This window comes from Larus michahellis, chromosome 2 (assembly GCF_964199755.1).
Source record: "Larus michahellis chromosome 2, bLarMic1.1, whole genome shotgun sequence".
Taxonomy (NCBI): Eukaryota; Metazoa; Chordata; class Aves; order Charadriiformes; family Laridae; genus Larus; species Larus michahellis.
In genome coordinates this window covers 5,173,112-5,317,290 of record NC_133897.1, presented here as the reverse complement: position 1 = coordinate 5,317,290, position 144,179 = coordinate 5,173,112, and the positions used below count along the sequence as shown (strand labels likewise).

General features: G+C 40.6%; 1 protein-coding gene across 2 annotated transcripts; it reads left to right on the top strand.

Annotated features, from left to right (window-relative positions):
- Positions 1-31,161: 31,161 nt before the first annotated feature.
- MINDY4 (MINDY lysine 48 deubiquitinase 4) lies at positions 31,162-110,518 on the top strand. Of its 2 annotated transcripts, none has more exons than XM_074573996.1 (18): positions 31,162-31,387; positions 33,426-33,545; positions 34,726-34,934; positions 38,423-38,681; positions 39,763-40,181; positions 54,710-54,768; positions 55,122-55,231; positions 56,366-56,482; positions 61,777-61,865; positions 66,106-66,207; positions 67,185-67,248; positions 68,629-68,694; positions 68,956-69,023; positions 85,708-85,771; positions 88,099-88,260; positions 99,385-99,565; positions 103,863-103,935; positions 109,310-110,518. In XM_074573996.1, the coding sequence occupies exons 1-18, from the start codon at positions 31,325-31,327 to the stop codon at positions 109,356-109,358; spliced, it is 2,274 nt and encodes a 757-aa protein (XP_074430097.1). In that variant the 5' UTR covers positions 31,162-31,324; the 3' UTR covers positions 109,359-110,518. The 2 variants fall into 2 exon arrangements, with proteins under 2 accessions (XP_074430097.1, XP_074430098.1); XM_074573997.1 differs by having other exon boundaries at positions 31,166-31,363.
- Positions 110,519-144,179: the final 33,661 nt, after the last annotated feature.

The following is a 144,179-nucleotide window of genomic DNA, read 5'->3' as shown; positions in this document are numbered from 1 at the left end:
GGGCAGAGATTGGAAATTCTCTGTCTTGCTAGTCCCAATTATTATAGAAAAGTGGCGGACAGAGGAAGGCTAATTCTGATAACTGAGTCAGGAGAACAGAAAAATTAGCTGCTCTGAGTGATTTATTGTGTCAGACCACCAGTGTAATCCTTTCCAAATTCAATTACAGCTAATTAAAAATAATTCTCTCTTCTGAGCTGATCACTTACAGTTCCAAGTTACAGTTAAATCCTGCTGTAACACTGACCATAAAAACTAACCCTAAGGAAAGCTGCAAGGTTTGCTACTGATGTAACGCTAGGGTTATATCATAATATACTTAGTTTGTAGCCCTCTGGCACACTGGTTGGTTTTGAGTAAAGCAAGACTGGATTGCAGCCCTGACTATCCTAATCTCTCTCTTTTTGTTTTACCTGTCCCCCCAGTTGATATCGGATTGCCTGGGAGAAGCAGTGCTTGAGAAACTGCTGTTGCACTTCACTTCTGGCTCCTGTCCACTCATTTTTTGGTCTGGCACCAACAGACATACGAATGTATTATTATTAGCACACACTTAGTCCGAGGTCAAGTTCTGGTGACCAGCTCCAGCATTTGATCTGGATAAAAATGCTCTGTACAGTCATCAATTTTCCTTTGGGATGCACATGAAGCTGCTTGTTAGAACAATAATAGTAAAAAAGAGGTAGTAACTTGGAGCCATCAGCTCAATTGTGGAAGGGGTTTTAAAAGCCAAGCATCTCTCTTCCTCACAGAGATTGCAGTAGGATTAGGTCTCATCCAATCGCCAGGAGTTAGACGTTCATATTCTTCTATCAATCACTGTAAAACAAGGGCTTGGGAAGGAGCTACAGGACATAAAGCACCTTCCTCTGCTTACTGCCCCATGGCAACAAGTGCTTAACTCCTGGGACTCTCTATTAGCAAATCTTTTATCGTGTTATCTGGATAATAAACCAACTGCTAACACAGCTTTTACTGACAAGATCAACTACGGGATTTGCAGCAGCATAACAAAGTTGCGGTTTGCTTTCAAACTGCCAAGGTCAACACACAAGCCAGAACAACAGTCACAGAAAATATATCGCACACAGGAGAGACATGGTTCAGGAGGAAAAACAATTTTCTGGTGTTTTCACCCTCAACGAAAGCAAGACTTGCCAATGACTGACCCTACTAAAATAGTTGAAAATGGACGTTTCATCACACACGCTTCAGAACAGAGGCTGGTGATCATTTTCAGAGTGTATCACACCCTCTGTGTTCATCAGGGCACAGAAATGCATGTCAAAAATATGATTTACCTAGGAGGATTCATTGCTCTCTCATACATCACCTGTTGAAGAGACCAGAATATGATACTTCGAAGAAAAACAGAATGCCAAACTAGGCCTCCAGTCCAAGAAAATAACACTTCACAGGGGAAGAAATTTCCCCTGGCTCTTGCAGAGAACAGTTAAGCCATGTTGCCTATGATGTAATTATCCACATTTTTATTACCTTTTCCGTCTTAATTACTTTTACAGTATGCTTGGCAAACAGTCATTCAACAGCTTACAATCACAGTCTTTGACTACATTATTTCATTCATTAGATTATAAAAGCAGCCAAAGAAAGCTGCAACACAGATGCTGGTTTCTGTCCAGCTACGCTCCTCTAAGCTCACCCAGCTGACTGCACGGGCAGGCCTATTTACTTATTTTAAATTAATTGCCCTTCAATTAGGCTGCACTGCATCTTTCTGGCATGTTTCTACGACAGCTGAGAAACTGCAAGCATTAGTCCCTGGGTGGATGCTGCTCTCAGTTTTTGGTTTGTCATTTTTTGGGTTTTTTTTTTTTTTGCGTTTTGAGCATGGGAAGGAAAGTTACTGCGCAATCTCAACATGCCGTGTCTTCAGAACAAAATTCATCCCAAAAGAGAAAGAGAAGTAGTCTGCAAGTACAGGGTCATAGGAAGCCTCATTCAACACAATTTTTACATGTTCTGTTCAGGTTTTCTGCTCCAAGCAAGGCTCAGCTCTGACCAAAGCTCTTTTGCTCTCAGGGCACTCGTAGCGTTCCTCTCTCACGTAGGCTCTCTGGGAGCCAGTAATGGAACTGATCTCCCGCACCGGCACTGGCGATAGCAACTGGCATGGGCTAGGTCTTTGCCACGGACTTTCACAGAAGTTATGGAACAAGAACACAGAACGCTAAGGGTTTCAGATCTCTTTCCTGCATCATGTTCCAAATCATGTAAACCTATTAAGGGTATATTAAAGATTAACATATAGGAAACTGAAAAAAAAAAAAAAATTAACAAAAAATTACCTTTCCCAAATTACATACAAAGTATTGTTGTATAAAATGTAGAATAGAGTAGAGTGCAGCAGAGTAGAGTAGAGCAGAACAGTCCTATTTCAGTTGGAAGGGAGCTACAACGATCATGTAGTCCAACTGCCTGACCAGTTCAGGGCTGACCAAGTCAAAGCATGTTATTAAGGGCATTGTCCAAATGCCTCTTAAACACTGACAGGCTTGGGCCATCGACCACCTCTCTAGGAAGCCTGTTCCATGGTTTGACCACCCTCTCGGTAAAGACATGCGTCCTAATGTCCAGTCTAAACCACACCTGGCGTAGCTTTGAATGACAAAGTATTACTTTATCACTAAAAGAAACAAAATTATCTCAAAACACTTGACAGTCTCTAGCACGTATGGTCGGATGAGCTCTGCTCCTGCAATCATACTCATTTATCCGTCCTCCAATTACTGTCAGTTTATTGTGGAGATGAAAAAAGCAATGAAAAGAAATTCAGTCAATGCCACTGCAATACAAAAAGCATCACAAAATGAGCTTGAGCCAGAAATATCATACTTCTGGAGTACAATGAAGGAGAAGGTACCTGCCTGCATCTTGCCTACGAAGTATAGATAATCGTCTTAACGAGGGCCCTGGCAGTGGTGAGGTAAGATAATCCAGAGAAGGACATAGGATCAGAATTTTGCAACATATTTAAGATCCCATGGCTAAACCTTTCACCAGGTTGCTGATATTACAAAATATTTTCATGTCTCGGAGAGCAACCTCAGCTAACACCTGATACGCGTGACCTAGGAAACACAAATAAATAAAAATGCCCACACTTTCTGCCATAGCTTTATACACCTCTCTACTGTCCTCATCCCAGAAATCATTAACTGTATAGTATTACCTTTCCTTCTATTTGCATCATTCAACTAGGTAAAAGAAGGAAAGAGCAGAATAAAGCCTGCCAGTTACACTGAGGCAATGCAGTTAGGGACGGATGAGACTGGGAAGTCCCAAGCCTGTTCCCGCGCATGTCTATGACATAACTATGATGTATATAGATGATGTAACTGCCTGCATTCCACAAGCACCCAAGCCAACCTATCTGTGAGTAGTTCAGAAGGTGAGAAGCCAATGGAACTATTCATAAGAAGTTATTATCTGTTGGCATCTTATAAAGGAGGTGAGAAATCCAGAACAATGGTCAATGAACAGACTGGCATCTCCCAAAGTACACCCAGCTCCAGTAATGCTGGAGGCAGAACAGGTGGGGTATCTGCTGCCATAAATATGTCATTAGTTTATATTTGATTAATTTCTGTTGCTGGATGTAGTAACTTTTGTTGTTTAAAACAATCACTAGTAGCAGGATGGTGTTCTTTCAGACGATCAGCAGGTCCTTATCAGCAACCCAAAGTCAGATGAAGCAGCACTCTCTAAGGACACACTGGGGAGAAAGCTGTTGAATTCAGACTTAAATAAATGTTCTTTTGTAGTAATCACCTCATTAAAAAGTCTTTCTTTTCTGATGGATGGAGCTTCACTACAAGCCCAATGGCATGTGTCCGATGTTGCCATTTAGACTTACGACACTCCTTGATGAGCATATCTAATTTTGGATAGAGGGGTCATTTCATTTTATATTGCACCTCAGAAATAGCTGCTTTTTCCACTCTCTACCCATCTCCAAAGCATCATGGAAAGCTTCCTCCTTTCCTCCCAGAAGATATTTTCATAGAAGAAAAGGCCCTGTAAAATCAAACCCCCAAATTATTCCATTCTTTGTTCCAAACTGTATTTAAGTATGGTATAAATTCACTTTCCAGTAAACATACAGGCCACTATCGTTGCTCTACTCATTGGGCTGTAAAATACAAGAATTTAGACTCAGATTGATTTCTGAGATGCATTGTCAGAACGGAGATTCACTTGTAAATAGGCAAATTGAACAAATGTTTCTTAATAGCTAGCTGAAAAAAACATCTGCAGTTACTGGTCTATTCACATGCTACAAGTGATTGATTATGGATGTATGATAATGGTAGTTCATCTTCAAGAGTTTCCACAGAGACACAAACCAGCTTTAATTAAAAGATGATATGAAAAACCACTTGTTGAGATATGAGTTTGTTAATAAAACAGTGATAAATTACATGGTGGATTTAATTGGAGAGAAAGTGCTTATCACACTTAATTCCGTTCTATTTATTTTCACACAGAATGTCTACACTGAACGCATTTTAAGTATAGCTCTGTTAAAATGGTTTAAAGAAAGAGAAGCCTCAGTCCATAGTTCAATAGAGGCATTCAGACAATAAAGTGTGATTTAAAGGACTTAAAGTAGCAATGAGGAAGAACATCTAAAATACAGTAAAATATTTTGGAGGATTATAATGTTAGCAATAGCACAGAATTTATACAAAGCAAATCTTCTGTTTAAACATTTGCACTTTAAGAAGTTTGAATACACACAAAGGTGTCATTTTGAGGTTTTTTTTTATTGTTTTTTTCCCATGTTGCTATTTTTATATAGCTAAATGTACGCACACCATGGAGCAAGCCCATGCTCTCAGAGAAGCTCCTGCCAAATGGTGGGTTCACTTCAGGGGCATTTGACCCAACGGTGTGGCACTACTGGGGCTGTTAGACAATTCCCGTTGTAGCGAACGTCTTTTCACCACTCAAAATATTGACGGTAACAGACTATGTGGCAGTCAACCAGAATTTTCTTAAATGTAAATTGGAGGGCACACGATGCAAGGTTGAGAACGCAGAGGTTGCTGGGGCAGCACTGGAGGACAGGAGGAGCTCAGGCCTGTCTCTACTGATCATGGAAATCCTAGAATGAACCAAACCCAAGCTTTACTCCAGAAGGAGCTAATTTTTGATCCCTATAAAGGGCCTGGGAATTAACTAACATGGTAAGTCACAGACCCTAGAAAGAAGGGAGCCAAGGTAGTTGACAGTTTAGACATGTCCTAGATTAGTACAGCGGAGATTGTAGTGATCCGTTTTCCAAGAAAATAAATTAGCCCATCAGGGACCGAGTGGCTTGCTGTCACTGGAAGGATCCATGTTTTCTGAAAGATGTAGAATACCTACTTTCTGCAAGTCAGTCCCCTCAGGATAACTGGGCATCTAGGATCTGTCATTTTGTCATCCACGTTTTTCATATTAAAAGCAATTTTTTTTCAGTTCATTCTGTTCTGAGACTGATACCCCAAAAATATTCATGAGAAAGTATGCAGTTGAATTAATGTGGGTAAATAAACCTTCACATGTTTGGGAGGGATTGTTTTTGTGCTTGATTTCTATTGCCATAGCAATTTGTAGTGGGATGGTTGGTACTTAAAAAGCACTGGTTCAGGAGGGGAACGGCAACAGTAAGCAGTATTAAAAGAGCAGCAATGTCAGCATCTTCATGTCTAGGCATATCAGCACCCTGCATCCGAGCAATAGCAAGAAGATATATGAGTCAGTAAATTGGAACGGTTAAATTAAAGCTGTTAACTTCTGCTTGCCTCCTGGCCTTTCCCCACAAAGAGAGGGCTCTGCCAATGTCCCTCAACTGTCCTCATGTTCCAGAGACAGGACTGAACAAAGCTCAGTTTCTCTTGTTTCCACAGTCTTTTGAAAACTGCAGGAGTTGTTAGACCAGACAGAAAAAGACCTGTATTAGAGAGCCACAGTAGGAATTAAAAAACAAACAAACAAACAAACAAAAAAACTCAACCGAAAACCTAAGCACGATTCTCTTTTACAGGAGGCTGTCCCTTTGAATTCACTGGTAAACAGTAAAAACATGGTATGAACAGACACTGCAGACTTCTGCATGTCTGAGAGTTTCGTCACTGTAAGCACTACTAATGACTACTTCAACATAAAGACAGTCTCTTCTCCGAGTAAGACAGGAGACCAGCTGGTGCTCTTACTTCTGCAACAAGCTCACTTTCTTCCTTTAACCTTCAGTGGAATATCTTGTTTCTTTAATTGTTTAATTGTGTGGTCTGACCAAAGTTTGCTAAGTAAACGAAAATGAAACTCAAGAAGTAATTTAATTGAATTTCACTCCTCTTAAGGTGGACAGTAAATCCCAGCTTCTCAGTTGAATCTGGCTATTGAGTCCAGCTATTCTTCTAGACTTCCATTATTGGTAAATGGAGAGATGGGACCTCCTCAGGGTGACTATTCCACCTATTTGAGGTACTTCTCTGAAACAGATGGCACGAATCACTCTCTACATGCCACCTTCCTCATGCATTGGCAAGCCAAGCAGAAATACCCAGAAGTTCAGCACATAGTTCAAAGTCAGATGATCCCTGTTTTGAGCATCCAGCTCCCATCCAGCTCCTTCAGTTATCTGATGTATTGTGATGCCTTCAATCCATTGGATTCACCTTGCAGAGAAACTGCAGCATTTGCTTTCAGGGTAGAAGCTCTTAGTATAAAAGCTCTCTTATTTTGAAGGCAGCTTGGTTTTGGTGCAGATTTAGTGGATGTGCAGAAAAGCCCATTATTAGCTCTCCCAGCATCTCCATTCTGCAAACAACATGAAAAAGTGCCTCTGAAGTGATTAAATGCAATAAAACTATAACAACACTGGCTCAAAGCTAAAATCGCCTGGCTCCAGAATCCATTTTGATGTGTGTGATAGCATTACTAAAGACTGTAAGAAATTTAGCTGGGTGCTATTCTGACTCGGTGTCATTGCTGGGTATCATTATTCTGGCTTGGTATCCTCGGTTTCCCAGGAAGGGACAGACAGGGCAAAGACTTGGTGTTTGATTTACAACTCCCATTATGACATTGTACAGTTGGGAGGAGAGCCAGAAAAATGCTTGAGCAGAACGAGACAATAGCAAGACACAAATTTCCTACAATTTTGTATTTTATTATTTTTTTCCAACATAGGTGCTTTTTCTAGACTACTCTAGAACTTTAACAGCCCAAAGGGGCCACCAGTCAACATGAGAGAGGACAGAGCGCCTTGCAGTAGCTGCAGTAGATTAAATTAATCTCAGGGTCAACACTGCTGGAATGAGCAGAGCTGTTTTGAATAACTGAAAGTGGAGAAAAAACCAAAAAAGGATCTGATTTAAACCCAGCTTGCTGACTGGCATGAAGGATTCATCAAAGCCCTTTCATCATTTCTCTGGACCCTCTTACTTGTGTCCCCCCAGTAGTCCTTCACTTCACCCAATTCCTTCTCTATGTACCAAGGGGTCTCACGCTTCATGCATCTCCAGTTCCTCTGTGCAGCTTCCCAGGAGCTGGGTTGGCCAGAGCTTCTTCCTCAGTGACAGGCTGGACTTCAGAGAGTGTATTTCTCAGCTGTTATTCAAACACATTCAGCAAGACTTTCCTTTTCAAGACATGATTTAGATCAAGTAATCTTTGTTTTCAGTAGTGCTGCACCATAAAAGTAGGCAATTACTCTTGTAAATCTGTCAGGGCTCTAAGTAATTGTCTAATTTAGAACATTTAAAATAAAAAAAATGAAAAATTCCACTCTCTCGTATGCGTTGCTTAGAGGAATTAGCCTGGAGGGTACTGGGATGCTGATCAAGTCTGTTCTTTTGGGTGAGTTGGGTCAGCAGTCAAAAACTTCCATGAATATATGGTCATCTTACCATAAGTATTCCTTTGGCTGCATTCATCCTCCTTTTCTGTTCCAATTGCACCAACTGAGAAACTTTATTGCAAGGAATTGAATTTCTGCCTTCAGCTATTTAGTGGAAGGTTAAAGGGAAGACAAACCCAGACTGTCCTCAGAGGTGTATGCTGAAAGGACAAGAAGCAAAGGACACAAACTGCAGCCTTTTGGGAGGATGTGAAGGAATAGCTTTGTTCAACGTGAGACTGGTGCAGCACTGGGACAGGTGCCTGGAGTGTTTGTGGAATCTCTGTCCTTGGGGATTTTCAGCACCCAGCTGATGAAAACCTCAAGCCACATGATCGGACTTTGAAGTGAATCCTGCTTGGGGCATAGGTTGGACTAGAGACCTCCAGAGATCCCTTCCAACCTAAATGGTTCTATAATTCCAACAAGCAGAAACACAATTCTGTAATTCTGTATTTCTAACAACCTTGCCAAGCAGAGGCAAGGTTGACTCAAGCAAGATCACTTCCTCCTGTCAAGCTGAAACCACCTGAACAGGGTCTCTACGTGCTGGGATCACAGAAGCTCCTTGAGCATCAAGTGGGTGTAACTGAGGCGAAGCTAATGTTGAATCAGAATTTATTAAAAACCTGGGTAGAGCAGCTCTTCAGTGACATTTTAGGCTTAAAGGCATTGTCCTCTTAAATTGCTAGAAAATGAGGAAGAATTACTAAAAAAATCCTTAAAACAAATTATGCACGCAAACACGTTCTGCTGTTCCCCCTCCCAGTGTTATATCACTCAGAGAGGACAACACCTGGGCTCAAATCTCACTGCAAATACAGCATCTGACATCACTCAGAGCTTGTCTTCAACAGCGAAGCCTGCTGTTGCAGGAAGGCTGCTTTCTCTCCCAATCTATCATGGAAGCACCATACCCAGCTCCACGCTAGCATCCACACATATCTCAAAACGTCCCCGTTTTTCGCAAAGCAGATGTACCGTTTCCCAGCCAGTTCTACTTGAGAGAGTCCCTATACCCCCCTCCATCTGCTCCCCAAGCCTACGCAGGCAACAAACTGTGCAACCTTGTAATGATGATCTTGGCTTTATGCCTCCATAAAAATAATAAAAAAAATCCTCCACTTCAGCTAGTTTTAGTATCTATAACTAGCTTCTATCAAAAAACATGAACATAAGACCATAGATATTTTTGATAAAGTTTGAGTGATGATCCTAAAGAGGGCACAGGAATATTTCAGAGCCACAAACGTTTCAAAGCAATCTTATGGACATTTGTAATTTATAACAAGCTTCTAATATCGAAGGCATGCCTTCAGTAAGAACGGAAACAGAACGATAAATGCTTGCCAGGGCTGATGGAAAGGCAGGATACAATTTCCATTGGAATTTTACCTTTCCCTTCCCCCAGTGAAAAATTTTAATGTTTCTTCAGAATAGCAAACTCCAATACTTTTGATGGTTGGACAGACCTCAAGGTCTTCATTCAAATTAGATGAACATGAGAAGTAGGAACGGCCCTCAGGCATAAAACTTTTTAAATCCAAATTTTAAATACCTCCGAATTTTGAAAGAGATTCAAGGTTCAGGGACTGTCTGTTACAGGAGGGAAAAACCAAACTGACATCGGCAAAGTAAAAGTTTGATATTTTAGAAGATGAACACTCTTAATATCTGAAAGTTTTAACTGTAGGTTAACTGTAAACTCCAGGCTGTCTGAAGTGGAAAGATTTAGCCTTACTTTTTCTACAGAGTCTCAATTAAAAATCATTTTTACTTCCCCCATGTTCTCCTGAATTTCACTGTGCCTAATTTCAATTGAATGTTCTTGTTTTAATCAATTATTTAATCCCTACTCCACTTTCCAATTCAGTGCCACTTCTATGACGGTTTTCACCAAACAATCCTGTAACACAAACAAAACCTCCCCACACATCTGCACGAATGCTGGGGGAAGCAGAGGCTCTAACAATTAGATATTATTGTTAAATGACATAACACTAATGAGTACAGTTGTTCAAAAAAGGAACAGCATTGTTAGAGGGAAACAAATGCCCCAAAAAACAGCGCAATCAAAAGAAATGACATTCAAAGATATGTTAGCAACAACTGTAACCTTACAGCCTTTTATCCATGCTGGAGTAAATAGATAATTGCTCATGCATAAACATACGAAGGGCTTAGGTCTTGATAAATAAAGGATTAAACTTTGAGAACATCCAATAGGAGAAAATAAAAAGACTACAGACACCTCTTCGGGTGCAAGTACGCAGAATTACGCTCTGCCCTCCTGCCCTCACAGCCCACTTCTGTGAAGCCTCTATCATTGAAAGCCACTAGGCTTTTTCCCTCAGTCTGATTTAAAACGTGAGGAAATTAATTGGTAAAATGCTAACAGCCAAACTAATCGTCTCTTCTTGAGGGTCACTTATGCAGCAAAACCTGCGTGACCCATGCTGATGCATGTGAGATGTAGACAAGCTGTAACTTGATTCTTCGACTCAAAACACTTGCCATTCATGGACTTCATTAAACTCACTTCTCACTCAATTTCTGTGAATCTTTCTTTTTAAACTCTTTTAGGCCTGGACAGATTTCCCCACCGTCATAACTGTTGTTAATATAAGACAGAATCCAATCAAAGTGAGGTCTGCTGCGTGCCATTAGAAGTATATTTAAGGACAGAAGTAAGGTTTTGACAGACCTGTCCACTGCAGATTTTCTTGTATCTCCTTTTGAAATATTCAGTGTGGCCTGGACAGATCTAGTCTGAAAAACAACACAATTTTATCCTATTGGTACTCCAAATTATGGAATTACCTCCAAAGCTTGGACTCCAAACCCTGCATTAGGGTCTGGATCAGTTAATCCCATTCTGAGTCAAACGTATTTAACAAGACCGTTTGGCAGCCTGGCATAATCCAGGGTTGTGGCACAAATATACAGCACAGTTGCCTTATGTTTGATGTCAGCAATGCTGAGGACTGAAAAAAATGACCAGGATGGCAGACAGAGAAACCATAGGATTGTTCTTTACATATGCACATACACATGACTCCGAGTAAATGCCTGCAAACCTATGGCTAACTTCAGCCTTATTTTTCAATCCAAACACTAACCATTTTCAATTATTGTGTCGTTTCCACAGATCTCAATAAACTTAATTTTTCACACGGTCTGGGTACAAAACCCAACCAACTTTGTAAGCATCTGGACTGGAATTGATTCAAATTACAGCGTAACAAATGCAACTAGGCTTGAATTCCTGCAGGAGCTTGGGACAGAAATCCTTTTACATTGGCTCTCAGCAAATACCCGAGCATTCCTTTTTTAGCAGAAATACTTATAAGAAATTAGTTCCAAGATCTCCTGGGTGCATATTTGAGGCTCCAAAGACTATATCTGTACACACACAAGTATGTTACTCATGCCAGAACTGCTCATCCAATCAAGGAACGGAAATGCTACTACTGTTTGTGGTTCATTTACCCAAATGCTCCCGAATACCGCAACGGAAATTTAGAATAGTTGGGACCACTGTGACAGTGAAAATATTCAAAAAATGCATGATAAAAATTCTAACATTACACTAAAAATCCCGTGCTGCTCTCAAAGGGGGGAAAAAAAAAAAAAAAAGCCCACATCAAACAGGTTCCAAAACACCTGGAACTGTTACTGGCCAAACCCCTCCAGTTTTTGGATAAGAAGTGGATGGGGATCTGTGAAAAATAGAGTTTTGCTAATTCATTATTGAGAATATAATTTGTCTTGTATTAAATTACACTTCAACTTCAGGTAGCCAAAAAAAAATTTGCTACAATATGGAATATAAGGCAATATTTTGTTTAAAGTTTCTCCTTTATTTATGGTTAGGAGAACAGGAAGAGGCTTGGCTCCCCAAACAAGCTTCTGGAAAAAAAGAAACCATGAATCATGAGCTCGCCCTAGTGTTTTAAAGTAAGACTGCAGTGAGGAACTAAAAAATCCTTCATGTTATACTCAGCATTTCCATAAATCTTTTTAGTTGTGTACCTTTTCCATATTATAGCCAGAAATTACCTGCCTAAACTCTGATTTCTTTTGTTAGCATTTAACAAATGCTTACTTATCTGGACCTCCCATTCTGCAACAAACTGAACATACGCAAATGTTTTGACGTGCATTTTAAAGTCAGTTAATCAATCAAGGTCAGTGAGTAAATTACTGTTTATTTTGCAAGGTATAAGCATTGCAGCCTTTATCATGGAGAATCCCTCGCAAATTGTTAGTTAAAATTTTACTCTATGGCTTCAGCATAACACGCAAGAGAGAAAAAAGGAGAGGGGGAAAAAAAAGCAATACATAAAAATCTGAAGCATTTCACATGGGATTTATAAGAAATTCTCAATTCATTCATGACCCGGTTTTCAGAAACTAGTCCGTTTACACAAATACAGTCTGCACGCAGCCACATGCTGTCTTTCTAATTTTTCCTGCTCTTCAGCCTTTTTTTCTTTTAATTCCCAATAAAACAGTACACTTCAAGCATACAGCCTGATGCCATTAATGATAACGCTCTCCAGCTTAGAGGAAAACAAACAGACATGGGGTTTTTGCAAAGCAATACCTGTCACCTGTAAATTGGCAAAGTGACCCTCTTCAGGCTGCCTACGAACAGGAGGACAGAAAACACAAGGAGTGGGATGGCATGGGCTTCACTTTCAGCAGAAGCGTGCAGTGGGCTGTAAATTGTGGGAGAAAAAGAAAGGAAGGAGACGTCAAGCCTTTGAAAACTACAAACCAAGCCTTTCAAAACTGCAGCAGGAAAAGCTTTTCAAGGACAGATGCAAAACCTTCTGCAGTTTGCTCAGTGCTGAGAAAAAACCCAGCGAGCATGTTGCCCACAGCAGGTGAATTCCTTAATAGTTAGAAGCTGGTTGCGCATTTTAGGGGAAGAAAAGAGTGTTTGGCAGCATGCGGAGAATTGTTCTTAAACGGCCACCCTGCAGAGATGGCGGCGGGGAAACACTGTCATTTCCCTGAGACGGAATTGTGCTCCAAAAACATGCAGTTATTTATGGTATTTTCCCTTAGAAAAAGGGACAATAGGATGACACCAGGAAGAAAACCGCTTGACTGTGCCGATGCGTCAGGTAACTGTGGTTACCAATCACAGGTAACTTGCATAAAAGAAACAGAATAGCACTGATTTGGTATGAGATGATGGTGATCACTTCATACCTGAAGTCAAAAACCACTGCAAACATACAGCAGGAGGAGAAGCTTGAGATGAACTGGGAAATTTGAGGGCAAAAAGGAAGTAGAGCACTTCTGTTTATTCTTAACAGCTTTAAAGGTGTCCGAAAGGAAGCTAAGGCAGGGCCTTCGGTTGCTCCACCATCTTCTGAACCCCTTCCTAAAATCCCCTCCCGAAGTAAAAAAAAAAAAAGAAAGTAAAAAAGGGGATCTCAATTTCAAATCAAAATCTCTTATTTCTGTCTAAATCGGAACAACTAGATTCTGCAAGAAGTGACTACTCAAGCATAAAGATTTTAGAGAGGAGATATTACAGCAAGGCTAGTAGTCTGGAGAGGAAGCCCTACAGAATCCATAAAAACAAGCAAAAGCGTGATACAGTCAAGGAAACAATTTATTTTACTGACAATGATGCTATGCACAGAAAAATGAAACATCTCCTGCATTTTTTTGATTCATGTTCTTGCATTAAACATATGTTGTATCTGAAGGGAAAAAATCTTAAAAGAGTAAAACAATTTTTGAAAACTGACTTAACAGTCAGAGCATGTATTTTGTGCTCGTAATTTTATTCTGCATTTTGTTTATTTCTCAGACTATGTGCCAAAGCATATTATTGTTTACTACTGGACTTGAGTTAATTATTTTCCTGACAACAGTGCCAATTCCTATTTAAATAACAAGATCTACTCTTGTTTTTTCACACAGTCATATTGCTGTTCCTAGGCATAATTTAGAAGGACTGATATCTTCCCACAAAGTTTATCAGTTTCTCTGGATCTTTGAGAGGTAGAACATTGTAGAAAAATGTTATTTGAGCCACTGAACTTGCAGGTGTGTCTGTTCGGGTGTACAGGTAGATGACTGGGCACTGGCCTGAGCTTTGCTTAACTGAACAGACCATAAAAAACTACTGGACACAACACCAGAAACTGCTGAAGATAAATAACAGAGTGAAAAGCTGAAACAAATTATACATAGCCCTGTGAGAGACGGCTGGGTTTCACACATGATGAAGGGGGGAGTTATGTGAGAGATGGCCACATTCCAGAGGGGTGCACTGGGGACCATTTGGGGACCAGGATCTCACAAAGCCAACATGACCCACATAAGGCCCAGATGACCTAGGTAAGAGTATCAGAAATACCAAATTTGCATGCAGATATAGGAAAATCATGACCATTGGAGAAAAGGTAATTAAAGATGGGTTGCTCATTTAGGAGTACATAGGACCGGAGAAAGGAAGGGATCAAAGTGCACGGGGAAAGGAAAAGCATGGGAAAATAGAGAGAAGGGGGAATAAATGAGGTTAGGCAAGTGTAAGTAGGTCAGAACCCTTGGCTAACTGACCCTGTGCGCGACCAATACAGTCTACCCTATCTCCTCGTTAAATCCTAATCTTCACTATTTTGCAGGAGATCTCACTCTGTTCCCTCTGTTTGTGGGTGACCTAAACGTCAGCAACTGAAGAGCAGACTGTCAGCCACAGGGGTCTGTAGGTCTTGGTGTAAGCAACTGGAGGCACGGGGGCTGTGGGTGGTCCACCAGGGAACATCAGTTCTCCATGCATGTTGAGTGAGACTTGCTAATGAACTTCAAGTCGGAATAGCTGGTGAGTAGAAGATCCACATCTGGTAAAGCCCAAGGTCTCAACTGACAACTTGTTACGGTCCTTGGGCAAAGCCCAGGCATGGATATTAGATGAAAGGGCCTGTGATAATACTTGAGAGCTCTGCCAAGGTGGTGTGCTTGTGAATCTAGAGAGGCAAGGCATGTAAATGTCTTTTCACTAGTGAACTTCAATCTACATCTGATGGAGAAGGGTAAAAGCACTGAGCCATCTACGTTTATGCTTATATGAATGCTGTTGGTGTTCCCATGGGTGCTCTTAGCAGCTCCTGTATGCTGTCTCAGGGTACCCTAAGATGCTCTGTGCTTATCACCTTCTGCCAGCTGCCCTTTTCTGCTGCCATTCTTCTCTTGATGGAATCCCAGAAGAGGAAATCCCTTATGAATACTGGAGTATGCCTTGGAGAAGAGCACCCTCACTGCTTCTTGTTGCTTAATCCCAGAAAGAATGTATGGATTTGTTCAGGAGACCTGGTGCCCTCTGTACAGTGGAGCAATTTGAGTCACAGCATCGGTCACAGCAGTCCATGAACTCCTGACCAGAAATAGATGCCAGCAGCTTCACTTACTGCAATGCTAGAAGGGACCAGATGCCTGCACCTTTTGGACACAAAGAGTAGCCCTATTCTGATTATGTGACTTTTGGGATGTTGGCAGGTGGACTCAGCATAGGAAGAATGGGCATTACCAAAGCACTTCTATGCAGGAAAGTAGCAACGGTTCCTATGAAGGGTAGAGAGAGCACCACGAGGCTTGCAAAGAGGTGTGAAAGATGCATTTACTGAGAATGCAGCAGCCACCTATATGAACATTCCTCCATAAGGACCAGAGGAATTGCTACCTTTATATGCGTTGTTCACACAGCCAAGAAAAATGGGCAATGCTTTAATGTAATGCACTTTGTAATGCGCTTGCAAACACTGCACAAGAGCGTGATGCTTTCAGGATCCTAAGCAAGCCACCTATGTTACAACAGTATCAAGCCAATGGAGCTTGTTTCCATGGTAGTATGGGCTCAGGAGTACTTCTACGGCCACACAACTGCTCCAGCAAACAAAGAATGCATATCACAAAAAGGAGAAAAAAAAAAAACAAAACAACTTGGCTGAAGTACAGTCATCTAAAACAGACTGCAGTGAAGAGAGGTCGGCTGATAGGAAAGGCGTCCATACATGGCCTCTGTCTTCTCCCTCTTCTCCTGCTTTATAAATTGTAGGACAACAAAGTTCTGTACAAATCAGGACATTCTGTACAGACATCAGGACAGTTATCCGGTAAGACAGGATCAAATAAAAAGGGGAGAATACAAGAAAAGCTATCAATACAATACAAGGCTATCGGCTACCATGGAAGAGCTGCACAAAGAATGAGCAACAAAACCTACTGTTATCAGATGCTGCATGAATCCTGCAAGTACAGTCCCGCTGTTAAGTTGTAGGTTTCCATATTTCCAACAGGATAATGATGAACATTTGTTTAGAACTATTTCCCAAGCATTAAGGTAAGACTGCTGTCTCTTAACTCCTGCTGCTTAACATCTTGCATTAGCAAATAGTCCCAGAGATTTTGACTAAATTAGTTTTTAACTATTTAAAATGCAATATTCACAGGAGTATGACAACCTGGTATTAGAAAACTAATAGCAGCGTTGTACCCAAAAGACACACGTGTCATTACACACATGCATACAGTTAAGAGTGAAGCATCCTTAAGGATATCCAGCAGTCTCTTAACAGCAGGGCTGATGAAGAACAAGGCATCCATCACATTTCTATATGAAATATTACAACAATATTAAAAATTACACAGCTGCTTACTCTCAAGGCCTCAGATGCAATTATAAAACTCAGTGGCAGAAAAGTGCATAGCGTTTGCTTTCATTAGTGTGCTTCTAAGGAAATTAATTCTTACCTGTTTCATACCTTTTCTATAACAGAAAGTTGAGGTTCCCAATAAACCAGTACTCCTTTCTCAGAGAAGCAAGACAAAAAGACGGATGAAGTTCCGGACTGAAACAATGCCATAACTCATGCTCCATGAGTTATACAAAGGATTACATTAACTATATTTCAAACTGCATCTGGCATCTCTGTGATTACTTGGTCTCTGTTTCTAACTCTGAAATACACAGTACTTCACAGACCTTTAGAGAAACAGCCAAGGCTACCATGCAGTACAGAAATAAAGGCTTTTTTGAAGCCTTATCCTTTGTTCCCAATCCTCTTTAAATTGATGGGGAGTGAAGAATGCTGGGAAAAAGGCATGGTGCTGTGCCTTTTCTTTTTACAAAATGAAACACCTTTTCAATCCCACATCAAAAAAGTTCTTTAGAAAATACTAGCGAAACCACATTGGAGGAATCTAAACCATCTCCAACGGTTATTAAAACAATTCTTTTGATTTAATATACTTGTTAAAAAATACATAGCAAGACGTATAGCAAGGGAAAATGTGGTCCCTCTCCATAAGGAAATGGGAGACCTCGTCACCCGGGATATGGAGAAGAGTGAGGTACTCAACAGCTTTTTGGCTTCAGTCTTCACCAGCAAGTGCTCTAGCCCCACCGCCCAAGTCACAGAAGGCAAAGGCAGGGACTGGGAGAATGAAGAACTGCCCACTGTAGGATAAGATCAGGTTCGAGACCATCTAAGGAACCTGAAGGTGCACAAATCCATGGGACCTCATGAAATCCAACCAAGAGTCCTGAGAGAACTGGTGGATGAAGTTGCAAAGCCACCAGCCGTCATATTTGAGAAGTCATGGCAGTCCAGTGAAGTTGTTGTTGACTGGAAAAGAGGAAACATAACCCCCATTTTTTAAAAGGGAAAAAAGGAAGACCCAGGGAACTACAGGCCAGCCAGTCTCACCTCTGTGCCCAGCAAGATCATGGAACAGATCCTCCTGCAAACTATGCTAAGGCACATGGAAAATAAGGAGGTGATCAGCCACAGACAACATGGCTTCACCAAGGGCAAACTGTGCCTGACAAATCTGGTGGCCTTCTATGACAGGGTTACAGCATTGGTAGATAAGGGAAGAGCAACTGAGATCATCTGCCTGGACTTGTGCACAGCATTTGACACTGTCCTGTTAGGGCACATGGGTTAGACGGATGGACCACTTGGTAGACATGCAATTGGCTGGATGGCTGCACTCAAAAGAGTTGCTGTCAACAGCTCAATGTCCAACTGGCAACCAGTGACGAGTGGCATTCCTCAAGGGTCAGTATTGGGACTGGTGCTGTTTAATATCTTTGTCAGTGACATTGACAGTTGGATAGGGTGCACAGTCAGCAAGTTTGCTGATGACACCAAGCTGTGTGGCATGGTCAACACACTGAAGGGAAGGGATGCCATCCACGGGACCTGGACAGGTTTGAGAGGTGAGCCCATGCAAACCTCATGAAGTTCAACCGCGAAAGGAAACCACATCCTGGGCTGGATCTAAACCAGCATGGCCAGCGGATTGAAGGACATGATTCTCCCCCTCTACTCTGCTCTTGTGAGATACCACCTGTAGTACCATGTCCAGCTCTGGGGCCTCCAACATAAGAAAGACATGGACCTGCTTGAGTGGGTCCAGAGGAGCCTACAAAGATGATCAGAGGGCTGGAGCACCTCTCCTGTGAGGACAGGCTGAGAGAGTTGGGGTTGTTCAGCCTGGAGAAGAGAAGGCGCCGAGGAGACCTTATAGCAGCCTTCCGGTACCTAAAGGGGGTCTACAGGAAAGACAGGGAGGGACTTTGTACAAGGGCATGTGCTGACAGGATGAGGGGTAATGGCTTCAAACTAGAAGAGGGTAGATTTAGATTAGATATTGGGAAGAAATTCTTTACCATGAGGGTGGTGAGGCACCGGAGCAGGTTGCCCACCGAAGCTGCAGATGCCCCATCCGTGGAGGTGTTCAAGGCCAGGCTGGATGGGGCTTTGAGCAGCCTGGTCTAGTAGGAGGTGTCCCTGCCCATGGCAGGGGCATTGGAACAGGATGATCTTTAAGGTCCGTTCCAATTCTAACCATTCTATGATTCTATGATTCTAAGGTAAACAGAATCCACTTGTGGACCAGGCAGATTCTGCTGGTTTCAGTCAACAAAACATCAGAAAGCTACCTTGATACTGAGGTGTTCAGAGGGTGGTATTTTAGTGTGTTTTTTTTTAAGAATGCATTCTTCGTGTATCATTTTTGACAGGCTAATTTTTGCAGCACTGATTTACAGCAGCAGTCTTGAGCAGTGTAACAGCTTTTAAGCAGCAGAATTTAACATCCCATCCTTGAAAAGCTTTTCAAAATTTTGTGCCATTATTATTTTACTCTTCCAGTTATTTCTGCCTTTGATTTCTAACAGTTAAATGAAGATAGTTTCGATAAACACAGGTAAGAAGATGAATGCTTATTTCAAATCTCCTTCTCAAATGACAGATACTAAATTCTCAGGAGAGAGATGCCAGAGCAGAATCCCATCAGACCTGTTACTTAACTTATACCCACAACTACAAAATGGCCAGGGTTTGCAAACAGGGACTAACTGGTTAACATAGCAGGTGGCCCAGAGGTGCACCCCAAGAAGGTATGTCAGTGCAACGGTGATGTTCTACCTGAGTCATAGAGGTCTTGACCTAGACAGGAAAGATGTGACTGCAAGGAGTGCCAGGTCCCTCTGCCTGCAAGAGCTTCCATCCGTCAGGTGTGCTCCGGTCAAACTACTGAATCTGGAGACCTGGTAGGGGGTGAAATGCAATGCTGGACATCTAATAATCACCCTAATAGCAACACAGTTTTCACAGGCCCAGTGAAAACAGGGTCTTTCAACAATGGGATGACTAATACTAAGTTATCAACTTTGCAAGAGTAACAGAGCCACATGTATGGGTAGGTGTGTTCTAATATAATTAAGGAATTATATACGTTTGTAGTGCAACAGCATGAAGATGTTATAGGAGAAGAGAAGCACGTAAGAATCCTTGAGGTTAGGAATCTCATAATCTAATTCCAGTTTAGCACTAGAACTGGACACTACTGACTCCCATCAGGGCAATGACAGTGATCATGAAATGCTGAGCACGGAAACTGTAAATTTTTGACTGGTAGTAATAGGAGGAGTTAAATTACCTACATACAGAAAGGGTCGGCAATTCACCAAGATGAGAGGCAGAAACAAAACTCCAGGAGAACCTGTATAGGAATCCACATGACAGATGCTATTTTGGATTTAGACTCAAGTGGTGCTTGGGAGCCAGTTCAAGTGGAATCACTGGCGGAGTTGTTCTTTAGAGGTGATCACAATACAATTAGGTTACTATAGAAAAGAGCAGGTGAGTGAAGAAAGCACCAGATAAAAAATGTGAAGAAATGGAACAATGTAAAAACAAGGCTATTAGTCAAGAAAAAGATGAAAAGAACAGCCCCCAAAGCAGGAACAATCAAATCTACAAAGAATCTAAGAACAATACAGAATACTGGATTAGAAGCCAAGATAAAACATGGACCAAAAGGGAAAAAAGGAGAAAAAAACCCAACCAATTAATTCTTGCTTGGCTCAACAGGGAGTTGAGTAGGCTGTCAGAAGAAAAAGGTCAGAATTTTAAGAAATGAAAAGCTTGCCCACATGTAGAGAACAGAAAAGCCATACAACATGGCAGGTCAAATGTAAACAAAAAATTAAGAGGATGGAAATTAATCTGAACAGCATCTTACCCAACTTCATAGTAAAAAGTTATTTAAAAACATTAAAAGTAGGAGGCCAGCTAAGGAATCAACAGGATTGCTTGATAGGAGCACTCGAGGGTAGGCAAAAACACTCAGTGAATTTCTTGCATTGATTTCTTCTGATGAAGACCTTGGGAAGATTCCCACACCTTCAACATCCTTTATAGTCAATCAACTCCAATACACAAGAAATATTGAACCAAACCGATAATGCTAATAATACACCAGAACTGGGTAGCAGTCCCTCAAATGTGAGTCTGCAAATCTGCTGGCAAAGGCATGCTGCCCACCCTTACAAACAGCTGCTCTGCCAGAGGCCTGCAGCGCTGCTAACACAACTCCCATCTACAAGAAGACCTCCAGAAGGTATCTGGGCTCATGAGTGACCTCCTTGACAGTGACAGAGTCCATAATAAGGAATAAATTCTGAGCACATGGACAAATACACTCTATTTTGAAAGAACTGTTACAGATTCGTAAAGGGAAATCCAGCCTCAGTAGGGAATCCCGTGGACTTGATGTATTTGTATTTTGAAATAACTGCTCATCAGTAAGCTACATTGCCTCAGGGTCGGAAAGAAGATGCCACATCCAGGACATGACCAAAGAGCATCCGCGGTCAGCAACATGCTAATACCACCTCCAGGTGATGATCAAAGCGCAGTACCGTGTTTTCTAGAGTACCCCCAACCACCCTGGGGGCATTTCAAACACCTTTCAAGTTTCCTTGTGCAATACTGTTTCCTATTACGGATTTTAATAGTTTTCCAGCTCACCAGCAGAAATTTCCTATATTCCTGTTCACAGCAGCTCTAGAATATAATACAGTAAACACAAACTACTTTACATTTTTTAAAAAAAACATGTCCAATTGCAGAACTGAAATGAAATGATTTCTAATTAATACCTGCACTAATGGGCCAAGTTCAAGCTAAGTGCATAATTTTGCTCAAATCCAAATTCTATAAATTGAAGTTGGTGTCAAAGCCTTCAAGAGCTTAAGCACCGCTTTAAAAGAATCTGACAACTATTTAACAGAAATCCTTTCCTAGTACAATGTTGCGGATCTACGTCTCGCATCCAAGGTTAATTTAATGCTTAAAATGTAGCATTTCAAGTACTGTTGCATAAAATAATTTATCTTGGAAAAAACGTAGAGAACAAGGGAAGACAATTATTCATGTGAATATGAGAACATGAATCACAAGGGAGAGAAAATTATGTCTATATAATACAGACATGCAAAGATCAATCCATTATACCAGGCGACACAAAGAAAAGAGATTTAAATTGTAGGGCAAAATTATAGCTACATACAGCACTTTTTCTTTTCTTTTTTCTTTTTTTTTTTAAAAGCAGAAAGGAATCTAGTTCACCACGGATTCTGGTCAAGTCAGTCAAGGTGCTACGATGCCATCCAGAAAACCTCTTTAAACCCACCCAATACATCTGTACTGTCAGCACACACTCTTCCTTCCAAAGGTCTCAAATGATAGAGAACACACAGACACTTGGCAGTTCCACAGAGGAGCCCACACCCATCCCATTTAGACAAAGTCGCAGGGTATAACCAAGGAGAGTAAGAATCAGGGATAGGACCTGCTTTCTCAGTAGGAAGAGGACCAGACACCTGACTATTTAACAGTGAGCCTAGACACTGATTAAAAAAAAAAAGAAAAAAACCCCTGAGACCTTCCATGAAGTCTCAAAGGCCCATTTCCAAGGTCATTTCACTATGTAGCCAAGAGTCAAACCACTCCTCTAGAGCAGGTTGGAAGAGCTGCCCATACTAGTTGTGACCAGGACTCCATTTCAAAGCCCCTACCTCGGGGTCTGGCACCTAAATGTGGAGAACCCCAGAGCCAGATGACAAGACTAAGAACCACCTCCCTGTCCAGGGAGATTTGCGATTTCCCCTGGGCTTGGATCATGGATGCTGAGGAGAGACTGCCAAGGCTCATCCAGCCCTTGGACACCTGTTGCTCATTCACATGGTTAAGAGAGACCATGAGCACATCAAAACAAAAGGCCTGAATAACCAGAGCTCTGTGATAGACAGATACAGGTTAAAATGGAGGAATTTAGAAACATTGCCAAGGCATATGGAGATGGTGTTAGAAAAGCCAGAGCTCACCCCTAGTTCATGTCTGTAGGAGACTTAAAGGGCTAAAAGAAGAGTTGCTTCTCTCACTTTAGTGGTGAAAGGCTGACCAAAGAAAATGTGGGCCTGTTGCTTAACGGGGCAGGTAACTTAATGATGGCAAAGACACGTAATATTCAGTTAGCCAATGCCGTCTTTGCCTCATTTCCCACCGGCAAGGTCTCACAGGTCTCCGATTCTAAGGAGCACTACCAGTAGCCGATATAGTCTTGAGTCAGGAATTACCTGTGAGAGCCTGACTCATCCAGTTCCATAGGACCAGACAGCTGTCACCCATGAGTGCTGAGAACTGACTGATATATCTCTATCATCTTTGAAAAGTTGTGGAGATCCAGGGAGGTCCTCAGTCACTGATTACAGGCAAATGCTGAACTTGTCTTCAAAAAAGGACAAAAGGGCTACCCAGGGACCTACAAGCTAGTCAGCTTTCCTTCAGTTTGTGGGGAAATGATGAAACGAGTCCTCCTGTAACACAGTTCTGAGTGCATGAAGGAGATGGTGGTTATTTGGAATAGTCTGTGGAAAAGGATGTGGTCTTGACAGTCAGCAAGCCGAACACCAGCCAGCAGTGTGCCCTGGCAGCAAAGGCAGCCGACAGCCTCCTGGGCTGTATTAAAAGGAGCATGACCTGTTAATCGAGGAAAATCGACTGAAGGAAATTATAATCCCCCTTTGCTTTGTACTCTTTAGATCACATCTACATGACCATGCACAGTTTTAGGACCCCTGGTACAAGAAAGAACTGAGTTCAGTAGAGGGTCACCAAGGTGCTGGAGCACATGTCCTGTAAGAAGCGGCTGAGGGAACAGGGCTCGTTCAGCATTGAGAAGAGAAAGCTGCAGGGAGAAAGGGTTCTGTTAGTTTGTGTGAGAAAACGTTCATCTTCACAAAGAATCACAGACTTATAAAATATCTCAAGTTGCAAGGGACCAATAAGGATCATTGAGTCCAACTCCAAGAAGCACAGAGAAACAGCCATAAATGGGAGAACCTGAATAGTACCCTGCCCCAACTACTCTGGGCTATTACAGGAGTCATCAGCTTGAAGAAGCACAGAGGAACAACAGGCAAGGGAACCCCAACAAGTCACCTGCAGGGAAAAAGTCCCTGCCACAGGTCCTCCCGGGGTTGTCCCAGGAGAGCCATCAATGAGACAAGGAAAAGATCCTCCTGTGCATCTTCCAGACTCAAGGAAGAGCATTACAAGATTGCTCAGAACTTAACAGTAGACCTAACAAATGCTTTGGCAACAAGGAGCTCAACCAACTTTCTTGGTTAGCACCCCAATACCAGTCAAGTCCTTTCCTGTACAAATCAGTCACTCTCCAAAACCCTTATTTACAAAAATGCCTTTTGTTCACAGTTTATGCATTTCACATTTAGAAAATCCTTATGCATTTTACTTTATCTTTTAACATACAATGAAACATTCTGCATTTTCGCAAAAAAACACAGGAACATTAACTAGACAAATAAAGGTCACCTTAAACAGCATATAAAAGATCAGCCTTAAGTGCAATTATCTTCTCCATAGCACAGAGCGGAGAACAAGAGCAGTAAACAAACTGCACCACATACATAATTGTGCACAATTATACAAGCAATACATAACTTGTTCTAATTACTTCGCATTGATATTAAACTCTATTGTATTCCAAATCCTGTACCAAAAAGATGTCAGCTAACTCTAGGTGCCTTTTAAAAGCCAAATTTATTCTACTCATTGTGCATTACTCACTCTGGAAAATAATGGTATTTACACGCACCACAACGTTCAAAGAATATTTTACGAAGCCTTCCCAGACCGCACATTTGCTGGATTGCTAGAACTGTCACTCACATTACTGACAGTATTTCCCTTAGCCCCCAACCAGAAGAATGTTTCTAGACCGCATACATTCAGTAGGTAGTGGCGCTTAACCAGCCAAATTAAACTACATGCCATGCTACCCCAGCTGCTGCGTGCACAGGCGGTGAGCTCGGTGTCTGCCATGACTGTCACCGACTGGGATTCTGAAATCTGGGGTGGCGATATTTGTGAGTTTGAAGACTAATTAAAACCAGAAGCCTGTAAGGCTGTAAGAAGCTGTGGGACTCTAAATTGGAACTTTGCCTCAAACCCTGCTTGTGTGCTGTTTGTGCAACAGAACCGTCGTGACCATGGGAACCTGTCTGCTGGCGGTACGCGGAATGGAGTGTCAGTTTTCGGTACCGCGCAGGTGGGGTTGTGCTGACCTCTTGGCCGCTGTCGCTGGGGGAAGGTGGGCTGTGCTGACCTCCTGGCCGCTCTTGATGGAGCTTTTGCTACAGAGGGCACCTGCGCAAGCTGAAAGGTTAAGTAAGGGACACTGCAAGGTAGGGGTCGAAAGACTCCTGAGTGACTGTGGCAGTGTCCTCTCCCCCTTCCCTGGCTCCTGCTCAAGCCATGACTGTCAGTGGGAGTTGAGATGGGTTGTACCTGGACTTTGGGGGATGGCTGGCTACACAGCCAAACACTGTCTGGAATGGGGACCTGGGCACTTTGTTGCTATGCAAATATGACTATAGGTCAATTATCTTACTCTGTAAATCGTGGACAGCCCAAGAGCCCACTGCGCTCTCCTGCACAGCAGTGGGCTGCATGCCAGGATCTCCCTTTGGGCTGGGACACCCGCTCAAGGTTACTCCTCGAGGTATAGAGATTCCTTGCTGCAACAGATTTTCGGTAAGTGGTTAATAGCATGCTAACTTTGAAATCTTAGCTAAGTGATATAAAGAATTGATTGCGCATGTATAATCCTTTGGACATAAACTGTTGACCAAGTCTGGGACTAGGATTGGATCCAGCCACACCTAGACTCCTCTCTGAGAAGGAGTTCCTACGAAAGGAAGCCAAACAGACCAAATAGTGAGCTCTCCCTCCCACCACCTATGATACCCTGGGTAAAAAGGACCAATGAGATGTCACTGGATCCATGGGTGGTGACTATCTGCTTGCATTTTCTCTTTCCTTTTCTCTTTCTCTCTCTCTTTTTCCTACTTCGACCACTTAAATTGTTGTTAAATAAATCATTCTGGTGAGTTTTCAACATCTGGCCTCGTTTGTACCTTAATTCTAACTAGGCGATTGAAACCTAACTTTAAACTAATGTTTGTGGCCTGGCCACGACAGAAGCAGTGGGCTAGAACAGCGACCTGTGGGGGAGGACATCACCAACCACTGTGTCCCAGGTGACATCACTTCCAGGTTCCCCTAAGACAAATGAAACAATGGTGGAAAGACCCATCGTGTGCCAAAACTTAACTGAATCAGAGAAGTATTTGAGCTTAAATATATTTAACAAATCATCTGGAACAGTTTAAGGAACTCTCAAGGGGAAAGAATCCACCATGCCAGGCCAGGTATGCTCCTGAGAGAACTCCAGCCTATGGACGACACCATGCTCTAGCAAGAGCCCCTATCTGTGCTTATTGTCTCAAACTCACACATCGCCCAGCTATTCATCAGAGGCATTTTTATGGACTCTGCATATCATTTGGTGAAAATAAGGGAATAAGAGACTGGGAAAGGGGAATACAGAAATGTTTCTCTGATTGGTTTCCCTTCATTTTTCTCCTCAGTGCTCAAATCATGGTCGGAGTGGTGCACAATCAACTAGCTCAAGTAAAACACCACAACTTTAGACTCCTTCTCCTGCAACACTGTTTCTCAAATTTGAGGAGCACTGTGTATGCAGAGCTCCAAACTCTGTTCTTTGACCAAACTAGGCTGTAGAGCATGCCATGCGTAGTGGTGGCAAAAGATACTGCACTGGTAACAGCAGGGATGACCCAGCTTGTCTTGCTGTTGCAGAGAAACATCTTGGCGTTATCACTACTAACTACCATGATCAAAATATGCAGTTACAGAGATCCAGAAGGCTGTGGCTACTGCACTCCAGACTTGGCAGTAAGTTTGGAGAAACACAGCCTAGCTAATGCTTTTAAGTAATTCTTTTTTGTTAATATAGCATTTGGGAACAGCACTTCCCAATGTCTGGACTACATGTCTATAGAGAGTGCATTTTCCAGACAGATCTGCCCTGCTTGGGCAATGTGGGACTGCACCCTTGCTGGTGATGTCACCAGCCCTTACCTGTGATGCAGTACACCATGACACCCAGCTCACCTTGCTCTGCCTAGCAGATCTGCTCTTGCTGCTCTCCGACATTGGGAAAATGGATAACATCATCAGAGGCTTCTAACTGAATGTTCTCCCAGCTATGCTCGTGCTGAGCATAACATACACATCCCCAGCAGGTGCCCTCCAACTCCTATCACTGCTGATCAAGAGGAACTCGAAAGACAGAGTGAGGGCTTGACAGCCAGTGTCCCTCCAAGTTGCACAGAAGTGATCCTTCCCAGATCCAGAAGCACCAAGACAAGTTTTGGTGCTTCTGAGTATGTGGTTAACAAGGTTACTAACAAAAAAAGTATGTAAAGCAAGAAAGATTTTGCATAGTAAAAAAAATCCCTTCCATATGATTTCACATTGAATTTTTTTAAATGAATTTTCTATGGAAATAGCACATCCCCTTTCCCACTGCCTGATGCAACCTTACTCAGCTGAGGAACCCCATGACCCCAGCAGTGCTTGCCTTGGGCTTCAGGGACATGGAGCATGTCATTAGCACCTAATTTTGCAAGGGGGCTATGTTAGGAGATCTGCCACTTGCCAATGTGGCAAATGCTTTAGACCTAACGGAGCCGGCTCAGTACTTCTTAATACAAGCAGATACCAGAGAGACATCGTCCCGTGTGCTCACCAAGTACCCAGTCTGTGCAACAGGTATGTTCACTGTATACTCTAACCAATCCAGTGGACACACTAAGAACCGTAGGATCACAGAATGGTTCGGGTTGGAAGGGACCTTAAAGATCATCTAGTTCCAACCCCCTGCCATGGGCAGGGACACCTCCCACTAGACCAGGTTCCTCAAAGCCCCATCCAGCCTGGCCTTGAACACTTCCAGAGATGGGGCATCCACAACTTCCCTGGGCAACCTGTTCCAGTGCCTCACCACCCTCACGGTAAACAATTTCTTCCTAATATCTAATCTAAATCTCGCCTCTTTCAGTTTAAAACCGTTGCCCCTTGTCCTACCGCTATGCTCCCTGATAAAGAGGCCCTCCCCATCTTTCCTGTAGGCCCCCTTTAAGTACTGAAAGACTTAGTGATAAAGGTAAAACCCATAAAATCAGTATTATAAGAAGGTTATTACTGAAACTCTGTTTCAGAAGCCCACTATTCTTTGGCATAGCTTAATGGTAAACCTTCCCCAGCTTTGAAATGCACTTTCTTGATTTATTTCTGTTTGTATCCCAGCTGAGATTGCTCTCTGTGTCCTTGCTAGACCCTGCATCACAGCACACGTGAATTCCCACTGTTAGGAGTACCCAAAGTGCTACTGCAGGGAAAATCAATCCCTGCGTCACCACCTCACGTAATCTCTTTGCCAGGTTATAAACAACCTACTTTAACTAGTAAGTGTTAAATGAAACCTTGAGAACACTATCACAGCAACAACCAGATGGTACAGCAGGCACCAAAGTCACCCTCTCTGCACCCAAGTCGGTAGCTGCATCGACAAGAGCTGCTCTCGGTGCTGCAATACGGACCTGTGGGCGCCAGAGGGCATTCCCGGCACTTCCACTTCAGCTCAGGAAAATTAACTTCTAACAGCTGTTCCCTCTCTTGTAAGGAGATAGAGGTATCAAAACCGTGGAGCAACCTGGTTTAGCTGGAGGTGTCCCTGCCTATGGCAGGGGGGTTGGAACTAGATGATGTTTAAGGTTCCTTCCAACCCAAACCATTTTATGATTCCAAACCGTGCTGTACTTTTTGTAAATCCATAACAATATCCACTTTTTCTAAGAGAAATGGAGGGTAAAAGACAGTAAGACATTCAAAAGTAAAAGCTCTTAAGACCTGAGCTTTGCCATTGTATTTTATTACACTACCGCTATATTCCACTATCTGCACCTACATTTTTCCCCCCAGACACTACCCAGGGTTTTGACATAACTTTCTCCACAGACCTCCTGTGGCTTCCCACTGCACTAACACTTGCAGGACCTCCTTCTGCAATCTGTTACTCTCATTTGATTAATACCAGTTTCCTACCCCTCTTTTTTTTTTTTTTCTTCCTCCCTTCTCCCAGGAATTAGGGAGCTCTTCCTGCCCTACAAAGCCAGGTCCACAGGGAATCAGCTTGTGAGCAGAAATTCTGCCATATTTACAGACATTTAATTCCAAGTAGCTGAAAATACTCTGTGCAGTGATTACATTACACCATCCCTGTTCCATCCTGATCCTTCCAGTGATCAGTGTATTGGGTTCACCTGGCAGGAGGGTGGGGAGTGGCCACAAGGGTGGCCTCTGTGAAAAGAGACCAGGGGCTGTCCCCATGCTGCACAGTGTTGGTTCCGGATGGCTCCATGATGGGCAAGCACAGCTTAGCCCATCAGCAAGGCCGGTGGTGCCTCTGTGAATGCATTTTTAAGAAAGGAAAAACTGTTGTGCGGCAGAGTGTGAGGAGTAAGGAAAAAAAATGTGAGAAACAACCCTTCAGGCACCAAGGTTAGTCAAGAAGGGGTATGAGGTGCTCCAGGCACCAGAGCAGACGTTCCCCTGCAGCCCCAGGGGACCATGCCAGACCAGCTCTCCACAGGGCAACCCTGTGCCGGAGCAGGGGAAAGGTGTGAAGAGACAGGAGCATCAGAGAGAAGCTGTTATGGACTGACTGCAACCCCCATTCCCCATTTCCCCTGGGTCACTCGATAGAGAGGACTTAGAAAAGTCAGGAATGAAGGCGTGAAGTTGAGCCTGGGAAGGAGGGTCGGGGGAAGCATATTTTCGTTTCCCACCATCGTGCTCTATTTTTTTAAATTGAAAATAAATTAAAAATTAAATTAAATTTCCCCAAGTTGAATGCGTTTTGCCCATGATGGTAGCTGGTGTGTGATCTTGCTGTCTTTAATCTACATCCACAGAACAGCACCTTTACTGCTAAATTGTTGTTATCAAAATCACATTCCGCTTTCATTTTGGAATATTGTTTCCTGGAATGAAGGGGGAGACAGGGACACGTATACTATAGCAAGCATTCTTTCGCAGGCTGTATCAGGCTCTAGACTAACGTAAAATGCCGCTGCATTAATGCGCAGCAGCCAGCCGTAACTGACAACAGTAACGAACAGTCAGACTCTCTGCATGTCCGATTTTCTGAATGGATGGCAAACTAGCTCCCCTGACAACGGGAAGGCACGTGGTAAGTTAAGGTCCACCACAAGGCTACCTTCTTTTCCCCATGGTGGCACACCGCAGCCACTGCATCCTGAATGGGTGCAGACCACCATGCAGCCCCCACCAGTGGCAGAAAAAGGGAGGTGGGACCCCTGGTCAACAGGCAGGGTTCCCAGACAACGGGACACCTTGGGACCATGACCAGTATATGACCACAGTTCCGATCCGATCAGGCTATAGAATGGGATCCCTGCTGAAGAACCCCTTGGAGTGGTTGTCCTTGGAGCAGCGGGTCTGTGATTGGAAGCCCTCCCTTTGCATCGAGACATTGCCCAACGTAACGTCCCTGGACTGAGTGTCCTCCTCCCGCCCCTTCCCACTCGGTGAGTGAATACGTCTTCTGGATACACTTCAGTGAGTCCTCACCCCTTTGGGTGAGCATCTTCTGGGCACCCCTGAGTGAGAGGCCAGCCTTCGTGAGTGAGTGTGTGTGTGCACGCTCTGGAATCATCATTCTTATGTGCCACTGTTCTTATGAGTTGTTCTGCAGTGACAACTTCCCCAAGGGGTACACTGAACCTACGATTTCTGAAATGTTATCGCAGCATTATTTTGGTTACCCCTGTTGTCTCGTTGGGTTTGGGTGTTTGGATTTAGTTGCAAATTAAAGTTTATTATGTGTGAAGTTGTTTCGGGGTGCCTCCGTAACACCACCTAAGAGTGGTCCGATATTGGAAGAAGTTGCCCAGGCTGCGGAATCTCCACCCTGGGAGAACACCCTCCTTTGAGCAGGGTACCCTGCTACATGACCTCTCCAACCTAAATCAGATCCCCAGCCCTAAGCGTTACTCACCACAGCCCCCCCCATTAGCACATGATGTTACTGGCAATCTGAAGGTGCAATCTGAAAGGAAAGATTCACTTGATGAATGCTCCTTCCCTCCAGATGTCGCCAGTATAAGATTAAGCTTAATTTTACAGCTGCAATTTTTGTTTGTTTTATACAAGATTGCAATTTTACTAATGAAACATACATGATTAAAAGTTGCTTAGCACAGGAGTAATAGGTTGCAAATGTATGCTTCTTAAAAAAAAAAATAAATCAGAAAATTGTCTCCTCTCTCATATTTGAACATCCCTTTCTCAAATGTTATTATTTAAAGCAATTACCGAGATGCGCGCTGCAGTGTTACACCATAAGCTCCTTCAATTTTAAGGCTATCATCGGCTTCCTTCCCAGGGGGAGGAGTTCTCCCTGCTTCCGATGACATGGTCTCCAGAGCAACATACCTCCAGCCCGGCGCCACTCCAGGGCTGCAGTGGTTAAAAGCCGCACCGAAGAGCTGTGATGCCGGCAGACTTGACTGATATGTTGGATGGAAGGAAAGAATACGCCCCCTAAGCACACTTTGGGCTAAAAATGGACAACTCCTTTGTGGAAGAAGTCGCTGCATCACTGGTGAGAGAATTTCTCAGTAGAAAGGTAACTTGTCTCGATTTTCTCCAGTTAGTACAAATGAGAATGACACATGAAAAATGTCAGAGTGCTAAAAGACTGAGGAGTGTTGGGAGGGGGGGACTTCTTCCAGCCTGAAAGCAGCTAGACCCGAACCGTACCAAGCCTCTTGGGTAAGTATCTGCACTACATTTCCCACAATGCCTTTTTATTGCTGAATATGGAAGCCAGCTTCCTCCTTGTTTGAGAAAGCCTTAAATCAAGCAAGGCAGTTTCAGTTGTTTGGTTGTTTGGGGTTTTTTTTGGTTTTTTTTTTTTTTTTCTCGTTAATTACCTCTCTTGCTATTGTCCTTGTGTTTACATGAGGCATACACAACTTCCCAGGGCAAATACTTCAAAAAAAAAAAAAAAAGGGCAAAAGGTAGCAATGCTAGAGGAACCAGTAACGTGCTTTTTTCCCTCCTTTTCAGTAACAGCTTTGCAGACAGATTTATCTGGGGGATAGGGGACAGGGAGTAGGGGAGGAAAGGGGCCATTACTTCTCACAAACTTAATGTCGTAAAGAAAACTTTGTACTGTACATAGGTGTGGGGAGCATGGAATGGAGTAGAAGGAAAGGCACCTTCACATTTCCAGGCAAAAGTAGCTACCGCCTTGTGTTTATGTTAAATCATAAGGAAATATTGCGGATGCCCAGCCCAGTCAGTCCCCCAGTGTCAGGAATGAGTTGGCTTGTAACAGAAATGAAACGGCCAGTGCCTTATTAAGAAGTGCTACACAAATCTCAATTTTCTTCATTTGTTTTGCATCCAGTCTCCAAATGCACATTTTCAATGTTTGTGAACAAAGCTGAAACACTGGCCAGCAGAATTTCAGATGCAGAATTCGTTATTTGCCATTTACTGCCAGAAGTGTGAGAGGCTCAAGTCTGTCTGTTCAATTGCCTGCAACAATTTTTCAAATGAAAGACATTTACCTTTCTGACTTAGATACGTGTAAATGGAAAACTAAATAAAAGCATAAAAGGAAAGGGTATGCCCTGCTGGTAAAACAGACCATAAAGCTTACAATAGTAACTTATACTTGAATTGCCACATCTATTTCATACTATATATTCTGAAGTCAAAAACAATGGGCACCGAGAATCCTTTATGCTTCTGCACAAGTGTCCCCCTGCTTCCCCCAAATCTTTAATACACATCAGAGCCAACTTTGAGAACCATCCTTTATTTGCCACAACTTCTCCATAGTTCCCTAAATCTGAGCCAGACAATCCATATGCAGGAAAATACATCCTTTCTTGTAACAACAGCCTGTCAGAGAAGAAATCATGACTTTTTCTCTCAAAATGGTGGTCTGGTATTGTACCACTTGAATTAGTTTGGGATCTGACTCTTGACACTTCACAATAAACCAGCCTCTCCCTCCAGAAAGTGAGATGCCCACACATTTTGTCTGTGAAGTGTCCATGTATGCTGACTACAAAGTAGCTGAAGAAGTTTGAAGACCACAAACCAGCTGATGTCACAGGGATCCAACAGATTTCCAACCTGAGACTGACTGGAATAATTTCAACTCACGATAAAGGTTCTGAAACCTGTTCTGAACCCACTGAGACCTAGGGTACATCTGATGTTCGGACTTTGTAATTACTCAAGTCAGAATCACATTTACAGAAAGCTACATCACGTCTTGATGGAAAAAAACAAACTCGGTATTTCTGGGACTGTTTGGACCAGAAGCCCAAGTATTAGCAGGGGGCTTTGTACAGCCCAGTCTGTCCTAGGCGGCTGTTTCGCAGCTTAGGTCACCTGCATGGAAGTCTTTTTTTTTTTCATGTTCAGTAATTTCCATCCACAGACAACACAGCTGCCTTGATTATTTTCACATCTGTGGACTGTAATAATGCAAGATAGTACCATTAAAGTACAAGTTCTAAGGGTTAGCTTGCTACTAATTACTGCCATCCAGAAGTTTCATACTACATCCAACAAAGTCACAAATAAAAGCTCTGGTAAACTGCACTGTCTCAAGTACTCTGAAATCTGACACTTTTCCTTCCCAGGGTTTGAAGAAAACCATCACTACCATGGACCGGGAGCTTCCACGTTCTGCACTTAGCATCAATAACAGGAATGAACTTCGAAATGTCCTACATCTGCACTCCTTGTACAAGCAGAACAAGGTAAGGAAACAGATTGTGCTCCCCAAAACGTGGTATCAGATCCCAGGAAACTAGGCCAACCAGATCAAGACCACAGTGTATGTCCAAAATGCTGAGGCCTCAAGCTCGTGTCTGGTACTGCATTTCTGTGGACACGCTGCGAGTTCTCTGAGGAATGGAGAACATTTAGGTGAGATTGGAGCTCATGGGACAAAGCTGAGAACCTGGCAGTTCATGAACCCTTGTCACAAACTGCAAGCTCCAATAAACCAGGAGCAGTTATTCACTTTAACACCTTTTCCATCATTATGGCTGAATTACTCAAATTTGGAAGTACCCATACATCTCCATTTCTATTTGCAACTTTATATAAGACCTGGCAGATAAAATTAGATTTCTAGCATTTATTATCCTTTGAAATGTAATATAGACAGCAGTATTTGATGACAGGGACATTGATGGATAATTTCCACTTCCAGTTCACTCATGACTTAAGGCACCATGATGCTTTTGGTAAGCAGCATTGAGGCCATCCTGACGTAAGTCGCTTCAAAAAAAATCTGCCAGTGTAGTTGCATCACTACAGCATTTTTTACTTAAGCTCTGAACTTCTGTGGTGTGATTTGTTTTTTTTGTTTTTAATTAAATGCTCATGTGCACAGGACACGCTTTCCAGAGTACTGTTGAAAAACAGTATAACAAGCGGGATGGGGTGTTGCCCTACACTGAAGAGTTATCCCAAGCACATGAATAGAGTTCTGGAGTCCATGCTTCCCACCAAGTTCTGATAAAATAAACCACAAATACTAAAGCCAGGTACTAAAAATACTTGCAGTTCCTTCTACATCCCTCTGAAGTTGACCAGTTAACATGAGAAAAGGTGTATTCTAGCATAGTCACTATACTTTGCAATATTTATCTGAAACGCGAATAAAGAATGACTGAGACGGGTTGCTCCTGTATCAATGCTTGCTTCATGTAACACAGCAACACCTCTGAGCTCCTGACATTCCCTAACTGACATCTTTGACCTTCCTAAATTGCTTATAGTCACATCTAGGATAAACCCACAAGCAGGTATCTCTAGAAAGCAGTTAATGTGTTCAGCTACTGTACAGTACAAAAAGAATATCCTATTTTAGGCTGCAGCAAGACTAACAAAGTTTCAATGGTCATCAATAACTTTTTCTTTTTTGGATAGGCAAAGGAGAACCCACTGGAAACACTTCTTGAAATTATTACTAATTACTTCCTTGAGCACCGTGGGACTTCCAAAAGCATCAGTTCACGTTCTGCTCTGTCAGCTCCGCAAAGTAAGAGCTCAACATCTCATCCACCCAGCGTCTCGGATGAAGATCACGTGCGTGGGAGCGCCACTACGCTCGATGAAGGCGAAACTCAAGCCTACAGGTACAGTCTCATTTCTTTCTCTTTGCCCTATCTAGTCACTACTTTTTTTTAATTACATAAGGGAAACACTGTTAAAAGTTTTATCATTTATATCTGTTATTCTGTTATCCTAGTAACACAAAGATTAAATTTCCCAGATTATTAAAATCTCCCTTCAAAAACATTTTTACGTTCCCTACCAATTACAAAGATTTGATAACCTCAATTACATCTTTCAGTCACTGAAGCACGTAGAAATCTGAGCTTTTATGCCTTGTAAATTGGAAATACTCAAATTGAAGCATATTCTGATGAGAAGCTAACCACCTGTGCTCAAACTACAGGTATATTCATGCCTCACATAGTCAAAAGCAAGGCCTACTACCTTAAATTCAATATTGTTATGAACAGTATAGGTTACTTCCATGCTGCAAAATATCTGAAAACAGCATGTACCCAAGTCTTTCAATTGCACTTATTAAGTGCCTCAAGGTGGAGTAACAGCCCTACCTATGCTTCAATGGAAAGCTTTTAAAATTGGCACAAAAGAGTAATCCACCTTTCCAGCCTTGCCTCTCAGGGAATTAATCTAATTTTATTCCTTATTCTAAACACAGCATGCTCAAAGCAGCTAAGCCTGAGCATCAGTCCTTGCAAAACCCCAGCAAATCCTTCCTTACAGGGGAAGAAAGCCAAAATTTTGAAACTGGATGCTACCAGCTGAGAAGCAACACTTGAAACGGAGGAAAAAGAGGAATTAGCTGCTTCTTTTTTTCAGACATGGGAGCTTTTAGCATATTATCGGTCATCTTCTCTCCCCCTGTCCGACACAATTCCACCTCACGCTGCCTCAGAGCTTCTACCCGCCTCATTTTCTCTCCTTGCCCTCGACATTGCAAGTCGTTCCATTCCCCTTGCGAGCCTCCCCAGTGCCTGCAGACCTTCCTTATTACAGCAAAAAGCTTTTTCTTACAGAGGAGTCCACTAACACCCTCACCCGGCACCGCAAAGCAGCGCCCAGCAGAGTTAACTGCCACCCTGACTCCCCCTACCGACCCCCAACAAAATGGCGGCGGCGCCGCGCGCGCCCTCCGCTCCCGCAGTGCGCAGGCGCGCTGGCAGCCCCTGAGTTGGGGGGGGGGGGTGGCGGCCAAGAGAGTGCTCGGCTGCGGGCCCAGAGTGGCCGCCGTCGCTCAGGAAGCGGTGCGTCACGGGGCCGCTCTGCCCTGCGCTGGAGGGCACTCTACGGTTTTGGTCCTCCACTGGCGGGAAAGGGGTGCGCAGTGCGGGTGTTGAGTTCAGCCCGCCACACAAACACCCCACCCCTCACACATACACACTCATTGTACACACATACACGAACACACAAATGCCAAAAGGCAAAGCCAAGCCCCACACGCCGAAGCGACGGGGAGCGGGGCGGTGCTGTGAGGAAGGGCCCCCCGCCAGCATGGTGCAGGCACCAGCCCTCAAGGGGTGAAGTATCCCCGGCGGTGCCCCAGCCGGTGGAGCAGGGAGGAGCCAAAAATGGCAGATTAAAGGAAAATCGGAAAGTGAAAACTAGAAATGTCCAACCTTTTTTCTGTGTGTGAGCTTGGAAACGTTACCCAGCCACACACTGACCGCTGCCGGCTCCAGAGAGGGCAAAATCCTGCATTGACTCGCAGGTTTCTGTCTAAATCCTGTGTGGTTTTGTATGTATTTTCATGCACCAGTCTCACCAGTTATGTCTTCCTAAGATGGGGGAGGCTGAAGTTGGTTGGAGGTGCAAGGAAGAAAAAACATGCCAAGCGTGTGTGACAGGGGAATGTGGGTTTCGGGGCCTGTCCTGTTATAAATCAGTATTTGTAACTGATTTTTCTTCCGAAAACAGTTGAGAGACTCTGGGACGTGGGTAGGCGCTTTTGGGGGGTTGGCTCCATGTTTGCCTTGGATCAGGTCCTATCCAAGCTGTGCCACTGGGCCGTGTGCCGGCGGCACGGCCGTAGGGAGAGGCTGCAAAGCTGCCATCACAAGGGCTGGCCTGGGCAGGCTGCCGGGTCAGCCTGGCCACCTCCTGTTTCAGCCCACAACGTGGACCGGTGAGAGAAACCCTGTGCCTCTGTGCTAATCCCAGCCATTTCCATCCCGTCCAGCCGAGGAAAAGTCAGGCACTACCAGGTCAACCAGCCAGTGCCTGAAATTGGTTTTAATTTCAACTACCTGGATAATTTTTAACGATGCTTTCAGGAGTGGAGAATATAATTAGACTCTTCACTGGTTGCTTATTAAAGAGTCCTCTTTCGTTTTACGTTACCTCTTGAAGTTTTTATGAATGTCTGAAACTGTTAAAACAGTCTCTGAGCTGAGCCCTTTGGCAATGAGGGGTTACGTGGTCAGGACTAACAGTCCTCGGATTTCCTAATGCTCCCAGAGATTGGCCCTGTTCCCTTCAGTTTGTATATACAGCGTGCTTTCACACCAAGAGACATACTACTTCAAAAATCAACTTGTAACTAGTTAAATAAGGGCATATTTTTGTGATACAGGATGCTTCAAATCATGGAATTGCTTTACTATGAAATAGGGTGGAGAAAAACATCCTGGAGTGAAAAACAAAATATAAATTTATCAACCGACGCAAAACAGGTCTCAATGAAGTGGGAGCTATTCACTAAAAGAACTTCCATTTAACAGTGACCTAACGTGCAGACAGTGAAAGAGCTCCTGATGAAAAAGATCAGACTCGATTTCTTACAGTCACAAATGATGACTTTTTTTTTAGTAAGAACGTGATTTGTTTAAAAATATTTTTAAGAAAGAAATGTGTATAGTGTCGTACACATTCAATCACAGATCCAGGTGAATCTCACTTGCTTTTCAGAGAAGTTTTTTGTAGCATTATATGTGTGTAATAAAAGAGATGCAAACAGTGAATTACACTTTGCGTTGCTAGCTGGAGCAGCAGGATGAAGAATATGGAAAGGGTCAAATAACAGCAGTGTAGCAACCTATTGTCAATAAAAAGCCCAAATACAAAAGTATCTATCTTTTTGAACTAAAATAACTGTTCTACATTTGAACAAAGAGTGAAAGGGGTCCGTAGAGTCAGTCTAAGTTATATGATAAAAGAGAATGTTAGCAAAAGTGTTAACAAATTTTCAAACTGCCAACCAAGCAGATGGAGAAGGAACGGGAACTGCTGATGGTAGCTTATGACCTGTCTGGTATGATATACGTAGTTTGTCTTCTGTTATGATATGGTACGTATCAAGTAAGTATAAGTAAGCATAAGATTAAAGTGTTACACATCTCATAGCCAATTGTGGCACATAATAATGATACTGAAATAACGTCCTGAAGACATACATCTAGATATTTAAGTGAAAAGTGATTGTATTTGAGTGCCATTGCTAGATAACAAGTAATTTACTTTCACAGCAGGGCTTTAATAAAGCAAACATATGTTTTCATTTATTTCATTGTGCATCATTTTGCTGTTTGAAGTTTTGCCTTTTTCTTCCTTGTAGATATGATGTTGAGAATCCACTAGATAAAATCCTTCCATCCAGAAAACATCAGCACAAGAGTGAAAAATGCCACACAGGGACAATACACAACAGCCACTTACCCTCTGATGGGGATAAGAAGTTAAAAGATAGTCGAGAAGATATAAAAGCAGCAACAGTTTCCGAGGAGCTGAAATCCACAGTGAAGGAGAAGCCAAGGCTCAGGTCTGGTCTCATTGTCAGAGGAATGATGGCTGGACCAGTAGCAAGTTCACCAGAGGTGATTTCCAACACTTACAAAATATTTGGCTTGGCCATGGATTTTATGTCTAACCTTCTGCAACAGAGTAATTTGTTAATACTATTTCAGTGACTGCTGCATGCTAATCCGTTAAATCTGCAGTCTGAAAATACGTGGTAAGGTAGGGCAATGGTTCTGGTTAATTCAGAAATTCAAACTGTTTCAGAGACAACCACTACATGCAACTACACCCTGCATGTCTGTGATCTTAGGTTACTGAATTTCTTTATAAATGCTTTCCATTTTTGATATCTCTTATCTCTTGACAGATGGTATTTTCCATTTTCCTAGGAAAATTGCTTTTTTTACCTTAGCAGTATCTTTGAAAGTAGCAGCTTTCAAAGTTTTCTTAGCTATGGGTATCTGATTTACTCAGGTTTATCTGAAACCCCATGTTGAATTAGTAGGAGTTTGGAACTGAACATTACTTTCAGTTAAAAGTGTGTTTCTATATTGGTCCAATCAAACCATGTTCCATTAGTAGGTGTTTTCCAAACACAATTCTAAAATTCTTGCCTCTTTTTTTTCTTTCCTTCATGCTGCTTTTATACAGACAGGAACTTTCCCTGTGTAAAATTGGGTTTGTAATAATGAGAAATTGAAATATTTTAAACTAAACATATCATTTAGATAATACTGAAGAGAATATGGAAGTCAAGTAAATTAGTTGGAGTTTTCTAACTATCTGTGATTTGGAAATAAAGACTAGGTACCTGTAGTGGGCCGTCTTTCCAATAAAAGGTCTTGTATGTCTTGGTTTCCTCTGAGTTGGGTACAACCCCAAAATTAAGCTTTTAGGAGGCATTTTGTTGATCTTGGGTAAAAGAAAGCAGTTTTTTAAAGGTATACATCTTTAATACTGTTCAAATTTTAAGTAAAAGTATACGGCTGTTCTTATTTATTCTTTTTTTTTCCTAAACTGACTTACTGTTTAACTTGATTCCCAATAAAGAAGCAATCGCTTAGCCCAGAAATTAGTAATAGACCTTTCCTTTGCTTTTCATGTTTATTTAAAGATGCTTAAATTTTAATCTATGGTTTTAATGGCACTTATTTCTAGGATCTGCAAAAAAGGAGGCTTTCAAAACGATCCACTAGCATAAGCAGCACGGCACAGTTCAAGGGTGAAGAACATGAAGAAAATGACCTGAGTGTCCCAAGTACTGATTTTCAAGAAAGTAAAGGATCTTCAACACAAGTAATTATGAAGTTTTCATCAAAGACTATGTCAGGCTCACACACAAGTTCAGCCTCTGAAAAACTAAGAAACATCCCCAAAGATACAGATGACTCTTTGGCCAAACCGCTGTCTGAAAGAGAGAGGACCAAGACAGAAGAAAGAAAATCAGTTCCAAGCTTTGGTATAGACAGCAATGAAAAAAGCCTTAAAGTGAATGTCCCTCACAGGCATTCAGGGGCTGGAAGAGAGAAGAGAGAAAGGTCACTCAAGAAAAATGAGAGTCATTTGTCAGGCCACAGGTAAGAATATTTGTAAGAATATTATATTAAAACATCGATGAAGTCTGATGCAGGACTTGGAGTGACTGAGATACACCCTCTGATTTCATTGAGGGGAAGTAGCTGGAAGAGGTGAAGATACTGAAAGGCAGAGAAGTTTTAAGTGTTAACTTCCTAACTTTTGACATCCCAAACCACTCAAGACTCCTTTCTTGGTCAGCGGAGAGACCCTAGAGGTCGTGTTTGCACTTTACTGCTTCAAAAGGGAGCTAGTTACTAGCTCGTACTTAGACCACTTATACATCTAAGCAGTAAGGGGGCTCCCATCTGCAGAGGTCATCTATTACCTCTAAATGTTGCAGTGGTAAATCCAGTAAATCTCAGAGGAAAAAATTCTCAGAGGAATACCAGCCAAGTGCGGAGTTGTCCACATGGTTCAGTGCAGTGCTGCCTCGAAATATCCAAGCTGTACCCAAACAGGCTGGTTTAGCCACCAGCACAGTGCTGTACTATGCAGAGACACTGTGGTGTGTCTTTGAAGCAGGATAGCCCATGTCATTGCAGTATTTAGACTAGGCCAAATGAGCGTCCCCATGCACCATGATGCTGCAGACACAAGTCTCAAAGTATTTTACTCAAAGTTAGTTCAGATAGTTTTTTTTATTGTGTTGCATTGATATAAAAGGTTTAGAAGAGCCACCTGCAAGCTCTGAGTGTGTATTTTTGGCTTTTTTCTGTCTTGTACTCTTAATTGATTTTTTTTTTTATTTTATTTTTTTCTGTGCAGAATTTGAGAAGAGTAGAAGGCGTGGGATTTTGTTTATTTGGGGGTTGCTAAAACAGTAGGACCCAGACCACCACATCTCAAAGCTGGTTTCGTAGTGGGGCTGTGACTTGGGTTGGGTTTTGACATGCTTCAGGTTGAGTCTTCCATCAGAGTTTAACCAGTCTGGAATTCTGAACTGCTGAAGGTGCTCGAGGTTTGAGCAGTGCAGGGCAACTGTGCCCTGTCCGTGCAGATAGGAAATCTGTGTAATAAAAACTGCTGCCTCGTTATCTAGCGCTCCTTGTCAGCAGCTTTCAAACAACTTTAAGCAGGGGGTGAGTATCGCTCTGCCCATATTACAGATGGGAAAACTGACGCAGGTGAAGAGAAACGTCCGTGCTACAGGTCACACAGCATGTCAATAGTAAAGTCATGCACAGGGCTCAGGCACCCTGAGTGTTGGTTTTGAGGTGCACTCCCAGTGCTGGAGGTGAGCGTGGGTGATAAGTTGTAGAAATATTTTCGAGTTTATATCGCCTCCTGCTGTATAAACTAAGGCACATACCAATATCACCTTCTGTGGGCCATAAAGTAGTATTTCTGTGGTACTAAATTTAACAGCAGCCAGGTTTGTTGCTTTTTTTTTAAGTGCTGAAAAACCTCATTGGTATGCTAAAACTGCAACCACAGATTTTTAATTTTTTTTTTTCTTTTTTTCCTGTTTAATTTCTTATAAATCTTGAGACACAGTGTGTTGAGGTCCTGTTGAGGTCGTCAGGAAGCAATAATATATATTAAGTCTTTCCACATTTATGTTAGGGGCGGTGGGAGCTAGCAAACTGGGGATGTACTGGACCTGCAAATGAGCCAAGAGTGGCATTTGCTTCCTGTCTGGAACTAAAAAGCAACTGAAAATAGTCACTAGCATTACAGTTATTTACCTGTGTTAACTAACTTAATTTGTAAAAGATTATTGAGTAACAAGCCAAAGCACTACAGTCTTAAGTCTTAAAATCCACAAGAGGTCAGTTACTGTCATTATGTACTGTACTGGAAATCTGAGCCATGTCAGGTAATCGCTCAACACAGGCAGTACAGGTCCAACTTCTGCTGAACGGGAACTGGTGCTTGCAGATCCACCTCTGATATTCCGGATCCATTCTTTGATATGCTTCCAGAAGGATTTATTAAGTCTTGCATGGCTCTGTGTGAACACGGAGAGCCAGCTCATAAGTCGCTGTTGAAGCAGAAGCAACGGGGTCTGACTCCATACAACTTTTGTTTCATAGAGCTTGACAGAGTATGTAAGGAAGGTAGTAGTAACCCGTCACTTCATCCTTTCCAGTTTCAGGATGGTTTATTACGTCACATTCAGCATATATTGAGGTAGAGAATACAGCTTCAGTGGGCTTTTGACAGCTCCCCAACAAAGCTGAGAAGAGTAAGTGTATTCCTGGTATTTGATAATCAATGAATATATAGTACGTGATTTTTAAGTATCAAAGGCATATTGGACTGTATAAAATTCTTTGGGAAGACCGTGTGTGACCGAGAAATCTCTTGTACTGACTTCACTCAGCTGTAGTTGGATGTGCTGACACTTCCCAACCTTATGCAGTAACTGTGGAGTGAGCAGAAAAGGAGAAGCTGGGCTGAAAGGGGACTGCCCCGGTGCACCGTTTTGTGCAGTGTACTGCGGTACTGGGCTCCATCGCTCTAGTAAGTGATTTGAAATAGTTTCCTTCCTTCAGAGGACTGGTTTGGTTTCAGCAAGAACAGGAGAGGGAGCTATTTCCTAAGCAGAGCCCATGTAATCTGTTTCCAAAGCAAAACAGGGACATTCCTGCCAGATGATTTGAATTAAAGCCAGCAAAGCATTTGAATTCATGCTGAGCTCTGAGCTCCTGAAAATTCTCACTGAAATCAGCAGGACTGCTGATACTCCTGATGTTAAGTGGAAGTAACAGAGGGTGGAAGTGAGATTCCAAATAAACATCGACCATTACAATATATTGCCTGGCTCTTTTATTTCTTTGGCCAAATCCTGCAGTGTATGAGAGCTTTTCAGGATTTGGCAAGAGTGCTTCAGCATTTTGAGGGAAGAAAAATGACAATATTGGAGCAGATATTTGTCTGGATTCTCTTCCATTCTCTGTTACTTCTACCTGATGCCATTGACATAAGTGCTAATCTAAATATTTAAATGAGTAGCTGAAAATCTATATAGGATTAACCACGGCTACTTCGTTCACAGGCATCTGCAGTTCTGGCTTTGTTTCCTTCAGAAAACTAAAGACATACAAATCTTATTTTTCCTTCCATTTGCTGTACTTTTTCATTCTCTTTTCTCATATACAAAAAATACATTGTTGCAAGCAGGCTGCAGCCATCCATTGTCTACATAGGAGAAAAAACCGAAGCAAACCCACTGGCAAGCTTCAAAAGACAAGCTGAATGTTATCGAGTACATGCTTACAAATTGAGTGGGCAGAAATAACTAGCTATAAAAATATCCTGGAGAAATACAGATCCACAGTATTTTAACTCATACGTTTTAATGAAAGAAACGATCGTGCCCTTTTTTTCATTGTCTAATTTTTAGCTACTGCATGAAGTGCGTGTGGGGTAGCTGTGTCAAGAGGCCAGACTTGTGACTTTATAGTTCAGTGTTACAGTATCAACATGAAGTTAGACCTCTGAGTACCATATATTGCATAAAAGATTGCCCTAATTAAGACTTGGAGGTCCTCTCTTTGTACAAATAGATACATTTTTGCCATCTTGACAGTGAGGAGGCATTTTGATTTCTGTGATGACCCAAATTAAATGCTTACCTGCAAAGCGGGCTGTGTAATTCAAGAGTGAGTACTAAGTTTTCCAAAATGACAAGGCAACACACCCACCACAGATAGGAAAAAGCCCTGCAAATTAATTTATTTGCATTGCTATTGCTGTGATTCCTTGTTTCTTTTTAGGAAAATGGAATCAAGTTAGTGAATCAATCAAGTGGAGACTAATGATGCAGATGTAGTCTTTGCTTGTTTGTTGAACTGCCACTGCTGAGAGCATCTGCTTTCAAATTCGGTAACTCTAGTGATGGTTTGAAAGGGCAGTGCTTGACTGCGGTTATTTCCTAATTGCTCATAGCTGTAATAAAATACCTACTTTTAATGGAAAATCTCTAGCTATGTTTTCAGTATCCTCTGGAGTTAATGGTGATCCCCTTGCAGGCGTATTGTCGTTACATAACGAGTGCACCACGTTCCTTTAATCACAGAAAGACAGAGGTGAAGAACAATTTGTTCACCTGCATCTTCTTTTATCTATATAGTACCTGGCAATATGATATCTGAACTCTTCTCCAGAAAAGAGAGAATACTGATTGTAAAGATTTAGAACAAAAGGATTCTTCTCTTAATTTTACAGGGGGAACAGAAATTTTTGTTCTGTTGGGCTATGTCGTGATTGTATTCTGTTCCAAGTCACTAGGATTCATTCCATAAAGAAAGTATAATATGCTGTACAGTTTGGATACCTGCTCAGGTGTAATTGTGAATGCAATCTATGTGCCTTTTTTTTTTTTCAAAATTCATTTACTTTTAATTAATCCAGAAAAACAAAGCAATATATAGGTGGCAGCAAATCTTCATGTATCCTCAGCTGTAAACAAACAGCAGCTAATCTAATTTCTCGATTCATTTTATTTTGTTTATTGTACCGTATACGTTGTGGTGTTGGTAATGGTGCTGGTTCCTGGAAGCTGTAGGTACGGGAGGTTATCATAAGGACAGTATTTCAATCTGAGTTTTAAACTTACTTTTCTCAGGAATTTGATGTCTGACTTTTCATATTGCATGGCTTTAGCTTTTAATAGTTTAGATAGAATGCATCAGTGACCACAGTAAATTTCTTCTTTCCTGCCTAAACTACGTAACAGTAGTGCAGTCATGAATATATGAAGTAAATAAAGAAACGTAAAGGTTTGCTTTGACAGGGAAATCATGCAGCAACTGATTCAGTGAATCAATTTGTGATACTTTCCTATGGGACTTTATCATGCAAAGGTAGATTGTTAGTGAGTTTTCTTGTTGTGTAAACTAATACAATGTATACAGCACTCCTGTTATTTTACTGTAGAACCTTCCATTTTAAGGAAATGAAAAATGTTTCTTCAAGGACATATGGAGACTAATTCCTCCATCCTCTTTCATAGCAATTTTATTTAACTTAAATTAAAAATGACATTTCTGTCTTACTGACATTTCAGTGAAGAATTTGAAACCCATCTGTCTTTCAGGTCATTTTGATGATGTTGTTTATAGTTCATTCTCAAAGGGATATTTCTCACTCTTCTCATTTTTGTTGAGTCCTTGTTCCTCTTAGTGTGGATGACTCATTACTTTTAAAATTTTATTAGTTTGAGATTTTCAAGGGAATCAAAAATTATATATTTAAAAATACACAATTCAAATGAATGATCCAAGATTCCAATTAAAAAGTTGGAGTATCTGTAGTTATTGTTTGTGTTAAAATGCTTCAAATTCCACAGGAATTTGAGAGAGACAATGTTGAAGGAACATATTCAGATCAAAGGTAGCAAGCTATTAAAGACTTTCCCGAGTCTTTTAACCTGGGCAGAGCCTTGAATGGCAGTGAGGAAAGATCCTCTGCCACTTTTAATACCTTGAGGTGGGGTCAACTATCCCTTGAGCCGGGGGGTTGGACGAGATGACCTCCAGAGGTCCCTTCCAATCTCAACCATTCTGTGATTCTGTGATTCTCCTTAATGCTGAGTCCCCCACAAAAGGAAGTATTTATCACTAAACTGAGCACACGGAATAAAGAATGAAGGTCTATAGAGGAATGGAATTCATGATCTTTAGGAACTGTAGAAAAATAAGTAGCTTTTGAAGCCTGATCTTGGATTAAATTCTTTCTATTGCTTTTCCAGAAAAAACATGGTGAATAATGAGTTATTTGGGAAGCCTAAAGGGTGTAAGAAGGTCAAGATTTCTCCATGTTCCATGGCTTGAGCAAACAAAATTGGGGAAAGGCGAGCAAAACCACTTCACAGCAGTTGAGAAACAGTTCGTTTGTGTTAGCTACAGAGAGATACTACAGTTGTTCCTAATGCAGTCTCTGAAGTTGAAGTGCTCTCCTAATTTTCTGTGCCCCATAATTCTGTCAATGTAAGGTGTGGTGATGATGTGGAAACCCTCCAGTTCTCAGCTGAATAGTTTCTAAATGAGTAATTCTGAGCTGGCCAGCTGCGTTCTGACCAGGCAGTTCTGCAGTATAGTGGAACCACCTTATGCTGAGTTCGATGAGCAGATATTATCTCTAGACCTCAGTTTCACTTAAGAAGAAGAAAAATATATTGAGATGTTTGAACTTCTAGTTTTCATGTATAAAGCCAACCACTCTCCCTCCCACAATTCCAAGAAAAATAGCATAGAAACTAAAATCAGAGCAATAAAAGAAGAAAAAAAGTGTAAAACTGGAATCAAAGACCCAAGGGAACAAAAGGATTTAGCAATCAGGACCAGAAATTAAAAGGGAATGGCTATCAGGCAAAAAGAAATGGGAATATTGCCACATCAGAACAAAAATTTCCTCCTGCCATTAGTGAGCAAAAGGATACGGCAGTGGATTCCATTGTCCAAAGGTAGAGATCTATAATACAGTTTCAGTAGGAAGGTAGATAATTGATTCTCCACTCATCCTTTCATTGTCAACAATCACCCTACTTATCCGGTTCTTCTAATTGCATCTGCCATACCCTCCTTTGCCTTGCCATCAGTCTTGGCTACAAGCTGAATGTGAGCTACTGGTTTCCTTTCAGAAGTCTGCCAGTACAGATGGATATTTCAGACAGTTGGGGCTGTTTTATGAGTGTGTAGCTTGGCTTCAGATGCCTTTTCCAACCAAAACCTAAGTATCTCTGATGCATTTCATCTCCACCACCAGGAAAGCAAGAACCAGTGCGTCCAGAGACAGAATTTCTTCCTGCCATAGTCCCTCAGGCGAGTTCACCTTCACTGTGCGCTCTTTAGTGATTCCCAAAATCTCACTGATTATTTGGTAATAAGCCTTTTTCTAGCAGTGCTCTGCATTCTAACACATGTAGGGCGGGGTTAGTGAATTGCCATAGATACCAAGTCCCTTAGCGGAACATTAGTCATATTTCATAGAATCTTAGAAATTACAGATGGAAAAGCCCTTTTAAGGTCATTTGTTTCTATGGCAGTTTATTCATTACTCTCTCTCTATATATATATATTTGCTGTAATACTTTTTCCAGAGTTTTGTCTAGTCCAGTCTAAACTCAAGGAACACCTCTCCCCTGACAATATATTTCTAACAGTCCTTACTCCTGGGATTTTTTCCCATATATTCACCTTGAATTTGCTCTTCTCTGCCCTGTTCACTGTAGTTGAAGTTGATTTTTGACTGCCCTTTCTGTTCCTTGCTACATATTCGCCTCTGTTGAAATATTTCTAAGTATTTTTCATGCTCCTTTAGGCATTTTTTTGCCTAAAACTTGTATTGTCTGCTTGTGTTTTTATCTTTCCTGCTCTGAAATTTTGCTGTTGTTTTTGTTAGGTTTTATTCATTTGTTTTATATTTTTTCTATGTATTTGAGGACTGTTCTAACTTTGTCACGCTCTGACTCTCAATAATTCAGGGTAAGAACACTCACCTGCCGCTCATGGCATGATTCTCGGCATTATAAAATGACATTAGCACATTTGTCACTGCAGTTTTATCACAGGAATATATCTGCCTTCTTACTTTCAGTTTCAAGCACATTGAATGCAAAATGTTTCCTCGGTGTTTTGGTGTGGTTTTCCTCCAAAATGGCCTTTATCATATAATTATGAAGTCAGTCTAATCTTCTGTGGTAAAGCAATAAGTGTTCCTATTTATTGATAGAAGAGGCACCTCCCTTCAACTCCCTGCATTTCTATGTAAGACTGCAAGGAGTTAATGACTTGGCTTTGCCTTCTGGACCAAGTATGGCTTTCTTTGTCCTGGATGGAGACCAGTACGGGTGAATCCACTGTGTTACTGAATATTTCTGCCTCTTCCCTTTCATATGCTCCAACAAAAAGTACCTGAAAATTCACTTTTATGGAGCTAGGAGATCCTTGTAGGAAAACAAAATACTAATCTTCTTCAAAGAAATCCTTTAAGTCCTTTAAAAATATATGCAGGGTTTTTTTGTATTCTTTTAGCTATCTGATACTTTCAAAATAATATTTTGAATATTTCAAAATAATATTTTGAAAGTGTTTTAGTCCTTAAAGGATTGATATTCATGCTTTCTGTTATTAACGAGAATAAATCAACTTATTTTCTATGTGAGGACCAAAGCTATACCTGTCAGTTACACATGACTGAATGCCTAAAACTGCCAAGATCCACTGACACGTTTTTATCCTGCATCATTCCTGGCCACAAGCTGTGCTGATTTACATTAGGGCATTGGCAGAGAATGTTGGCCATGAGTTTCTGAGCAAGTCCAGAGCAGGATTTGATGTTCCCTCCGTCAGCATAAACAACAATGCCGAGCGCAAGCAATCCAGGAGGTTTCCGGACTGCACTGATGAGATGGGATCAACCCTCCCTTGAGCAGGGGGGTTGTACCAGATGACCTCCAGATGTCATCTTTCTGACACAAGTGGTTGAGGAACTTTTCCTGTGAAGGTGGAAATGCTGGAGGAGGTTGCTTAGGGAGTCTGTGGTGTCTCCATCCTTGGAGACACTCAAAACATGGACATGGCCTTGAGCAACTTGCTGTAGCTGAACCTGCTCTGAGCAGAGGGTTGCACTAGGTGAGCTCCAGAAGACCCTTCCAATCCCAGCTATTCTGTGATTCTGAGCTCATGACAGAAATAAGAGAGCCAAAGCAGGTGCCCTCTATTAAATATGGGCTACCACTGAAACAGGAAAATACAGTGCTATGCTACAAGTACTTCAGTACTACACTGAAACAGGAAAATAATGAAGGTTAATATATGAATGTCAGATTTCATAAAGAGTGCTAATTAACATTCCAGTTTTAATTGTATTGTTAAGGTTTAAAATTAAATTTCCATCTCAAAGGAAACATAGTTCCAGCAAAGTTATGTAATGTACATTATTTACCCAACAGTTATGATTGGCTCTGGTCTTTTCTACTGTGCACTTTGGTATAAAAATAGGTTTTCTAGGAATAGTGAATGTTTTTAAGTCTGTACTGTTTGCCCAGTGGGCAGTAATATTTCACTGTTATATACAAAATCGGTGTGTCAGATGAGATGATTGCTTTTTCTAAAATAATATCTGGCATTTTGGTAAGTAATAAGGTTTTGATCCTGTGCGATGTTGAGCAGTTCCTAAAAGTACCCATCACCTTGGTAGCCTATTCTGTGAAATGAGGTCTGAGCTCAGGTGGCCGTATTGTTATAAAATAGAGCCTGTTTAAAATCAGACAGAAAAAACCAACCGAGTTCAGTACTCAACGACATGCAGTGTGTATGAGCAACATCTGAGGAATTCATTAAATTTTTCCCACCATGGAAGGAAGAGGATGTATTGGGCAATGGTGGCATTTCTAGGGAATGGGAGTTTAGTCATAATGCAACATTTCAGATAAAAGAACGGAAAGGAATGTAGGGTTGGAGCAGCCTAATAGTAAATTACCTTTTCGTGTTTCCTTCCATCTTTGTCTGTTTGTGATCTCTGTGTAGCACCAGGCATTGTCCTTAAACCACACCAAGAAGCGCATGGCGTCATCTCAAGCTTTCGTTAATGCTTCGGTGTGGCTTTGTAGGCAGGAAGCACAGTAAGAATAGTGCAGTTGGCACCTTCCCTGAGAGACTAACAAGCCCTCCTGGAGTGTGCTCAGCTGCCAGCTGGGGAATAAGTCTCTATTTGACTCTTGCAGTTGGCAATCAGAAGAATGGCTGTCAAACAAAGCGAGGACATCTTTGGGGAATATGGATTTAACTAGCCCTTATACAAAGAGAGAGAGAGATTGCAGTTGCCAAATCACTCAGTAGTGAAAACTTTCAAGAATCTGGAGTTGCATAACACCTTTTATAACATAATGCTTGGACCGGAAAAAAGAACCTAAAATAAAAGTAACTATTGTGACTTTTGTTTTGTGCCAGTGGATTTATGGCATCAGAGCCGTCGACATAACATCTGTGTGTGCTGCCATTTGCCCTTTTAGTATTTTTCCAGCACTCCATAGGAAGAAGCACTTTGCAATTACTGGAAATGGCAAATGGCTGCTGTATCATTTCTTTATTTTTGGAAAGGATGTTAAACTGGAAACGTCCAGCTCATTGCCTAAAATGCATTCAGTCAATTGAGAATTTGCCTTGTTCATGCAAGCATAGAGGGGCTCCAGGTTTTCTCAAACGTAAAGCAAGAACAGACAGTATACATCCTATTTTGCTGGTAGCGCTTCACATCATGTCCTTTCCCTGGGTCTACATACGAGCATCAGGGGGAGCACAGTAGGAAGCAGCATAAGAAATTACCTGCTACTTAAAGCAATCAGTTGTTTTGCAGGTAGCACAAGGAATTTTTGTCCCCCTTTTTGTTACTCTCCCTGTGATTACAAGGAAGTAAAACCTCTCTGTGCAGTACGTGTGTTCACCAGTAGGCTGTTATCTGTATTCACCTTTTTTTTATAATAAAATGAGATAAGAGAACTACCCCACTCCTCAGTGTAAGCCCTTGCCTTCTTCTAATTTAACGTTTGATATTAGCTTTCAGGAAGATAATTTATTTTGCTAAAAATTTGTCAGGTTGCAGTGGTTTGGACTGTTAAAAATCTGAGGTTTCTGACAGGAAAATGTAAGGCCACGAAAATTCCACATCTTTCTTTAAAAATAAATGGCATAAAAGTTGAAGGCCAAAACTAGACAGAGGGCGTAGAGAATGGAGGGTTGTATTCATCTCCAGTGATGTGAATTGATTGTGTGTTGAAATTTAGGAACCCTTCTTAATGCTTTACAAAGTGTCTTTTAGCTGGTGTCTTGTAAGAATCTTAATTTAATGGAATTTTAGCTCCCTGCTTTATTTTACTGATACTTGTTTATTTTGCTGGTGACTGTTTTGAGTTGCTGAATGTAATGGTCAGTTCACATGAGTGGTACCGTGCTCCTTGATACTCCTTGTGTACTGCTTCCCGTGTGGGGGTGTTGCACCAAAAAGTCTTTGAGGGAGTGCAGAATGAATAAAGGAGCTACACTTTTGTTATAGTAGGTCTGGTTCAATAGCTGGAGAGAAATATTTATTCACTGCCTATGAGGGAGCACTCTGTTCACGTGAGCTTACTCATAATGCCGTCCAAACCATTTTGTAGCTCAACCCATGACTATCATCATGTTTTTTTCATGTACAGACCTTCCCAGCAAAGATGTAATTTTCCCCTGAATTGTCACTACAGTTAATAAAATTCAGCAGGACGAACACAGATACTTGTGGGAGCTTAGTAGAAATGACCCTTTCAATGACAAGTTTTTCATTTACATTTTTTATATCAGTCAATGAGCCATCTGATCATTAATTAATTTTTCATACTGCTAATGTGCCAATCAAACCAGATTCAGGTCTTAACTAAAAAGGAAGTTCATAGAAATTAAGTGTATGAGCTCTGTTGCCTTTGTCAACCAGACTTGCAAACAAGGCAGAATTTATATTAAATATTCTTGATAAGGTCCTTTTCCCATAGAAATATATTGCCTGGTATTGGTTATGACAATTTCCTTTGCATCTTTACAATAGCTTTTAATAAGTCTGCTTTTATAATTTTGCCCCAAAGCAGTGGCAAGCTACATCGCATATAATGACCTTGTTTACCCTTTTGTAAATAGTAACAAAGTCTAATTATTTTCTTATCTACTCACCAGATCTTACTCGCTATCCCAAGAAGATACAATATGTATATCTCTGTATATGGCAAACAGCAGAAGACCGTAGGATTGCATTGTGACTTCTAGGCATCCTTCTGACACTAAATTATTATGCAGAAAAGATATACGTCCAGTAGAAAAACTGTTGTAATCAGGCTGTGAAAATAAGTTTTACCAACACAGTCACCTTAAAGCCACTGGTGATTAGTGTTTATTTTTTAAGCCCCTTTGTTTATTTGACCTCTTGTGTATGTTAGTATAAATAGGAAATGGTGGAATGTACATGCATTATTGTGCCGAGAAGTGCTTTCTCTGCGAGTTCAGCTATTCTGCGTAAATTCAGTTTTCTGCAATGCGTGGAGGTCAGATAGGAATGTTCAAATATTTAGAGAAAGTACTGTATAGTATGTTTATAATGAAACATATTTTCTTCCTGTCCCATTTTTCTGCCATGACGGATGACTTCCCCGTTCCTCAGTATTCTAACTGTATGGTTTTACGTGTACAATAAATTTTCCTGGAACGGTAACCATCTGCTGACATGGAAATTGCAATAAATGTCTTGACAGTGTTTTGAGAAACACAAGTTCCCCTTAAGGAGGGAACCTACACCTGCAAAAATACCCCACTTAACCAGAAAACACCCTACATCAATCTTTGATGTCAGCACTTTCCTCAGCTTGATGGGAATTTCCTTGTGCCTTGAGAATTCAAAGCACTTTGCATCCCGGGCTTGGTTCTTCCTGGAATGGGTGTAGACCCAAAATGTTTTAGACTTTCCAGAAAGCAATACTGTTGGTGCCAGGTGAGCTAGATATGAATTGTACCGTAGTTGACTTTATTTTCATTTATAGATCTTTTCAGATGAAACATGACCGAGGAGAAGTGTTTGGGATGACAATGAACCAAGGGTCCTAATTTGATGTAGGGATGATTTATGTTCTTAAACACAGACATATAGTGCTCTTTGAGACTCTAAGGTATCCGAGACATGAAGTGAAGCTAGGAGATATGATACAGTACCTGCAGGAGACCCAAGCCCTTCTGAAGGAGCAAATGAGGACGGATAGGATGCTGTAACCTGTGGTGCTGCATTCTTAAGCGTTAAGAGCTCTGTTTTTGCAAAGCTTGATCGAAATGGGTTGGCCTAGGAAGAAACACATTATTCTCTAGGAAACAAGAGACAATAGTGTGCAATCTCAGACAAAACAAAGATGTGGACTAAGTACAGTTAAGTGACTTGGCTGAAAAACGTTTTATGGGCAAATTTAGTGTCATTGAGCCCCTTTCTCTGACCAGGAGAGATGAAAATACTAGCAAGTAGCTAGCAGAAAGGAATCTTAGCTGAAATTCAGTATTAGCAAAAAGCAAGGGGAGATCTGATTGTATTTTAAACTATACAACAGTCAACAATATTGAACTGTATGTCACATTAAACGTACTGTTGTATTCACTGAGAGCTCAGTACTACTTATGCCAGTATACAGATTTGCTCTCAGTCCTCTTTATTTATACTGACCTGCTGGGCATCCTATTTATTTTTCCCTCAAGTCCCTAGTAACATGGGTGATTCATTTCCATTCTATCTTTTCTGAAGTGTGGCCATCCACATTTCATTGCATAAATCCTTTAACTTGTTTATAGAGAAAAAGAGAAGTGTTTCTTTTCTTATAGTATCAAAGACTATCAGCGAGAAAGGTGCCAAAAGGCTTTTAAACTGGAAAAGTCTTCAGTGTGATATGTGTATGTTCTGGTTTTATTCATCTTTCACACACCGAAAAAGGAAATTAAGTTAATGGAAAGTATGTGATATGACAGCAGTTGTTGCTATAATAATACAGTACATACAAAGAATGTTGCTGAGGAAATTATTCCATACTATTTTTGAAAGGACTGTCAGTGTAATACCTTTTTTCCAAAGCAAAGGCCATTGATGCTGTCTTTCTCTCTTGGAAAAAAAAAGGCTTTTTACAGTAGTTACTTGAAACTTTCCCTTGGTTCTGAATTCATTTTGATACGAGTTCAACAGGAAGAATAAACTCATCTCACCTCCGAAAATCTAGCATCCTATTTAAGTTCAGACTTCACAGACAAGTTTAAATGCTTAGTCCTTTTAGTAGTTGTTTATATGAATTTTTAACCTGTTATTTATGTAATATACAATTAAATCACAAGGACACTGCTACCTCTTAGTGGATTAAAAACTTACCCTGGTAAAGGAAGCCAGTCTAATATCTATTCCCACTTATATTACTTAGATAAGTCAAGTGATTTAATGACTAATTTGAACCTCATCTTGATCCCCATCAGGGATATAAATTGCTTTTTGTGTTCTGATCCTTCGAACTGAGAAGCAGTCACATAGACGTGAATATCGTCACTTGAAATGCAGGACAGTATAAAATCTGCCCGTGTATATGAGCTTGCAGGACGTGACATACCAAAATCCCACAAATGAAATGAAACTGATGTTGAAACAGGACTGAAATCCTAAATCAGTTTCAGTGGATTGCTCTGTGCTGGCTACTTTTCCCGATGAACTCCTGAAGTTCAGCTTTCTTCCATTGAAAAAGTTTTTGCTCTAACACCATTTATTTCTTTATACAAAAATGTTACTGAGACTGAACTCCTTTGTGTAGAACATTTTAAAAGCTGAGGATGAAAGCCATTGAATATGTTTATCTATGTGCATCTTTTATTATCTCACTTTCTCTCCACGCCCCTCCATATATATATATGTATGTATACACACATGTACACGAAAAATTATCTTTGTGTGGGCATACTTGATATTTCTTCTTGTTTTATTCAAACAACTTTTCTCATTAAAAGTGAACATTTGGTCATGCATGTTTTGATTAATTTTAATATAGGAAGTCTCCAACATCCAATTGCTATAAAGAAGACCAGATGAAAGATGTCCTAGAATTAGGTAAGTTATGTCACGCTTCAGTTTGGCTTTTGCCATCATATTCTTCAGAGCATCTGTAACCAAATAGGTGTGAGTTGCTTCTTTTGTAACTCTTAGTTGATTCAAAGTAATTGCATTTTCTATTAAATTCTTGGGTAAGACTGTGTAAAGAAGTTACGAAGTAATCAAACAAAGAGTGACTGATACATTTTTTATCTGTCTTTTCTGGCTAAAACTATATTATCTTTTTTTATAAAGATGGACGACAAGAAAGTATTAATCTTCATATTGATGAACCCCTGGCACTAAGCCTGCTGGGGGAAGCAATTTTTTTCATTCAACACATTATATGATTTATTTTTTTTTTCTTTCAGTTGATGTTGAGGATGAAGAAAGAACTGGAGAAGTTAGTAAGAATCCGGATCTTTCAACACTGTATATGCTTCAAGTAGTATCAAAGGCAATTGATATTTCTCTTGCAAAAGTAAGATTAACTATGATGGTAAATTCAAATAGATGTGTGAGAGTGATATTTCAGTTAAGTTGGCCAAAACTGCAATGGATTCCTCTGTGTTGCATGTTTGCGTGGGATTTAACACGTGCTGTATTCATTCCTGAGTATATTCCTTATTCGGTATTCAGGTGAAAAAGTAATGTAGGGATACCTGTACAAAGTTCAGAAAAATACCAGAAGAGCATGCCAGAATGCACTTGAAAAACAGATAATAGCTTTAATTAATGAAGCTTGTATTATTTTATTAATGCCTATAATCAGTTACTTATGTGCTTGTTGTGCAGTCCTTTAAATTAACAGTGGTTCAGAACAAGCTTCTTATTCCCCTATCACTGTTTCTCCCTTGCATATCTTCCTTATTTTGAGCAGAAATGGAACCGTTAAATACTTTTAATATTTCCTTCCCATTCTGACAGAGGGGGAAAAAAAGCAGAGAAAAGATAATGAGGGTGTCTTCCAATTTCACCTCTAGATCAAAGAGGTCCGAGTAACTATACAAACACTGAACAGTCTGTTCTTATTTACTCAGCTTTGCTTTAGCATGAATGCAATTTCATCAGTTTAGCTGTTCCTGAATAGTAGTGCTCTGCAGTGTGTTCAGGGCCAAGGTCTGAATTTGGCAGATGTGCTGATATGCCATCAGACGTAAAACAGTCGAACATTTGGGTAACATTTATCTCATACCAGCAACTTTGACAGGGAAAGCAGGCTGCCTTTTCTCCATACTGTGCCCAGCAGGGTCCTTTCTTCCCTACTGTAACCATTGGTAGGCGTTCCTCTTCTAGCTGTTAAATTTAAGGCAATATTCTGTAATGCTTTCCTGAGAAACTCTGCCCCAGACAATATGCATAAACGGTTTCCTATGCTGAGCACACACAGGATTATGAGTTGAAGGATATTGCAGGAAAAGGAAAAAATTGCTCCTTTTCATTTGAGTGTTGCTATTTACAGAATGTATAAAACAGAAAAGGGTGGTTATAGTGAATTAGTCATTACCCTTCCATACTCCTCCTTTCTTTTCTACAAATTACTGCAGGAAAACATACCCGCGTTTTGGATTTGTTTTTAAAATGAGAACTTTTTTCTTTCTTTTTTTTTTTATAGGAATTAAAAAATCTTTTGTTTGGCTCTAGTCTTTGTTGCTTCAGTGAAGAATGGAAAATACAGAGTTTTACGTTTAATAACATACCTCAGTTAAAATACGGCATTGTGCAAAAAAAGGTACTGTAAATGACTTCCTTAAAAAAAGTGATCTTTGCTTTTTACACTGAGTTTACAAAGGCTGTGTGTTTCAGCAGTAAAAAAAAAAAGTCTTCTGACAACTCTTCTCTTTAACTTCTCTGGTTACCACTGGATGATGTCACCTTGTCAAGTCTCGTTAGGAGACTTGAGATGGATGAAATATTTCTGAGGGAAACCTGAAGTAGCTATAGAAAATGCACATATGTGTGTGTGTGACGGGGAGTTACTCATAGGGAGGAAGACAAACCACTTCAGCTGAAAGCTAATGGTGGTAAGAGAATAAAAAGACAGAAATCGAGTGGAGTTTAAGAGAAAAAGGATATGTAGGGGCAATTTTTAACAAGTTTAAGATGGAGCTTCATCTGTCTCAAAGCAGGGAGATGTAGCAAGAATTGCCTGAAGTGCCTGGGAAATCACAAGGAGATTTTTGCCTCTTAGATATGCGGGTCACATGCTGAGCCCCATTCCTAAAATAAAAGGGAAGAAATGCCTCTGCAGTGTCGCTGGGACTGCTGATGGGACTTCTTTTGCAGCCATGTTTCTGTAATTCTGGACTGCAGCCACAAGATGCCAGCTCCTCCCTAAAACAAGGTTTTAACCAATTGCTAGGCATCATCTACCAAATGTCCCTTTCTAAAGTTCTTGATGGGTCCCTGTGGTGACCAGAGCTGGTAAAACCACCATGCCATGACTAGGAGCAGCCTATACCAAATCCATAGAAATTTTTTGTACTAACAAGATCTCTCTGGTCAAGGGTATTCAGTGGGAGATTCCCTCATCTGTTGTTTGTCTTGCCGCCCTTGCCTGGGCACCTGACTCTTGCAGAGACTGTAGTGCTTCAGACTGTCCTTCTGCTCTGTGTGCTGATGCAGTTGGTCAGCCTGGTTTCTCAGCTGGCCGATGCATAGACTCAGACCAGGGACCACACGCAAGGCACAGGATGTGTAGCTGCCTCCAAAACCAAACAGCGCCATCGTAAAAATGCATCCTTCTCAGATGCAGCTTAATTGTTTTGTCTCTGCCCTGTGACTTTGTACATATGCTTCTGTGATATCCATGCACCAGGTCTCTTCTTGTAAGAGCAAGGATCTGAGGACTTCAGTAAAGACTTGGGAAGGAGTAGAATCCTCTTTACAAAACACTCATCAGGGTTCTGCACTGATGCAGAAAATCTTTATCTGTGCTGAGAGAAGTAGACCATTACGTACCATACACAAATGAGAGGAAGAGAGGCTTTGGGGCAAGGGGAATGGCTAATAAACGTGTCATTAAGTTGTTTAATTTACTTACCTTGTCTAGCTAAATATTACATTAGGCTGATGATCTCAGATGAAAGCTGCTTATGTTTAAATAAAACCTAGCAGAAAAAAAGATATTAAATGTTAATTTAAACTCCAAAAGGAACCATGGCAGTAATGTTCACTGGTCCACAGTAAAAGTTACTTTGGTGTTTCCAGACCCTGCTGCTAGCGAAAGGATGTCTCATCACTTCTAACGACTCACGGGCCATTAAATTCCCTGCTGTAAATTCCTCAACAGGAACACCAGAGTGTTCTGCTTCGATGTGTTTATTTCAGATAGTTGATACATTCCTCCTTGCTTCCAAAATTAATTTCAGCTGAACAATTGTGATGCGTGGTATTGCGATATCTGTGATGTTAGTTTTGTGTCCTGCATAGCCTGCTCTGTTCATGTGTAGATGCTCCAGACGACTTTTCTCTGTCTGCTCAGCAAACTACTTGAGTAAATAATATGATGTGAGGCACCTGGGAGAGAAAGAGTGACAATGGAAGGAGAGTTTTGGTGGATGAAGTTTTCTAGACAAGAAGAAGGCATACCATTTACTTCTCAGGACAACTTGTACAGCTGTCTCTGCCATATAGTTAACCCATAGGAAAAGGTCTTGGTCGTGCAATGGGGTCAGGAGGGCTAGATGGCAGGGAATAAGCAAGGAGAAGGAAATACATTGCTACCCCATCCCAGTCTTTCAAAACAGCTATGAATCTATTTTCCATAAAGTTTAAAGTTAATACGGTATTTCTTGATATTGTGATATTATTTTCCAACATTCCAACAAAAAATCCTTCATTTTCTTTCTCTTCCCCAGAGAGATAGCTGGTGCAGAGGGCTATAGATACAACTGAAATCTTTTAGTGATGTGAGTGGGAACCTGGGGGAAGACATAGTGCTCAGAGGAAGTAAAAGAGCAAGACTTATTTTCACCCTTTGGAAAACAGTCAGATTTGATTTCTTTCTGGAAGTTAAGGTAGCCTGTGGCTCAATAGGGATCAGGAGCTCTTTCATTGTTTGCATAATCAGAGAACAGATTTGAAAAAAAACTTAACTTTGATGTTATAGATGTCTAGGCATTTTCAGGAGAAATAGGTGGGAAACACAATACGAGTTCATAGAATCAGAATTGTTAGGGTTGGAAGGAACCTTAAAGATCATCTAGTTCCAACCCCCTGCCCTGGGCAGGGACACCTCCCACTAGGCCAGGTTGCTCAGAGCCCCATCCAGCCTGGCCTTAAAAACTTCCGGGGGTGGGGCTTCCACCACCTCTCTGGGCAACCTATTCCAGTGTCTCACCACCCTCATGGTGAAGAACTTCCTAACGTCCAGACTGAATCGATCCATCTCTAGTTTTAATCCACTCCCTTTAGTCCTACCATTTCCCAACATCCTAAAAAGTCCCTCCCCAGCTTTCTTGTAGGCCCCCTTAAGATACCAGTAGGCCACTATAAGATTTCCTCAGAGCCTTCTCTTCTCCAGACTGAACAATTCCAACTCTCTCAATCTGTCCTCATAGGAGAGGTGCTCCAGCCCTCTGATCATCCTTGTGGCCCTTCTCTGGACACATTCCAGCACATCCGTATCTCTCTTGTAGTAGGGGCTCCAGAACTGGACGCAATACTCCAGGTGGGGTCTCATGAGAGTGGAGTAGAGGGGGAGAATCACCTCCCTCGACCTGCTGGCCACGCTTCTGATGCAGCCCAGGATACGATTGGCTTTCTGGGCTGCTAGTGCACACTGATGGCTCATGTTGAGCCTCTCGTCCACCAGCACCCCCAAGTCCTTTTCTTCAGGGCTGCTCTCAAGCCAGTCCCTGCCCAGCCTATATTGGTGCTTGGGTTTGCCCCGACCCAGACGGAGGACCTTGCACTTGGTCTTGTTGAACTTTATGAGGTTGGCATGGGGCCATCTCTCCAGCCTGTCAGGGTCCCTCTGGATGGCACCCCTTCCCTCCAGCGTGACAGCCGCCCCACACAGCTTGGTGTCATCAGCAAACTTGCTGAGGGTGCACTCTGTGCCATTGTCCATGTCGCTGACAAAGATGTTAAACAAGACCGGTCCCAGTACTGGTCCTTGAGGGACTCCACTTGTCACTGGCCTCCACTTGGACCTGGACCCACTGACAGCCACTCTTTGGGTGTGGCCATCAAGCCCGTTCTTTATCCACTGAATTGTCCATCCATCAATCACATATTTTATCCTCTTGGAGACCAGGATGTCACGTGGGACAGTGTCAAAGGCTTTGCTCGGGTCCAGGTAAATGATGTCAGTTGCTCTCCCCTTGTCTATTGATGTTGTGACCTTCTCATAGAAGGCCACCAGGTTTGTCAGGCATGATTTGCCCTTGGTGAAGCCGTGTTGATTGTACCCAGTCACCTCTTCGTTATTCTTCTGCCTCAGCAGTGCCTCCAGGAGGATCTGCTCCATAATCTTACCAGGCATGGAGGTGAGACTGACTGGCCTATAGTTCCCTGGTTCCTTCCTCTTTCCCTTTTTGAAAATGGGGATTACGTTTCCCCTTTTCCAGTCAGTGGGGACTTCACCAGACTGCCATGACTTTTAGAATATAATAGAAAGCGGTTTAGTAACTTCATCCGCCAGTTCCTTCAGTACCCGTGGGTGTATCCCATCAGGTCCCATGGACTTGTTCACTTTCAGGTTCATCAGATGGTCACGAACCTGATCTTCACTTAAGATGGGCAGTTCTTTCCAACCCCTGCCATTGTCTTCTGTGACTCCGGGAGTGTGGCTGGAGCCCTTGCCAGTGAAGACTGAGGAAAAGAAGTCACTGAGAACCTCGTGCTTCTCCATATCACTTGTCACCAGCTCCCCTGTTTCCTTTCTGTGGGGGCCCACACCCTCCCTAGCCTTCTTCTTCCCATTAATGTACCTATAGAAATTTTTGCTGTTTCCCTTGATCTCCTTGGCTAGATTTAATTCTAACTGAGCTTTAGCTTTTCTCACCACGTCTCTTGCTGCTTGGACATCTTCCTTATACGCCCCCCATTCCAGCTGTCCTTTCTTCCATGACTTTCTTTTTGTGAGACAGTGTGTCCACGAGCTCCCTGTTCATCCAGGCAGGTCTCCTAGCATTCTTTCCTGCCTTCCTCCTTGTTGCTGTAGTTTGCTCCTGGACACAGAGAAGGTGATCCTTGAATACTGACCAGCTGTCCTGGGCCCCCCTTTCCTCTAGAGCTTTGTCCGACAGCACTTTGGCCAGCAGGTCACCGAATCGATCAAAGTCTGCATGCCTGAAGTCCAGGGTCGTAAGCTTAGAATACATCCTCCTAGTTGCCCTGAGGATGTTAAATTCTATCGCTTCATGGTCACTGTAGCCAAGGTTATCCCTGAGCCTCATGTTGGTCACCAGCCCTTCCCTGTTGGTGAGAAGGAGGTCCAGCATAGCACCTTTTCTTGTTGGTTCCTCTACCATTTGGAGCAGGAAGTTGTCATCTATGCATTCCAGGAACATCCTGGATTGCTGGTGCCTTGCTGTGTTGTCCCTCCAGCAGATGTCAGGGTGGTTGAAATCCCCCACGAGGACCAGGGCCTGTGAATGCGAAGCCACTTCTATCTGCCTATGGAGGGCCTCATCTGCTTGGCTCTGCTGGTCAGGTGGCCTGTAGCAGACCCCTACTGTAACATCGCCTTCCCCTATCTTCCCTTTAACCCATACACTCTCAACGAGCTCCTCGTCCTTCTCCCTGTGGAGCTCCATCGATTCTAGCTGGTCACTGATGTAGAGGGCAACACCTCCCCCCCTCCTACCCTGCCTGTCCTTCCTAAAGAGTTAGTAATACTGATTTTCATTGGCTTGCAAAAAAATAGAGCAACAGAGACCACTACAAAGTCATGGATGGAAAGAGAGAGATGAAAGAGTGGCTTAAGCCTGAATGGAAGCACATGGCTTGTGGAAGTTTTCACTGGCATCAAACAGAGCAAATTGGTTTGCTCATGGAGTGTCCCATTATTCCCCTCAGGGTGGCCCATGTGGAGTACTGGCTGCGGTTCAAGCTTGTGTCCTACAACAGCTTATCTTCACAGACAGTAACAGGAATAAAGACACTCGGTAAGTCAGCAATTAACATCAGAAATGTTTTCCATACAGAAGTGAAAAAAAAATTTTCTCTGCTGCAGCCACTCAGGAGCTGTTTGAGTTTGAACTTGATGAACTTCTCTTTGTCTCAGAGAGAGAAAGAAAGTCACATATGGTGTACTTGTATTTACTTCCCTTTCAACTGTGGTAATTTAGAGGTTGGTGTTTTATTTGTAGAATTATTTGCTTGTGATTAACCCAGGAACCTCTAAAATATTCAACAGCTTGAATTGAGGCCAATGAAAATTATTTAACCTTGAGATCCCATGGAGATACGATTTCAAAGAAAATGTAATCAAGGTTTGAAAGACCATGAAATTCATGCGGTTTTTGACACTAAGAATCTCAGGAAGGGTGAAAAATCAGAGTTATAATTTATTTTTTTTCTTGTTACTGTGTTTGATCTTTCACAGTTAAACTCCTTAATACAATTTGAATTTAAATTCTGTGTGTGTATTTTCTACTTACTTAAAAGGAATATTGTTAAGTATTGCTAGTGTCAAGGAAAATTGCTTGGACTGCTATAATATTAACTGTTCCAAAGGAACAGAGGTAATTCAATGAAATACTGGAAAATAATGTCTAAAAAATGTCTTTATCACTAGACTTGTATTCGTCTTTTGTTTTCCATAAGAAATTAAGTCCATTGCAAAAGAAAAAAATCACAAAGATTTCCTGTGCTTTATAGGTACAGTTTGTTGAATAGGGTTAACTATATTTTACTGGTTTATGCTGCCACCACCTTGTGTTATTTGTGGGTGATGCACTGACCCAAATTTAGTCAGAAGAAAAGCTTTCATGCTGAGATTCTTCTTGAACTTCGTGAACCAGGCTTAGAGTCTAAATACAATATTGAAAGTTTTACTGTTACTACTACAGTTGCTGTTGCCAGTTATTATTGGCACTGATTGCTTGAAGACCCCAAAACAAGGGCCAAATAAACAAGATGCTATGAATTCATCACTTGAAAATTGCCTGTTCCTTGAAGTCTCTTAAAGGCAATTAGCATGGACTGATTAAAAGGTGGGGTCAGTGGTATAACACATGTGCAGAGCATAACGTCAAGTTAATTATACGTTATGCAGTTTAGCTTTTTTCTTCCGTTCTGTGCTTTCAGTCTGTAAGTCACATCAAGAGCCTGCTGTTCAGAGCACACTTTTTAAAAAAGTGCAAAAATTAGCTAGCAAAACTAATTCGGATTATAATGGGAGTGGACTTTTCAAGGCAGAACAATGCTCTTGTCCACATAAGAGAAAAAACTCAGAAACTTCCATGGAAGAAGATCAGTAAATATTTAGATTTTATGACAAGGCATCTCCACAGAATTCACTGAAGAATTATTTCTGGTTGTGAATACCAAGAATTTCTTTCAGCTTGGAGGACAGCCTTTGATCATCTGCTCCTTGGTCCTTTTGAGTCTCAGATCATCCTAAGTAAAAATAGAGATGTTAACCTTTTCTTCTTTCAGCATGGTTCAGTGGTCGTAAATGTCATAAAATTATGTGGCACCCAAATAAGTGGATTGAGGCCAGATTGTTTAAACTCTGTGTCCCAACTCATGCCAGCTGCAACCTATCCTGTTTACTTGGCAATATTTGCCTCTCCTATTTTTCCCGTCCTATTATCTACATGGTTTTAAAAGATTTTGTTTTTACATATTTTGTATATGAAAAATGATGCTGAAGTATGCAGAAAGTCTCCAAGGAATTTCAGGTTAGCAGGTGAGCTCTTTGTCTTTATGCACAGAAATGCTAAAAGCCTGCAGGCTCCTAAAAATGAATAGCAAGGTGAACTGTTTTATTCATGAGATAAACATATTTTTCTTATGATTTGTTTGCCATGAGGAGAAACTCTTAGTCAGGCAGAAAGAAAGGGAAGTCTCAGAGCTTGAAATGAGAGGATTAATATTCCTTTATACTTCCAACCTGAATTTTCAAATTATTAGCCACTTCACAGTAAGTGTTTCACTTCAGGCTTTTCAACATTCAAGAAATAATTATCATGTCTCCTTCTTACTCCGCTACCTCTCTCAGACACATAAATTAGTTGCTATGCTTCCCATAAATTTCCGAGTGTCTGTATTAGAACACAGGCAGAGATAAGAGAAAGTTGTGATTACATTTTTCTTACTTGAAAACTCTCACCAATTATTTCCCATATCTCACATCCTTCAGAGAGGGAAACATTCTCTGAATGAACATAATATTCAAGGCAGGCATGGAACTTGAAAGTCTGTTTAATTTTTTGATGTTTGGTGTTTCTTGTTTAGTCTTTTGAATTATTAGATCTTTTACTCAAATGCTGGGAACAGGTTTTGACATCATCTCCCATGCTGGTAACACTCTAAGACTGATAATATCTGAATTTCAAAGACTGCCATTCTTGAAGCCACTAGAGAAAATGCCCATTCTGTGCTTCCCAGGGGCATGGATCTGTTGTCCACCCCTTTGGGCTCATGGATGTTGGATTTTATTCTTAAATCTGCCAGTTTCCCATTATCTGACTTTTGGCCTCATAGTCTTTTGGTTCTCCATTTGCATCTTGGAAGTCAGAGTAACAGGATGTATTAGAAGGCTTCACAAAACACAATTTGTAGGAAATGTGTTGGCAGCGTTGCTTGCATGCTTGGGATCAATAGACTACTGTAAACATTCAATAGTTTTGCACATCGTTGTCTAAGTTCCAAGCCAAGCATTTAAGTGAAAATATTTCAGAAACAGTAGGGCTGCACAGACCAATGCTGAGTCAGTTACCGTAATGTTTTAGGTCACCTCTTTGGGGCATACCTTATTATAAAAAAAAAATGCAAGCATAGTGTTAATTGCAGATGATACTTTAGATAAAGTTTAGTAGTAGGTAAGAACATTATGGTGTAGATTTGTATAAAAGAGTTAAGAAATAAAAACTTAAGAAAGAAATTAAGTAAGAAGGCCTTTATAAACTAAAGATCATATTAAATATTTTTTAAAAATTCTGTTAAGGTATATTAAAACTATTTTATTACAGATTTAAAAATGAATTAGCTTCTCGTGTCCATTATTTGCCAATACAGTATTGTTCCCTAAGTAAATTTACCTGATTTTTGTCCAACCAATTATAAAAATGTATTCTGAAAGAGCATCCACTGTTTCTTTTAGAAGATTAGTTTTCAGGGTATGATTATAGATCTGTGTATGATCAGTTCCTGTTGCTGATCATACTTCATTTAGTCTTCTCTTGATTTTGGTCCATTGCTCTTAATGATAGTAATAGTTTTGTTTTGATCATTCCTTATAACTCAGACATCATATTAATCTCCTAGAAGCAGAGGTTGTGCATAACATCTCTTAGATTCACCTGTACGACAAGGGTATTTCACAGAACATACAGACGTAGGCTAGCAGGCTTACAATTGCGGAGCTTAAGTCTGACCATTGCCATGAGCAGCATAACCCCATCCAGATCCCCCAAATGAAACACACAGCTGTTAACACTTCACCTAGGTGAATTAACTTCCCTCAAATTTCTGTTTTGCTTCTGACTTCAGAAGAGACCTATCCACTGTGCCCAGAGTTTGTTTTGCTAGCAATCTAAAGAGGAAGTTGTTCTAGATACAGCTCTGTTCACTGGATCTGATTATCTTCAGCAAGATCCGAGGTACTTTCTTAAATGCCTAAAATGACATTTAAGATGATTCATGTCAAAGAATGTTTCCAGAAAGCCCATATTCCAGTGGCAACTTCAGTTGCATCTCTCTCTTTAGAGCATTTTAGGTGCTGCACAGCAGCACCACATCCTCCTATCACCTCTTCAGTCCAGTGCTGAGAAGTCTTCATACTGTGTGCACAGCGAGTGCTCTCATGGCAATTCAGTCAGATGGTTAATCCTCAGAGAAAGGTCGGATTTGGATGTACCTTTATACCTGGTGTGTCAGTTACAATACTAGCTCCCTGTTCAACTTAAAGGACTTTTTTGAGTTGGCCATCCAAGTTGTCTCTTGACTATAGAAGGAACTGAGATACCTAAATGAGAATTTTCTGAGGCAACTTGCCAGAACCTCATTATTAGGCATTGCAACACTTAAATAGTCTCTAAAACAATTATTTTGTTCTTTTAGCTACAAACCTGCTATGAGTCTGCCTGTACTGTAATTGGAGCAGTTTGCCCTCTAATGCATAAGCTTCCCAATGCAAATTTTGGTACTTGTCTGTTTCTTGTATTTCCTGGACTGCAGTTGTCTTCAGCCTTCAGAAGTTCACAGGACCAAGTGCCTCACCATGGCTATTGCAGACATACTGTGGCGTGCAGGAGGCAATGAAAAAGCAATTGTGGCACTGTAAGTAGGAGAAGCAGTTTTATTTATTGTACAGTGCTCCTGTACTTCTCTCTGTTACATATGTACATAGTTCACAAAATGAAAGTTTTGTAAGATGTATTTATGCAGTCTAAAATGGCTTAAGGAGAAATGCAAAATGTCATTTCTGCCGTCCCAGTAGCTGGGACAGAATAGTCAAATTCTTTGCAATTGCTGCAAAAGATCCTTTCACTGAGTCTAGGATTCCTCCAAAATCTTTATCAAGAGTTATTATTCCAGATGCAGCATTTTACTCCAACAATTTTGTATGGCAGGATGTTCTATTATGGCTGGGATTAGTTTCCTTTTGCTGTAGCTGCCTGCTAGCTACTGTGTTTATGCTATGCAGTTAGGCTGCTTGTACGCAAGACATCTAACTTTCAGACAGCTAGCTTTGGCTGTACTGGATCCTACGCGATATTTTAAGTGAGCCAGGTTTTGTTAGAATAGGCCATTCCTTTTATTACATCAGCTAAGATAGCTGAAATATAACAGAGCACAGAAGTCATTCTTCAAACCTGAAATAGAAGCAGCAAATTCAAAGTCATTTCAAATTATATTTTGCATATTTTACATCTATAAAATGCTTCTGTGCTGATATTGTACATATGTTCTTCTGCTTGTTTTTATGTTATTGCTCTAATATTCTTTTCTAATAAAAACTGTCAGTAACATCTTAAACTTGTATTTATCCTCTTTCTGTATAGAGAAACTTGTAATTCACATTAAATAGACTGAGAGAGCACAGCACAGATAAAGTATGTACTCTATCGATAAAAGTTTGTTTAATATGCAATATGAACTTATTATGGAAGAGGTCCTTTTTAAAAAAAATGGTTAAAAATTATAATACAAAATCTTTGGCTCATCATTCAGTTGATATAACATGTTGATTTCTCTTTAATGCCATTTTGTTCCTTTTAACGTGAGCTTTGGTTTTGTCTGAATATCCTCTTCAGGCCCTCAGGAAGACAGCAGTTCACTCCTGTAGGAAAATACAAGGCGGATGGAATCTTAGAAACTGTAAGGCTCTGTGTAACTCACAGTAACATTCTCCATATTTCCTATTTCTAGCTTTTCTTATTTTAGTACAATGAATCTGATTTCCATTGCTCTCTTAGTGTTTTAAGGTCTTTTATGTCAAAGTAGTTATTTGTGATCCAAAACCCAATAGGAAATAACAAAATCCTGTAGTCTGGTCTGGCTCTGCGTCGTCCCACTGTCTGTGGGCAGTTGGTCTCTCTGAAGTCCTTTTTGTTCCATCTACCTGTCAAACTTAGAAACTCTGCCTGCTTTTATTGATATGCAGTAAAAGTGAACATGGATCATTTCAAGTTGACCAGCGTGGCCATGAGCATCAAAAGATAGTATTTTCTTCTTGTCTTACACAGAATTCTTTGCCTTTTGTTTTTTTCCACCAGAAGCTCCAAATGACAAAATACTTTCCAGTTATGCCTTTATTTCCATGTGAAGCTCTCAAATGGCTTTGCAAACACTGGTGCCACAAGCCAGGCTTTAGTGGTTTAAGGAAATATTACTGGCCTCCTAAATGGAGGAATGGATGTATCAGCAAGTTTTCAGAACCAGACAGTTTGGGAACAACTGGAAGTGAAAACCTGTATAAATAGGGTGAATGGAGCAGAAAGCCTTGGCTATAACAGGCTCTTCCAAGAGACAAGATAGATGATTTAATCAATACGTTAACACAGTTCTGAGCTGCTGGCTATTTCAGAGTGCAGCTGTCACCATTACACTGCCTCTAAGTCCCTGCTTATCAAAGGTCATGTGGACATAGCCACGGTGAAAATGTGATGGAAAGGAATATAATCCAGACTGCTTGAGCTTTCCTCACACAGTGGCCGCCAGACCATCATTTCTGTCAAACCCCGAAGATGGAAAAATAGACAATGTTGAAGTAAGGGCCTGGATCTGTGAACTCTCCTGAACTTCACGTTAAATAGGGGTATTCCTGGGAGTATTCTCAGACTATGGTAAGAAGGGCTCTGACACATGCCTGCTATAGATGGCTCCCCACATAGGTGCAAACTCCTGAGCTACTTGCCCATTCTCTCTCTTGTAAAGCTGCAGTATTCCTACGTTTATTCTAGGAATTGTTTTTCATTGTATAAACAATGCTCAAAATTGAATCAAACTGTCTGGTCAATGAACTTAAAAACAACAAGAAGCAGTATTTAAAAATTCAGAATATACAAAGTGCTCAGATGCAATATTATACCAAGTATCAACAGAAAGAGGTAGATTTCATTAGATCCTTATTCCATTTTGTTAGTTCAAATCTTTCCAGTCAGATTTAGTTTTGCCTACTTTAGTTCAACTTTCAGGTTATAAAAATGAGCTGTTATTGTTTCAGTTACTTTTTTTTCTTCTTACATTTCTTCCCAGCTAGTACTACATAGTGCCACAAGATATGAAGATCTGATTGTGTTTCTTCAGCAGAATATTCACCAGGTACTGTGTATAGAGAAGATACTAAACCTGCTATCTTTCAGCTACCAGTTTTTCTGTGTTTATCAGACTCATATGATGTCTTCTGAACATGGTTTCAGACGTTATACGGGCATGTCTTGCGTCTGACAAACAGAGCAACAAAGTCTGTTTTAGCATAAACAAGACCAGTTCTTTCTGCTTTCAATTTGATTTGCATTTCTTTAGGATTGGGCAAAAAATGTACACAACAAACAAAATAAAAACGGTCCTTTTCTTTTTCAGTTTGAAACTGGTCCGTGTGGATGCATCCTTCTGACTGTGTCTGTCATCTTATCAAGATCTATCAATCTGTGAGTGGCTTTGTATCCCTGCTTCATAAACTGCAAAGCAAACAAGCTGTGCAAAGTGAGAAGATGGCCACGATGTTCTTAACTCTGGTCTTTTTAATCTATCTTGATGTGTACTCTGGTTTACTGTTAAAGTGGCAGTGATCAATCCGGCATACCTGATATAAATGACTCCATCTAAACGTTAGGCATCAGGTCTGAGGCAGTTGCCTACGCTCCCTGTCTTGAGAGTTGAAAGCAAAACTCCTTTAGAGGGTTATTTATTCCCATACTTTAGGTATCATTCTTAGATAGGGATGAATAACTTACTTGTGATGCCTCAATCTCTCCGTCAATGAAAGACTATTATAAAATGGATCAGGCAGCTAATTTTTAGATGGTAAGATATGACAAATCTGGTCTCAGTTTATTATTATAATATATATGCTGAACTCTAACTAAGGGATAGTCTTTATAGCCTTTTTTAAAAGTCATCGAGGTTTGCCCAAGCACAGTTGCAGTTAATTGTGCTTTTATACATATTAAATGCTTTTCTGTGGTACTGTGACTATCAGAGTGGGGCAGAATATAAAAGCTTTCTTTTTTTGTCAAATTCCACTTTCATAAAAATCTCCTAGAGTTATCTGCAAATGAAAAGAACTGTTCCCTGACAACTTGCAATAACAACTGGCATGACAAGAGCAGCTGCACTTGAAAGCAGCAATGGTTCGATTTATGTAAGCTTTTATTTTTTACATCTCTGCATTGCCTTGAAAATAAATAGCAACTTAGTCCAAATTTGTGATATGTATTTGGTTGCTCACCTACTGAGAGACCTACAAGTGTTTACAGATTGATTTTTGGTTTTGTTGTCATTTCTTCCTTTCTTTTGCTGGTGGCAACACTACAGGCCATTGGCTTAACTCCACTTTTGCACTGTAACACAAATGGTGCAATGATTTTATAGCATATGTTGTTTATTCTCATTTTTCTGAGCTAATTACAGCAGAGAGGTCAGATTAGTAAAGGTATTTGAGCAAGTAACGATACATCAGGCATTTGGTAGGATCACCAAAATCAGCAATGTTACTAATTGTTATTGATTGCATTGCTTTACTTGCTATATAATGGTAAACATTTTTTAATAATATAAGCAAGAAGCTTATTTTTCCCATCACCTCTCATTTCTTAGCAGATGGATGACGGCAAGGCCAATCAATCATCTCTGATTATATTTGGGGGAGTTAAGTGTCTAAAGTGAACATGAAAATTCCTTCTGCTGTCTATTTGCATTTTTAGGTATCTAAATATTTTTACAATTCTGGTCCACAACATCAGAATTGTTTATAAAATGTAGCTCTGTTTCAAGGAAGATTCATGACTTTCTCACAGAACTTCATTTTAAAGTACTGTTACTCTTCTAGCTTGGTACTGTGCAATACATTACATTGGTACCTATCTTTTATTTATAGGAAACAAGAATTTTTCTCTGCCTCTAGATACAGTGGAATGTGTTTTCAGACCTTTACATACTTTTTTTTAGAAGTGCAAACTAAATTTCGTTTATGTGATTTTCAGTAATAGATTTAACGACTATGTCACAGTACTTCTCTTAGGATATTAAAAATATCAAGACAAATAACTTGCTGCTCATATCATCAAGAAATATGTACCATTTAGTGAGTGTTACAGGCATGGTAAGTAATTATTTACATAACTGACATAGTTCTGGATGAATAGTTGAAGACAAATAAGTTGGTTTAGGTAATGGAATTTTCATCCAGTAATAGAGCTCACTGGGATTTTGTTTTGTCTCAGTTTCTTAACAGAAAACCAGTGGTTTTTTGTTTGTGGTTTTTTTTTAAATGAAAACGCCAAGGAGTTTCAATTTCCCTGATTTTTGTATGCATGTTCTATTGAAAAAGCTAGACAGATTATTTAATTTCAGTTGAGAAATTGACATATTTTAGTATCTCAAATCATACTGAACTGTTTCTTTTTGTGTCCGTTCTTCACCATATGCCTACAATGCTGACTTTCTGGGGTCCTTTGGTCAATATCTCTATAACTAATTCACGTTTCTTGTAAGTAAGTTGAAGACTGAGGATCCAAAAACTTGGGTCCTGTCATGGAAATTCTCAAGCTTCAATTTTAAAGCAAATGACAGTCCTTTCCCCTCCCCCCACCCAGTATAAGTAATTTTCAGTACTGGGAGTTGAGCAGCCCAGAAGTATGAAGGAGTTCAAATAAATTTAGACAAATGACTGGAAAGTACGTGCTTCAGAACCTTTAAACCCACCTGTCTAGCTGTAATCTCCATGTGCCCCATTTTTGTGTTCTGCCTTGATGTGTGCTACTGCTGCTTCTGGCTGGATGTTGGGATAGGCTGACTTTCGGTCCTACTCCATAACTTTCACATTGTTACTGATTTTTCTTGTAAACGGAAAATCCAGATTTCAGCTAGGTCTGTTGGGCAGTTGTTCTAAATCACTGACGATCCAAGTATTTTTATTTAATGGGAACACATGCCAGGAAATGCAGGGTTTTGCACTTCTTTGTAGATTTTGGTAATGAGTTTATCATACTCCATGCGCTAATGATCATCACTGTTAGAACTGATAACAAATGGCCAAAGAGGAGTGAGAATTCCTGAGGAAGTCGCTGAGAACGTGTTGTTGCTTCTGGTACAGGAAGGAATGCTAGTCGCTAACAATTGTAATCTCTTTTTTTTTTTTACAACCAGTGTAAAATTAAAAAATAGTGGGCGTATTGTACTAGCTCAGGGGACTAATCTTCCTGAATGTGCAAAATGTGTACTAAAAATCTTCATGTTGGTAAGAGCCACAAGATATTTTCCATGTACCTGGGAGAGACTGAGTTTAAAGGTGAGCTGTGAGCCCCCATGTGGGGCTTACCGTCGCATCCGAGAATGGCACATTGCATGTAGGAAAGTTATGGATACTCAGGAGTGGTTTACATTGAGCCAGTCATGGCAGCTTCACTAAACCCAACTCCTTACTGGAGTTACAGCATATACTGGAACTGCAGCACAAGCTTTTCCTGATAGATGCTGTCACGTCTCCTCTAACTCTTGGCACCTTCCTCACTGTGCTTACTCGTGTAAAACCGTTGCTGTGTTGGGAAGTGGCTGATTCTGATCCATTCATTGTAAAGCCTTCTTTAAATTCTTACCCGCCAGTCACACTGTCTGTTTTCGTTGCTGTATTTTTCTTAATCACTGCAATAACTTTATTGCATGAAATCATCATTACTAGAAGCTATTATAGCAAAGAACATAGTGATGAGGCTTTGAGCAACCTGGTCTAGTGGGAGGTGTCCCTGCCCATGGCAGGGGGGATGGAACTAGATGATCTTTAAGGTCCCTTCCAACTCAAACGATTCTATGATTCTATGAATGAGAAAATTCCTTAAGTCAAATTTCTTTGTGGAAAAGCAGTGTATTGTTGTTTTCAAGATACCTGGAGAAAATAGCGAGCCTCATCTGAAACACAGACTCGTTGTGTTACTCACAAATTTGCTGACCAATAGAATCAAAACACCAGTGTTTGCAACCGCTTTTGTCGACTTTGGCATACTTTATCACGTACTGATAGCAGATCACAAATGTAATTCTGCAGCCAGCATTGGTCATTTGAGTATCTTTTCAGGTTTTTCTCTGAAGTGTTTGTGTGAAAACAATGGCTTTATCTGTGGGAAAAAAAAAAAGGAGAGTGATGTTTGCAAGTCAAGAGGAGGATGTGTACTTCATTAAGGCTGGCCACTTATAAACCTTTTCCTTGTTGTGGTCCCACAACACTAATAACTATCCTTCTGTAGTCTTTACTGCTCCAGAAATGTGCACAGCCCTTTTTCAAAATTATTTGTGCAGTTTCCATTTCTGAGTTCGGGAGTTTGGGTTGGTTGGGGTTTTGGGGTTTTCTTTTTTTTTTTTTCCTTTTTTTTTTTTTTTCAGCAGCCAATGCCTTTTTATTAAATGGAATAAATCACATTTCGATTCCTTATCAGTCTAGGACTTATCACACCAGTCTGCCCTTAGTTATTAGTAATTCATTAGTTCTCTGCAAACTTCTATCAATTAACAATTTTTACTAAGGGGACTCAAATGATTAAAACTATGTTGTTCTGTGCCCTCAAGCACTTACTCTTCATTCCCGTGGTACTGTTTTACTGAACTGTGGAAATTAAATTTCCTTCGTCTTTCATTCTAATCCATTCTTGAAATGAACACACACATCAAATCATGCTAATAGCTTTCCAGTATTCCTATTCCATCTCAAAAAATATCCTTCCTGTAATAAGTGAAGTCGAGGTGCACTTGGCGTGTTATAGAGGAGAGAAGTTTTGACTTGTTTGATCTTAATCTAAGAGGAAAGCCTGATCAGACAGGCTGAAGGACCAGTGGCTACAATCCCTCTCTGGCTGTGCAGAGCATCTAGCTCCACCATTCCCAGAACTAGTATACCTTTCTGATTGAATAACTTGCTCATCTGAGGAATCTGATTTTTAAGTGCTCTGAGGATGTGGGTGAACTGTGGATGCTTTGTTATCATTATTATGCCCCATAATATGCTCAAATATATCCGTTTGTCAACTTGTTTTACTTCTGTAATTATTTGTCTGGTTGCAAGCCATATTCCAATAATCTTCCTGCTTTGATCCATTGGCAAACTATTTTTATCAATTTAAAAAAAAACAGTTCTGTCTTTACTCATCTCCACAGGAAAGCATTTAAATGTGAGACGCACTGTTATATATGTACATTATATATTTATAGTACAGTAATACCTATGGGCTGTAGTAAAGATCAGAAGCCCTCCTTGCCAAAGAGTCAGAAGGAATAATGCCACATCCAGAATCACCTCAGCATGTGCTGCCTACTACTCCCCGGTAGCTCTGACCATTGACTTAGAGGGCAAACAGATGTGTTCCTCCTTGTTTCACACAGGAGACGTTATCTCAGATTTGCTGCAGGGTAAGAGCATATATATATATGCACTTTGTACAGGTCACACTTTGCCTGGCCTCAAGAGCAATTGTTTCCCCGTATCCACACAGGAGGAATATGTGACAAATGGGAAGCAGAAACCTGTGGGAAATGATTAATCAAAGAGCTTCCAGACACGTATAATCTGTTGGGCGTGTGCTGTACCATGTGAGCACGTTGTCTCACTGTGGCCAGAATGAGGTGTAAATTGACTACTGAACTTCGGCGTCTCTAGCCATGACATTGCCTGCCTTTGCGACATGATTTGCTGGTCCATTTTCATCTGGATTATTTCATATTGCTGCAAAGACAGAATAAAAACTCTTAATTAACCGTAAATTTCATTATGAAGAATAATCTTAAATAATCTGAAATAACCATATTAAAATTATAAAATATTAGTGCAATTGAAACATATTGAAAGCCAAGCTCTGGGAAGACTGTCTTTACTTAATAAGACATCCTTTTTTCATATCCTCTCTGTATCCTTTTCTGTATACTTTACTGTGAAATAACCCTGATTCTGACGTGTTACTTGACTTTCAAACTCTTTCAGTCATTTAGGACGTTTGAAAAGAAAGTGGCAAATGAATTGCGGGTAGAACAATGGCTCCTCCACCCCCAATCCACTTTCCTTAACTGACACCTTTTCCTGTCTCAGAGCCAATCTCTAATTTAGAGTTCCCCTAAAATGCACCTACTCTCCCCATGCTGTTTGGCTAGTGAAGAAAGGCTTTCTGTGAAATTACCATTTTGGTTTGTCCAATGGTAAGAGCAATTACAACTTCACGTAAAAGATACGCTCACATGGGGCGTACACAGTTCTTGATGGAAATATGTTTTTCTATGAGCTGGTTTTCTGGGAAAACTTTTTCAGAGGTAGTTCCCCCCCGACTTGAGAACGCCTGGGAGAGCAACAGCAAGGGGAAATTACGTGTGTGAGTGCTTTTCACTCAATGTTTACAGTTATGTAATATAAATACATGTCATCATGTATTTTACAGCTTAGTCTTTTGGCGTTTGAAAAAGATAGGGAAGCAGCTATTTTTAAGGGGAAACAGCTGTCAATTACGTTACAGTGCTAAAAAACAAGCAGCTTGACCTAACTGAAAAATCCATATTTGAGAATCTCAGACCTCTCCAAGACCCATTTGTGGTTTTACAACATGGAGGAAGCGTGAGATTAGATTTACCAGGAACAGTGGGAGGAGAGCAAATAGGAGAGTTTGTCTGGGATCCGGTCCTTGGCAGGGAAGAGTTGAGCCCTTGTTTGTTTGGGTAAGTGAACTTCTGTGCCTCCTGCTTGATTTGCATGCAATTCATAATCTTCAGGATCTTCCTTGTCTTTGAGGCTCTGTTACGTGAATTAGACAGAGGCCCCTCTGGCTGGAGTGTTCACTGGGCAAGAATAGCTTCTTACATTAATAGATATATTAATAAACGTAGAACCTTAATGGAGTACAGATTGCAGCTTCAGCTGCTAAAAGGCAGTAAAGGGAGTTTGCTTGAAAGAAGTTAATGGTTTTTCCTTCAAAGAAAGACAAGAAAGGGATAATTAGTGAGACAGCCTTAGCAACATTCAAAGAAGGATGTGAGACCAAGATTTGAAGCTATGAGATTTATGTTCTTTTAAAAGTGGATATGCAGTGGAATATATTGATGTATGAAATGTCACACTATAACACTTGAGAAAGAGGGGACCCTGGGACAAAAGAATAAAGCTAGAGATGATGGTAGAATGGGATTTTGAAGACAAAATACAGGAAAGGAAGGTGGGGTCTGACACTGTACATATATGTAGGCATCTACCAAATAAGATCTGAAGCTAAGGAAGCTATATAGCCTGCTGGATAAGGAGTGTGACCCAGGTGGAAACAAGACCACAAAGAAAAAGAAGAGGAAGAGCTGAATTAGATTTGAAGACATTTGCAGTGCTAAAGAACAAGGAACAAAAGTTAGTGGTAAAGGAAACTGAAAAAATGAAACCAAACTCGGCAAAAAAAGGGAAGAATCAAGAAGATAAAGAGGTTGTTCTACTGATTCTGTTTGACATCTTTCTAGGTAATGGACTGGTATATTAGGAAATAGTGCCAAAAAAAAAATGGGGAAAAAACTGTGATTTGCACAAATAATGGAGGCATGTGACTGGTGTCTCCCTATTAAGAAAATTCAGGAAGCCTGTCATCAGCATGGGTCCACAGAACGGAGAACTGGATTATATATTGGGTGATAGCAAATTTGGTGTGGATATGCAACAGAAAGACTTCTTATGGCACCAGGGGAAAAAGATCCAGATTATTCCCCCAATACATCCAGTTCCTTCTAGAACAGACCAGGATAAATCATAAAGCTGAGGAGCATGCCTGAGGAGAAGGAAGCTTATTAGCTCACCCTCTGGAGAACTTTCTGATCTCCAAAGGAGTCCAAAGGAGTGAAAAAAGTGTGGTGAGCAACGAATAGCTCTAGTTCTCATGGTCTGAGGCTTGGTGTTGGAAAACACAGAAATAACGAGATTCAGATGAGGTCAAACCCAGACCCTGAGTTACAGAAATTAAGCAACAGGGGATTTTCTTTTCATGTCAATATAAAGATATCAGGAAAAGATGTGAAGTTTCTGTGTAGACTGGATGTGGCTGCACTTAGGAATAATGTAAAGAATGTTCCAAAGCTAAATTGATATTCTGCCTTACATTTCAGTAAGGAGAGCAACGTGGTGCAAAGTCGGGATGGATAATTGGAATCCATGCATAGAAATTTAATTCATTTTGCGGGAGGTAGAACTGAACCTGAAAAAGTGATGGCTACACAACAGAAAGGAAAAAGTAAACCAGGTATCTTTTTGCCTAGATCTCATTCCTAAACTTCCATAGAAGACTTTCTGAGCTCTCTTGCTGTGTCACACTTTATGAATGGAGAGGCAATAAGAGGTTTTTGTATTTGATATCATGCCAAATGAGAAGTCATTTGCTGATGTGAAAATAAGAGAACTTTTAAGAATTGTAAAGGTGATAAAGGAAAGGAACTCAGAAAGATGTTATCGCCATGGGGAAGGTTACTAATAGAGTTTCTCAATGACCAGTCTGAGATTAAATTTAGTTTGGAAGAAAGGGAGTGGTCTGCTAATGAAATGTACGGATGACTCAAAAGTTGAAAGGCACTGTCAATACAGAGAAAAATCGTGTTGTACAAAAAGAGTTGGCTCAGTTTCATGATGAGGGTAATAAAAAAAGAATTTCTTTTAACTACAGAAACTACAAGGTCATGGAAACAGAGACTACTCACTACTGTACTGTGGGGGTTCATAAGTTGTAAATGTCAGGATGGGGAGTACTGGAGTACACAGTACTCGAAAGAGTACTGCAGCACACAGTGACTTTGAGCCAGCATTATAAAATAGGATTGGATCTACTCTTAGGGTGCATCAGCATAAATAGTTTCAGGAGGTGAAGAAATGTTAATAGATTGTGCAAGGCACTGATGTGGCCTTATTGAAATACCATATCAAATTGGGTTCACCCATTACATCTGGGAGAAGCATAGGGAAAGGGAAGACCAGGGGAATGAGAAATCTGACTTATGAAAAAACAGCAAGTTTTAACTTTTCTAGCCTAAAAAACAAATTACGACAGGGAAGGTAACTATTTTCTAAAAGATGGGAGGGTAGCAGTTGTAAGTAAGCAAGAAGGACTGAGAAGAGTTGTTTAAAGAACAATATTAGTACAAAATGAAAGTGTATCAGTAAACTTAGCCTGTGACTCAATAAACCTAGTCAAAGTGTGACTAAATTTCAGGTTCCTAAGCTACCACAGGAAAAAGTATGGAAATCCAAGAAAGCAACAAAGAAACGTCTTTTTCTGTGAAAGAGAGTAACTGGGATGGCTGGGGTTTACCTGCCAGATGCAGAGAACATCACCTTCCTTTCTCCCCCCTCACCGTGACTCTGCTTTGTCCCCCCCACCATATGGCTGTAGCCCACACCAGAGTATTGTTCTGACAAAGGTCCGAGATATGTGGATTTAATTGCCCCTCAGTTGTCAGATCAAATGACTGCGTGTAGGATCAAAGGAAAGGTCCATCTGGCCTATTGGCCTTTGATAGTGGAAAGATGTGGCTGCTGAAGGAAACAGCGTAAGAAATGGGGTGTATATAGAGCAATTATTCTACTGGTATCTTCTCCATGTTTCCGATAGTCAGTAATTCAGAGACTTCCTAAGCTGGCAGTTGTATCCGGGCTGTTGAGTTTATTAGCCCTTGATGAACCTGTCCTCCATGAATTTTTCTAAAACCTTTCTGAACCCTTTAATTCTTTTGGCCTTCACAACATCCTGTGGCAATGAGTTCCCCAATGTAGTTATGTGCTTTGTGAAAGAGTTTTTCCTTTTGTTAGCTTGAACCGGTTGGCCAGTAAGTTTACAGAGTGTTGCCTAGTTCATGTTATGAAAATAGTAAGTAAATGTCCCTTAATCATCTCATTGAAGAGTTTTTGAACTTCTGGTGCAGTCCATCAGTTGTGTCCTTTTGTAGTGAAATGGTCCTCATCTATGTAGTCTCTTCTGGTTGGAAAACTTCTCCATATCTTGACAGTCATTTCGTCTGACCATCTGAACTTCCTCTGATTCTGTTATACCCAAATGCTGAAATTCTGTTACTGTTGAGTTAAATTTATAACAAAGTGACTATATGAAACCCAGTGTTCATGCATTGCTTTTAATTGGCTTGTCCAACTGAGGAGTCTCTTTTCAAGACTCACTACAAGGTATCATTTCTGTAGCAATCTTATTTCTCAGTTTGTAATCTGAAAAAAAAATATACTCAGTCTGTCTGCAGTGCCAGCATATTTGTGAGTATGATTTACCTGTCCAGTCCCTCGTATATAGCAGTTAGATGGTTATACCCCAATGGCTCCCTTTACTTTGTGTTCCTCAAATGGAGAAAAGGCAAAACTCTACTCCTGTAGAGTTTCTTCCTCTACTGTTGTCATGGTTTCCCCTGGGATGGAGTTGACTTCCTTTCTAGCAGCTGGTGTACTGCTGTGTTTTGGGTTTGGGATAGAAATAGTGTTGCTAGTGCACTCATGGTTTTGGTTGTTTCTAAGCTCTCAAGGCCTTTTCTGCTCCTCACACCGCCCCCACCAGTGAGTAGGCTGGGAGGGCACAAAAAGTTGGGAGGGGACACAGCCGGTACAGCTGACCCCAACTGACCAAAGGGATATTCCATACCATATGATGTCATGCTCATTATGTAAAGCTGGGGAAGGAGAAGGAAGTGGGGGATGTTCAGAGTGATGGTGTTTGTCTTCCTGAGTAACCGTTACGGGTGATGGAGCCCTGCTTTCCTGGAGGTGGATGAACACCTGCCTGCTGGTGGGAAGCAGTGAATGAATTCCTTGTTTTGCTTTGCTTGCATGTATGGCTTTTTCTCTTCCTATTAAACTCTCTTTATCTCAACCCACAAGTTTTTCCTCACTTTTACTCTTCTGATTCTCTCCGCCATGCCAGCTGGGGGGAGTGAGCGAGCGGCTGCATGGTCCTGGTTGCCAGCTGGTGTTAAATGACAACAGCTCTGCAAATTATCTAAGCAAGGTCACATAAATTACCCACAGGACAAACCAGTTTATCTCCATGTATGAAAATGTAAAGAAGCCCAAAGTGATTAGCTGATGTTTATGTGGCCATCTTCAGATATAGAAAAATTAGTGATATGAAGGGCATCTCTAAGTGATTGATTGGCTTTGTTGCCTTCCCAATCTTGTTTTTTCCCTTTCCTTCAGGAAATTAAAGCATTTCATAAATGAACTATTTTGATTTTAGTGGCATACAGTATATTTATTAAAAAGACTCCAAAGTTGTGAAAGAATAAGTGCAATTCTACTACTAAATAGAGCAGTAACAAGAACATTGTCATATTTTTGCCAAATTTCAGCTAAAGTACCGTCATACTGTGTGCTATTCAGCTGTTTGCTAAACGTAAGGTCGACATGGTTAAGCAGATTCTGGTTTAGTATCTTTGCTTGAAGTGTTGTGCTGAGGAAAACATCTTGCATTTAGTAAGAAACATAATGTATTTTGAAAAAATGAAATAGTGGGTTGAATGTGCCAATAGTTTAATTACTTTTCAGATCAGATCTATCCCTCTGAAATATAAATATCTCCTATATATGTTAGGACCCCGTAGCAGCAGAGCTGATGAATTAAGTCTGCATGATTACCTGCGTACATGTACCTTTTAAGAACTTGGTGAAATTAGCAGGTATGTGAAAAGTGATAAAGAAAGAATGAAGCCACTTCCTTACTTTCACTGGTTTGAATCCCAAACAACAATCTTTTTCTTTTTTCTTTTTTTTTTTTTTTTTTTTCAGAAGGGCTCTTCCTTTCTCTTTTTAACATTCATTTGAAACCTTTGCAGTGTGCCACTATAAAAAAAAATAATATTATGGAACATTTACACAATAAGCCAGTCACCCATCCTGTCATTTTCCACATCCCCATTGTAATTATTTGAAATCCTTATGCCTGAAGACAAGTTTTTCTCCCTCCCAACCCAAATTCTATTTTCGGAGTAGACTTGTAATTGTGTGTTTGTTAATGTAGCTGTCTGTTGCCATGAACAAAGTGAGGTCACCAATTTTCTATTACAGCTTTGCCACAGAGTTAAGGATTGTAAAGCAGATAGCACTTACTTGAATGCACCATTTTTTGTTTTGTATTGTTTTATTTTGTTCTGCTATCAATCCAAATGATATCTAGGGTAAATAACTGACATGAACTAACTCATGTTTTGATAGTCTGGAGTTATTCCTAGTGTTAGAGTTTGTATGTGGCTTTTGGATTTAATATTTAATGCTCAGATCTTCTCCATTTAAGACTTGGCAAGAATTTTCCTGGAAGTAAATTGAGAATTAATGTATATGAAGCATTTTTTAAAAGTCTTATTTATTGAACTCAGTGTTATTTGCTAAGAAAAAGTTCACCTGATTACAGATTATGTTATATTGTAGCATCCAGTGCTCAAAATATTTATATTCTGCATTTGAATTTATGTCCTGTTTAGTAGATTCCATAGAGATTGCTGTAATTTATTTTATCAATACACCATCAGTGCTAAGGTTTGTACTACAATTACAGTTTCTTCTAACTCTGATATTTTTCTCCATCTGTCTTAAACTCTTAGAATATTTTCTTTTATAATTTTTACATCCCAGAATGGATGAATGAATTGAAAACATAAGGCAGATTCATAATAAGAACTGTCATGGCCATGTTGAAGTCAGCAAGTTATGTCATTATGGCTGTGACAATTCAGAGCAGTGAAAGGTTTGGCTCAGAACATCCATACATCTTCAGCTGGGGACCTCCAGGCTTCCGTTGTGAAGTCTACTGCAATTGCTGTCCCCTCTCCCCACCAAAAGCTGGGGCAGGGACACCTCACCCCACCCGTCCCTCCAGGGGAAGCCCTCAAGCCCGGACTTCATCCCCACCGAGGTCAAAGCCAGCCAGCAAGAAGCTCTTACGGTGTCTCCTTTGGGACCAACGCATCCCTCCATCCCAGCTGGACCCTGGGGAAAAGCAAAGGCAGCAGGAGGTTTGGGAGAAGAGAGATGCTGCTCGCTGTCCTGCTCTGCAGATGAGACCCCAGCCCATAGGAACCCTGCCCGGCCCCCCAGGAGCTGCCTATCGTACCCTAGGGACCGTGTCCCCATCAGCTCACCCTTCTCTTGCCCCCCCCTGCATGGATATCCTGCCCAGGGGACATGGCTCTTCCCATCCACCCACTCCTGGGTGGCCATAAAGACCCGCAGGGTCAAGGACATGTCTCTGCTCATTGCAGAGGGGTTGGACTAGATGACCTTTAAAGGTCCCTTCCAACCCAACACATTCTATGGTTCTATGGTTCTATAGTACTTTGCATCCTTAATAAACACATTATTTATAACTTGAAACTAGCGGTTTCAACAAGGATGGAGATTAACACAGAATCACCAACAGGAACATGGAGAGAAAATGAGATTTATAATACGTCACGATGTTTTTTGGAAAGGCTATTTCAGGCGTTCCTGCCCTAAAACCAGCAGCATTAGAAAACATGAAAAATGTGTATAATTCACATGAGATGTATTTTGTTGATTTCTGTCATGATGAGATTTCTCCCATTTCTATAAAGTAGGTATTTGCTCTGAAGCCACCTTGCACATCTTTTGATTTTGCTGTTCATTTTATGTGATAATAATGTGAGAAAACAATGTTTGGTTGTATGCTGAATGAAAAGACAGTTAAGCCCCAGAATATAGGTGCCTCACCCTGACCACCCTGTTATGGAAAAAATAATTAAATAGAAATATTTTTTAAAAGAACAGTACAAAATTAACAAACTATGTAAAGATGTGGTTTTCCATGCCATTTAGGTTCTGTGAACACATTCACATTTTGTCAAGATATCAGAAAAGCTGGACTAAGCAATTCCAGCACTGCTGAATGGAGAATTCAGCAATTTAAAGGGTCCCAGGGCAAAAACTGAAACACAGTAAAAGTTGAAATTATGACTTTGCACAAATTTGTAAGAACGTTAATCTGAGTGTGTTTGCTGCTGTCCCTCTCTCATCTCACCAGGCTGCTTCTGCCGTAGCAGAAGCTGCAGCTTCACTCGCTCCATAGAGAATCCAAACTCTCTCCTCCCTGCTTGGAGTGCAGACGTAAGCCACGTTACTTCACACACAGTACAACTGAAAATAAAAATCAAGCTGGGACATCTTGCAGAGTGATCTGAAATTTAGCAGATTTCATTGTCATCTTTTTGATTATGTATCAACTCAGGAAATGATTCCTGCTGAAGATTGCGCTTCAGCGTATTTGAACATGTGCTTAATTTTAAGCATTTGTCCAGGAGATTTTAAAAATCAGTATCTTGCTCTCTGGTTGAATATTTGTTTTTCACAGACTTCACAGTATTGTCAGGTGAGGCAAACACCAGCATTCTGTGCCAGCAGTCAACATACTCCTAGCTCACTCTCCAGGTAGAATTATGTCCTACCATGACACTGGAAAATACTGATAATACAGCATGAGGAAGAAATCATAGAATCATAGAATTGTTAGGGTTGGAAGGGACCTTAAAGATCATCTAGTTCCAACCCCCCTGCCATGGGCAGGGACACCTCCCACTAGACCAGGTTGCTCAAAGCCCCGTCCAGCCTGGCCTTGAACACCTCCAGGGATGGGGCTTCCACCATACCATGATGCTTCCATACCATACCATGGGGCTTCCACAACACTTACCATGAACACTGTTCTCTTTGGCAGTAACTTTTTACTGACCTCTGATTCTGTCAAAGCAATGTGCAGAGCGTTGCGTTGTAAATTAAGAAGGAGGGATTCAGTAGAGTCAAGCATTTAACTCATTGTTTGATGATGACCGGGATACTTAAAAGTCTCCTGGCTTAAAAATTCATGGGGTTTTCTTTTTTAAAGGGATTTAAAAATTATAAATGGAAAAGTCCATGCAGGGTCAAAGCAGCATTAGTAGTAATGATTTATTCATTACATCTGTTTTGACATCTGATAGCCAAGACACCAGAATGAATAAATGCTTCAGATTTGCATGTCATCAATGAATGTCTTCACAGCCCGTCAGAAAAGAAAACACATTGTTACCGTTGTCTGATATTTTTACAATGCATGAAGTGTACTTGCACTTAAAAGCTGACGCTTTTTGTTATAAGGTGATAAATTCACCTGCACAGAAGCTGGTAAGTCTTTGGCAGGTATCAATAATAATCTTAAACCCATTTAGAATAGGTGTAAATCTCGTAGCTATACGCCTGATGTTTGTTTCCTCATTAGCAGAGATGATTTGAAAGGCAGATGTTCTTCTTCTTGAAAATCTGAGATACACCTCTAAACTCCCATATTGTTTGTACCTACAGATGAAATTAGAACTTCCTCCTATTGTCTTTGTCGTACGTCCCATCGTCCCTAACTGACGCATATTGTATAGTCTACTCCTTTCAAAGAAGGCTATGGCGTTTTCAAGATGAAACTGTTTCTAAAACTAAAAAATGGCCAAAATCCAAAGATTATTATCGCCTCATCCATTCCTTGCAATGTTGCATGAGAGAATTTTCCATATCACAGGCACACTTTCCACGATCTTTTCTTTGATTTCACACTAGCAAGAGACGTTATTGTGGCACTTTGTTATGATTGAGACTAACTTGTAAATTTTCTTTAAAATGCATTTTAAAAAAGGGAATTGTGATTCAATGGCTATGACTTAAGTATCATAAGGGCTGGAAATCTTAGAAATTTTATATTACATTCTGAGCTTTGGAATGAATGCAAGGAATATCCCAGCTTTTTACTTAAGAAATCAATTTTTTAACAGCATGTATAGCAATGTTCAAGGGAAATGTCTAGCTAGCTCTACTCTAACCACATCAATTCAACTCTTAATTTATCACAAACAAAATCTTTTCCTTTTTTAAATAATTGTGCTAATTGCCAGAAAACATGAATAATTGGGTGCATAGAAGATTTTACAGGTCAAATGAGAGTGAGAAGGCCAGATGTATGTAGAGTAAGTGTTAATTGATGATCATTCAGACATTATCTCTGCCTTTGTAACAATACCAAAATAAGGATGTAGCCAAAATAATTGAGAACAACATATTTTATACTAAAGGGAAATAGCTTTTTTATGAACCATCAAATGAATCTGTGGAGTTTATTGCCATAGATGTCCCAGCATATAGTACGCTGTTTTTTCTCAAAACTAGATTAGACATTTATTTATGTATAAAATGTTTGCAATTACGTTATATCCGCAGGACAAAAATGGTCACAGTTGCAACCTTTATTTTTTAGGTCATCAACCAATCACTAATTCAATAATTCCAGGAGTTGTGAGAGAGGGAACTTGGTTTGGGGAGATATTACTCCATAATTATCAGTAATGCAATTTCATGGACTTTTATCTTTGATGTCATAAAATAGAAGAAGAGACCACACATCAGTATTGTGAATACTGATATAGTACAGTGCACTGAGAGTCTTTTAGTTTTTTTCCTTTTCTTCTTCTTTTTGTGGACAATACAGTGTATAGACATAATCTTCAGCTTGTGTGTATTCCAAGTATTGATGATAGGAACAACAAATACGTGCATTTGTGAGAACATCTTATCTGAATACTGGAATAGGTTGCCTGGCTAGGTTGTGGAGTCTACCTCCTTAGAGATAATAAAAAAATATCTAGACATGGTCCTGGACAACTGGCTCTAGGTGGCTGAGCTTGAGTTGGGGGGGGCGAGGGGGGGATTGGACAAGGTGACCTCCAGAGTTCCTTCCAGCCTCAACCATGCTGTGATTTTGTAATTCTGTAAGAAAAGTGGTCCAGTAGTTCTAATTTCTAAAGTCCTAACTAGTAGTGACAATGGCTTCTTTTCTCCTCTACAGCTATTTTCTTTAGTCTAACAAACTTTTGCTTGCCACGGGTTTAGTTGATATATACACCTTTTTTTGCCATGCAATAAATCACCTTGAAAGGATTCCAAAATGTAGAGTTGTATTTATGATTGAGAAACAGTTTGGTTTAGGGTTTTTTTTTTTCCCGCCAAGATTTAGAGATGTTAAGTCTAATGAAAAGAAGCAGTTGTATTTAAATTTGATTACACTCTCCACTCCTAATTTAATTGTATTCTCTACTCCTTTTCAGGGTGCGCAATGATTTTGATGTGCTTACAAACCGATTGATTGGCAGCCATGGCTACTGTACTCAGGTGAGTTGTGTGTGCGATCTGGGGGAGGTCATATGCCTCTGCATGCAGAGCTGTGGACTGACCTCTGGGAAGAGATGGTATTTCTTATTTTCAGTTCCGTATGTTTTTCCCTTTTCCCCATAATGTCAGCCACCTTCATCCTTTTTGGTTTTTTATTGTGTTTTGGCATATTGTTTTCTTTGCTTTCAGAGCCTCTGCTTTTTGGCCTGGTTTTCTGGTCTGTGTGTGTCTATACCTGTGTGTGCATGTGCTCTTACTCCTCTCATCTGCCTCTTTTGAACTCCTTGGTTGATTTTAGTGCTGAGATACTGCTGAGACTGCACGCTGAGTTTTCTCCATGACCTTTCAGAAAGGTGACTGAGATTGCATGTCCAATCATACAGCTCCTCTGTAAATCGTCACTGTTCGGCTAATTGACCTGATGCTGACTGAAGCTGGTGCTTCAAACTGGAGACACTGACTTATTATATACGTGTCTAAAAGGCAAGTGGTGCTTGAAAATTTCACCTCTCCTATGAAGACAGGCTGAGAGAGTTGGGGTTGTTCAGCCTGGAGAAGAAAAGGCTCCAGGGAGACCTTATAGTGGCTTTCCAGTACCTAAAGGGGGCCTACAGGAAGGATTGGGAGGGACTCTTTATCAGGGAGTGTAATGATAGGACACGGGGTAACGGCCTCAAACTGAAAGAGGGCAGATTTAGATTGGCTATCAGGAAGAAATTCTTTATCGTGAGGGTGGTGAGGTACTGGCCCAGGTTGCCCAGGGAAGCTGTGGATGCCCCATCTCTGGAGGTGTTCAAGACCAGGCTGGATGGGGCTTTGAGGAACCTGGTCTAGTGGGAGGTGTCCCTGCCCATGGCAGGGGGGTTGGAACTGGATGGTCTTTAAGGTCCCATCTAACCCGAACCATTCTATGATTCTCTGAAAACAAGCAGTCTGAATTGCTGTCTGGCACTCAGGACAACAACTGTATGTAGTCTAAACTCCAGCTCATGTCCTGTACCAAATGTCTCCCGCTGGCTGGCTTGAGGCCTGTGGAGGCATCCACTCAGTTAGAAATTCTTTGCCTTGGACACGTAGGTAGAATGTAGATCCCAAGCTTCTGGGACACACATTCAGCCAGAACTGGGACATAATCAGTTGTGTGGTCTGGTTGTGGTCCACAGCCATTAAATGTACTGCTATTTTGGCTGCAAAAGGCAAACCTCATATTCTTCTCTTGTATTGTTGATGGAAGTTACACGGTGATTCCCCAAGAAGGTGGTGGAATGTCACTGGTGGATTAGAAGTCCTAAAAATATCAGTAAGAACCTATAAACTTTGGGGAGTCCTTCAGGAGAAACATGGGGCTATAAATGTGTGTAGTATTTTTAAAATCATACATCAAGTCGAACTGGCAATACCAGTGTTATTCCTGTCTTCAAGCATGGTAATTTGGACTCTTTTTTCTGGAAGCTTTTTTCTTGTTATTTCCTCTCATGTTTCTCGACATATGTTATTTATTAATAGTTAGCTGCTTCATTGCTGTAGCACAGTCTGCTGCTCGATATTATTACGTGCTGTTACATCCTAGCTGGCCCTTGTGGGATCTTATGCTAAGCAAAATGTCTAGCGTCTCTCTTCCTTGAACTTTATGCATACTCATATGCACACACGCACTCTCTCACGTGTATTTAGCCTCTGACACAGCCATACTTCTAGTTCAATCGGAGAGGAAATAATCAACAATCTGCTATAGTAAATATGAGTATATTAGTGATATGGACCAGATGTGAAGCCATATGCGTGAATGTCTTGCTGAATGAGACTTAAGTTAATCCAGAAATAATTAGTGGAAAAACAATCTTGTAATAAGTCTTGTCCAACAGAGCATATAGATCACTAAGCACATGCAGAAATATCAGATAGTACTGTACAGGCATCTAGTTTACATCGTTCATGCTGTAGCTTTCATTGTAGAGAAAAAGGGACGCCAAAATGTTTTAGTTTAAAAAAAAAAAAACCAACACAACTGATATGAGGAAGTTGAGAGTTGGACATAAGAGTAAATTGATTATCAACAGTTTGCCTCTGGAAAGATGAACGTTGAAAACTCCGATAATATTTCCTCATTTTAGTTTGGGAATGGGATTTCCCCAAAATATCCAGAAAAAAATTTTGTAAGTAATCCTAATCCTAACCCTAAATGTAAAACTACTACATAAATTAAGGGTCTGGTACGTGTGTAACTTTATCAGTCGTAAATCGATCTTGTACTGATGACAGTTAGAGACAAGGCATTTAACTACTCTTTTTTTTTTTCTTTTTTTTAATAAATATCTCACAAACAGGAATTGGTGAACTTGCTTTTGACTGGTAAAGCTGTGTCCAATGTTTTCAACAATGTGATAGAGCTGGACTCTGGAAATGGCAACATCACAATTTTGAAAGGTATCACAAGCCGCAGTGATATCGGTTTGCTGTCTCTCTTCGAGCACTATGATGTTTGTCAGGTATGCTTTCCATTCTTCTGATTTTAAGTAAAAAGGAAACAATTAAATTTAAAATTGGCTTGGAGTGAGTGTAGCAGATAAGAAAGTATGGGCTTGATTTAGTTGCTCACACAGAAGCATCTTGTGCTGTTTTTGACGCACCAAGGCAGAGCGTGGTCTCCCTTCTGGATGCAGGTTCTGTGTCACAACTGCCACCCCTTGGTAAATGACTTGGGTGCTCTACAGCAGCTCAAATCTTACATGCCTGTGTCCTTTTCTAACTGATCTCCTGAAGCTGGAGTCAGCTTACAGACTAAAACGCTTCTATTTAACTGGCTACTGTATAAATCCTGTGGAGGGTAAAACTGTTCAGCTGACTAAACATAATTGTGTACTCTAGGCTGAGCTGAACAAGGTCCCCTGATTTTGTTCACTGTATCTCCATTACTTGTGGCCCAGCAGATGAGGTCCATTAGAAGATCTGGGCTTAGGATCTGATGGTGCTCATTGATCATTTGGACAAAACAAAACAAACAACTTGCCAAACAATGCCATAAATCCACTAGATATGAGAGAGAAGCACTCACTTTCAGATTCACAACTCAATTGATGGGGCTTTGAGTAACCTGGTCTAGTAGGAGGTGTCCCTGCCCATGGCAAGGGGTTTGGAACTCGGTGATCTTTAAGGTCCCTTCCAACCCGAACCATTCTGTGATTCTATGGTTCTATGATTATAGTGGAGTTGAGACACCCAGGTCACATGTGGACACCTCTACCTTAGTCATGTATATATAAGCAACTGAATCTGAAGCTGAAACCCACTCTAAGCATTCAGTTTTCCTTGAGTTCCTACGCGATTGGGAGCCAGATGCGTTGAATCCTCTACTCCATGCCGTAATGGTGGTCGTATTGTATTAGTCGTATTGTATTAGCAGTAAAGAAGATAATAGACAATTAAAATAGCTGTCAGTATAATGCAAATGTTCTCTTTAACATGTCTTTGAAATTAGTATTCTAATTGTAGTCATGATGAAAATTAAAAGCTAGTGTAAAATGTCAAAGAAGTGACAGCCATTAATTTGCCTCTGGAAATCTTGTATAAGGATTTCAGTGGTTCTCCCTCAACAGACATTGTTGTCAAGATGGACAGCTTTCCTAAAGACCTGTTCTATCTTAAACAGAGAATCTTGTGTTTGATGCAAGGATACTATTTGAAATTCTCTTCCTTGTGTTAGATGGTAGGTTAGGTATTGTAACAGTCCCATCTGGATTTGCAGTCAGTGCCTCTATAAAAATTTGAAAGTGATTAGCAAAGAATTTGTTTGTACTGATCTGATATAAATGTGTGACTGAAAACAAAGCTTGGTTTTAACTGTTTTCCATACGGCTAAAATCAGTTACATTTTCCTACTACTGACAAATTATAATTTTTGTTATTTTTAATTAACGCAATCCTTTATGTTATCCACAAGATTATAATAAAGCTTAAATTCAGTCAAGACAGCATATCAGCGTATCCAAATCAGATTAACTCAGAAAAAAATAGACTAAAAATAAATTAGCTTCTGTGTCTAGTTCAAGCTCCTTGTCCTTTTCTATAAACAATGTAACATTTAAAACCTAAAAAAATGGTTATGCACCACTGTAGCATTTTTTCCATTCTCTAGTGAGGAAAATTACTTCTAAGCAGCAAAATGGTAAGTGAGGTCAGTGCAGGTAAGAGCTATTTCTTTCCCATCTGCCCTCTAAAAATAAAATAAAAAGTTACCCAGAGAATCAGACACTGTCTTCCACTTATTCTGCAAATTACACGGCGGAGGGGGTCTGTTTCTTCTGCAACTGTGCTTGCTCTTGCATGGGGGCTGGACTCGAGCAGTCATCTGTGCTCCAGCCCAGTGACTCTTAATCAGTTACAGAAGCTCCAGCAGACATAGTTTACTCTTTTTTCAGTCTATGCTAGTGAGGCATCTGATGCAAATTGTCTTACTTTTGATTAAGAACATCTGTGAGGGCTCTGCATTTCAGCTGGTACGTCTCAGCACGAGCTGCAATGCCTGCCTTAGGACTAGAGCAAAACTCAGATTCTGGTGGACTTTGCCCTCAGGTCTGGGGAGTCTCCACTGTGGCTTCAGCATGAGGGGCCAGATTGTGCTTTCTGTTACAAAGGTATTAGTTTAGAACAATATAGAAAAAAGAAATGTCACTGACAGTTTGCAGTACTGGGACCGAGAATAGAATTTGCCTGTAAGTCTTTTGAACTGACTCTTTTCTTCCTCTCAGTGTTTCGGTAAGTAGATTCAGCATCCAATTACACTGTGGCTACGAGGATGGTAACTGAAGCCAGTAATGGAAAAGGACTGTCAGTTTTGGATGGTGGGGTTTTTTTTTTTGTTTGTTTCCAAGAGTAAGAAAATCCTGAGCGTGATATATGGTGAATCATAGACATGAGAGTTGGAAAACTCCTTTTAGGTCATATCCAGCCAATCTCTCAGGGGATAATTCAGGATATTTTTATGTCCTGTTATATAGCAGGCTTTCTTTTAAAAATCTCTATCCATGAAGTTCCTGACTTTTTGTTCAGATGGCCATTTATTAGTTGATTTTAGTGCATATAACTGTGATCTTACCTTTTTTCTCACACATCTCTACTTTAAAATATGAGGAAGTGCAAATACAGATTTGCAGGTACCTGCGAATGTGGAGAATTTAATATCTACTACACAGCTTGTGCTTTGGGTGTACTAATATTAAATCTGACTGTTCATTTACTTAGTTTCCTCTGATTATCATTCCTACTTCTAATCCAGCCTGCCCCCTAAACAATTCATCCCCATCCGCTAGACATTTGCAAGCTGATGTAACAGTTCCTCCCTTTTTCATCAGTGCATCCTGTCCAAAGCTTATTTTTATTGCTCTACTGTAGACTTCTTCCAACTTACTGATGCATTTAGGAAGAGATATGCAAGAGTCCAGGCTAGATGCAGTAAATCCACATAGAGAAAGATTTCTATATCATTTTATCTGCCTTATCTGATATGTGGAGTATTTGTATATAATCCACAATTTCCTTGGCATTTCTTTTGAGGTGAAAATATCATGAGGGCATGAGAACTGAATAAATCCTTCTGTCAAACTTCAACAGTAGCAAATCAAAACAAAATGATCAGTACCTTTTTTCCCAGTGATTCCCTGAAGAATCACTCTGTTGCTGATCCAGTAATCTCTTTCAGTGGATCATGACGAATGTGTTTATCTTGCCTGATTGTAAAAATGTGTTCTTCATGTAATTTGTCTGGAATTGTTAATGTCTAATCGTCGCTCTTAGTCCAACTTATCACCATACTCAGCGTATTTTTTGTAATGTAATTGCTTGCTTCAAATTATTTCACAATGACAGATGGACTCATTCAATCTATTTCATATGCAAACATTTAGTTTCATAGTGAGATTCCATATTTTGATGCAAAAAAGCTAAAAGTCCAATTCTGTTACTTTTTGGTAGATGAGTTACACATCTTTGCATTTCTTTTCTTTGTGCTAAACCCATATTTAAGCTATATTCATTCCATCTGATCTTACACATTTAACTAAGAAGCCTAAAGTAAGATTTTAGGTTTCTTGGAATTTCTTTAGAGCTCGTAAAGCAATAGAAACATTTCCGAAAGCTGGTCAGCCCACATAAAATTGGTGCCCCTCTGTTTGCTGGGCTGCAGCATCCAGCAGTTTAGCAGTAGGCTCAGGGAAGCTGAGTCATTTCTGCAGCGGGCCAAGACCTCAGGGAAAAGGGTGAGGCACAGAAGTTGGGCAGGGCCAGTTATAGAATTTCTGAGTGAGAAAGTCCCTAAAATCAGAGTCTTTGGTCTAAGAGCCATGTTAAAATTACAGGTGAACAAACTTTGAATGATGAAATGCTCTTTTCAAAACTTTTTGCGATGCTAAAAGTAGAAACAGATGGAACGAGATGCTCCTCATATTTATACCAGATCATTTAAGAGACTAACAGCGACAAAAGGGAAGAATAATCTGCATTCTGATCTGAAGAATTTAAAAGATAATACTATCATTATTATCATTATTAATAATGATAATAACAATATCTAGCATTTATGTGTAATTTCCAGTGAATAGATCTGTACTTTGCAAAAGGGACAAGTATCGTTACCATTTTATAGGAGGGGTGACAGACAAACAAAAGTCAAAGTGCTTGTCCCACTAAGTCATCCAGTAAGCTACTGGCTGAACTGGGAAGAGAGTACAGGCATTCTGAGTCTCTCGTTCTAAAGTTAGTAAGATACTGCCTGATGAGTTTGGCCATCCTTCTGAAATGCTTTTTGAAACTACTTTAGGTATGTGCTGTTGTACATGAAGTAATGGAAATATTCAAAGTTGTTTGTCTCTTGTGAACCTTGACTGATTCTTCGTCTTCACTGATTCTCTCCTGCTTTTAACCTGTCCTGCTACAGTAGTTAAACCTCCCGTCATCTGACCTCCCAAACTCACCCTGCTCACTAGGTCCAAGTCTCTGCCTCAGGTGTCAGCATTTTAGGAGACGGATGCTTTTTACTTTTTGCATTTCTGAAAATGAAGAAAGAACATAGCATTGACAAAGAAGCTATGCTCATTTTTCCCATTTTTTTAAAAAAGAGGGAAACATAAATAAACATAATTTATTCATTAAAATTCCACAGATGGGAAATATTATCTGCGGTCCTTTTGATGAAACCAGCACACTCTGTGCCATAACAAGACCCACTTGAATTATTAAATTCAGCACACATGCTCTGTCTTCTGGCACCTCACCTGTTTATTTGCCCTGCGGAACGTCCTTCCTATAACCTTCTTCGCTGGGAAATATGTCTGCTAAACAGGCTCCTTTCTCAGTCAGATGGACTGGATTCAAGCCAGGTCACTGGTGGGGTTGCAGAGGGGGAGGTGGAGAAAGAGGTTTTTAACCATCTCGTTTAAGAAACCAACAACAAAAATATGCATGTGCAGAATGGAAACTGATGGTTGGTTTTAATTTTCCATTTATTTTTCAGTAATGGGTGTGCGGTAGATACTGTGCTGCACAAATGCGTTCGGCAAGGGACCCTGCTATTTATGTAAGACATTTGTGAGCACCATTGTGGGCAAGAACATGTGATACATACAAGTTTGACTGAAACAAGGCTGACAAAGCATTGGCCATTGAAAAAGTCTGTCCTTCATTCCTTGTTTTTACATCTCCCTTTCTAGCCTGGAACTGAAGTTTTCTTTAATGAAGCCCTATTGTCCTCCTACTTATCCACGGACAGTTATTTTCCCAGAGGCCAGTCACTGTTGCTGGGATATTGGCATTGACTTCTTGTCAACGTCCATCCAAATAAAATAGAATCACGGAGTTTTTATTTAAGACAATAAGAATAACAAACCCCACATATTTAAAAGAGTTCTGCATGCTTTGCAAACAGACAAAACAGAAAATGATAAGTCAAATATTTTCCACATGTCTCTCTACATTATAAATAGCTGCATTTGGATCTGGATTTATCCCATGTAACTTTAGGTCCTTTATAGGCTGAAAATACTTCAGGTAATAAGAGTCCAGCCAACTCCCTTTATACCTGATGAACAGAGGAGTCTAAATTTCTGACAATACCCATCTCTTCCTTGTTTGATTTTACAGATAGCCAAAGCCTATAGGGGCCAGCCTAAGTTAGAGAGCCTCGAAATTTATGCTGAAGAGTTAAGTGGAGTGAATCTTGACCTGTCTTTGTCATTGCAGTGATGTAACTTACTGAACTGAATTATAAACTCATGGGAATGGCAAAGTGCTGAAGTCTGAGTGAGGGCCTGAATCTTCCTCAACATTTCTTCGCTTGATGGGACATACCAGAAAAACAGCTGAATGGGACAAGAAAGGGACAATAAAGAAAAGATTCTGAGGCTACCTGGCGCCCTGACATCTGTTTGCTTTGCCACAACTGCTGTCTGCTTTTGTGTTGTGGCAGCAAAAGAGAACTTTACTCAAAAGCCAGTGCTTTCCAGGAGCCTTTTCTTTGGTTTGGTAGTCCTGGGACTGAACACACAACTCTTTCTGTTCTTCTTCATTTATGTTGCCCTTTTTCCCCCCCAATTCATCATCATAAGGATTTAATTTTCTATAACAGAAAGGATTCAAAGCTGCAGAGAAATTATCTAGTGCTCCCACATAGCAGTAATGTTTGCTACTACAATTTATAAATATCTGGCTAAAAGTTCTTCAATTTCTGCCTAACCTGGCATAGTCATTACATTATGCATACTCGGAATGTCAGATATTGTGAAAATTAATTTTGTTTTTCTTAATCTGATTGAAATCAAATGCATGTTAATGGCAATAACTTTACCCTCACAGTGTCCCTTAACTATATACAAATATAATAGTAATATGGCTGACCTGGTGTTTGAATAGTGCTGGTGGAATAGGTGAACTGAGTCAGTGGTGTTCTTCATCACCCGGGGGCTATTGCAAGGGTATCTGTTTTCACACCATTGACACTTCAGCCTTAACACTGTTGGAACATTGTTTAATATTAATTCACTAGAGGTCATTGCAGTTGTGGGGAAAAAAACATTGACAGAACAAACAATAGGCTGTGGCCTGTAACTGTGGAAGCTTGGTGTAATTATCCTTTTGTCTATCAGTCCAATTGTATTCAGTACAACTGGTAATTACTTGACAGAACCCAGACCTTTGTGGAATCACATGGGTCTCAGGACTGCAGTATATGATTACTTTGGAAAATAAGCACCTATTCAGGCAAATAAACATAAAGCAAGAAATGACTGAATATAATTTTACTTTAAAAAAAAAAAAAGAATTAAAGTCCAACGAGCAAGGAAGTGAAATTTTATTCAGTGATAACAAAAATCCTGGAGAAAAATGCCATCACAGTAGCCATATCCAGTGATCGCCCTTGTGTTTGATATCATCTTCTCTTCTTTAATCATGGCCACTGCATAGGAGTGGTAACCTAATGTTTGTTTCTTTTCAAGGTAAATTGTGTAATGGACTCCAAGAAACACAGAATCTAGCTAATATTTCTTGTTTGTTTCTTTTGGTATACACATGGCAAAAGATAGCCTTGTTCAATGAGCAAATTAAATCTGAATGGTGAAGTACCATACACCCGTTCTGGCAGATATATTGGAATAATTCTCCAGCAATAAATATTCTTCTGTAGATTTAATTTCACCATTGTGTGAATACACGCTCAATTCACATGTGGAAAAAGACCACCCGTCGTGTTGAAAATGAAGCCTTTGAAGGTGCTTGCTTTTGAAAGGCTGACGTTTTCCAAAGATGAGAATTGTGTCTCTGAAATTTATGAGCATTCTTGAGGGATTTGTAAGGGAGAGGATTAGGGTTAGTGCAGTCTCCACAGGAACTGAAAACATGCAGCATGAAAGACACCTAATTCATTCCCCCTCTTGCTTTTTTTTTTGCCTGAATAAGATTAATGTGCATGCTCGAAAACGAATATTTTAATTGTATTACATTATTACTTTTTAATGCATTGCAATACTGCAAAAGCCCTTAACAAAAGTAATGACATTTAATAAATGGATTCTGATTTGCCTCTGGAAGTCAGAGCCAGCATTACACAGGGCAGCATGCAGCAGCTGGAAGGAAGGGCCCCATTCTCTGGCAAGCACTTGTTGGATGACATGCTCTGAGTTTAAAGGGTTTCCTGAGGAGTCAGAACACTGGGTGTCTGTGCTTGTTCTTCCCTGTCCTGCTTCAAGATCCTGTTATATTCCGGGATCACTACCACCAACCAACTTGGTCAGTCAATTGAAGAAGCACTCAGATAAATGACTCCAGTTAAATGAGGGCATACTTTTAGTCTACTCAACAATTGATGCTTGAAGAAGCAGGCAAAGGAATCCTCACAATGAGGATCGTCCTTACTTTGTCAGTAGCATGATTGCATGTTGTATCATGTAGAGAAAAAATCTAGACATGTTTTGGGGAATGCTATGGGAGAGAGAAGTTCCTTGTAGGAAATCTAGACAAAGTTTTGGGGGAGGAAGAAATTTTAGCCTTATGGATAAAAACCATTCCATGCCGCTTGACCTTAAAGCTGAGGAACAAATCCTGGACCTGTTTAATCTACTACTGTAGCAATTACCTGAGGTATCTGGAGAACCAGAAACCCCTAGAAGGTGATGACAGTGAGACAGAGAGACAAGTAGTTTTGGGGATAAGCACACCTGTAGTGACTAGCCAACATCTGGAATGCAATTTGGTGTTAAAGGCAGCAGCTAATCCTCAACTAGTACAATTGACATAACTGAAATGAAAACTCCCTTTTTATAGGAGATGATAATTTGACCTGCATGTATTTATACTTTCCTTATTGTCTTAAAGTTCATGCCCTTGCCGCCTTCTGCAAGCATTGTAATTGAAAGCTAAACACATTTGGAAAATGTTCCTACAGACCTTACTCGTCTGAACAATTTGTCCAAACTTCAATAGGTCTGTTCGTGTGAGTGAGAGCTGGAGTGGATGTGTGCTTTGAAACAGTTCTGTATCTCTCCAATCTTGTTTTGTCAAATCTCGTTTGATGAAGCTTGGAAGTCACTTTAGCAGACATACGTAGGAAGAACGCATTTTTAGGAGGAGACTGGCTGTTCCTTTTTGGCTTTGATTTATCTGCATACTAAAATATGCATGTTTGTGAAACTGAATCTTTTAATCCGTATCCTTCCAATTTGCCATCTTTTGTTACGTCTGCGTATTTCTGTTCTTGATAACTCCTGTTACGAGTATTTTTGTAAACTTGTAAAAAAAATTATGTACTTTTAAGCCAAGAATTTACATAAAGAGCAAACCTGTTGTATAAAAGGCTGTTTTAAATAGATATTAGCAAAATAATGAGTCAGGGAACAGTGACTTAGTTAGCTATAGACTTGTTATCTAACATCTGAAGAAATTCTCAGTGGGGAAGATAAATGATTTTGTACTCAGGTAACACTTCAGATGTAAATTCTAAATCTCAATAATAAAAACCCCACACACAATCCTTATCACTTAGGATGATCTTTAAACTTCTAATTACAACAGCATATATGTTGGCTTTTGCCTTTTAGCAGTATATCGGCTGACATTTGTACCTGCGTGCCCAAGGTGAAGAACTGAGGGCTGTGCTGTAGAACCTGTATTCGCAAAGCTGTATCTAGAAAACGTGTATGAGAGTTTTTCTGTTAAAAGTCTTCCAGTTTCCACTAGCACCCACTGCATATGCCGAAGCATGATTTAAATCCCATAGTGATAAAGTATCAACAGGCAGAGATTATTTCTGTACATTATCTCACTAGCCATGTAACTATGCAAAAACTATTCAAAACTTCCTGAGCTTCTAAACTAGCAAAGTTTCTTCGATCCATGTGTCTGTATTATGGAGACAGAAACTGATGTTGTATTTCTGTGCACATATATTTGCACACTTGGCTGCCATCCCTTATTTTGCAGATTGGTAGCATACCAGCAGTGCAACATCTGTTTAGCAGAGGATACATAAACCTGGGGATAAAATAAAGACGGTTATACCCAGCATCCTGCACAGGAGTGATTCTGTCTACTGTAAGAATATTAAGCAGAGCTGTAGTCAGAAACATTCCACTGAAGGCAAAAAGTTTTATTTTAGTTTTTAGTTTCCCTGGGTGATTTATCAAAGATACAAAAAAGCAACAATTTCAAGGCAGAAAAAAAAAAGTATTATTTTGAACTTATAATACAGCTTTCAGTGACAGGAATATAGCGAATAATAAATATCTGTTGTAGCTGAATATTAAAATCCCAGCTGGGAGTAATAAGTCTTCTTTTCTACGTTAAACAATCTAATCACTATTTTTACTCTATTATTTACTACTGAAGGGGCTAAAATCATTAACTGATACTTCAGCTCTGAAGCAGCAGCATGCAATAGGAGGATGGTATCTGTCTCAGAACACATTAGTGTGAGGTGAAGAAAATACTACAAGATATTCCCTGACCTCAGGGGATGCGGGAAACTTCCATGACTCATTTTATATCAGCATATCTTAAGTTTCAAAACCATGGAGACACTCCCCCAGGTATTAAAGCATATATATATCTGCCTTCGAAAGCAAATTCCATGAGAAGTAACAGATATGAGCCTAAATGTACATAAAACTAGCCTCAATCCTTTGCCAGGCTTGAACCATAAAGACTATGGGGTGAAGCAGCAGAAAACATTGGTTAAGGGAAACATAGATCAAAGCAGTTACTTACAAATCCAAAGAATTTTTGTAGTAGCCCGCATTTTAAATAGCTGGTAGATTTAAGAGTAATACTTAAAATCAGTAATGAGTATGAAAATCATTTATGTGCAATTTTGTACGGAATATTTAGGATATTTATAAGTATACTTTCAAACTTTCAAAAGGCAGGCAAAAGCTTAGAAAAGGCATCTACTACAGAAATTGTTGATTTTTTTTTCATAGAATCATTTAGGTTGGAAAAGACCTTTAAGATATCAAGTCCAAGTGTTTCAGCTGAGAATATTTCATTTGTAAGAATAATGAATCAAAACAAGTGCTTCTGTTACTGCTTTCTTCTAGTAGCTGAAAATATTTTGCATGAAGGGAGTGTGAAGCTAGAAGAATATGCTAAAATGAAGGGAATGTGTTGCATTCTTAATCCAAGAAAAGATGTTGGTTTCAGTTTATTTGCCTGCACAGGGGTGTCTCGTCATCTGAGATCCTATGAAGTCTCTTGCCTGGCTTCTGGGTACTGTTGCATAAGAGCACGGTCTCCTATTGATCTCCTGTAGTATTCCTGACCTAAACGCCCTGTGGTTTTATAGCTATTGCAGAGGATAGGCTTTCATTTCGTTCTGATCATCTGGGATATGATCTTTTTGCTGTGAGGTTACTACAGCTGGATTTCATTACCTGTCCATAACTCAAGGCCAGATACTTGGTTTATATGTTCAATGATTTACCAGAGCTATCTTGGTCTGCTTCATCAGCAGTATACAATGAGCCTTCATTAGTGTTTGCAGACTACAATAAATAAGTGATCTTATACATCTTATGTGTTCTACAACGAATTCTTTCTCCCCTGTGATGTTCTAATCTTTTGTATCTTTCTTTCAGGTTGGCTGTTACTTGAAGACCCCTAAATACCCAATTTGGTTGGTATGCAGTGAAAGCCACTTCAGTGTGCTATTTTGTTTGGAAAAGGATTTACTGGGTGACTGGAAAACAGAGCGGAGATTTGATCTATATTATTATGATGGCTTGGCCAACCAGGAAGAAGAAATACGGTTAACCGTTGGTAGGTACAATTCAGTAACTCTGCGTTTCATCTCTGGTGGTGGCAACAGCATCACATCAGAAAAAAGAATCCAATAGTACAAACAATGACAGTCTCGGGCATTAAAGATTATTTGTGTGCCTGCACCCTAATTTCCATAATTAATTTTGGTAATTAACTGGGAAATTAGATTTCACAAGGAAATTTTGAGGATAAGCTTTTGAAAGGGTTAAAAGTGAGCGTGTGCTACTTTATACAGACTGGTAAATCTTTCAGTGACGCCGATTTCCAAGGAACAGATTGTGATCTGGTCTGTTCATGCTCCCGGGACCATAAACCGTATTTAACTACTCTCATTCTCCTTCACAGCTTCGCACAGTGTTTCTACAGGCAGAAAGTGTAATTCCTCTGTTCCCCAACCCTACATGCCTGTAGTAAAATGAGCAGAGAGGGTGAGGAAGTGTGAAATCCTTGCCTCCCAAACCAGCTACTTCAGAAGATGGCAGGAATCTGCTAACAAAGTCTAGTCTCTTACCTACTTGTAAGCATACCTGGAAACACAAGCATGCAAAAGATCTGACTTGTTCACTCATTCTTTCAGGAAACCATGCCAAATTATGCAGCTGCTTTTACAGAAATTATGTATTTCTCCAACTGTAAGGCATTTGTAAGAGAAGTTTCTGATGCTTAAAAAGCTCCTACTTATTGCCATAAGATATTCTTGACCACTGAATACCTATTTGCTAATAATATCCTACTTATGTTTTCTTTCCTTCAATATATTTATACAATCTTATCAAATTCCTTCTGAATCTTAAGGAGCCACTTTGTTGTAGTCTCCTCTTTAAAAATAAGGTGTCTGTATTCCTTGTTTGCACCTACATTCTGGTTCTTGGACAGGATTAGTTATACACGGGTGTTTTATGTTCTAATTGAGGCTATAGGGCAAAGCTGTTTGTGTTGTGGGAGTGCTGGGGGCTTTAGCATCTCCCAAGATTTGGTAGTGAATTCAGTTGTCTTTCTGCCAGTTATTTATCCTCTTATTTTAATTAAAATCCCTGTCATTCTATTGTAGTGATCATATTATATGTTATCTCAAAAAAACGCGTAATGTTTACAGGACTATAGTTACCCGCTGGTTCCCACATGGTCTGTCGGAGATAAAAGATTATTTGTAAGTGACACAGATGATATAGTTCAGCATAGGACTAGAGAGATTGAGATGCTTTTTTTCTATGTGTTGGACCATGTAACACACAGTTCAAAACAGATGTCCTTATCTGTCTTTTTATCATAAATAAATCAGGAAAAGTTCCAAAATCCAGAGCTACCAAGCACTGAAATCCCTGGATGAGAAAGTGCTCAGTTTGTGTACATTTTTCTCTTTACTGTTCAACCTGTCACGGCATATCTGTATATTTCTCCTTAAACACTAAACTTGCATTGAGAGGTAGATATCTTTTTGCTCTGGCTGTAGCGTCTTCCAGGGATGTGTCCTTGTAAATCCTTTGTTATCTGTGAAATTCTGCAAAAGGCTGTAAAATGCAAATAATTTCATCATTCCAGGGAAACGCTTTCCTAGTTTGAACTAGTACCTTAGTTCAAAGGGTAAACCTTTGTTAGGTCTGGAGAAAAGCTGGAATTACTTTACAACAATACTGCTCCTCCTTTCTAGTATATACAGTTAATGCCTGCCTGTGTTGACATCTACAATATGTCATCTCCAAGTGAAGATATAGGGAATTTTTGTACAATTTCTTTTAATAAATCATTCTTCTGTCTCCTTGGTACATACCTTCAACTCAGTATCCTTTTAAAGGTGTTTTCAAAAAGCAGCTGAATAATTGCTGAGAAGACTATAACTGAATTTCTCAGAAGATTCTTCCAGAGCCATAGACACCATCCTCAGCCCGTTTGCAGATCCCACAGAAGATAGCACAAACAGTGAAATCAGCAGAAGTTCAGACACTGGAGACACCTTCTAGGGAACAGTTTTTTCCCCATGGTTAAGATGAGATTATTCCAATGCACAAAAGTCTTCTGAAAAGGTGATTAATAAAACATCACTTCCTAAGGTTGCCCTTTAAAATATGAGCAGTAGCAGTATTTCTTCTTTCAGTAATTGTTTGTTCAGATTCCACTGTTCTGAACCTGTGCTCATCAAATCTCCTGAATAGCAGGTTTTCCTATATCTGTGCCGGCGCTCGGTTTCTCACTACCCTTAGCTTAGAATAAAAGTGAAGATATAAGAGATCATAGAATCATAGAATAGTTTGGGTTGGAAGGGACCTTTAAAGTCATCTAGTCCAATCCCCTTGCCATGAGGAGGGACATCTTCAACTCGATCAGGTTGCTCAGAGCCCTCCAACCTGACCTTGAATGTTGCCAGGGATGGGGCATCCACCACCTCTGTGGGCAACCTGGGCCAGTCTTTCACCACCCTCATTGTAAAAAGTTTCTTCCTTCTATCTAGTCTAAATCTTCCCTCTTTTAGTTTAAAACCATTACCCCTTGTCCTATCACAACAGGCCCTGCTAAAAAGTTTGTCCCCATCTTTCTTATAAACCTCCTTTAGGTACTGGAAGGCCACAATAAGGTCTCCCTGGAGCCTTCTCTTCTCCAGGCTGAACAACCCCAACTCTCTCAGTCTTTCCTCACAGGAGAGGTGTTCCATCCCTCTGGTCATTTTTGTGGCCCTCAATGGAAGAGTGTAACATCAATGTGCCTTGCTCCAAGTGAGTTATACGAAACACTTTGACACAGTTTGTTAGTTTATTATTGTCATTAAAAGTTCCTAGAGGGGTCCAAATACCCTTCTAGGGTAAAAGAGGCCCTTTGAAACTTAAAATATTCCTGTGTACCTCAGTTCTTGAGGATCTAGGAGAAACCTGCCAATACTCTATGTACTTTCAAATATTGTCTGTTTCCTACTACTCCACCCCTTAGAGTCATTCAGAGTTTTCTGCATGCATTTATACCAACAAGACCAAGGCAAGGGAGAGCCAGGTCCTCTCTATGATGCGAGGAAGCCAGATATATCTGAGACTGGCATCTGGGAATGTTAAGAGCAATTGCCTCCCATCCTGTCTACATCAGTCTCAGTGAAGCAGACCCATATTCTACACCCTGTCGTGGCATCATTTGTTTCTTTCAACCTGCCCATTGGCTGGATGACGGACAGAAAAAGAAAAAAAAGAAAAAAACCCTAGTCTGCTGCAGTTTAAAATGTTATACTCCAAAACAGGAAACAGCTGATCAGACTGACATCCAAGCTGGTCTCAGGATGTTTTCTCTCTGGGAAGTTCAGCGACTACTTTCACTGTTGACAGATCCAGTGTCTGAGACACTGACCTCTCTGTTTTCCCCGGAACAGTGCAATTGCCTCTCCGTCCCAAAGGAATGCTCACAGCCTGTGGTAACTCTCTTATCCAACACAACTCTGTCTTCTCTCGTCTGTGCTTTCTCGACAGTCGAGGGACAATCTTCTTTTCCAGGGTGAAAGAATCTTAACCCAGTTTGGACTGGACCTGGGATTTCCTATTCAAGGGTAGGACTCCCCCTGTCCTTAGTATCTGAGTAATGAAAATTGCTTTCTTAGTAATTATCATCATTTGTACAATTAACAATTGCAATTACATTAACAAGTACAATTACAATTAACATCAATTGTAAAATAAAAAACCTCATGACAGCCCTCCAGCATATTCTTTCACTTTCTAATCCATGTTTTCCTTGAAACCATCTCTATATTAGTAACCTAACCAGGGTCGGGGCATGAATCTGAACACTGTCCCATGGTCACCCTTACTGTTAAGCAGTCAGCACAATTCTGAGCAAGTTTCTGGCCCAGAACAACTCATACTGGGCACATTCTGGGGACCGTTCCCAACAGCAAGTTTGTATTCAGTTCCCCCCTTACAGCCTTTAGCCTGCCATCACATCAACAGGCAGTAGACCTTGAACTAAACGGGTTCAAGAGAGGACGAAGCCATGAGTGCCACACTGTCCATGCTAAGGTCAGCTGTAAAGCCCGTGCCATTTGCAGAGCCATAGTCGTGGTAGCCGCTGGGAGCATTCCTGGCCCTGTCTGTGATTACTGTTCAGATGGTGTGAACAAAGGCATGAGATTGTATTCAAGTGCCAGAAGTGCTCACCTTGCAGGGTGTTTCAATCCAAAGCGGATACGTGCCTATTGGGAGCTGGGAGACTTACAGTGGGAGTGGCAGTCCGTCACTTCCATGGGTGGGGTTCCTAGAAGTTACTGCGATATTCTATATGAGTAGAATAGCCATTAATAACATTTGATATGTCTCTGCAGACACAACTCAAATGTGCGCTGAAGATAAAGAAAATGATCTTACTCCTCCACTTGAGCATTGTATTAGGACAAAGTAAGTGAAAACTACATTTTTTACTACAGATATTTTCAGATATTGATATAAATAATATATATAAGGCTGGAGTGTGATAAAAAATATTACAGCCAGTAATCTTGCAAAATTACTGCTCGAAAATCATAAAGGATCTCTGTAGACCACGCTGTGATAATATGTATTCCACATTTTATTGTGTGCTCTTGTAGTTAATATCAAACGGGCTAAGGCGCTCAATTCATTCTTAGAGGAACCTTCATTACACCACCAAGAACTGACAGAACCAAATTCAGTTTGAGAGCGCAACTCGATTTCAATAGATCTAAAATTGGTATTCCTCGAAGTGATTGGTTCCTATTGCAGAGGTATAATGAGAAAAGGAGAACATTTCTTCCAGCTTCATCAGTCTTTTCTGAAAAATATGATTGCACTGGGGGACTTGATGCATTTTTGATGCATGAAGCTCCATGATCTCAATTTTCGCAAACTTTCCTTGTGTCCGTGGGCAGCACAGAATTTCTCAAGGTCACAAAAAACTGTGTTCTGTGAAGTCAGTCTTGACAGTTCTTAGGTCATATTCTCTTCTTAAATACAAGGCCTGTTCCTGTCATATTAGGATTTTCATGGCCATTTTGAGGCCTATGTGTTATTAAATGGTGGACTTTTAAGGAATTTATCCAAGTCATACTGAGGTTAATGAGAACATTTTCAGTTTAGTGAGAAAGAAGCAAAAAGGGGAAAATTAACTGGGTAAAAAAGTCAGCTTTATATCAACAGCACGAGTAGGACTTTGAAAGCTGCTATCTCAATATCTTTGGAGCAAGAAGTAAAAGCCTCATTGTCAAAGACCGTAACATTTGTTAAATCAACAAGCCAAACAGCTTCAGATTTCTCTTGTAATTGCCCTCCTTTCCTTGCCACAATTCTTCCTGTAAAAAACACCTGCAAAAAATAAGGACAGTGGCTGCCAAACAGTGTGCTCATGTGGGGCTGCCGTTATACAGTTACAGAAAAGCAGAAGAGACATCCTGTAACATGACAGCAGTGACATTGGTCCAGGCTCCCTGCACGTACAGATTCCTCTGTTCCAGTGACACATAAGCATGAGTACAAACTAAGATAGGTAATATATAGCCTCAGAAACCCACGCAGTGGGGTGAATAATGCATGCAACTACTTAAAGTTGCTCTTAGAACATATTCCATTCCTGGCATTGCATCAAAGTTACACAGTTTTGGTAGTGTTGATGTTTGTTTATTTTAAATTCTGTGCTTTAATTCCCTGGAGAATTAAATTACCAGCAAATTCCAGTGTCAATTTATTTTGTTTATACCGTTCTCAGGACGTGTCTGATTTACCCTGGTCAGTCTGGCTCCTTGTTTTCACTATTCTCCGTTTGCTTTGAGCATATTTATTTAAGCATGGCCTTGCTACTAAAGGCTTTTCATGTTATATTTTTCCTCTTTGTTTTAACAACTTTTTCTTCCAAATATGAAAAAGTATATAAGGAAAAGTAAAAACAAACTAAACTAACCAAAATTTTAACAAACTGGGAGATACGAAACAAATGTTTTCTGTCATGCAACCATGGAAGGCACTCCTAAACTAATTTTTGGTAAAGCCACAAAGAGCTGATACTTCTTTTCACCAAGCATTCATAATGAAGCTCCGTATCAAACCTTTCTCATCAAAAAATGCAGGATAATTTCTCAGACACTGTGGAGAATTTCAGTCTGAACAATCAGAACTGGGAAGATTAATTGTTGTTTCCAAATGTTGATTGGGGTTTTTCCTTTCGTTCGCATGACTCAGTTCTGGTTTAATCCATGAAAAGCCTTACCCGTTGTTTGCCTTACCCATTGTTTACCCCGATACCTGGACGCCATCATCCTGTGGTGCATTGAGTTACATGCCTAACATCTGCCTGCTGTTTGTTCTCTTATCCTCTCCCAAAGGGAAAATTGCATATGTAATAGACTGTTTCTGTATTTATTTTTTTTTTCATTATTATTGATATTATGAGGGGAGAAGAGCTGGTTTTGTTTCTGCAGGAGGGGGAGGCTCATGTTTTCAGCCCCTATTCTATTAAATGTCAGAAGAGTGAGATTTGATTTTAAAGCAGGTCACACTTCAGATGGCTTGAACGACTGGTCACCATCAAGTATCAGCGTAACCTGCAGGCTCACAACCAAAGTGTCAGTACAAGTACATGTGCTTTTATTGTGGCTTTCAGCCCTAGACATCTGTAGAAGCAGTCAGATTCTGACCAAGAGATGTCTGGAATGTGCATCCCTGGGTTGTTTGGGAGATGCCGTGCAGACGTCTTATCCCATTCTTCCCTGAAGAATACTCTTATATCACAGTCACGATCCTCGGCATCTCTCTGCACTGGCGGAAATAACATCTGTTAGCTCTCCCTGAGGGGAATAAAACTTTGATCTGATATTATAATCTGAATTCAGCAGTATATTGTGTTAACCCTCCAGCATCAGCTTTCCTCTGTGGTAGTGAGGCTGTGGGATACATTGGTTACCCTGTTTGGCTTTGAAGTGAGACATCCAGGGTAAATTCAGTAGATAAGAGGAGAGCATGGGCATTTCATCCCAAATTATTGGTGTGCTCTAAAACAATACTAAATGATTAGTACAGGAGATACTCTCTGAATGTTATTCCAGGCGGAGCGTTGTTCTGGGCCTGAACCAGTTCCTTTTGAGTTCCCGTTAACGCCATGACCCTTGGGTGAGGTTATAGTTGAACCAGATGGGTCAAATTTAGTTTTCATGTTGCTAATCTGATAAATTATAATTGAATCAGCAGCTAGAATCTGGATCACATCTGAATTACATTGTGGCAGGATAGTTTGGGGAAATGGTCATGCTGCATTGTCCGGACAGTTTCGTTTCTGTCTGTGAAGACAAGACTTGTTCAGCACCTGTGAGTGATGTTCCTCACTGTTTGACACCTATTCTTGTGCACATTCAATAGGTGAGAAAAGTTTTGAATCCGTCTCCATAGGAACAAACAGCCGAAGACTGTTTCGGTCTACAAACAGCTCAGCAAACATGGTTTGAAAATAAACACAGGAGACAGGGCTTGTTATCAAAGTTACCTCGAGTCTTGCTTCAAAGTATCATTTTTTGTTTAAGCTCTTTATTGAAAGCCCTTTGTAAAAAAGGCCAGTTCCTCACTGCATAGCACTTAGCAACATCTTAAGCTGTAACAGCAAAAAAGCTATCGGCACATGGTAGTATTTTCAGAGTCGAGTGTAGCTCAGAGCAGATTTCATTCGGTGTCTTTTGGCCTCTGTGGGGTCTCTGTGGATCCCTCTCGAAGCTTTAATCACCCCGGTCGTGCCTTGGCAAGACTACACAAAGCTAAGGGATGATCTGATGGCATCACTTGAAAATTCCAACGGGGACAGAAGGTGGCGATTGTCCCTCCCACTTTCATTTGGTTGTTTTGGGGGTGATATTCTGAACCTCTGGCAGGGACAGCTGTCACCACAGGTGAGTGCTGGACTCAGTCGAATATCCCCATCTAGAACATATTCTGCTTTTAGCTTAAGATGTGAGGCTGTTGTGTATTCCTACTAAGTCTATGTGTACATAATGTGTATATACTTTTGTGTATTCCTACTAAGCTCTGGAATGAGGACGGTCTTTCTGCAATTTTTTTAATTTTTATTTTCTCAGCAAAATAAAAAAAGAAGGAAAAATTTCACAACAGCCCTCAGATAGTCACTTCCTTTGTGCTGAATGCTGCATGAATTCAGATTTTGGTTTTGTTTTACACTTAATTGACTTGCTCAGCAAAAGGACTGAGCTGCCGTACCTTTGCTGACACATTATTTCCTCGGTGACAGAAAGAATGTGGCACTCGGGCAACTAATTGCTGTCTCCTCCCCCTCACCAATGTCTTACTACAGTGCACATGCATTCTGAGACTGATTTTGAAAACAGATATAAATAGTTTACACTGGAAATGAAATAGCTTAGTTCTCAGAAGATGTGGGCCATGAACTTGCAAACGTGAGGAATGCCACCGACAAGGGTGCAATTCAGGCAGTGAATGACTCTGACTGTACAGTAAGTTGACTCACTTCGGCCCACTGAGGTCACTGGAGAGCATCATCCTGATTTCACCACGTCATAGAGTCATAGAATCATAGGGTTGGAAGGGACCTCTGGAGATCATCTAGTCCAACCCCCTGCCAGAGCAGGGTCACCCAGAGCAGGTGGCACAGGAACATGTCCAGGCGGGTTTGGAATGTCTCCAGAGATGGAGACTCCACCACCTCTCTGGGCAGCCTGTGCCAGGGCTCTGCCACCCTCACAGTAAAGAAGTTCCTTCTCATGTTTAGGTGGAACTTCCTATGCTCAAGTTTGTGCCCCTTACCTCTTGTCCTGTCCCCCGGCACCACTGAAAAGAGCCTGGCCCCATCCTCCTGACACCCACCCTTTAAGTATTTAGAAGTGTTGATAAGGTCCCCCCTCAGTCGTCTTTTTTCCAGACTGAAAAGACCCAAGTCCCTCAGTCTTTCTTCGTAAGAGAGGTGTTCCAGTCCCCTCATCATCTTGGTAGCCCTTTGCTGCACCCTCTCCAGGTCTTGGTCCAGATCTTTGTCATCTGCCTTGATTCGAAGACACATTTGGTGGCAAATGCAGGATCGATACCTTCTTTGCATTCAGTGTTGGTCACATTCCTGGAGTGGGCAGCTGAGCAGTAGCAGCCAGTACACAGCCAGGAATTAAAAACATGAATTAAAAATGTGGAAGGGTTTTGTGCACATGTGTGTGGACTCACTTGGGAACATTGTTCTCAGTATACATCTTTAGTGTTATGCTGAAGAAAGAACGAGGGCAGAGAAAAAACAAAACCTCAGCACAGGAGGAGCAAAACATTGCCGTTAAAGCGAGCCATTGAATATTTCGAAGGAACAAAGCTCAGGAGCAAAGATAAATGCTAAATGAAGTGATTCAGTCTCAGAGTCACAGAGTTCCTATTCAAAGGCCTGCCTGTTTAGGAGTGTGCAAATTGCCTAGTAACAGCTGCGACTGAGCATTCTGGTTATATAGGGTTAATTCCCTATTTTGGGGATTCCCTGCAGTCTTTACAACACAAAGGTGCTTGTTCTGAGTCAGCTGCTTCTGAGGACTCTCTGTTGCCTCGAAGGGACTGGAGGAAGGGTAAGGAGACTGACCTCCAAATTGGGCACCTAAAATTAGGGGGCGCAAGTACCTCAGTTCCGTTCCTTTCCCTTTGAGAAGATGTGAGTCCCCCAGATGAGTCCATCCTAGTCTCTCTAAGGTTCTTTGGGTGGTTGAGGGGTGTTGGGTTATCTTTCCAATGACCTGGTTAACTGAGGATGTAAAATGGTCACTTTCATTTCTAGGTGGCAAGGAGCTGTCATTGACTGGAATGGCACAGAACCAATCTTGTGACTGACCTGACCTGCACTTTATTTGTAAAGACAAAAAGGAAATGACTGAATTAGCACATTCTTATTCCCACCAATACAGGAAATAGGACAAGAGTTGTGCAGTTTACGATGAGGAAGAATGACATGGTTTGCAGGCTGGAAGAGTTTCACCTCAATCACCTTGTGCTTCAGATATTTTGCTTATAATATAAACAACACTTACGTAAATTCCTTGTAACTGCCTTTAACATACAGCTTCTGAGAGCAGACTGAGTTTCCACCACCAACTCAAGGTTACAGATGAAGCAGTGAAGTCGTCAACGTCCCCTTGAGGTCTTTTTCTGGACCCACTCTGTATCCTGCAATTGTTTCAAAGCATCAGATGAAAGATGCTGAACCCAGATTTCTGACACTGTACATGCCTTCTCTGTACTGCCTAGTTCTTCCCCTACAAAACTCCAGTGCAAGTATAAAATATCATCCAAGAAACAAATATTCACTTCTTTACCCGATATTAGTAAGTCTCGTTTTGCGCTAAACAGATTGGTAACCATATGGGCTTTTCAGATAAAGCCTGACCTATACAAAGTTCTTGTAGTGTCATAACATTTGCAGTCCTTGCAGTCCTTATGGTTTTGTGTTACCAGAATAAAAATAGTACTAGTATGTTCCTTATACTGGGTGCCACTGGTGCCTCACACTGGGTGCCTCACACTGATGTAGCTCATTTTTCTTTCTGGATGAGAGAAATCTGTTTCAGTATCTTTACATTTATACCATTGTAACTACTTATACACTATGTTTATGTACACCAGAGTAATAGATAAGACCTGTGGTTGGCTTCTTCAAGAAAACAGAAGAGCTGTTAGGTTTGAAATTTAAATGGTGCCTATCTGTGATAGATACCGCTTTTCATGATTAAATAAAGTCCATGTACTGGAATGATGTATTGTGGAGATGTATCACGAGGTATCGAAGCAGCAGTTTGTACTCTGAAATGAATTCTTTAAGTGACATATTTTGACAACAATTTACCAAAATTGGAACAAGTTACTGAACTGAAGGTTGGAAAAAATGCCTTGGAAAAAAGGCAGATAAATGGTATTTCAAGAATTATTCCTCTCTCTTGAGAGTGAGTATTTCATGAGACTTTATTTAATAAAGAACTTTTACTTTCTGGTATTTATCACCTTCTTCCTAGTCAGTATGCAAACTCCGCTGAGTCCTGATAAACTAGTTGCTATTTCCAAAATCAGTTTCCAACAAAAATTCAATGTCCTGCTGTGTTTAGTGTGGAGATACCAATCTGACTGTGCAAACACAAATCTCAGGGAATTAGCACTTGAGCTAGATTTGGAAACCAACCTGAATATAAGCCACAATGGAGTACCAGGAAGGTTTAGATAGTCTTTGAATGAACATCTGTCTCCCTCTTTGCTTCCCATTCACATCAAACTATATGCACTAAAGCATCTCAGAGTTTCAGTCATTTTAATTTTATTTAATTCAGTGTAATGTAATTTGTTTGGTTTAGATCAGATAGATAGGCAAATTTCTTTAAACTTTGTGAGATTAAGATCTCCCATTCAGCCTTGGAGGCATCAGATTTGAGCTCTGCTACAGGGATGTTACGTGGCCTTTGGCAAACTCTTTTGTCTTTGCGTGAAAAGGAATATGTTTGTACTGTACAGCTATAGGTGGACTCAGTATACTGCCTTTTAAGATACACTCGTCATCCACGCTTCAAACACTGCAGTTTCCCAGGAGGAGCTCGGTGTGAGCTTTGGTGCTTCTGGCAGTGGGAGATCCCAAGCATCCAAAGGTCCCCCCAGATCCAAAGCCTTTGTTCCTCTTGAAATTTCTATGAACTGTAGTCCACGCTTTGTTTCGTGAAGCAAATACAGTTTGATTTTCCCACCTACCTCACAGGGCATCTATAATGTAAAATAAGACTTTTTGCAGAAGGCATTTGGACAGAAAATAGTGTGGATATGAGAAATGGAGGAAGGTTTTTGGAACCAGGTTTAACAAAAAATTCCTTTCTGGATTTTTCAGTCTAGTAAACCTACACCATTTACTTTAAAGCACTGCTTTAAAGTATGTCAGTTTGGAGATAACCTTCCACCCCCTGATAAAAGAGCAGCAAAGATAAGTGTTCATCTGGGGAAGGAGGGAGCTGCCTTGTGACAGGCCAGATTTCATCTGACTAAAATACAGATATCTACGGTGCAGACGTGTTCAGAGGAGCTGTTTTCTGTTGAGGAGGGTAATATCAGGGTGTGATGTATATTTGCTTTAGGATGAGAAGAACTGTGCCCCAGACTGTGGGTTGAGAAGATGAGTATAAAGGGAGCCCAAGAGGATTGTCCCAAATGGATTTCACCCATGAAGATATTAGAATTTTTTCAGGATATAAGAAAGAGTATAGATTATTGAATAGGTCTTGGAAATAGATTGTGTTTTATGGTTTATCTTGGAGGGTAAATGAAGATGAGGAGAGGCTGAACTCTGACCCTCTCTCTAAAACAGGCTGCAAAGAACTTTGAGACTCCTTCATCACTGGTTATGGAGAGTACTTTTGTTGAAACTTAATTTCTATGACAACAGAACCTCAGTGAGACAGAACTTTTTTACCCATTATCTGTGATGTGCCTACATGTATTTGTTCTGCAAAGTCCACTGTCCACCTGTTATCTTATTTAAGGTGAACTGACTGCAGATTCATCTGTGCCCTCACTTGCAAAGGCAGAAATAAAGTACTTGGACCAGTTCACCAAACCACCACCTGTGTAGGGTATTCCACCAAGCTGGAGCACTGAGAATCTCAGCATTGCTCAGGTCCTTCCACCACCCTTGCTCCTGGAGCCTGAAAGCAGTATTTTCCTTCACCAGGGTTCAGTGGAAGTGGCCTTACTAGGCAAGAGAGATGTCTCTTGAGGTTTGGTAGGGCATCCTTGCATAAGGAGGAGACATACAACCAGAACATCCATTTAGATCTAATTCTGCTGCAGAAAAATGCCAGAGCGTTACCTCGGCCACTGTCTGCATCAACAAGAAGACTTGCCTATTTTTGTTCAGTATAAAGTACTAGAAGTGATTTCCCTTAAGACGTAACGGGGCTTTTTGAGTCAATCAGACAAGGCAATGCAAAGTGTTATACGGCAATGCAAAAACCTTCGCACAGGACTGTGCAGAATCATATCCTCTTCCAGCAGCATGCATCTATTTTTTTAAATTATGTTTTCCTCTTCATTGTTTCTTCTTTTCTTTTTCATTGCCCAATGAATGCGACTTCCTGAAATGAACAAAGCAGCAAACATTTGATAATTGAGCATTAAAATACACCGGTGGCATTTAGCACTTGGTCTGCATGTATGTCTTAAAATCATTCTCTTTTCTTACATGATATAAAAAATAAACCCTGTGCTGAAAATCTACCCCTTAGCTAACAGCAGAGATGGCATGTTGTGTATGTAGATCTAAGCAGAAGTACTATTTTGGTAAGGTGTCATATATGTCACCTTTGTACAAAATGTATATTTAACTTTGTCTTGTACAGAATGTCCCGTGCAAATAAAACATTTAAACCTATGGTAATAGTAGCAGCTCAGATTTCCTCCTCTTTTTTTTTTTTTTTTTTTTTTAATAATTCATTTACTAGTGTAAATTAATCTGGGAGATTATATTATAAATGTTTCATGGACCTCATCAGGTAAGGGGAAGAATAACGAAAAGTTAAGCCTCCTCTTCTGCGAGCAGAACCGCGGTGCGGTGGGAGTGGGATGAAGTAGCCCACACTGACCTCGGTGGTGTTACCCCAAGGCAGCTACAGGTGCTTCAGCCAAGCAGTCTGAAGCTAGTTTAAAGGGTGAGGTCCTCTCTGACTCCATGTACACGCGTCCACCATGTCCTGCTTGAAGCCTACCCAAGCCGTATTGAAAACTGCAAAGATCTCATTCCTTGTCGTTGTTTAGTCTGATGTGAATCGCATCGTCCTGACGGAAATCAGGGGAGAGGCACTCACGTTGCAGAGTTTTACTGGGAGTCTGGGCAGGATGGGTACATGCACACACCAAGTAGGTTTCTTATCCATCTGCAGGTCTACTCTACAGCAGAAAAAACTGTTTTATTATTATAGCAGCAACCACTTGGGAAAAATTCATCATTGCAGGTAAAATTCTATGATTCTAAATTCAGACTTAATTTAATGAAGCTCCTGGTGTTTGTTTTCCTACATATCTTCCCTTATTATACTAGTCAAATTTGGGAAGACTTTGAGATATGCTGATTTACTATCATGAATGTGTCTCTGCTGTCACTCTGTGTTTTGTTCCCCGGCAGAGCAAAATTGTCAACTTGAGACCGTTGTTTTCAAGTCTTCGCTTTTCAGAGGCAGATGTCTGTCTGGTTCTGTTCCCAATATATCTAATGGGCTAATGTGAAATGGCAGGAAATGGTCACTTTAAAAATCCGAGGAAAGCTGAAGAGCTTGGAAAAATGACACAGCCGTAAGCCAAGCTTTTCAGAAGTGCTAAGTGGTTTAGGAGGAGGTCTAAAGATTCAATTGTTGAAGTACTTGAAGAAGGCACGATTGTCGGATGGTGGTTCAGAGCTCCATTACACCACAAGGACCTCAAATCACTCTTTGTTTCTGAAAATGTTGGTACCAGTATTTTGAAGAAGTAAAATAGTCAGTTCTTCAGAGTGCCTATGTGATTTGGGGTGTGATTACAAAACCGTAATGTTGTACAAAATATAGATTTACATTATTTTGGAAACTGTGTTTCATTTTCCTGTCCCAGAGTAAGTTTACTGTGGAGGAAACTGCCCTGAATTATTTCACATTGACCACTCCTGGTGTATGGACAGTTATGGTGGAGTAGGTGACAAAAAGTTAAACCCACAACAAAGTTTGTCTTGTAATAATTTATCTCTTCAGTTCATGTTTGTAGATACATAAAACTTAGGAAACAAGCACCAAAGCCTTATGACTGATGTACGTTGTTTTCTTTCACTGTTCATCCATAAGATCATGCAGGAAACGGGGAGGTTTCTTCATGGAGAGAAAATGATTGCTCCTGCATGTCCGTATGATCCAGGGCCCAGTCTGCTGCATAACCTAAGGAAAACTCATCCCATTAAGAACACTTTGTATATACTAGCACTCTTCATTTATTTGTTTTCATTGGCTAAAGATAATAAATTCAACATTTGCTCTGAAATGAGGAAGCAGTTTCTCCTTAGGAGCTTTGTTTATAAAACTAGAGAAGGAAAAAGGGCATTTTCAATCAGATATTTTTATTTGTCATTTCAACCAGGGTGGAGAGGGATTGTTGTTAGAGTGGAAAGCAACCTATTTTTTGTGCCGTCCCTCATTAACAATAGTTGTTGACTATATCAACATGGAGGCAAGCACCGATTTTTAAAAAGAAAAACCCTCTCAAGTATGCAAAGTGACCTTTTTCTAAGATAAATATTTATCAGTAGTCCGAGATTTCAAGTTTCTTCTGCGGTGGGTTTTTTTATTTTCCTTTTTTTCTTGAAGGAATTATGCTAAACCGCAACAGTTGACACTTCATGGAAGTTGTGCTAAAGGTACAACCGCTTACTATTCAGAAGAATGGAGACATTGAGATTTTTGTCAGAGCCTTGAACTGGAGCGCTATTTCTTTGACCTCTAGCTCTTGGCACCTAGGTGAGGGTCAGCTAGTGTGTGGTTTCCATGGCACCGTACACATTACTTGTTGTTCACAGCATGCTTTACCTCGCATGTCCTCGCTCTGCACAGGTTAAAATGTCTTATAGCAACTCACAGATCTGGGTGCCTCCTTTTTAAAGGCACATTTGAGAAACCTGAGAGCATTTTTGAAAAAATAAGAGTATAACTAGTTGGCTGTAGACAGTCTGAGATGAGGTGGACCTGCGCAGAGACTAGATTCAGACACTCAGAGATAATAAACCTGGAAGCAGCAATGTGACATTAATAAGGCTCTGAAGATGAACTTGTAAGAACTCATTCTTTTTTGGAGGCTAATTGGCTGAGATGCAACAAGGCTAATTCGTTCAGATGCCACACATTTCATTTTTGCACCTAGTCCCTGCACCGCTTACTGGGAGATGTTTGTAACACAATTAACTTGATGAACCAAAAGGCACTGGAAAGTAGTGAGCATACACAATCTCAAAATAAAGGTCTTTGGTGTGTTTGAAAGTGGTCATCCCAAACCAAAAACTTCCAACATTGTCAACTAGTCTCGGCAATAGTTCTTCTGCTCAGGTGGCCTCCTGCTGTAGGAAGTTTAGTCTCGTCTGCGAACCTCAGGCAGGATCCATCTATCTAGTCAGTGGTGTCTACAGGGTAGGTATCTCCATGTAAACCAGTGACCCAGGTCTATCTTTACAGCCAGGGGTGAGTAATAGGCACAATTTGACTTGAGCCACCTGACCTCTTTTCGGTGCCTACTTAAGCATTTTTCACTTCCCCGCCGGCTGCTGGCTGGATCTCCACTGATTATACTGACTGCGGGGAGGCTGGGATGACTGCTTCAAACAAATCCCGTTGTGTGCGAATGACAAAGTCAGAAAAGAAGGAGGATGTGTTTACAGACCCACGTATTTGACAAAACAAGTGAATGAGAAGATGGGTTAGAGAGTCCTCCTAGCTTCTGCACCATTCTTACCCCTGTCTTCCACTTCACATCTTCCACCTGTGAGCTAGAGAAGTGTATACTTGTGAAAGAAATCACAGGAATGAGCAGCAGGAATTTGCCAGCGTTTGAAGAAGGTGCTGCTGATAAAATTTGGTTGCTCACTGGGGCGCACAGGAGGCATATCAGAGTCGAGGCCTGGAAGGTGTCCTAGACGTGAGATTTTTTGTAAGCATGGATTTCTTGCGTAAAAGCACTAGGACCATGTCACAATCCTAAATCCTGATAAAGCACCCAAGATATCTGTACCTTGTGTGTGGGTTCTGCTTATTTTCTTATCATTATCTTATCATTTGGCAAGGACTTCCAAATTAATCTAAGAAATATTCTGGGCATTTGTAAAAATACCCTGTGCACTGGAATTCAGCAAATATTTATTAATTGACAAAACACCAGCAAAGAATGTGTAACCAAAAAAGAAAGAATAAAACTGTTCAGCTCCTCTCTGTACAATGCACAAAGAATATCAGGTTAAAAGTTACATTCCGCAAACATACCTTTTGCTGAGATGTACTTGGGTTGGTAAGTGGTGTGGATACGAGCCAAGGTCTCCAGACCTTGAATTCTGGATCATTGCTGCAGGGAGCGTGGAAAAATCTAGCTCCTGGCTAAGGGAAGGGAGTGGCCCACAGTCTCCACCTGTGCGGATCTGGGTGGCACAGTTCCCCTGGGGACGTCCGGGTTTCCGCACGGGTATTTCCAAGGGGGTGTTAAATCCCCAGCTGAAGATCGCAGCTGCCGAGTAACCACTCAGTCACCTGTGCGTGTGACATGGGTCACGTTACTGAAGTTTTGGTAGGGATTAAAACCTAAACATTAAAAAGGCGTCATCGTAAGTGGGGGTGGAAGGTGCAACAGTAAATTCATTTTGGTAACCCAAGTAAAAAGAAAAAATCCACCTTCAGCATTGAACACGAAAGAGGCTACAAGTCATTTTACTCTAGAGGTACAGGACAGGAATCACTGATTTTTGTTTTATTCAGGTTTTTTTATTCTTTGTGATACAGTTTTAGGCCTACACTTAATTTGCTTTATTAAGTCATAGAATCATAGAATCGTCTAGGTTGGAGGGGACCTTTAAGTTCATTGAGTCCAACCATTAACCGAACACTGCCAAATCCACCACTAAACCATGTCCCTCAGCACCACGTCTGCCCGTCTTTTAAATACCTCTTCTGGAGAAAAACATACTAAAGGCCAAACACATGCAAAGTGCAAATCAGCTAAATACTGTTTTCAGTGTGTTCCATATTTTTATTTATCTCATATGGAAGATAACTGTCTTCCACGCTATTAAATTTTGGCTGAGAAGAAGGTTCACTGTTTTTGTCTTTATGTCTTATTGCCTATGATACATCTTCGTATTCCTGTTTTTAAGTGGCTGTAATATATTGTTGATATGATTTCAAATCTGCTGTCATATGTTGTTTGCGTCTGGTTAATAGAAGTAAAAGGGAAAAGGATCACAATAGCAAATTGCGGCTGGTAAATATCAGCCCTAGATAGTGTGACAAATGAGTAATGCTTTGCAATGGCGTGTGAAGAAAGCTGCTCTTTTACGAGCACTTCAATACAGCACAGTTTTATTATGACTGACATCCTTCTTAGGGCTGGATTCCTATCACGCACAATATCCTTCCTGAGTCGCTCTTGGTCAAGTCAGTCCTGTAAGAAACAATCGGGTTTTATTAAAGTTATGATTCCAGTTTGCAAACCTGGCAAATAGAATACACACACTAGAATCTGCTCTGCTTTCATTGGTATTATTTTTCAGGAGTTTTCAACGTCAGTAGCAGACGGATATAGTAGGTGAAAAATCTGAAAATCAGGCTTTTTTTTTTTTGTTTGCAGTATGAAATATAGCTATGAATACCCAACTGTTTAGTCACCCAAGAGAGAAAATAAGTATCTCGCGGCTGCATGCCGTATGCTTTGAGAGATACATGTGTGCATGAGTAGCAGAGGGCACAGAAAGAGGAACTAGAATGAAAATTAATACATTTCTTTTAGTTTTGGGTGGAATTTTTTAGGTTTTATGCAATGGTGCTAAGGCAGCCTCTAATTTTTAGCAGAACGGTGAGTAAAAAATACAGGGAAGCGTCCTGAAGAGTGAGAGACTAAACATCCATGAGACCAGGGTAGGAGCTGTTTGAGCCTCCTCCTTTTGCACCAGCCCAGGTTTAATTTCTTCTAACAACTTGTGCTTTCCGAATACACATTGCTCCCGTGCTTCCTCCTTGTGAGTTTTCTCAACTGTTAGGAGCAATGAAAGGCACTCCATAACTTATGGTAGAAAAAGAGCATTGATTTTTACTCCCTCCTTGCTTGTTTTGTCCACTTTGCATATCTCTAATGTGTAACTGAATTAGGAAGCCTCTTTGTTTTGTGGATTCTGGCAGCAAAATGTCAGTATGGCCTGAGAGGAGAAGGGTGATTTATGGGATTTCCAGGACACAGGGAACAGGTGACTTTTGCTTAAAGGAAAAATTATGTTCCTTGCTTAAAAAAATAATCAAGTAGAAGTAAAGCCAAACAGAGAATATAAGTTATCTACAATCGTTCCAGAAAGAGTTTCCTACAGAACAACCATTACAAGTCATTGTAAGTCTCTTGGGAACAGCAGTCAAAAACATCAGCAGTTAATTACTAGAACTTCCTAAATCAACCTTCTTTGGCATGACATGAAGTGAATGAAAGCAATAAAAGCAAGGAAGTGCATTGTGCTTTGTCCTGTCCAACTCCTGTTCGGACAGGCGTAGGTCACAAGCACAAATGTAACCAGGCATGAATTGTTGTTTTTTATTTTAATTCCTGGCCTTGGGTTAAATTAAATCAGCATGCTGGAAAGGCCAAGGTGAAATGTAGGGCCGGGTCTTCAGACTGCGTAAATCCTTTGACTTCACTTGAGTTGTACCATTGACACACCTTCAGAGCATCGTCCCTGCTCTAGTAAAGCATCAAAGGGTACGGAGAAAGCATGCCCTACAACGGCTGGTAAAACAGAAAGAAACTGAACAATCTGTTCTTATTGGGGTCTTCAAAGTATTAGTTTTGGGGAATATATATTGGGGTGCTGCTGAATTTAATGATACACATCTCTGGGAGGTGGAGATCTTTCTTTGCCTTGTCCCTGTTGTGGTCGGTCCTGGGGGAAGCAGAGGGGTCGCGCAGATTCTGTGGCTGCTGGCATGAGTCTGGAAGGAAGAGATTATGTACCCACATATTTGTTACCGGGTTTGTGAAAGGGAAAATGTTTCCTATGGACCCTGCTTCAAAACTGACTTTGCTTTAAAACCAATCTGCAAAGTCTAGAATATCTGCTTGATAAAGCAGAGTTACTGCTGCTTTTCACCAATCTCTTAATTCTTGCCTTTATATCTTGCATTGGGGTGGAGAAGATGTTTCATCAGCTGATTTGGTGAGTCCTCCAGGGAAAAGAAGTTTTGAGTGGGAACATGAATGGGGCAGAGTTGCAGGCATCACACATCTTTGACTCAAAGCGAATGAAAAGGAAACCCCGAGGAAAGAGTAGTGTCTTAATTGGAGGGAAGGAGCCAAAGGGAAAGGCACACAATAACAAATGAGACAGAAGCTTACAGCTTACAGTCAGGAAGAGTTTTATAGGATCTCATAACCTTCACAGATGTGGGTGAGGAGAAGCTGGTGATTGATATAGGGTGGCTGAAAGGAAGAGCACACAATGAGACGTTGGCCAGACAGGGTTCCCCAGACCTTGGGAACTTGATGCAGCCTGGGAAATGGGAAGCAGCAGAGCATGATATTTTTGGATCAGTGGGTGGGCAAATCGTGCTAGGTGCCATGCCAGGGCTGACCAGAAGAGCAATAAACTGGGCAGCAGGCAGGATGCTTCCCTAATCCATTAGCATATGTAATTAAGAGCTAATCACCATAAACACAAAGGTGCATCAAGGAGCTGAGGAACCACAATAGGTGGAGGAACCCTAATAACATTAGTGCCAATGGAATGAATACTCTGACTCTGTTGGTCCTGGGGCTACCCAGGGAGGATGATCAGCCCATGGTCAGGGCTGACACCCACTGGGACAGCCTGGCTTGGCTTGGCTTGGCTTGGCTTGGCCTGGCTTGGCTTGGCCAAAGGAATGCTTCCCAGGTGGCCTTGAAAGCTGTGGGGTTCACTGCCTTCACAGGAACAGGACTCATAGAGGGATGCAAGAGAGGAGCATTGGAGGATTGTGTAAAACTTATTGCGGGATGTTTTTAAAGGAATTATGAGAGTGTGTGAGGCTTATTATAGGATGTTTGGGGGAAGGACCAATCAATGTGGCTTGGGGAGAAGCAAATGTGGGAAAACAGAGGGATAAGGGGATAAAAGCAGTCAGACGTATAAATGAGGGCTGGCCATGCTCTGTGCTTGCTCAGCTCATTCTGTCCTGTCTCCTTATTAAACTCCATTTCCAAACATTTTCCTGGGTGAGGGGGTCCCAATGCTGCATGCACGTGTGTGTATGAGGTCCGAATGCCAGCAGCCAGAGAAGGGGCTGTGGCTCGCAGGGCTCATGTGTCTGTGGGGCCAGGAACTGGAGAGATCAGGGTATGTGAGTGTTTCCCTAAGGAACCACAGTCCTCTGCACAGGTGGTTGTGCACTTGGGATTACCTAATTTGTTAGTGAACTTCAAACCAGACTAGCTGGTGAGAAGGGCAAGAGATCCAGGACCTGGGTGTGGGAGAGAACATGGCCCTGGGGCCAAATACTGGAGGCACCAGAGGGTCATCAAGTTGGCTACTGGAGGGTCTGTAGGTCTGGAGCAGCTACTGGAGAGATTGTGAATGTGTGTACCCGCCTGTGGGGAACCCATGCCAAACCTCACAGCTGGCTGAGCCAAGGGACGTGGAGCTATGGCAGCCTTGCATCCACTGGGCTCTTGGGCCCAACTGCCTCTACCATCCATTGTCCTGACCTGTGGTCTCCCCAGTTGTTGTCCATCTGATCCTCACTGAACCTTGGTGTTTATGGCGATTAGCTTTTAATCACATAATGTGACATAAGCCAATAAGAGAGAGACCAAACTTTTGTGTACAGATTTTAAGCTATTAAAAAAAGGAAATAATTTTGAAGTTGATACTTTTTGGGGATTTTAACAGCACTACTGGACACCTGCAACCCTCTGAGGCCTTTCTGTGCTCTGAATCTATGGGATGGGATCTTGTTCCTCCATCAACCAAAGTTCCTGAAAGGGGTTGTAGGACATAGTGTGTTGAGTTCAGCAACTGGGGGAAATCTCCTTTTGTCCTTCATTTCACTGTAGGCATATGTGAAAGTCACATGCTCACCACTCTTCTTCTGAGAAGGTTTCAAATTTTCCCTTCCATGAGCTTGTCTCTCTTACTTCTTGCTTATTAAACAATTTGGATGATTTTTTTCTCCATGTCTCTACGGATCTGACTTCTGTACAAAGGACCAATGGGTTTCTGATTTAATATTTCCTAGCATCCTTTCTATAATAAAGGTGAACTGTTATGAAATGCCATACCAGTATGTTGTGCCTTGCATCCAATATTAATCACAAATCCAAAATTAAATGTCAGGTGCCTGAACTAGAATTTTATTATTGATTCTTAACTCCATGGCACCCCAGTGAAACTCTGGCTAATACCGGCTTCTGTTTTGCTGTGCTTTTTAATGGCGTGTAATACAAAAAGATTCTCCTTACCAGAAAAGATTCAACATCTAAACATATCCAATTTCTATCATGGATAACTTTAATCCGTGATCAAAATCCAAAGTGAAGCCACTGGCCATGGTCTTACAGTAATTGCACATCTACTCTTCTGTTCTTCATGTTCAGAAATTTTTTATGCTTAGTTGTGGTTACCTGCTGTTTACTCATCTGTGGTTTGTGCTTTTCAGTTTATTGCTAAGGATTTTGAAAATAAAGGACTTCGTTTTTGAATGAACAAGCTAAATGTCTAATGAACATCTTGATCATAGTTTCCTAGGCAGGCTCTTACACGCATGCACAGTTGTTGTGCTAAGTCTCTGCAAATCATACAAAAATTTTTAGTGTGAAAAGAGAGAAAAAATGGAGAAACAAACCATGCAGGTAGGGAAAGTGATAGTTATCCACAAGATTTTACCAGTTTCTGTGCCAAAACCATGGCTATCATGTTTCTTGTAGTCGTTGCTATGTTTAAAAACGAATGTTCCTTCAGGTTTAAGTAAAATTGCATTTTGTTTACTGCAGAGCTAATCTGTTTTCCATTGTATATGAAAAATGGAGCAAACTGAGTGAAGGAAATTTGCTTTTTCATCTTCTCATGAAAGACATATGGTCATCTTGTGCTGTGAGTGTGTGTGTGAAGTGGCAGTCTGGTCTGGAGCACCCTTAACACAGACTGATACCTGAATGACATCATTTTGCTAAAAGCCATTTTCCTCTTGAGGTGGAAGCTGTAAATTTAAATTTTATTCTTGAAATGTTATGTCTGAACTAATCGCCTTACACATCTCTTAGGGTCAGATGAACAGATGCCTCCTCCTGACCTTTCACAGCTGCTTTAGCAAAACACAAATACACTTCTGAAAGTGGAGCACAGCACACAAGATGAATCATGACTTCAGAGGATGCTTCAAGGGATCCTCTACTTGCAACTGTACAGAGGGGTTTTTTAATTCTCCCCCGTTCTGTGCATGGGTCATAGCCGGTGGCATCTGTGTGCAGACCCTAGGCTGGCGGAAAAAAAAAAATAAATAAAATTGCAAAAATCAAGTGTAATCAATTTTCTGGGCTTTTTCTCCATCCTCTTTCTGAGCTTGCAGAGGGTTTAACTGCTTGTTCCAGCATCAGGATCCGCGTCATTTACGCACGAGAAGGCCTTTACGATCTCAGGCCTCAGCAGGCTGTTTTCCAGCTGAGATGTTTGAGCAGTTCCAGTGCAGTGTGTAGGAAACGGCCTCTGGTGACATTATCCTGCTCTCAGTGCCAGTGCCAGCATGTGCCAAAATGATTGCTACTATAACAAATAAACTAAGCCATGCTGCCGTTGCCCTTTGTGTAAATTAGGAGCGGGAACTGTGAATGCCCCTAACGTCCTCCAGAGCTGAAGTATAAACCTGCTGTTTTATCTAAAAGTAACCTGTGGCATCCCTACTTAAGATGGCGCATGTATTCAGAATGCACCCATGTTGTAAGTGGCACTACAATTTATTATTAACTTTTTAATATTTGATGAAAAGGCCCAGTTTATTAAGCTCGGGGAAGGAAGCAAGAGAAAAGGGCATCTGAAATTAACAGAGTCCCAATATGAAGAAATAAGTAGATAAAAGCAAGCAGTTGTGCTAGGATAGAGTAACAGTATACAAAATTAATCATTTTGTTAAACGAACCCTGTGTACCCAAGAATTTCAGGGAGGACAAATCCTTTTAATGATTTGTTGAACACAACAAGTCACAAAGCAGAACAGCTCCGAGCAAACTGCATTTCCTTGGGGCACTGGAGCTCTAAGCTGAGGGTGAGAAAAGATTAAATCTCAGAAATTTTTAAGCAGTTCCATACTACAGATTCAGGATCCCATTTAACATAAAGAGATGAACAAAATGTGATGTTCTGATTGTTCTCACTCTGAAACTCACAATAAATATGCAAAAGGAGAGCCAAGTCCACGTTGAATATTTAGGAAAATACTGATATTTGTAAAAATAAAAAATAATAAAAAAAAACCAAACAAAATTGAAAGTGAATAACCAAAAATTCCTGGTTACACTTCTGTAATTTGAAAATGGAAGAAAAATATAGTGACAGCAGCAATGCACATCAGTGCAGTAAGGTGAAGGGAAATTCAAAGAAGAAAGAACATAACTTCAAATCAAGGACATATAGAGTACTACTGTCCAATTGTCTTATGTTTATTTCTGTCCTTATATAATTAAGGATATTCATGAAAACCTTTGCTGATGGAGTTTTATTTTTCCTAATTCTTCCTATTCCTTTATTTTTCCTATTTCTTAACCACATGGACTTTGAGAATGAAACTGACACCTTTGTACTTTAACATGGAGGATCTCATTGCAAAATAAAAAAAATATTTCTCACATGAATTTGAGTGGGTATTGCTAAATTAGAAATGGAACCTTTCTATAAGAATTATTCAGAGAACTTCTGACTTGCCTTTAAATACTTCTCAGTCAGTATCATGATGTCTCAAATACCTCCTGTCAATATTGACATAAGATGTGCAGAGTAATTAATAGCAGAGCCTTACAGACCTACACTTTTCTAATGACCCACTTAATGAGGCTGTTGCATCTCTAGCCATATGCTTCTTTGAGAGAAAAACCCCGCACAATTATGACAAGGAATGAAGGAAATTAATTCCATTCAGAACTTCGCTATCTGATTAAAAGGCTTTAAAAGTAAAATTCTATTCCTGCTGAAGTCAATATAATTCCATTTCAAAATTAATAAGATTTCACTAAAAAAAAGCCCAAACCCAAACCCAAGCTTTGAAATATATGGAATCAAATAAAACTTCATAATTGAGAATGAATTCTTAATTTGGTAGCTCCCAAAGCATTAAATAAACAAATTGTGTGTAAGCCAACCGAAGTCACAGATCTGTGTGTTAGTCCGTTGGGCTAGCCAAGTTCAGTGGCATTCATTGTTATAGCCATGGCACAGTGTCAGTGCTAAGTTGAGGATCATGGTCAGCGATGCTTGGTTCCCTACACTGATGATCATACGGCCACGTGCAGATGGATTAACTGGGTGAGCATTTACAGATTCCTAGAGAAAATAAATATAGCCTTGATTTAGACAGAAAAAAATCTGTTCATTTGATGTAAAAAAAACTATGGCCATTGGACTACCTGAAAGGAGGTTGGAGAGAGGTGGGTGTTGGCCTCTTCTCCCGAGGGAATAATGGCAGGACCAGAGGAAATGGTCTGAAGTTGCGGCAGGGGAGGTTTAGGCTAGATATTAGGAAGAATTACTTTACAGAAAGAGTGGTCAGGCACTGGAACAGCCTGCCCAGGGAGGGGGTTGAGTCACCATCCCTAGAGGTGTTTAAGAAATGTGTAGATGTGGCACTTCAGGGCATGCCCTAGTGGCAGAGATTGTAGGTTGTTTGGTTGGACTCAATGATCTTAAGGGTCCTTTCCAACCATGAAGATTCCGTGATTCTGTGATTCTGTGATTCTGTGATTCTGTGACTAAAGAATAAGCAACACCAAGATATCCTTTTATCAGTCAATTAGAGTGAAAACTTTTGCAACAGGGAATAAATTGCTACATTCATGTAGTTTTTACCAAAGAAGGAAAGATGCAGAGTTGCCTGGTGAAAATAATCAGTCAGGACCTGACAAACGAAGGACTGTTTACCAAGGTTCGTAGGGAAAAAAGAAAAGAAAACATTAAGAAAACTTGGAACTGAAACAACCAAATCACTGATTCAACAGAAAATAGGGATGTGAAGAAAGCAGTGCTGCTACCCAGGCAAACGTGCTGAAAAATTAGTCTGGGCCAGAGCAAACGGGACCTTTCCCTGCCCAAAGAGACACAAGAGAATCATTACTGCCTAACCGCTCACTTAACATTCCCTGGGAAGCAATTTATAGAGTGCACCGCACACTCTCCTCCTCTCCTTTTAGGGAAGCTCCGAGGAGTGAATAATCCTGGAGCCTTCTCATGCCAAGAAGCAAAAAGAATCATTACTCTCTATCTGCTGCCTTTAATCAACTCTCCCTAGGCTTAAGAAGAACTGAGAAGAAGAACAGAAATCTGTCCCACACGGTTCACTGTAATACCAGAATCCCCAAGATATCCCAGCTCCTCCCTTTTTCAAGACATTTCTGGAAAATTTATGACATTTTTTAATGCTTTTCACAATTTTAGAGCTGTCGAGATAATGAGAGCTATAGGGACTGTTGTTATAATGACAGGACTTCCTCGCTTTCTACCTTCGTGCGTGGAAACAATGGACCAGACTGATCCTATTTCATTTAAACATCTGATTGAGATGTCTAAGTCATGGAATAGCTGCCTTATGCTTCCAATAATATCCAGAGAGATATTATTTAAAAAAAAATTATTCAGATTTCACATTCTCCTGTAATGATTGGTTCATGTAAGCAATAAGAGCTTGTTGCCAGGTAATGGAGTCCGAGTGATTAATCCCAACGTCCCAGGTTTTCCTCTACTAACGACCAAGGTGAGCAAAACGTTTTGCAGAATTCACTTATTTCTGCCACCTACAGCAAATTGTGCCAGGGCTGTCTGAACAATTTTCTTAAAGCACACTAATATCTGAGGGAATCCTGCAAGTTAAATTGTAAACATCCAGTTGGAGATTATAAAGGAAAACATGTTTCTGCTGCATGAGAAATATCAGAGAAGAGTCCATGCAAGTGTTAAATCCCCAGTAAGAAAAAAAACCAACAAAACTACCATGAAAATTGCACTTCTTGAGTTTGATGCTTTATTCCAAACTCAAACATCTCAAGAAAAGCGATCTGATTTTCAGAAGTCTTTTTCTTCCTGAACTTTTACCTACCCATATATATATAAGCATCTCACTTGAGATATATGATAATGAAAATATGGAACCCTTCTTTGTAATTTTGAAGCATTAAGGGTTATTCAGTAAATAATGGTTAAATTCATTATGGTTACAAGAAATCTTCTGGAAACTCAGGGTACAGCAAGCCCAGAAGATTGTTCCTTTTCCATGTCTTTCTGCTGATGATATATAATAACCAATATTCAGTAACCACAGTCTAAACTGTACATCACAGTATCTGGCACAGGTCATTCCTATCCCGTACTGGCTCCACAACAGTTTGGAAATGAAATAAAAATAAAATTCTCCTTCTCTTCTCATAAATCCATGGTAACTTCTCATTAGGTTTTATTTTACATGTCAGAATAAAACACGGATGAGACTCTAGGGTGCACATAGACCGAGGCAACAGATTAGTTTTATTAAAATTATTCGCATCTGTTAAGATGCATATGAAGCTTACTTGATTTTTATTTTTTTTTCCTTTCCGAAATCCCTGGCACTACACCAAAGTGATGGAATTTAGAGTTCTGACCCTTAAGACTCCTGTCGGCAAACTGAAAATGTAATTTGCTTTGGGGTTATTATAGCTCTGAAAAGGCTGAGTTAGATTGAACCTGATATTGTTTGAATGATTTTACAATCAAATCGAAAACCAAAGATAGAGTAATGGCCCCTATTTTTTAGTGCAAGCATCTGAGATTTTTTTACGTCAGCATAGTTCATCACTGTTGCAATATTGGAGAGCTTTCGAGATTATTTTGTTTTTCATTTTCTTAACAAGCTTGGTCACAGTTGTTGAAGCTTTTTGCTGTATTTTTCTCTAGAGAGTCTTGTTACTGCTGAAAATATTAATTTTGCAGGGGGAGAAGAAGATCTTGCAGGGTGGCCTGAAGCTAAACAGAACTCTGTACAGAGAACATCTGTCTATTCTCAACAGGTAAGTCTTGTCAAAGACCTGGAGGTTCAGCTCAGATGATTCCTCAGAAGTTCTTATTTGGGTTTGAAACCTAGATGTTCTGGAAATCATCCTGGAACTAGTATGATTTAAGAACAAAACAAAACAAAGCAAACAAAACTTTCTGGAAGTTACTTCTGAGGTGATGGACATGTTCTCTGAATTTAAAATAGAACAAAGCTTGCTTAATTGTGTTGACTGTGTCTGAAATACCACGAATCCTACGCCTTCCGCATAATTCTGGCAGATTGATGTTCTGTCCTAGCCAAATCTCAGTTGTACCAAAGAAAGAAAACATGTAAGAGAAAACATTATTTCATGGAGTCTGTCAATTTTTCACTTGTCAGGAAAGGTACAGATGAAAACTTCAGTGGTTTTTCATTTGTTCAGAAGCAGTTTGTCATTAAAAGGATAGAGCGGAAAAGAAAGTCTGTTTTTCTCTGGGACTGACTCTCTACCTTGTGAATAAACTTTTGACAACATTTCGGTTTATGTTAAAGTAATTCAAATCCCATGCTCAAATCCTATTCAATATTTGGCTTCCAGAAAGAGGGAGAGAGTGACTGTGAGTGATAAGTTGACAGACAAACCACAGACTGCACCTAGACGTACAGAAGGTTTCTTCTTGTGATTTCTGTCAGAAGAGTAGATGAAATTTCCTGCTATCAAGACCGTGTTATCTATGGGTAATTGCAAGGATTTTCTGCCGAATTACTAAATTAAGAATTTTGAAAATTTCATCTGGGTTTGGGGAAGAGTGCTCTCTGAGACAGATTAAAAATACTAATTAAAGAAAACAAAACAGCAAAAGCAGAGCAGATTGAAAATAAGAAATGTAGCCCAACAGAGCTCTAGCAAAGTGTTTTCGGCAAGCCTTCAGCCAGGCTGTCTCTGACAGAACACTCTCCCAACTGTTCAGCAACTATGTGCTTTTCTGCCAAGGCACATGAAATAGATCGTTATAAATAAATGCCTTTATCTATTGGCAAAGCTATTGAGAATGTAGGTGGGGTTATGACACTATGTCCAACAAGTCAGAAGGGTCCCAGCCCCCACGAGAGGTGAGGCTGAGGTTGTGTGCATGTCCTTTCTTGCTCCTTGCTGAGCCCTCCATTTTAAAACCTACCTCCTTGACCTCTCCTGGCCTTTTTCCCTTTGGAAGTCACCTCCAGCTACGTCTCAGCTGTAACCCAATCTGCTTTTCTGGTTACACACCTCACACTACATAGCAACATTTCATCAAAACACATTTCTAATTAATATGTTCTGGATCTGATCCCACCTTAGAGAAAAAGTCCAACTGATTTAAGTGGGAGGAGGATCAATCTTTGTTGTGTTCTTTTCTGTTAAGAATGTACCAAGATCTTGTGAAGATTAATCAAATAAAGTGATTTGTCTCTGACAGTCCCTCAGTCTCTCATGAGCCTTTAAGAGGCTGTTCAGTTCATTAAAAACACCTTGGAAAATGTTGCTCTTGGAGACAATGAAAGGCGCAAAAATGATTAGATGCAGATGAGTAATTTGTTTTTAAAAATCAGGAAATTAGAATCAAGCTTTGGAAATCTTTTTTGCTTTGTGGCACCAGCAGTTCCTTCTCACTACACTTGGGAAGGATTATCTGAGAGGTGTTGCTTTCACAGTCGTGTGTTTCAAAGACGCCAATGGAGTGCACCATAGCCAAGCCAAGCAATACGCAACTCCATCGTTCTGTCAAGACAGTCATGTTCTTTAATGGCATTTTCCTCTCACACACTGGTGTAACGTATTGTGCTGATTTTCCAGAGCTGAAAAACCAGCACAGAATGGCTGTGAATGCACAAGAACCTCTGCTGGAGGAGTGGTTGTGTAGACATTGCATACTGCCTTCGTGTCGGTATTTTTATATATATATATGTATCGTGCCGTATAACACCCTTTCAGAGGGGTGCTCATGACTAATGATTTGAATTAATAGAAGCCAAATCAAAAAGTGAATTGGAAAAGTATGGGTTATTCATTTTTTTTGTTTGTTTTATGGTAATACCTACAGAACATAATCAACCTTGTGGCCTTTTGTCTTGGGCACTGTACACTTAAATTGGGTCTATGCTGTTAAAGAAGAGCAGGGCTGGACCTGCAATCTTCCATAGTGATCAACTGTTAGCAGCCTCCCTGAAACAGTTTTGCTCCATGTAATTTTTCTCTTTCCCAATGCTCAGAGATGGTTCATGTAATATCACAGGTCAGAGGCTGCTCCCAATAGGCAGCATGGGTGAGGCCACGCTTTTTTTCACATGGAAGCAAGTTTAGCCATATGGCCATGAGATGAATCATGCCATTTGCCTTCAGGGCCAAGGAACAGGTCCTGACCTGTTTGTCATACTTGTGGTCATGTAGCCTTGTGTAATAAGAGAAAGGGCTTGCCTTTTAATACTTGTAATCTCAACAGAAAAGAAAATCAAAAGAGGAAAATCAGAAATATTTTAATTTTCCAGATGGTACAGAGAGATTAAAGACATGTTTACTTAGTGCAACGGAGCATTATTCAGACATCCTCAAGCTAGAGCTGCCCTGTGATTGATACAAGTTCACCACAATAATGCATAGGATATCTTTGTTGGCCCATCAAACTTTAGAAGTGGGCTCAAATTCCATATAACTCAAAGACCACTGAGAAAGCCATCAATAAGAGTAGCAAAAGGACAGTTGACGAGACATAAAAAGAGGGGGCTTTACTACAATCCTTGTATTAAATCTGAAGCATGACTATATTAGGTTTGGTTCCATGCAAAACCTCTACTTCTACTAAGTAGTTCCCAGTGTCATTTCCTGATGGCATCTCCCTGCCTTGGAGATGTGAGTCCCTTCAATTTTTGACAGAAGGACCATCAGACTGTAGTAATGCCTGCATCACCTTCAGTTTTTATCTCCTTGAATTATGAATTTCTTTTCCCTTTTAAAGATTTGAAGGAGTTTGAGTCTTGATAGTATCGGAACATGAACTCTTTCATATGATAGAGGACATCTCCTCTTAGGCTTTCTGAAGATTACACATTTATACTCATTATGTGCATAACCCTTCTACACAGGGATTTCAACCATGTGCATACACTCTCTACACTCTACACCACATGTACCATCTGTTCTACAGAAGGACACCTCAAATCAAAGCATATCGAGGCATCCCAATTCAGCTTCCTTTTTCCTTGGGTGGATGAGAAGACACACAATGAAAGTATGTCATTGGCTTCATATGCTCAGGAAACAAACCTCAGGACCAGTTTGCAGGGCTCACATTTTATTCTTTATCTATTACTTAAAACCTTGGACCATGAATTGGAAGGACACGGGAGCATCTGATCTCCCCAGTGAAAGTCTCCAGCTTCTTTTTTGCAGAATACAATAGGCCTCTTAAGAATTGAGTGCAGCTTCTCATAATATAACTTCAGCAAAGCTCATAGCCTTTCATATGTTGGTCCTAGCCATCTTCATGTTAATATCATTATGTTATGAGTGGAGAACTAAGACAGAAAAGCTGCAGTGACTCTGTTGAAGTTAGAGAGGAAGCCTAGATTGGTTGAGGAGACCTGGGTGGAACGCAGAAGCTGAATTCCATTGTGTTAACTACTGGACTACCTTTCCTTTAGAGGGGTTTATGACCTGGTTCTTTGGTAGTTTTAGTATGACCAGTATTTCCTTGATCTTTACCCCTTTGCCTTGACCACTGGTAGTTATTCCTATGAACCCACTTGCTGAAGACTTGTTCTATATCTCGATTGTCCACCCACTGAAATACTTGTGACTAAATTTATCTGCCTTTTAAGTTGTTTTTAAATTGCCTTTAGCTATGATGTTTCCTTATCTTGGACAAGAGAAAGGAAAAAGGAAGGAGTCTATTTCTGCCATCTCTTTCCTCCTGCAAGAAAGCCCCCTCCCCCCTCCCTTCTCCCTGCCTTACAAAGCTTTTGTTAATTTAAAATTAGCCCTTTGAGATGTTGGGAAAATCAGACTCCACACGGTGAGCAAGTCCCTGTGGAGAGGGCTGTTGCAGTAAACACAGGGTAGAATCTCAGTGAGTCACCTGGCTGGCGTTCCCCAACTGCGTGAGGAAGAGCAACGTAGGAAGCCCATAAAGAAACATGCCACCACCACCAGGGAATCCACGCGGGATACTTCAGCAAAATCATTTCCCATCCTATCCGGGCCTCCTACCAGCTATTCACTGTGCGCGTCAGTCCAGATAGTAATTAGCGGGCACTAGGTGCCTGTCTCTGATCTCATTGCCATTGTTTGACCAAAGGAAGGATTCAAAACAAGGCTTGGCGCCAAAAATAAGTTCCGAAATGCTTTTTTAATATTCAGGTTCTCTTGCTCCCATGCTTTTTTCTTGGGTTTTTTTTTGGCTTTTTTTGTTGTTTTTTTTTTTCTTAATTTCCCTTACAGCTAATTTTTAGTGACACCCACTGGCCAAGGCTCAATTGTAATAAATCCCTGGTAGCCCTGGTTGGCTCGTAGAGAACGCATTGGCTCGCAGTGCATCAGAACAGTCTGACATATCTATCTGCACACACATGCTGTTCAGTTCAGCCACCCAGGAATGCTTGGGAGTACTGCTGCTTCCAAAAATGCCTCTGTCTCAGCCTGGCCCAGTAAAAACATTGCAAGAGGGATGCGACAGACAAGCCATTCTTCGTCATCCTTTTGATGAAAAAAAGAAAGCACATAGGATGTTTTATTCAAACCGCCTGTCATGTTTTTTCACAGAAGCTGTGTGAAACAGGAAGAAAAAGAAATACAGAGAATAACCTTTCTTGGCAGCTTTATTATCTGTTTTGTTGATGTACAGTGGGACACATGGATGGAGGGTTTGTTTTGCAGAGGAGGACGATGACAAATGATAGCAGCCTGTTTCAGGGGCTTTGCTAAATGGAAGGTTTATAAGAGCTTCTGACATCTCTTTGGGGACAGAGGGAAAAGACTATGCACTCGTGAACAGGGAAGACAAATATATTTAAGTCAGGAGGTGATATGTGGGCAGCTTGGAAGATGAACTTGTTTCCCATTCCCTTTCTTTTCTACTTTCCACTATTCACAGATCAGTCTTCAGATTTTAGGAATCCCAAACCTCACCTTTCTAATGCTGCAGTCATGTAGATCTTCAGTGCCTGCTGTGAAATGCTGATTGCTTAAACCTCCTTCCAAATAAACAGCTTCCTTACATTGGTAAACCCCTGTTTGCAATCAGTAAACTTCAATTTAACTCTGAAGTCTTGCTGTGCACTGTAAATGAGACACATCTGGTGTCATGGCATGTATTTACACCCTATACACCCGGTATTGCTCGTACCTTCAACCAAGCCAGGTCTCATTCTGCAGGTGAAGCAGCCAGGGTAGCACAGATCTCAGCACCAGGTAATTATTCTGCCCGGGGATGTTTTGGTCTGGTACATGGGACACCAACACTACCACCTGGCATTCACTCCTCACAGCAAACAAGGGACGGCAGCAGGACATTGCTTTTATGGGCTGTAATAAATGTGTGGACTGTTTCTGAGCAAGAGCCCGTTACTGTGACACTTGAAGTTTACAGCTTGTAGTGGGAATAGATACATGTTTTCTGCTCCTCCCCTACCCCAACAAACAGAATACTTTTCTTCAGCTAAGGCCAGATATTTTCTTGATGTTTTAGAATTGTGTGTCTTTATGGCCTGGACACAGTTATGAAGTAAAAGAAACATAAAATCAATTGTAGGTCTGATATTTCATCCAGAATAGGGCAATGGCACAAAACCAGGACATTTCATATTACATTTTCACCTTATGTTTTCATAGACATCTTTTACATTTACATTTTTAAAGCATCCATCAGTTCATTTTCAAAAAAAATCCCCAAACAAACAAACAAAAAAGGCAGATGTCACCTGTCAGAGCTATAACGATAAACAGCCTTTTCAAATAAAAGATTGTATCAAAATGAATAAATAACAGTGCTCAGAAGTGGAGCATAGGTACACTACCAGGATAGTATTTTCGGATTATTTTTAATTCCTTCATTTCTAAAGAACTTTTCATTAAAAAATAAATTTTGCAACTTTAACATTTCAGAACATTGATCAAATGCGAAGAAGAGAAATGAATAGAAAACCATGCTTGAAATGAAAGAGTATTGAAGAAATAAAGGACAGTGAATCATCACTATGAAGTAACCAAACAGGTTACGAATGTAAAGAAGAAAACCAAAAGGCTTTATAGGCTGAGACCTTGTGGTGATGAGGATATACTAATGTAGCACTCTTGCTTGGTTTTGAGTGACCTTTATAGACTTCTATATTTATGTGAATAACAAAGTACTCAAAGGCAGAGTAAAGAAATGCAGAACTCATGTGAGTATGAATGATTTACACCATATTTCCATTTTGATGACTAACAGAACGTGGACTTTTATCTGAAAGAAAATTCAACTCTACCCTAAAATAAGTCTTCTTCTCCTTCCCATATCTGGTGGAAAGAGGACAAGTAATATCTTGGTATTTCTTTTCCCTGAAAAGATTTTACATGGAAGTGCAGTTTGCAGCTATTATTCTGATGATCTTGATATTGTGCATGGAAAATGTTAAGACTGTTTAGGAATTTCAAAGGGAACTTTTCTCAGCTTTCTAATGATACGGTTTCCTGAGCACTGAAGTCTACTGTAACGAGCTTTTGCTGCCCAGAACTGTTCAGTCCTGTACAAGGGAACAGGGAATTCCCTTCATTTTATATTTGGAAACAAGCAGGCAAACAAACAAACAAAAAGCAACTTCTTCCCCCTTTCACATTTTACTTAGGGTACAGTTTCCATAACCTTTTCCTTTCATGATGCCAAGGCCCAAGACAAACCAATAGATAACACTTTTTCCTTCATGTCCCTTAGAGGCGGTGTTCTGGCCCTGTACTGGGTAATTTAATGGGATGAACATTGCGCTTTTGAGGTTCAAGACAAAACACAGACAGGTTGCTGTTGTTATCTACATCAGAAAGACGAAGATGTGAGCCATGATCGGACTCCCTATGGCATCATCAAACGTTGGCAAAAGTCTTCGAAGGCTTTTAAAGTTGCTGTTCATAGCTGGTCTCTGGCCCTTGCCCATAGATCTCAATGCGAGTGCCTTTTTGAGGTCACTCTCTTGCCTTTGGTGGTGTCCGGGTCTTGAGAGAAATGGCAGCAATCCCGTTGAGCTCTCTGACACCTTCTTGCTTGGTCCTGCCACACTGGTTTGCACCCCTTGGATATTTTTCCAGGCTATGGGAGCAGTGAATGTGTGATAGTTCAATGAACTGTAAGCCACCCACACAGATTACCTTCAGCATATTCTGAAATGTATTCAGGACTTGTCTTTAACAACTTAATTTCAGTGTTTTTCTAAGGGGAAGAAAGAGTTTAACAAGCTTTTAGAGGATAACACCTTATCCAGCTATGTCCAACACAGTCTTCATTTTCAAGTTGAGTAAACACAGGTGCATGCTGGAAGTTGGTTGCAATGATACATCATCTTGGTCTCCTTCCAAAAACACTTAGGTAAGAGGAACTCATTGTTTTAGAAGACCCTAAATATACCATCCCCATGCATGCCTCTGATGTTATGTATAACATGCCGTGAGCACACTGCCTTTGTTAAAGTGAAGAAGCAGGTGACATCTCCGTTCCCTGTCCGTCGTGATTCCTCAGAACGCTTTGCTATGCATGAAAGAAGGGGTGGGGAGGAAAAAAAAGAAAAAAGACCAGAGCATTCCCAGGAGCATCTTGAGGACTGTCAGGAAAAATCATATGGGGCATGAAATCAAGCCCTCTAGCTACAAACAATATTTATTGCTTTCTTTTTGGAAAATCATTACAGATGTTCAATCAAATTGAAGAAACCTCAGCAATAGCTTGTAGAATTAAATTACGTATTCCATTAGTGAAAATTGTTTGCTTTTTTTTGAGCCCCACAGACCATTTTAAAATGCTTTAAATTGTTTGCGTTGACTTAAGTCAAGATTAATTAAGTTTTGTCTACAATCGGGCATGTCGAGAAACTATGGGATGAGCATGAGATAGAAGCGTACACGGTAGGTAAGCAAGCTAACTTCATGTAACTCATAAATCCTGAGGCAGATCCCTCCAGATTGTAATATTGCCTTGAAAATTATTAATGGAAAAGGGAATCTTTTGTTCTCTTGACTCTTTCAAGCTTTTCTTTGCAAACACTTTTCTGAAAAGACGGTATAAATGGATATTGTCGCATGAATTCCAGAGAAGGAGTTAGCAAGTTCGATAGCTGCAAGGGTATGTGGATTTTAAAGCTAAAAGAGACCATTAACCATGTGGCTTGAATGCTTCCTAACACAGGCCAGCATATCTAAGACAGTAATTCCTGTGGTGAGTTTAATAACATCTGTTTGAGACAACCCAAGTGCTTCTTAACTGGGTTTCATAAGAGGCCTCTTCATCTCAGCCTTCGTGTCTTATCAGTATATGCTATTATATGAAATATTCCTGTTTTATCAATAGAATAATGGAAGGAATTTTCAGGGATGTCTCAGAGAGGTAAGCGCCTGAATTTCACCAGAGACATTGATTTCAGACTTGAGCAACATGAAGAGTTTTAATGTGTGTTTATCACAGGGTGTCTCCACAATCCTAGAGATGAGGAGGTGGATAACGAGGAAGATCTCCTCTCAAGACTTTCAAACTTGCCCAGGGTGATTATTTTTCATCCCTTGGAAAACTGAATGCATGGTGAGAATATCAGCCTGGCTTACAAAGCAGGAACGGTTTGTTCCGAGCTGTTCAACAAGCTGCTCCCTCTGTTTGCTTCATGTTATCAGCACACTGGCTTTGGTTTCAAGACGCTCAAAATTAATCACTTTGCAGGCAAACAGGCTGGATGTAGAGGTTTGTAGTGTTTTCTTCAGAGGGTGGGTTTACTTTGGAGGCCAGTTAAAGAGTTGCCAAGCAGCTGCCAGAGCTGATGGATAGAAGGCAATTGCAGGAATGTCCAGAAATGTCTCATTGTTCCTTAGTTGTTTAAACAAATGGATACAGGATGAACTCCAGGTTGTGCTTGCTGGGTGTGGTCATTGGCCAAAAGGGGGGAGTTTGCAAATGTATGTGTTTGTTTTTCAAGTAATTTTGTTATTATTTCCTCTGGTTCTGCATTACTGATTGTTGGAGAAACCCAACAATATAATAACTTTATTTTTTTTTGTTGTTGTTGTTGAAAGAAATGATTCTAATTCAGAAATTAGTTTGAGAAAGGATTTGTATGAAATTGAGTCCTAGTGGGCATAAATTACTTCACTCTGTTATAGAGATTGCTGAAAGTGCTGCTGATACCACACAAAAAAAGTCTATTTCTATCACGAAACAGGTACTACACATGTCGTGGTGTCTTTTATATTTGAAGATTAAATAGGCTGACACATAAGGACACACCATGTGAGCACTTTGTATGCCAGAATGCCAGGTATTTAAACATTACAGATATTACCAAAAAAATGTTGTCAGCTCAGAAATTAGGTTTCTAAATCTGTTTAGAAACCAGCTAGCTGGCTGTGCTGCTGAAACGAATGGTGTTGCACATCTGGAAAATCAGTCTTCAAGTGCCTAAAAATGGCAACTGAGTTATGTTTTAGCCCTAAATAAATGGTGAAACATTCCTTTACCCGACTGAGGCAGCACCAGGCCTTTAGGCGATTTAATTAAATGTTGTCAGGGGTACTGGCAGATTAAGAGATAACATGCCTATCTAGTGTTTGTTACTAATAGTGATAGCTGGTACCCGATATTAAAATTTTAGCTAGGTCGAGTATTAGCTAAATAGGACAGTGAGGTCCTACGTAAGGCGACTCATTCCCTGCTGCCTTAAATGGTATTTGCAAACTTTCTTGTGTGGTTCTGGTGTTGTTGAAAAGGAATGCAATGGCTCCACAACCTGCAGTATGAAATATTATTCTTCGTTCTGACCTTTTGAGAAGGTTCTGTTTTTTGAGATTTTTTTCTTGTGTGGCTTATTCTGTGCAAAAGAAAAAAAAAAAAGAGAGAGATTAGAAAATGAGAGAAGGAAACAGTGAGCATGAATAATTAGGTTCTCTAAAATATTTGCTGTGTTAGAGACAAGAGTCCCTTCTCCACCTCACTTTTTGTGATTCTGGGCCAGCTTGTTTTCTTGCATTGTTTTGTTATGAAGATGTTTTGGTCACATTTAGTAGGCACAGAAAAATCATCCAAATAAAGCAGAATCAAGTCTTGCCATGGGGGAAATGCTTCTTTGAATGTCTTGCTTTTCTGTCATCATGTTCATAGAACAATGTGCATCCCTCAGTAGCCTGCATAACCCAGGGGAAGAGAATTTGTACTCCTTGAAGTCTGGATTGGAAATTTCTATCTTCTATCAGGATTAAAATGTGCTGCCAACATTTCAAGTATTCCACACAGCTGTGTCACCTGGATCACCATTTTCTTGATGGAAACACACTCTTCCACCTCTGTGGCTAAGGACCTCAAATTTCCTGGATTCTTATAACAGTTGATTGTAGCAGAGGCACTCTGGGGAGGGAGATATTCATATTACCTAATTTTAAGCACCAAAGTTTGACACAAAAGTCAGCAGTTTAGACTTCAGGTACTTCTCCCTATTCAAAGAAGAGGGATGAGTGTTCGGTGGCAGGCTCTGGAGGACACTCTCTTTACACCAATAATCTAGGAGAAAAATCACATAACTATTGTCCTCTTCCCGTAATAAACAGTCCCTAAGGACTAAAGTATATAAATTTGCAGCCCAGCAAAGGCAAATCCCGAGGAACAGATTTAGTGTTTGCAAAGATGGTGACTTCAGATGACGACCATTTATCCTGCTGGCATCGGACTGGACACAGTCTCGCAGAACCAAGCACTTGTTAAATCAGGGAATTGTAGCTCAAAGATGCTTTTGAATAGTTTTCTACTTTTTTGCCCAGAAAGGTAGTAGATGACACACCCCTGGAAGTGTTTGAGGTCAGGTTGGACGGGGCTCTGAGCAACCTGATGTTCCTGCTCATTGCAGGGAGGTTGGAGTAGATGGCCTTTAAAGGTCCCTTCCAACCCAAACATTCCATGATTCTACATATACAGTTTTAGGGAGGATTTCTGACCTAAGTCAAGGATGTTACTTCTTACAAGGGCTGAGTAAAGAAATGCCAGAATTCTCTGTGTCTGGAGTAAATCCTTGTGGTAGATACACGAGAGCTGGTTATTTGGGTTGTGGTGCTGTGACTAGATTGTGTGCACTGCGAAACCTGGGTATTTGGTTTTATAGAGTGAAAGAAGTTTTAGAGAGCAAAAACTTTCCTTCTGGCTTATGCTTAATGCAGCTGATCCTGTGCCTGTGATGGTGTCCTAAGGGCCCCAGTACTTTCCCTTCTTTCTACTTCCTCTGGCAAAAATATTTTGTCTCTCAATAAACTCCTCTGTCTTTAGTTATCCAGTAGGAGTGGCTTCCTTTGAGATTTATCCCCCTCCACATCTGCCTCAGTGACCATTGCAGTCCCACCTGGCCCAGGAGACTTGTCTAACATTCAGCGAAGTCAGTAGGATCCATTTCATGGCCTTCAGTGGCCAGATTTGATTAGCCTCTGAAGACTCAAAGACAAACATGAATAAAAATGCAAAACTACCACCCCATTAGCAACAGAACGTGAAGCATCAGGAAGGCATTTATTTCACATTAAGGACAAAACTGTCAGAGAAGCCAGAATCATTAAATCTGACAGGACATTAACAGCTAGAAATGATTTGGAGGAGGTTGTCAGGGAAATCCCAAGACTGAAATATAAATTATGTTGAAGCAGTGCCTATTCAGTGATAAGTTAATGCTTAGAAATACAACATCTGTGCAGTTTCCTCAGATTGATAAGTCCTGAGGCAATTCCATATGAAATTACAGCTTCTGCGATTGAGTCATCTTTCGTCTGATGTCCATCCCACTCTTGGAATGGTGTTTAATAAATGCACAGAAAAGAACTGGAACAACATCAGAAGGTGATTCATAGGCAAAACCCACATGTGGTGGGTACACAAGCTTGTCTGTTGAGCAAAGCCACTGCCTGTGGTTATCTGGTTGCAGACCACAGCCAGGAGATAGGTAGGTCAACAGGGGTGCACTGGAAAGAAAGCTTGGAAAAAAAGAAAAATAATGTTCCCTTGACTCTCCACTTTTGACTGTCTTCATCCTTGTTTTTCTGAATTTTCCTCTTGAAATTAATAAGGAGTTAATGAACAATGTCTTTATTAATGACAGGGCATAAGTCTTTACAGCAGATCAGTATGGGTAGCATAGTCAGATGTTATATGGTGTTGTGTCCAGAGAAGGGCTACGAAGCTGGTGAGGGGTCTGGAGGACAAACCTTATGAAGAACGACTGAGGGAGCTGGGGTTGTTTAGCCTGGAGAAGAGGAGGCTGAGGGGAGACCTTATCACTCTCTACAACTACCTGAAAGGAGGTTGTAGAGAGATGGGGGCTGACCTCTTCTCCCTGGTGACAAGTGATAGGACGAGAGGAAACGGGTTCAAGTTATGTCAGGGGAGGTTTAGATTGGATATTAGGAAACATTTTTTCACTGAAAGGGTTATTAAACATTGGAATAGGCTGCCCAGGGAGGTGGTGGATTCACCATCCCTGGAGGTGTTTAAAAAAAGGGTAGATGGGGCACTTAGGGACATGGTTTAGAAGTGGCTTTTGTCAGGGTGGGTTAAAGGTTGGACTTGATGATCTTAAAGGTCCCTTCCAACCTCAGCAATTGTATGGTTCTATGATTCTATGATTCTATTAATCATTTCCACTCTCTGATCTATCATGTACCAATGTGACAGGTTTCTTAGTCTGACCTGATTTGGAAATTGCATGAACTGCTCTAGTAACTCCCCAGCTGTTTTTTCACTTGTGACTGATAAAAAACTACTGGAAAGCATTGTCAGAATCTCTGCGGCTCATTTAGCCCCTAGAGATCTTCACAGAATCACAAACTGTAGAGACAGGAAAGGACTATTCCTTGCCAGTAGACGTTTTCTCCCCAGTGCACACTTGTTAGTTTTGAAAAAGCTCATGTTCAGTATTTCAAGAAATTATGTGCTCATCACTTCCCCAGGGGAGCTATTCTAGAATAGGTCTTGTGGAGACTTCTACCTTAATAATTTGTCCTAGATTTTGTCTTCCTGAGGAGATATACCTATATATATTTATATGCATGGTTATATATAAATTTTCCTAGTTCTGTTGCTCGGTTTGTTGGGCGTTTTAAGTGCAGGTCTATGTTTCAGCGGCATTATTAATAGAAAATGTTTTCCAATTTCTAAGTTTGAATAGTAGAAAGCTGTCAGCAAATCACAAATAAATTCTATAAAATTATGGCAATAGCAGAAAAGGAGGTCTAAACCACCGTGAATGCTAATGACACAGTTTATTTCTCATGTATATAACACAGTTAGCAATTGGCTTCATATTCCTCACAGATTTCACTTCGATATAAATGTCAGGAACTGTGTCATGGCTGGGAATCTTAGATTAATATATTTTCCTGTGTGACGATTTGCATGAAATACCAAAGAGATAAAGGTGCAATAAGGCTTAAATTTAAAGCAAAAAAGTACTTGTTCTATAAGCAGTGGAATAGATGAAGACTGGTTTGCACTGGTCATGTTTGTGTCTATTTTCCCTCTCATTTATTTTCCCCAATTTTCTCCAGGTTTTGTGATGTCTAGAAGCGTAGTTAAAGTTCACTAAGAGGACTTTTCCACTCAGCTGCCTATTTTAATAAAGGTTTTAGAAATCTACCATCTCTGAGTTTTCCATCCTTCTTTTAATTTTGGTTGAAATCAGCCAAGGTCTGTTTACATGAGCAAGAACAGAAGTTTATACACACTCTCACATGGCATCAAAACCACCCAAAGAAGAAACAAGTGAAAAGGGCTTAAAGGCTCCGTTTTGTCCAAATTGTGGCACAGCACAGTGCACAGCGCTGAAAAAAAAAAAGATTAACTGAAAAAGTGGTTTCAAAGAATAATCCTATAGATTTTGTAATTAATCTTGTCTCATGATAGTGATGAAGGCCATGAAAAAAAACCAAAATTGGTAAGGGACTCACAGGTAAGAGAAAAGCTGTGTTCAAGCTTGTACATCTTCCAACTTGCTCTATCCACTCAGCGTGCTCCTCATACCTTGTCTGTTCAGCAAAAGACATGCCCATAAGGCTGCTTATGATGACTAACTTGAGTGTCACCTTTATTCATGGTGCCCTTCAGTTTGGCACAGCTGGATGTGTACCCCATAAGCTACACCTGCACCATTAAGGTGCAGAAGGCCAGCAGAGGGACTCAATAACCTGCTCACAGTTGTCCACACTGTGTAATTTTCTGGTACAATCCCTAATTGTTTTTTGGTCTGGAATGAGCAGCACCTTCCCAGTCTGAATATGTTTTGGGTGGGTAGCACAGACCACAGGATCACGATGGGTGGTATGGATAAGGCCACTGGGTGAGCAGAACGGCAATGAAGATTTTAGCTGGGTGGCGTAAGAGTTTGACCATATCTTGTCCTCAGAATGGTCTCTAACCTCTCTGTTGTTCACTAGCATGGATGTGTCCAATGAAGACTTGCTGGGTACCATGATCCAGACAAATTCATGGGCTGAGTCCACGTTTGCAGGTTAGAGAGGGGCATACTGAGAAAGGTTTAAAATAATGTGAATGATTCAAATAAGTTCTTGATTGTGTTTTTTAGCACATCATCAAGTGATATGATACCCCAAATCCCTATATAGCCTACAGCTTGGATAAACAATTGACTCTTATGAGTCCCTTATTAAATTAATTAGTTCCTCCAGCTTGCTTCTAGTATGTCACCACAGCCTCATGGCTACAGTAATAACCAGGTCTATGAAGACCTAAATTCAGTTTCTTGCTCTGCCATAGTCTTTCTGTCAGACTTTGACTATTCATCTTTAGTTTTCTTTGTTCCTTTTCAGTGCAAATGTTTTGGATGCTTTTCTTTTCCCTAGCTGTCTCAGGTTTATCAAGATTGAGTTTCACAGTGTTATTTTCCTGTCTATATTCTTGTCCCTGTTTAGAGTAGTTCCTCCTTGAATTTACTTTTTTTGTGTTGATAGCCTTTCCCAGATTACTCTCCCCCATCCATACAACTGCGTTTAAAGGCTCCTATTTGCTTTTGCCTCTCTGACTTTCTGGACTGAAGTTTTTGCTCAGCAAACATTGACAGTTCTGGCCAACAAGTACTCCTCTAGAGGGGAGCAAAACTTGCTTGTCTTTATTTGTAGCATGTTTTTCGTACAGGAAGTACCCCACTCCCTTGCTCTTCATCTGATTTATCCAGTGGTTTCAAAGAAAATAACAGCAGATGATTTGAAAGGAATGATGGCAATTTCTGCCTGGTGTGGTTGAGAAATTTTGCAGTACCTTTCCTTTGCTTTTGATGAAAACTCTAAAGGTTCCTGTGTGGGGAGAGATTGGCAGGTTGTTTTTGTTGTTAAGCTGAGATAGCAATGTGTGGGTGGAAGAAGGTTTTATTTAATTCAGTGCTGGGAGATGGGGGGAACTTAATCTTGACTCCAATATCCTGCTTCTCTGCTCAGTGGAAAACACTTGCTCCAAGTGAACAGCTAGAAGTCTCTGAGAGCCGCAAAGTGCTTGACAGTCTTGGTTACCATCCAAGGACAATGCCCAGAGCGTATCTAAAAATTATATTCTGTATTTGAAAGCCAAGGAGAAAAAAAGGTCTGAAAGTTGTAGCTGCAAAAGTAAACTTTGCATTTCCATTATTAAGCTATGTAAATTACATGTAAATGGGGATATTTTAACTAACGGAGCATTAATGGGTCATCACCTTCCACTTTATCTTACCCAGTATGCTTAGACTGTGCAGGTCCATATCTGGCAGCTGCCTCAAACCAGCCAAAAGGAATCTGCTCCTGAATCCCCCTGTCTCATTCTTATTAAACACATGGAAGTAAATTGAATTATTCATTTCAATACACAGTACAAGGTTAGGCCTGATACAGGCCACCTAATTTTCTTAGTCTGGGGCCAGGAAAGACATTATTGATAATTTAGTTTAACTGTCTAAAAAAGAAGAGAGATAAATACTTCTTTCATCTTCCAGCAAAGAGCGGCTTGGCTGGACAGAGTGACCACCTAAAATAACCATGCATATGGGCAGAAGAAGGAAAAAAGGAAGAAAATTATTCCTGCTAAAGGTACTAACCAAGCCACTCTCAATGTTATTTGAGAAGTCATGGCAGTCAGGTGAAGTCCTTTGTGACTGGAAAAAGGGAAATATTGCACCCGTTTTTAAAAAGGGTAGAAGGGAGAACCATGGGAACTACTGACCTGTCAGCCTCACCTCTGTGCCTGGGAAGATCATGGAACAGATCCTCCTAGAAGCTGTGCTAAGGCACATGGAGGACAGGCAAGTGAATCGAGACAGCCAGCACGGCTTCACCGGGGCAAGTCATGCCTGATCAATCCAGTGGCCTTGTGTGGTGGAGTGACTGCATCAGTGGACAAGGGAAGAGCTACAGATGCCATCTATCTGGACTTCTGTAAGGTGTTTGACACGGGGTGGACTGTTGGGTGGATGAGGAATTGGTTGGAT

Excerpts from the sequence above, each read along its gene's own strand:
- MINDY4 (XM_074573996.1), top strand. The coding sequence starts at position 31,325 with ATGGACAACTCCTTTGTGGAAGAAGTCGCTGCATCACTGGTGAGAGAA. Across the intron at positions 66,208-67,184 it reads GAAAAAGCAATTGTGGCACT|GCCCTCAGGAAGACAGCAGT; the intron begins GTAAGTAGGAGA and ends TATCCTCTTCAG. Across the intron at positions 67,249-68,628 it reads CGGATGGAATCTTAGAAACT|CTAGTACTACATAGTGCCAC; the intron begins GTAAGGCTCTGT and ends ATTTCTTCCCAG.